The sequence below is a fragment of the Phaeoacremonium minimum genome, assembly GCF_000392275.1.
Source record: "Phaeoacremonium minimum UCRPA7 unplaced genomic scaffold PA7_03_scaffold_479, whole genome shotgun sequence".
In the NCBI taxonomy this organism is placed as follows: Eukaryota; Fungi; Ascomycota; class Sordariomycetes; order Togniniales; family Togniniaceae; genus Phaeoacremonium; species Phaeoacremonium minimum.
This window is the reverse complement of record NW_006921381.1, coordinates 330,644-448,832: the sequence shown is the minus strand read 5'-3', so window position 1 is coordinate 448,832 and position 118,189 is coordinate 330,644. Positions and strand designations below refer to the sequence as shown.

General features: G+C 51.9%; 28 protein-coding genes across 28 annotated transcripts in view; 14 read left to right on the top strand and 14 right to left on the bottom strand.

Moving 5' to 3' along the window:
- Window positions 1-751, bottom strand: part of UCRPA7_6607 (putative proline iminopeptidase protein) — a gene marked incomplete at both ends in the record, with an annotated part of 1,579 nt that extends 828 nt beyond the window's left edge. Inside the window, 2 exons of the mRNA XM_007919144.1 lie at window positions 48-540; window positions 655-751. Of these exons, the coding sequence (XP_007917335.1) occupies window positions 48-540; window positions 655-751 (590 nt within the window). The remainder of the gene's footprint in view (window positions 1-47; window positions 541-654) is intronic.
- Window positions 752-2,120: 1,369 nt separating this feature from the next.
- Window positions 2,121-3,949, top strand: UCRPA7_6606 (hypothetical protein; the record flags this gene model as incomplete). The annotated part of the gene is made up of 3 exons (XM_007919143.1): window positions 2,121-2,165; window positions 2,228-2,335; window positions 2,597-3,949. The coding sequence occupies 3 exons, from the start codon at window positions 2,121-2,123 to the stop codon at window positions 3,947-3,949; spliced, it is 1,506 nt and encodes a 501-aa protein (XP_007917334.1).
- A 365-nt stretch (window positions 3,950-4,314) lies between these two features.
- On the bottom strand, window positions 4,315-5,541 carry UCRPA7_6605 (putative tlg2-vesicle protein of 38 kda protein; the record flags this gene model as incomplete). Its single annotated transcript, XM_007919142.1, has 1 exon — window positions 4,315-5,541. The coding sequence occupies one exon, from the start codon at window positions 5,539-5,541 to the stop codon at window positions 4,315-4,317; it is 1,227 nt and encodes a 408-aa protein (XP_007917333.1).
- A 684-nt stretch (window positions 5,542-6,225) lies between these two features.
- On the bottom strand, window positions 6,226-8,554 carry UCRPA7_6604 (putative ccch zinc finger and smr domain containing protein; the record flags this gene model as incomplete). Its single annotated transcript, XM_007919141.1, has 4 exons — window positions 6,226-6,808; window positions 6,866-7,196; window positions 7,711-8,141; window positions 8,415-8,554. 4 exons carry the CDS (start codon window positions 8,552-8,554, stop codon window positions 6,226-6,228), a joined length of 1,485 nt encoding a protein of 494 aa, XP_007917332.1.
- A 1,465-nt stretch (window positions 8,555-10,019) lies between these two features.
- Window positions 10,020-11,680, bottom strand: UCRPA7_6603 (putative f-box and domain-containing protein; the record flags this gene model as incomplete). Its single annotated transcript, XM_007919140.1, has 2 exons — window positions 10,020-11,193; window positions 11,676-11,680. 2 exons carry the CDS (start codon window positions 11,678-11,680, stop codon window positions 10,020-10,022), a joined length of 1,179 nt encoding a protein of 392 aa, XP_007917331.1.
- Window positions 11,681-12,671: 991 nt separating this feature from the next.
- Window positions 12,672-14,206, top strand: UCRPA7_6602 (putative atp-dependent rna helicase eif4a protein; the record flags this gene model as incomplete). Its single annotated transcript, XM_007919139.1, has 5 exons — window positions 12,672-12,708; window positions 12,874-12,948; window positions 13,010-13,078; window positions 13,134-13,492; window positions 13,553-14,206. The coding sequence occupies 5 exons, from the start codon at window positions 12,672-12,674 to the stop codon at window positions 14,204-14,206; spliced, it is 1,194 nt and encodes a 397-aa protein (XP_007917330.1).
- Window positions 14,207-15,216: 1,010 nt separating this feature from the next.
- On the top strand, window positions 15,217-16,702 carry UCRPA7_6601 (putative rna binding domain-containing protein; the record flags this gene model as incomplete). Its single annotated transcript, XM_007919138.1, has 6 exons — window positions 15,217-15,252; window positions 15,316-15,411; window positions 15,818-15,872; window positions 15,941-15,996; window positions 16,044-16,191; window positions 16,242-16,702. 6 exons carry the CDS (start codon window positions 15,217-15,219, stop codon window positions 16,700-16,702), a joined length of 852 nt encoding a protein of 283 aa, XP_007917329.1.
- A 1,860-nt stretch (window positions 16,703-18,562) lies between these two features.
- On the bottom strand, window positions 18,563-19,622 carry UCRPA7_6600 (putative 6-phosphogluconate dehydrogenase protein; the record flags this gene model as incomplete). Its single annotated transcript, XM_007919137.1, has 2 exons — window positions 18,563-19,406; window positions 19,504-19,622. 2 exons carry the CDS (start codon window positions 19,620-19,622, stop codon window positions 18,563-18,565), a joined length of 963 nt encoding a protein of 320 aa, XP_007917328.1.
- A 2,525-nt stretch (window positions 19,623-22,147) lies between these two features.
- UCRPA7_6599 (putative valyl-trna synthetase protein) lies at window positions 22,148-25,605 on the top strand (the record flags this gene model as incomplete). Its single annotated transcript, XM_007919136.1, has 4 exons — window positions 22,148-24,725; window positions 24,781-24,949; window positions 25,006-25,139; window positions 25,199-25,605. The coding sequence occupies 4 exons, from the start codon at window positions 22,148-22,150 to the stop codon at window positions 25,603-25,605; spliced, it is 3,288 nt and encodes a 1,095-aa protein (XP_007917327.1).
- Window positions 25,606-28,082: 2,477 nt separating this feature from the next.
- UCRPA7_6598 (putative f-box domain-containing protein) lies at window positions 28,083-29,928 on the bottom strand (the record flags this gene model as incomplete). The annotated part of the gene is made up of 4 exons (XM_007919135.1): window positions 28,083-28,154; window positions 28,207-28,885; window positions 29,156-29,806; window positions 29,867-29,928. 4 exons carry the CDS (start codon window positions 29,926-29,928, stop codon window positions 28,083-28,085), a joined length of 1,464 nt encoding a protein of 487 aa, XP_007917326.1.
- Window positions 29,929-33,237: 3,309 nt separating this feature from the next.
- UCRPA7_6597 (putative dna-(apurinic or apyrimidinic site) lyase 1 protein) lies at window positions 33,238-34,686 on the top strand (the record flags this gene model as incomplete). The annotated part of the gene is made up of 2 exons (XM_007919134.1): window positions 33,238-34,222; window positions 34,277-34,686. 2 exons carry the CDS (start codon window positions 33,238-33,240, stop codon window positions 34,684-34,686), a joined length of 1,395 nt encoding a protein of 464 aa, XP_007917325.1.
- A 216-nt stretch (window positions 34,687-34,902) lies between these two features.
- On the bottom strand, window positions 34,903-38,601 carry UCRPA7_6596 (putative checkpoint serine threonine-protein kinase bub1 protein; the record flags this gene model as incomplete). The annotated part of the gene is made up of 3 exons (XM_007919133.1): window positions 34,903-37,070; window positions 37,120-37,471; window positions 37,609-38,601. The coding sequence occupies 3 exons, from the start codon at window positions 38,599-38,601 to the stop codon at window positions 34,903-34,905; spliced, it is 3,513 nt and encodes a 1,170-aa protein (XP_007917324.1).
- A 473-nt stretch (window positions 38,602-39,074) lies between these two features.
- On the bottom strand, window positions 39,075-40,610 carry UCRPA7_6595 (putative enolase protein; the record flags this gene model as incomplete). The annotated part of the gene is made up of 5 exons (XM_007919132.1): window positions 39,075-39,870; window positions 39,925-39,975; window positions 40,032-40,123; window positions 40,176-40,429; window positions 40,487-40,610. The coding sequence occupies 5 exons, from the start codon at window positions 40,608-40,610 to the stop codon at window positions 39,075-39,077; spliced, it is 1,317 nt and encodes a 438-aa protein (XP_007917323.1).
- Window positions 40,611-43,456: 2,846 nt separating this feature from the next.
- On the top strand, window positions 43,457-46,205 carry UCRPA7_6594 (putative aminopeptidase 2 protein; the record flags this gene model as incomplete). The annotated part of the gene is made up of 3 exons (XM_007919131.1): window positions 43,457-43,704; window positions 43,774-45,682; window positions 45,732-46,205. The coding sequence occupies 3 exons, from the start codon at window positions 43,457-43,459 to the stop codon at window positions 46,203-46,205; spliced, it is 2,631 nt and encodes an 876-aa protein (XP_007917322.1).
- Window positions 46,206-49,631: 3,426 nt separating this feature from the next.
- Window positions 49,632-51,817, top strand: UCRPA7_6593 (putative kelch repeats protein; the record flags this gene model as incomplete). The annotated part of the gene is made up of 3 exons (XM_007919130.1): window positions 49,632-51,176; window positions 51,235-51,483; window positions 51,536-51,817. 3 exons carry the CDS (start codon window positions 49,632-49,634, stop codon window positions 51,815-51,817), a joined length of 2,076 nt encoding a protein of 691 aa, XP_007917321.1.
- Window positions 51,818-52,334: 517 nt separating this feature from the next.
- Window positions 52,335-53,762, top strand: UCRPA7_6592 (putative wlm domain-containing protein; the record flags this gene model as incomplete). Its single annotated transcript, XM_007919129.1, has 3 exons — window positions 52,335-52,467; window positions 52,524-53,404; window positions 53,703-53,762. The coding sequence occupies 3 exons, from the start codon at window positions 52,335-52,337 to the stop codon at window positions 53,760-53,762; spliced, it is 1,074 nt and encodes a 357-aa protein (XP_007917320.1).
- A 1,401-nt stretch (window positions 53,763-55,163) lies between these two features.
- On the top strand, window positions 55,164-55,691 carry UCRPA7_6591 (hypothetical protein; the record flags this gene model as incomplete). The annotated part of the gene is made up of 2 exons (XM_007919128.1): window positions 55,164-55,345; window positions 55,403-55,691. The coding sequence occupies 2 exons, from the start codon at window positions 55,164-55,166 to the stop codon at window positions 55,689-55,691; spliced, it is 471 nt and encodes a 156-aa protein (XP_007917319.1).
- Window positions 55,692-56,205: 514 nt separating this feature from the next.
- On the bottom strand, window positions 56,206-57,108 carry UCRPA7_6590 (putative hit finger domain-containing protein; the record flags this gene model as incomplete). The annotated part of the gene is made up of 1 exon (XM_007919127.1): window positions 56,206-57,108. The coding sequence occupies one exon, from the start codon at window positions 57,106-57,108 to the stop codon at window positions 56,206-56,208; it is 903 nt and encodes a 300-aa protein (XP_007917318.1).
- A 1,782-nt stretch (window positions 57,109-58,890) lies between these two features.
- UCRPA7_6589 (putative protein disulfide isomerase protein) lies at window positions 58,891-60,518 on the bottom strand (the record flags this gene model as incomplete). The annotated part of the gene is made up of 3 exons (XM_007919126.1): window positions 58,891-60,046; window positions 60,104-60,320; window positions 60,386-60,518. 3 exons carry the CDS (start codon window positions 60,516-60,518, stop codon window positions 58,891-58,893), a joined length of 1,506 nt encoding a protein of 501 aa, XP_007917317.1.
- Window positions 60,519-67,153: 6,635 nt separating this feature from the next.
- Window positions 67,154-68,719, bottom strand: UCRPA7_6588 (putative vacuolar fusion protein mon1 protein; the record flags this gene model as incomplete). The annotated part of the gene is made up of 1 exon (XM_007919125.1): window positions 67,154-68,719. The coding sequence occupies one exon, from the start codon at window positions 68,717-68,719 to the stop codon at window positions 67,154-67,156; it is 1,566 nt and encodes a 521-aa protein (XP_007917316.1).
- A 7,043-nt stretch (window positions 68,720-75,762) lies between these two features.
- On the bottom strand, window positions 75,763-76,622 carry UCRPA7_6587 (putative rna cap guanine-n2 methyltransferase protein; the record flags this gene model as incomplete). The annotated part of the gene is made up of 3 exons (XM_007919124.1): window positions 75,763-76,327; window positions 76,387-76,485; window positions 76,540-76,622. 3 exons carry the CDS (start codon window positions 76,620-76,622, stop codon window positions 75,763-75,765), a joined length of 747 nt encoding a protein of 248 aa, XP_007917315.1.
- A 1,823-nt stretch (window positions 76,623-78,445) lies between these two features.
- UCRPA7_6586 (putative defender against cell death 1 protein) lies at window positions 78,446-79,058 on the bottom strand (the record flags this gene model as incomplete). Its single annotated transcript, XM_007919123.1, has 4 exons — window positions 78,446-78,512; window positions 78,566-78,629; window positions 78,688-78,745; window positions 78,804-79,058. 4 exons carry the CDS (start codon window positions 79,056-79,058, stop codon window positions 78,446-78,448), a joined length of 444 nt encoding a protein of 147 aa, XP_007917314.1.
- A 1,329-nt stretch (window positions 79,059-80,387) lies between these two features.
- UCRPA7_6585 (putative membrane protein) lies at window positions 80,388-80,804 on the top strand (the record flags this gene model as incomplete). Its single annotated transcript, XM_007919122.1, has 1 exon — window positions 80,388-80,804. One exon carries the CDS (start codon window positions 80,388-80,390, stop codon window positions 80,802-80,804), a length of 417 nt encoding a protein of 138 aa, XP_007917313.1.
- A 3,234-nt stretch (window positions 80,805-84,038) lies between these two features.
- UCRPA7_6584 (putative cytosolic cu zn superoxide dismutase protein) lies at window positions 84,039-84,979 on the top strand (the record flags this gene model as incomplete). Its single annotated transcript, XM_007919121.1, has 3 exons — window positions 84,039-84,116; window positions 84,172-84,201; window positions 84,260-84,979. 3 exons carry the CDS (start codon window positions 84,039-84,041, stop codon window positions 84,977-84,979), a joined length of 828 nt encoding a protein of 275 aa, XP_007917312.1.
- Window positions 84,980-105,702: 20,723 nt separating this feature from the next.
- UCRPA7_6583 (hypothetical protein) lies at window positions 105,703-106,680 on the bottom strand (the record flags this gene model as incomplete). The annotated part of the gene is made up of 2 exons (XM_007919120.1): window positions 105,703-106,072; window positions 106,565-106,680. 2 exons carry the CDS (start codon window positions 106,678-106,680, stop codon window positions 105,703-105,705), a joined length of 486 nt encoding a protein of 161 aa, XP_007917311.1.
- Window positions 106,681-107,353: 673 nt separating this feature from the next.
- On the top strand, window positions 107,354-107,770 carry UCRPA7_6582 (hypothetical protein; the record flags this gene model as incomplete). Its single annotated transcript, XM_007919119.1, has 3 exons — window positions 107,354-107,391; window positions 107,486-107,636; window positions 107,696-107,770. 3 exons carry the CDS (start codon window positions 107,354-107,356, stop codon window positions 107,768-107,770), a joined length of 264 nt encoding a protein of 87 aa, XP_007917310.1.
- A 1,529-nt stretch (window positions 107,771-109,299) lies between these two features.
- On the top strand, window positions 109,300-115,110 carry UCRPA7_6581 (putative ankyrin repeat protein; the record flags this gene model as incomplete). The annotated part of the gene is made up of 8 exons (XM_007919118.1): window positions 109,300-109,891; window positions 109,946-109,974; window positions 110,027-110,070; window positions 110,317-110,479; window positions 110,957-112,764; window positions 112,843-113,601; window positions 113,664-113,911; window positions 113,960-115,110. 8 exons carry the CDS (start codon window positions 109,300-109,302, stop codon window positions 115,108-115,110), a joined length of 4,794 nt encoding a protein of 1,597 aa, XP_007917309.1.
- Window positions 115,111-115,821: 711 nt separating this feature from the next.
- On the top strand, window positions 115,822-116,905 carry UCRPA7_6580 (putative transporter-like protein; the record flags this gene model as incomplete). Its single annotated transcript, XM_007919117.1, has 2 exons — window positions 115,822-115,864; window positions 116,067-116,905. 2 exons carry the CDS (start codon window positions 115,822-115,824, stop codon window positions 116,903-116,905), a joined length of 882 nt encoding a protein of 293 aa, XP_007917308.1.
- Between the last annotated feature and the right edge of the window lie 1,284 nt (window positions 116,906-118,189).

The following is a 118,189-nucleotide window of genomic DNA, read 5'->3' as shown; positions in this document are numbered from 1 at the left end:
GGGCCAGTCCTCCGGTCAGGAACACCTCCCGTAGCCCCTGAGGATACTTGGAAAGATATGTCAGGGACACAAAGCCACCGAACGACTGGCCAAAGATGGACCACTGCTTCTTCTCGGCGGGGTAGTCCTCGGTCAGACAGCGCCGAACAGCTTCCAGATCGCGGACGTTGTTGTCCTGGCGGAATAGCTTGAGATAATCGGCCTGCTCCTGGGGGCCGCCTTGCAGCTCCAGTGTGTCTGCCGTAATGGTAGCGCTGAGGCCTGTGCCGCGGTAGTCCAGAAACAGCATCTGGTAGCCCCTATTCAGGACAAAGCGGGTGATTGGCGACTCCTGGGGCTCGCGGTTGCCAAAGCCTGGCCCACCCTCGAGGTAGACAAACCAGGGTTTCTGGGCATAGTGGTAGAAGTCGGCAGATGAGAGAGGGATGATAGGGACCTCTCTCTTTGTTACACTTCGGGCGAACAGCCTGATGGACCCACTAGAGGGATTGTTGTAGTCCTTGGGGACCTCAAAGGCATATTCTGTTACCAGTAGTTGGCCTAGGCACCGTTTAGCAATGTTTCTGTGTCAATGGGAGGATACTGGACTGAATGGATGAGCAGCTCCTTTGTGGGACGTGCAGGTGAGCAATTAGCTCTGTAATGAAGCCTTACCTGGAACCAGGTGGGTGTGATGGCTCAGAAGCCTGGCCGGCTCGATGCCATCTGACGCGGCAGCAGGACCGAAGCTGTGATGCGACGGGTCGTACATGCTCACCATCCTGCCAGAAGCTCGACAAGGCGGCACGATGCGTCAAAGGCACTGCTTAAAGCGGTGTTCTCTAGCCTCTAGCCGGGCTTGTTGGTTACTGAGGGGTTCTCAAAGAGATATCTAAGATAAGACTTGTCGGAAGCCAAGCCGAAACCGCAATATTTATATTCAAGACAGGAAGGGTTGCTGGAAAAGCGAGTTTTGTGGACGCCCTAAAGGAAAGGGAATAATATGAAATTGAGTCATATAGTAAACATGCTAATTCGTCTGATTTAATTTGATGTGGTGTGAAGTGAAATTCTGTGAAGGCATTCGTATATCTAACTAGTTGCCTTACGGACAAGGTAAGGTAGGAAAGGTAGGTACTATGTAGATATTGTAGGTAGACCAAGGCGGCTCGTCCCACCGAGCCACCCTAACTGGCTCTGCCTTGTGGTAGTTGCCAGTTACTGTTGCTGGCTAGGATATCTAGGTGTCTATGACTCTATAGGCGTCTATTCGGCCGCCGGCTTACTGGCGGCAACGCGTCGTGGAATTCGACGACTACCTGCCTTACTGAACATGATGTGCATACCGGCTATCATTGTCAAATTCAAATGTGGAAAGCACAGGCACGCGGGAGTATCAATAAAGATAATTCAATTCAACCTCCTCGCATTGTTGTTCGACCATGGCGATCTCAGCTCAAGCTAAATATTCATCATCTGCTGGGTATGCCCCAGTCTATTTGTTACTCGTGGTGGAAGACCATAAGGTTGGATTTACTCAATGTTTGTCTACCCGGAATACATGTTTGAGTAGTTTAGTTGTGCAATCTTCAAGATTTGGATGCTCTTTCGCAACAGCCGGTATCAAAGGTTCCCACAGCTCTCTTGCATGAGACGGTGGGTTACATTACAACTTACTGGGTAGAATGACGACTTTCACTGACCCTACTGAAATACTCAGCTCATGGTGGCACTGTTTTGCGATGATCTATGTCTGTCATGTCCAATTCAGCAAGCAAGTATGGCTCTAAAAGCAATTGGAGCAGACAAGTCACATCTTGGTGACAGTTCAGAAAAGAAAACCTAAGATATGTTTGAAGCTTTAGAACACTGAGGCGCTTCTACAGGTTGACCGCAGAGGCATACTGCGTAGGCGCTAGAGGCGGCATACGTCAGCCGTCTGAAGCCCTGGAGTGCTGGAGTGCTGGAGCCGACGCCTGCCGGAGCTCGGCAGAACCTTTTGGCTGAGCGATCCTCGGAACCCTTCCAATTCCGTCCCTGGTCGGAACTTTCAAATTCTCTTCGTGACTGAAAAAGAGCACGCAACCAACGCTTTTGGTGTAGCGAGAGAGAGGCCACTCCCTCCGACTCCAAACACCCAAATGACCAGCAATCCCAACCCGCACTCCGCGCTGCTGGCAACAGTCGTATCTTAGATGGTGCTCTGATATGATATGATATGACTTGGCATGATATGGATCATCAACAGCTGGCCCAGACTCTGGTCGAGTCTTTCAATGCACTGGCCGACGAAGTGCAGGGTTTGATCGACCGCAAGACCATTCTCGAGCACAAGCTGCGCTTCGCACACGAGCAGGTATGTCCAGGCCATCTATCCCCCTTTGTCACCTGTTTCTTTCTCTCCCTTTTCGCTCTTGATGCGCGGGAGGATTCCTATGATGAGTTTATCTTAGCTCTAGATCTAGAGCTGCCATCTGGCGGCCATGTAGACATCTTTTTCTAAATCTCTGATCCCCCAATCCTTTCCTCTTTCTCTTTCTGGACTTTTTGGTGCGGCGAATCCTGGTTCTAGGCGGCTCTCAGCTGACACCTCCGCGCCCACGCGCGCGCGCCGCAGTACCAATACCTCGCCGATAAGTATGCTCCGGCGGCCCCAGATATCTCCGAGACCTTGGCCAAGCTGCAACTTCCTCCCGACATCCACCATCCTTCCCTGATCAACACTCCTCACGTCCCGTTGCCCAGCAGACGCCAGTCCGACAGTGCTCAGGCCGAGCTGGCTATCTTCATCCGCGAGGGCCGCAAAGTCGCGCATCAGCTCTCCGCTCTCGCCGATGCCAGCCGGGGCAGCGGCTCGACTGGAGAGACCTTCTCCACCAACATGACATCCATGTCCACCGTTTTAGAGCAGGACTTCACCGTCGAGGGCAAGAAGGGCCACTTGGGCTGCCCCTTCTCCCGGCCCGCACCGAATGGAGACGCCGACGCCCAACCCAACGGCGATAGCGATGCCCAAGATGCGACACCGGATCATTCAGGCGATCCAATATGTGCTGCCATGGTCGAAGAATCAGCATCCGGCGAGGCCACTGCTAATGGCGCTGCCAAATGCCCTATACGATTCCTTGACAAGCACTCGCCAGAAGAGATTGCCAACTATGTCGAGAAACACAAACATCAGATCCCGCGCAGCCATGAGGTCTGTGTCCGCAGATATCAGAGAAACGAAGAGCAGATACGAAAGCTAGATGCCAAATACGGAAACCTCGCCACGATGATCCAAGACCTGAGTCACCTCCATGCTCCGATGTTGCCGTCAGCAGAAGCTGAAGCCGGTGCCGACGTGGAGAAAGTCTCGAATGAGCGTGTTGAAAACTGGGCTCAGGAAGTGAGTGCCAACTCGACGGACGACCCTGAGAAGATGGATCCTGTGCCACAGAGTGAGGACAGTGATCTTGACCGTCAGAGTCACTTTGATCGACCCTTGAAGGAGGTCAGAGTAGGCGAGTCACCAAGCCGGCCGTGGGGTATCTCCGTGCCCATCTACGATAGAGTCTCGGGATTTGATGTGCAAGACGAGCGGCCTGTATCACCGCCACCGGCACCAGTGCAGATGCCTGGTCCTGTGCAGACACCAAAAGCTGCACCTGCTAGAAAATGCCCTTTTGACCACACGAAGCTTACGCCGCTTAATGGGATGAAAGCTCCCCATCTACCGCACCTGGAGCCCGACCCAAGCCCCCGACAGATCCCAGAGGATCATGTCATGAACCAGCCCGCTACTCCTCCAAAGCAGCAGGTTCCCCCTTACAGTTCGCCTCCACCGCAACCGACATTTATCAACGCTGCGGATATGTCCAAGACGACCGGTGGCGGTGCTCCCCAGATTGTCTTCAATGGCCCGGTATTCATTGGCTATCCCATGGAGCAGGCAATCCAGTTTATGCAGCAGTTTCAGAACCCACGGTGATGTTCTCCAGTGGGCGAATGTTATATCATGATGGAAATTTTGTAAAGCGATGGCGTTAGGCAAGCAGCATCGGGTATGGCGTTTTGCTTTTAGTAAATTGTACAGGGGAAATTGACTGTCATGAGCTTGCTGGGGATACCACGGACGATAGGACACAATGGATGGTTCAAGTAGTATGGTTGCATTTAGCCCTCCTTTCAAGGGAATTTTGCATCGCCTCCTATATCTTGTGTACGTCTATGATACGTCGTCCAAAGCTACTTCTTAGCCTACAAACCTCCTGCTTCCCCTTTTCTATGCGAAGCCTTTGAAACGCCTTGAAATAACAATCCCATTGTACATGATTCTAGCACTCATTCAATCATCTACTTCCTCTGCGCCTTCCCCTGAGAGGTCCCATCCTCATCCGTAAAGCTGTCTCTATAGCCGCCTCCCTCGACGCCATCCGTGTTGTCCCACAGCGAGATGTCATCGTCGTCCATCAGCGCCGCGGCGTCTGCGTCGTTTGGGTCCATCAGCCGCGCGTCCTCCTCCTCGCTGTCCGCATAGTCGCCGGCCCCGGGCAGCCCAGCGCGGGCCGCCGCCGCCGCCGCTTCGGGATCCTCCTCGCGCGCCAGCTCGGCCGCCCGCGCCATCGTGCGCCGGTAGATGACATAGCCGACCGTGGCGCCTACGAGCCCGCCGACGGCCATGGAGACGTAGTTGATGGCGCGGTCGCCGCCGCTCATGGTGTCGCCCTTCTCGGCGAGCAGGGCCAGGCGGCTGCCGATGAAGACGTGGACGAGCAGCTTGGGGCTGCTGAGGGCGGTGGCGAGGGCGAAGGCGCCCGGGTGGATGTTGGGGATGGTGGCGAGGAAGCCGTTGCTCAGGCTGTAGGGCAGGGGGCAGAAGCGGATGAGGGCGAGCACGACGAGGCCGTCGTGCCGCAGGACGTGGCCCAGCGCCTGGAAGCGCTTGTCGTGCCCGACCAGCCGGTCCACGTAGCCGCTGAAGACGGTGCGGCTCGTCACGAACGCCGCCAGGCTGCCCGCGACGCTGGCCGTCGCCACGATCGGCCACCCCAGCGGGAACCCGTACACGAAGCCCGCCACCGTGCACGCCGTGCTGTACCCGATCATGGGCGGGAACGCCGTCCCGAACGTCAGGAACCAGACGATCAGCCACCCGCCGGGCAGCGCGCGCCACTTGGTCGACACGGGACCGAGCCAGCCGAAGATCTTGTGCGAGTAGACGAGAGCGAGGATGGAGAGGATGAAGACCGCCACCAGGGCGACGACCACGAGCACGCGCTGCAGCGGCGAGAGGCGGTAGAACAGCTTCAGCGCCCAGCGAGTTGTCTGCTCGCCGGTGCGGATGAGTTGTGTCACGAAGGACCGGTTCTGTGTCGAGGACGCCCTGCGGTTCGGGTTGAACGGGCGAGTGGACAGTCGGCGGGCGGAGACGGAGGGTCGGGTGCGCACCCAAGGCGGGGCAGGGGAAGACTCGCCGTGGTCCTCGTCATCGGAGTCACCATGGCGCGGTGATGTTGGCGTATTGACTGGCGATGGGGATAGGGACAGAGCCGCTGCTGCGGACTTGTAGTCGGCGGGCATGATTTGATGTCGCTCCGAAGCGAGGCCGGAACTGCGGCGGAAGCGTCGGATTGTGAAAGCGTACGCTTATGATGGAATAATCGATCGAATTGCTACCTCCTCGTAGCCATTGGGGTCTGGTTGTGAAGGTAGAAGATCGAGTTTCGGGATCCTTGGGGAGATGTTTGAGGATGTACAAACTGTAAGGGTCTTGCTGGGCTTGAGCGCCGCCTCAGCCACGAGTTGAGCTTACAGGTTACGACAGGGGCAGTGAAGCTTAGCTCCGCTAGCGTGGTAAGCTCCGAGTCCGACACAATGTGGCTACCTAAAGAGCGAGCGCTAGATGAGGTTTAGCGGGCGTGATGTCTTGCGGAAGAAATGAATGTTGGGCAGGTTGATATCTGGTGAGGAGAGTTGCACGAATGGCGAGTCACAGAGACAGTTTCACAGTTGTCTTGGAATAGACGTGCCGCTGGACTCTTCACTCAGCGACGTCATCAGCAGGCGGCGATCAAGCCCAGGACAGCTGATATGTAGGGCTGATAAGACTGGCGCTAACAAGAGCATCAACGGGGACCCTCCACCACCTTAAGGCAAGCCCGGTGATCTATTTACTCTAATTCATAGACCAAGTTATAATTGCCCCATGAGATGATCAGTCAAGTTTATGAAATTTGTTTATTATTATTTTCGTAGGGGAGTCTGTCATCGACCTCGATTCCCTGAGGGTCCCTTGGGCGGCTCCTTACCAGCCGTGGTGTCCCTTACCAAAAGCCTCACCTTGCCTTCCCCTATCTCGACGCCCTGGTCGAGAATATCGACCTCTTCCTTCGGCTCCTCTAACTTCTTCGCGCCATCTCTAGTCAGCGACTTGTCCCAGCTCCGAGCGTCTATGCCGAGGATCCCACCCATGTTGTTGCGATCTCCCGGAACGGAGAATTCGCGGTACGCATACCGCCACTCGTTGAGAAAATTCCGCAACGCCTTGCCCACCTTGTCCTTGCCGTTCTTGCTATGATGGCCAGTGCCTGTGATGGCATATATGGGTCTGTTCTCCTTGCTGTTCTCCAAAAGCACTCGCTCAAGGTACTCAACTGCCTCCTCAGGGTGAAGACCATGAAGATCTATATATATCTCTGGACTTGACAAGCTGTTCTTGTTACGCTCTTCATATAGCTCCTTTGCTGCTTCGCGATGTGCCTTCCTCATAAGATCGTTCTCGCTCTGGCCACGTAGACTCAGTGCCTTGGCCGCACGGGCATCATTGCGGTTCCAAGCTTGTGCCGCACTTCATAAGCCAGTCAGCAGGTGCTCAGGGATCGTCAGCTAAGTTGGATTCACAAACCTCTGTAGAAATTTATTCCTAAGCCCGCCATGCTTGATAGCTTCCTGACGGGACTTAAGATACGCCTTATTGGCCTTATCACCAGTTTCGAGCCATGGGATGTGCTTCGGGTTCGGAATCGCCTGGGCAGCAGCACTGTTCTCGCCGTTCCGAACACTCGTGGAGCTTCCATTTCGCCCGAGCTTCCTAGTCTCTTGGCGAGATGATCCCGGCCCAGGAGACGGTGACATCTTCACGATATCTGCTAATGAGCTTGGGGTGAAGGTTTCTTTCGGACCGTGGCCGTGACCACCTCTCTTTCCATGATGCTTCTTGCCAGATTTCGCAGGCGCTGATCCCAAGGTTGGGAAAGCTTCGGTGTCATCCAAAGATGGCGCGGATTGACTAGAGTCCTTCTGTTGCTGATGACGACTCCCTGGTCGAGACCGAGGACGACTGATATCACCACCGTACGTGTGGAGGGCTTTGAAGCCAGGAGGAGGTGTTATTCCAACACCAGGAAAGTTATTCGGGGAGGCGAATATGGGCAGCTGCTCTGGTGTGCCTGGCGCAAGGGCCGGGAAGCTATTGAAATCCTGGATCTGGATATTGGCTTGCACTTTTTGGGTAGGTGGCGTGCTGCTGCCATCCACGTTGAGACGGTTAATTAGATGGGCGGGATCATGTGAGAAAATGCATGTCTTCCCTGCCAGGCAGTTACCGGCGATCCAATATCTTCGCGCGATGTTAGTGACTGTCTCGTTCTCAAGAGTATCAGGAAACTTACTTGCAAACATGACTGCTCAGATCATGGCTGAACCGGCAGTCGGCGCGAGCGCATTGGCCCGTGGATAAAAAGAACTTACAAATCACGCCAGATTTCTGGTCTGCCGGTGTCGATGGTCGAAGTTCAGGAGTCATGGACTTGCCAATGAGAATGTTTTGCTCCTCGAGCTGAAGAGCTATGGCAGCGGGGTCCGGCATTTGACTCTCCATGATAGAGCTGATAGTGGCACCGAGATCATAGCCATGCATAGCCAGTGCGGCATCTATCTCCTCATCGGTTCTCGACTGGCCTAGAATCGAGCGAAGCATGTCATACGGGGTCATGTCCGTTTGCTGCGACGAGGAGAACTCTGGCGCCGCAGCATTCAGGCCGCTAGGCGTGCCGACAGACGAGGAGATGCTGATTGCATCATCACTCACGAGCCAGTCCACATTGTCCGACTGCAAATCACCAAAAATCTCCTGCGACGGAGTGTTGTCGCTCGCGAACTCGTAAGCATTAAGGTTCGGGCTGTGTGGAATGACAGGAGTAGCAAATGCCAGGCGGGGCGACGGCCGAGGGGATCCAAAGGGGGAGGCTGTTGATGACTTCGCACGACTGAAGCTGGAGGGAACGAACCCTGGCGGCGCCAACGGGCTGATGCCGAGGCGTGGTGATCCGGAAAGGGGCGTAGGAGAGCCCCTCCATGAAGCTGGGGAGGGTCGTCGAAGGATAGTCTGCCGTATAGGCGGCGGGGAGGTTGCGTTTCCCCCTCCTTCCCTGAATCTCCAGAGCGCGTCTAACACTGCATTTTCGAGGGCCTGACCAGTCAGGCTTGTTTCTTTCCTCAGCAGCTCCTCCAGCCTGTCCGTCTTGTCTTCCTCCTCGATACTCGAGTCTTGGAGGACCGGAAGGCAGATCTCGTATGTCTCGTCAGATACCATGCTTGCGACACGCGGCGAGAGGATCCGATGTGGGTATAGTAATCGCGGCTCGTAGTGGCCACGCTTCGCGAAAGTAAACGTTTCAGGGTATTATGATATAATTCGAACTGGGAGGGACCGGTCAGTCGGAAGGATGACAACCAAGCTGGCTGCGTCAGCCTTGAGGACCAGGACGGGAGTTGGGGTCGCGAGCCAAGGTGAAGTACGGTAGCTAACAAGGTATTGTGCTGCAGTTCGAGGGGTGTGAACAAAACAAAGGGCACGCCCTGCAGGGGAATCACCAAGCGGTGAAATCAAACACACGTGTCGCTAATCGGAAGTCCAGTGCGATAGACAACGCAAAGATGAAAAACGCAGGCTCTGGATGCTGAAAGAAGAGGTCATGACCTAGTGGCATGGTGTCATCCTTGTATCACAGCCAGCCGCATTATTCAACAACAAAGGCAATGGTGTCGGGTGCACGTCGGTCGTAGGAGTTACGCGGGCGCAGTCAGCTGCGACTCGACCGACAGTGAGCCCGCAGCTCAGGGATTAGCGCAAGCAGCGGTATGGTAAGAGTTGATTTCGGTGGGAGAAGTGAAGAGACGCAGGCTGCCAAAGCCAAATGGTCGAGCAAGGCGGATCGAGAGGTGGTTGTAGCGGTGTTGGTTGGCAGGATGTCTCGAGGCTCGCATGGACGCACTGCCTCGTTCGTAAGGCAAGGTAAGATTAGATAGATAGCCTTAATATCCCATGCAGTCGATGACTACGTAGCTTGGCCTGGGCGTACCGGGCGTCTGTCGCAGAGTCTCAAGTGCCTACCTACAGCGATGCAGGTAGGTCGAATGCGGGCGGATCGGCTGGTGGCAGGCACTTCAGCTGTGACAAAGCGAACCCAGCTGTGCAGGAGCCCCAGGATCCAGGTGATGCTGGTGCAGTGCTGATGTGATGTGATGCATTCGTCCGCGCTCCTCAGTTTGGGGGGAGGAACTGAGGCGTGGCTGCGTGGGGTTAGGAGCACCAGCGAAACGGGACTGGCCCGTCACCAGCTATCTCCGCTAGTAGGGGTTTCTTTGTCCATATCCTAACCTGGTACCCAGCTAGGAGGCACGTTAGTAGATAGCCTGAGATGGCCTAACTCCTTTACACCTAAACACCCAATTTGAGTTAGCTGAAGTACGTACCTCTCATTACCATCTAAACAACCTGGAAGCCACCACTGATACACGAGAAATTTACATGAAGTAGCTGCTGTTTTCCTTCTGCTATTCATTGATGATAAGAAGCATTTCAAGAGATCGAAAGATGTCACTGGCTACTACAAGCCGTTACCCTAATTTCCAGATGCTTAAGCAGTCATTCATGGTCCATCTAGAATCGCTAGTGCTGTGACATTGCTATCCTTGTTGAAGCATCTTTAAGAGATTATGACTACCTATGAAGACCATGCATCCTGCATCCAGGAGCTATTCAGCTCATGAGTTCGTCATGGGATTTCGTCGTCATCACCGCCTCCAAAGCCGAAACTAAAACCAGTACTCTCGTGTTGAGCCCCGTCAGTTTCTTCTTTGCCTATGGCAATATCCCATCTCCTCTTTTTTCTCCCATTTCTTCTTTCAACTTCCTTGAGCGCTTCCTCTAGCAATCCTGGATATTGCTGCTTCAGGCGGTTCATGAAGAGAGTGTAAGGATCGACGACCTCCCGTTTGAAGCCAGTCACTTGCTCTGCTCGGTCCTTAAGGAAGGACAGCACTTCTGCAAGGTGTGCATTGGGAACAAAGTTCTGGGTGAGCGCAATGCCGCTCTCAAGATTGACAACGAGATGCCACCAGCCACTCGGCACATGCAAGATCTCCCCAGCCTTGCAGATACCTTCTCTGCATTCTGGAAGCTGCCGAGCTTCCTCGTGGAATTCGAGCAGCCATTCGGCAATGCTCAGTGGGCTGGTGACCTCGCTGTTGTCTTGAGACACATAGACACCTGGCACGGAGACCGTTGGGGGAAACATGATCCAATATTTGGACCCTTGTATAACCGCATTCCAGGCACTGGTTCCATTCGGGTCCTTGTGAAACGTTGAGCCACTTCTTGCCGGTCCGATAATCAGCCATCGATGTGCTGGCCGTTCAGCTCCGAGCAGCTCGAACAAGTCTGGTCCGAAGCAGTCTGGTTTCCAGTAAGCCGCATCGTCGGACTTGCCGACTGTTATGCTCATCTTCTCCACAAATTTGCGGTCAAACAGATACAATGGGCTCTCATCCTGGTTTCTGTGCATGTAGTCGTAATATGTCGAAAACGGCCAGTCCACTGCCTCAGCTCGAAACTCGACATCACGATATAGCTTCAGGAGCTTGCTAACATTCCAGGACCTGGTAACAGGCCAAGGCCTGATACATTCTGTAAGAATGAAGGGCTTGTCGGCCCAATCAGCCGCGAAATTCTCATAACTGAGATCCTGGAATCGCTTGATCTCGTTTGCCCGCGAAATGTTGCTGCAATATTGGTCTAGCGAGATGTTACTGCAGACGAACGGCCGATGCAACACATCGGAGAACACATTGCTGCAATCAATACGGGCCTCCCTTCCTTTAGGCAGTTCGAGGAGAGTAGATCTCCAGGTGCCTTGCCATGTGAAAGGTCGCTTCTTCTCGGTGTGCGACCTACTTACATGTCAGTTACAGTATTTGAGAATGAACCCGGCTTGAAGTTGGAATAATTGCCACAGGTTGGCTACAAACGGAACTCGTGGTGTAAAGTGAGGAATGAAAACGAAAGAACTAGAACGAGGACGAATCCAACGAGTCTTTGCTATTGGGTCTAACGCCTCTACATTGCAGGGCACATCATGAGATATGTGGAGGAGAAATCGAGTTACCCCTCCATAAGCCTAGACTTCCTCTTAAGGCGAAAGAAGGAACAGGAGTGGCTACGGCTCAGAATAGTCGGGTAGAAGAAAATGTTCGGCGTCAACTCACTCTAGAAACAGTGGTTTCCAAAACTCATCCGAATGACAAAACGCAAATAGAAACTTGCAAGTATATCCTAACACCCGGAGAGTCTTGTGGTCGAGATACTCGAATAATTGGCTGAGAACCTCATCTGGGAGGGCCTGCAAGGTCCCTAAAGATTTTCGTGCACTGACAGCATCTGAGAGATACTGGTTACCAAGGGGTTTGATGCCGAGGGGATGGGATGGGATTGCGGGGGTCGATGACTCAAAGGACGTCTGGTCAACCAATGTGTCATTCACTGGTTCCCTCGTGGCTGTCCCATGGCCGTTGGCGTCGAGTTGTATGGCCTTGTGAGGCTCTTCGGTGGCGGAGAGAAGCATCCTGGGGCCACACCTTGGTCGGCAAAAAAACACACACGGAAGGTGAGATGACGGCTTTAAGATGATGTCTCCGATACCTAGATACCTAGGTAGGTATAACACGAACAAAATGCTAGCCACTGCTAATCGGATATTGGCCCTGTCTGTTGTAGCTAGTCCAACGCTATGATGACTCCAAATTGCCGCTTTGAAAGGATTCCAATGTCATCGGATGAGTCGAAGGTGCAGCAGATACACACCTAAAAAGCCTGCATTTGGGTGACTCTTGTAGTGAATGAATGATGTGTCTGGGTGGCTGCTAGAGTACTGGCCTGCTAGCCTCAGCTCTCAAGCATTTCTGTGTATTGCAGGGACCCACTATTTTCCTTAAGGCGGGTCATATTTGCCTCTAAGCTGTTAGGCTGTCCACCAGGGGCCTCCAGCAATGGAAGCTGCCACCCACGCCCTAGGCAAAAAAAAAAATAATTGGGTTATTGCCTCAGGCCCAATATATCAAAGGTCGCTACTTCCCCAAAATTTTCCTGCGAATCTCTTTTTCCCTATCACCACTTCAACAAACAGAACAGACATCACCAGATAAACCGACTCCCCTAGATTTGTTTGCTCTCCATTTCGTGAGAGCATTGAATCTGGTTTTCACTTCGATTATCTTCAATTCGACTGTGAGGTCTTCGCATCGCTTTCTCTTGAGAGACAGCTGTTGCGATTTTTTTTCTCGAGACAACCCCACCTCCGTCTTCGTCGATAAATTTCTAGATCCAAGCAGGGCTTGAGATCTGGAAATTCCTCACAAACTTAATCGCAATCATGGCTACTGACAAGGGACTCGAGGATGTCCCCGAGGGTAAGTTCTCCCTCGATTTCTCCTTGTTGTCCCTGCCCCGCGCCTGCCTGCGCCCCGCGATGCGAAATCTTCCAGGGAGGCAGGCGGGCCTCACCGACAACGCGATCATGACCATCATGACAGTAATTGAAAAGCAACGAAACTAACCGCGCCTTCGCTTTGCAGGTCAAATCGAGTCCAACTACGATGAGACTGTCGACTCTTTCGATGAGATGAACCTCAAGTCTGAGTTGCTTCGAGGTAAGATACTGCTTGGATTTCAGCCGTGCGCTGCGCAGGGGTTAGGCTAACTTTGGTCAAGGCATCTACGCTTATGGCTTCGAGCGTCCGTCTGCTATCCAGCAGCGCGCCATCATGCCCGTCATCAAGGGTAAGCGCGACCTGACTATTGTCTGAGATGCTTCCACGACTAATTACATTTTCAGGCCATGATGTTATCGCCCAGGCCCAGTCCGGTACCGGCAAAACCGCCACCTTCTCCATCTCTGTCCTCCAGAAGATCGACACCAACGTGAAGCAGTGCCAGGCTCTGATTCTCGCTCCGACCCGTGAGCTGGCTCAGCAGATCCAGAAGGTCGTTGTCGCCATTGGCGACTTCATGAACATTGAGTGCCACGCCTGCATTGGTGGAACCAGTGTTCGCGATGACATGAAGGCCCTTCAGGAAGGACCTCAGGTCGTCGTTGGAACTCCTGGCCGTGTCCAGGACATGATCCAGCGACGATTCCTCAAGACCGATGGCATGAAGATGTTCGTGCTCGACGAGGCCGACGAGATGCTTTCTGTAAGTCCTTATCAACATGTGTTTGTATAGCGAATTTCTTACTAACATTTATTCCTCCAGCGTGGTTTCACTGAGCAGATCTATGACATCTTCCAGCTCCTGCCCCAATCCACCCAGGTGGTTCTCCTCTCTGCTACTATGCCCCAGGACGTTCTGGAGGTTACGACCAAGTTCATGCGCGACCCCGTTCGTATCCTCGTCAAGAAGGACGAGCTTACCCTGGAAGGTATCAAGCAGTTCTACATCGCTGTCGAGAAGGAGGAGTGGAAACTCGATACCCTCTCTGACTTGTACGAGACGGTTACTATCACCCAGGCCGTCATCTTCTGCAACACCCGCAGAAAGGTTGACTGGCTCACCGATAAGCTCACCGCTCGTGACTTCACCGTCTCTGCCATGCACGGTGACATGGACCAGGCTCAGCGTGACCTGATTATGAAGGAATTCCGATCCGGTTCGTCTCGTGTCCTGATTGCCACTGACCTTCTGGCCCGTGGTATCGATGTCCAGCAGGTCTCGCTGGTCATCAACTACGATCTCCCCGCCAACCGGGAGAACTACATCCACCGCATTGGTCGTGGTGGTCGTTTCGGTCGTAAGGGAGTTGCCATCAACTTCGTTACCGCCGAGGATGTGCGCATGATGAGAGAGATCGAGCAATTCTACAGCACCCAGATTGAGGAGATGCCCATGAACGTTGCCGATCTGATTTAGATCATACCTCATCTAATCCGCCAGTTTCCTAATTTTTGTCTGCATACGGATACGCCGCAAACCGAGTTGGGTTTGGGGGAAGTCTCTCCGCTGGGGACTTCCTCTATGGGGTATCTGTGTCGCGTTGGTCGATAGAGAGAGAAGGGGGCTGCGTCGCCAGACTTCTGGCAAGGGTGCAGTTTGAGGGACGTCTTCTCACAAAAGTGACTTGCATTTTGAGGGTCTGCGGCTCCTCTTGCACCTTAATATCCACGGCAGGTGCACGGTGCCTACCAAACGATAATAGGCAGGATCTGCGTTTTGCTTCGTTTTCCCTTTCTGTAACTACTGGCCTAGGTACCGCAAATGAAAAATTGTCTTTTAGACGGACTACGCAAGTCTTACTATCTCGACCTAAATGTGATTTCGTGAAAGGTGACTGGTGATGATGTACAACGATATGATGTTTCAAAATATATGAAGATTTCTAGTGTGTAAGAGACTGTTTTAACATTATAGAATATCAAAGCATTATTGTATTGTAAGCCTCACTTGGTATCCATTGTCTTCTATAAGACTTGTGTTTCATCCCTACATATACCTAGATTCCCTCGATACTCACTGCTGGGAAGGCTACCCAAAATACATTGGTTGGGTCAAGTAAAGGGGAGACGGCATGGCATTGTACTTGCCAAGTCGCGCTACTTAGGGTAATGCGCCGATTGGTGTAATTTTGCAGCCGCCTCCCCTAAAGCCATATGAGCAAAGACTTTCCAGGTACCTGGCCCGCGAAACGGTCCTCGTGTGACGGTAGGCTGGTGCCCAAGTTTTCGGCACGGTCCTCCTGCACCGGACCATTCTACAAGGTTTCTACCTAGCCTTTTTGTCAACCCACCGATTCAGCCGCGTCTCCGTTGCCTACTTCGTGGAAACATCCATTTGGGCAATCGTGTGCCGATTCTCTCTATCAAGCGCCGCGTGTCACCAGAAAGCCCCTATATTTTTCTCTTTGCCTTGTATAACGTCGAAGTATGGATCGCAGTCTCGACGAGATTCTTGCTGAGCGCGTATGTTGAAAAAGCACTCCACACCCTGTAGCCTTGCCTGAGGCTTTGCTGACAATCCTCCAGAAGAGCAAAGATGGCCCTCGCGGTGGTCGAGGCGGCGGCCAGAGGCGACGTGAGCGCGACAGACAGCAGGAATATCCCCGCGATGGCGTCAGAAAGGTGCGTCCTGCGTCCATTCTTGAACAAATACGGTTCCAGACGCTCGACTAAAATGTGCCTTTCGCAGGTGCAACACTCTCCTACCCCTTCCTGAATGCATCACCTCTTCGGTCCCTTCAATGCCGTCGCAGCTCCCGATGCTCGCTCGATTGCCCGGGATCGCGGCCGAGGAAGGTAATTGATGAGAAAAACAAGCTGACAACTATCACCTTTCGGCGGAACAGTCCTTTCGCGACGACGCACCCCGAAATCTAGATACGTACGTGCTTGGACTATATGCGCCACGATGGAATATGTACATGAGGCTAACCTACATGTAGCGAATGGGTTCACGACAGATTCGAAGATAATTGTACTTGAAGACACCGATCTACCCTTCGGGATGCCCGGCTGACGCATATTTCAGCTTCTCGCAGATCCCGACAACCGCGTCGAGGCCGAGAATCGCCAGAGCCGCAAGGGTATGTAGATAAGATCCAGAAATTATATCTTCTCATGTACTGATTGAAGGAACCCAGTGACTCGAAAGGCACCAAAGTTCGAGTTGACAACCTGCATTGGGAGCTCACTAAGGAGGATCTCGATGTATGGCCTTCGCTCTTAGTCATTGAAAACCCGCTCATGAATTATAGGACCTCTTCACCCGAATTGGACCAGTGATCAAGCTCGACATTCGTTACGACCGTGCTGGTCGCTCTGAGGGCACCGCATTCGTCACATACGAGTCGCATCAGGATGCGTCAAAGGCGGTCCGAGAATTCGATGGGGCCAATGCTAATGGTAAGACTCTAGGTAGCTGAGAGTTGTAGTCCAAACTCTAACACATACAGGCCAACCTATCAAACTTGCTATTGTCCCCTCAGGACCTGGCCCTCGCCGCAATCCTTTTGACACTGCGATCATGCCTGGGCGTCCACTCGCGGAGCGCATCACCGTTCCCGGCGGACGCAGCCGCTCCTTGTCTCCAGGTCGAGATCGAGACGGAGCCGCTCGTAAGGGTATTGATAGGTACGTACCCGGTGGCAATGGCAGTCGGTCTCGGAGTCCCCTACCCAATAGAAGAAGGGAGGGTGGCCGACGTCCTGGCGCGAGGAGAGAGGGCCGTGGTGCACGACGGGATGAGGGAGAGCGCAAAGGAAGAGAGGGTCGCACCAAGAAAACTCAGGAAGAACTAGATGCCGAGATGGACGACTACTTCGGCGGCGGCGAACCTGCACATTCCGTAGCGCCGTCGAATGGAAACGGTCAGGCAACAGAGGCGACAGGGGATGATATTGACATGATCGAATAAGTGTCACAGGTGGCAAGCGGCGACGGAAGAACAGCAATGCCAACAGTTACGATTAAACATTAAGAGCCCTGAGGGCCGTGCTATATGGCTAATTTTGTCTATGCCTTGTGATCCATGATGATCGCCCAATAGACTCCTCGCGACGCCGTCCCTCAGATAATCTACATACAATTGCCGCATACTTCAATCATTACTATTCAAGGTTAGTCGTCGTGTGGTATTATGGATGAGGTCTGACGGATCAAAGACGGGGCTGCTCACTTACAACAATGCCAAAGTTAGATCACCCCTGAGGCTCGCTTTGAGTGTTATCTCAACGTCGAGGTTCAGGTCTAACTTAATGCGTAGACTGCTTTTCTCCTTGGCCTCGGGTTTGGGAGGCGCCAGATCGCCTGGGTTTACAACACGTACTGGCACTTGGATGGGGTGTTCATGTGTTGGCATTCCGTGCTTTGCTCTACCGCCATGTGAGGGAGAAGTCATGGGGACGGCGACTGGGTCGTTATCTACATAGGTCGGATACGGTGTGTTCCAGCTTGCACTATGTTGACCACTGGGGAAAGTCTTTTTGTTCGACCGTCTTTGCCGGCCGTGTGATGGCGCCTCGAAAGCAAAGTTATTATCGCTGAACGTCCCAACTCGTTCGTGGCTGTTCTGCTCACGCTGCTGCTGTGATTGACCACGACAATATGTATTGCGCTGCTGGTTTCCTTGTTGGCGAGAGGCCCTTTTCGAACCAACTTCCGAAGGCGGAGGGCTTTCATACCCAGGCCAACTAGGGAATGCAGGATAGGGGCCGGCATGCATAGGTGTCTGCTGATATCGTGGCACATGAGAGATGTCTTCTTCGTCTTGATCTGATTCGGCATCCTCGTCCTCCTCAGTCGAGGCATCCTCAAATATGCCTTTCTCACCCGTCTCTACCACTTGAGGAGCCATGTGCGGCTGATTTTCAACCGCCTGAGGTGCCTGATCATTAGCTACATGTGTAGCTTGACGACTGCCTTGTGGTGACTCCGGAGGTGACGGGATCTGGGACGGCGCTTCGTTCGAAGCCATCGAGCCTGATAAGGAAACCTGCTCCGGGTCCTGTTGTTCAGGAACTAGACACCAAAACACCGAATATATTTTAGATGACAAACTGAACATTCCAAATCATGAATTTTTCCTTCACGACTAGAATCTAATATACTGGAGAGGCTGGACGACCTGAATGCACAATGACATCCTTGCAGATACAGAGCCGAGCTGGGTAACACCCTGTTCCAACGCCTACACCTTCAAAAACCCGCATTGGTCCTCTTTGCGGACGGCATTTCCTCTCAGGGCATTACATACTTGATTGAGAACGCCACATCTGGAGGGGATCATAGTGAGTTGGGAATATACCTCTGTGACGTGCCATATCACTGGCGAAATAATGCACATTGTTCTGAGATCCCCGTACTTTCAGGGACTCATCATCGTTAACGCGTTGCCACGGAATACGGTGGTGGTGTCGATCGCCCCGGAATCCGCAAGGGGAAACCTGATTTAGGTCAGCCGCAATACGACGGTTAGTTAGGAACAGAACAAGATTTGAGGCGAGATCCAGTTTTGGCTGTTGTTGCAGACGTATAATTGTGCCTGTTATAGGCGGCACAGGGACACTAGGATAGTGCAGCCTCGCCTTGATCTCTCAATTGAGAAGCATGCTCCGGCAGCGTCGCGGCACTGACATGAAATACCTCTTAGCCTGGGTTACTGTTTGACCTCGCTCCAAATAGGCTTGAAAATTATCATCCTTATGATATATGTATCTGGTCTGGTTGACCATCTACTATAATGTCCTAAGATGTGTATACCCAAGGTGAAGTATTATCAATCCGTCTTCTTCCTCTTCTGCTCCAATCCCTCCGCCATAGCAGCTGCTATGTCTTCCGCGGTCCGGCCTCTCTTCCGTTGTCCGATCTTCTCCTGGCCGAGGACTGTGTCTTCCGCTACCGACTTGTAAACACCTGCGGCTCCTTGGAAGATGAATGGCTCAAAGCCCCCTTCCTCGACATGCGTCTTGGAGATCTCCTCCATTTCCCTAACCCATCGATAAGCCTTAGGTGCCATGCCCACAAGGCCTTTCTCAGTCTGCACCACACGCGCCGGGGCGAGTGCAGCCAGCGCCTCCTGTAGGTCACCCAGCACGCCGAGACGCTGCGCCGTTGTGTAAGACTGTATAGCGATGGCCGTGTAGCCCTTGGACAGCGAGGCGAAGCACATCTTCAAACCAGATGCGGCCCCAATGGTATCCGAGATGTGCTTGATGTTGAGAGTCTTCGACAGGGTCTCGCCGTACCCCGGAATATCAGCTAGTTTGTGCGGACCGGACGCTGGGAGCCATGGCACTTCCCATTCTCCCTCCGGCGAGTCTTTTGGCGCTGGCGGACCGCCGAGGATGCTTCCATCGATAAAGCGCACCGGAACGGCAGCCTTGTCAATCTTCTGGGCGATGTCCTTGATCGTAGACGGCGCAACAGCGTTCATGTCAGCAAAGTACAGCGGGGGCTCCCTCTTGACGCCGCCTGAGAGGGCGTCGATGACCCGCTGCGCCGTCGCTGCCGCATCGCGCGGAGGGACAATAGAGAGCAAGACGTCACATTTCTTGACTAGGTCGATGTCTGATGTGATGTTTTCGACTTGCGCCGCCTTGACTCTATCTAGTGTGTCTTGACTGGCGACGTGTTAGTGAAGAATGTTTGGTACAGTAGAAGAACATCGGGCAGTATAAGTGGCTCTAATCGTCTTTGCCAAGAGCCAATTTGACTTACCTACGTCCTTTGGCATTGGTTGCGACTGAAAACCCCTTGGCTACGAGGAGTTTCGCAATGCCTGTGCCCATATCTCCAAGGGACAGGATGCCAATTGTTGCAAGCTTCGAGGCAGCCATTTGCGCCAGTAACTGAATAGACTCCTGACAAACAATCTTCGGTATTGATCTACAAATTCTTTGAAAATGACAAAATCTTGTATTTAATCCCGTGTTCTGTTTATCATATGTCAAAAGAGAAAAAATAATTGGAGTGTAAAGTCTATAAATACCTAGGTACAGACAGTCAACTACGCTTGTTGTGCAAATGGGATGGTTATTTCCACACGAATTAAGTATTGAATGAATTGACGACAGCGCATCCACGAATGGCGCGGGACGCTAGCCATGGCCTGAATTCCTTAAGACCGAGATAAAGGAGGGATGGATGCTTCCGCAATTACATGCAAGCTTACATAAACAGGATATAACCTATCATTCCTATTTCCTACCATTACAACTGTATTCTACAGGAGATTGTACAGACAAGACTAAAAGTACAATGCTGAACGTCATATAAACATCGAATACTCTCATAGGAATACACTGCCTTTCACCGAAGACCTTTATCGCCAATGTTGCAGGCCGTTCCAAATATAAGAGTTGGGAGCATCAAGCTTGGTGATAAGTTTGTTGCTGGATGAGGTGGATGATATGAACAGGCCTTGTGTTGAAATTCCTCCAAAATGACCGGGCAGGATTTCCATAGAAGGCGTTCCGATTACCTCGATCTCTGTTGAACTGATGTCGTGAGTGCCGAGTACAGTTGTGGGCAAGGCACCTTTGTTAACGATGGTTGAAATGCTGTCTTGTAGCAGGGTTGGCGAGACGAAGAACTGTACATATGATCCGGGAGTAACGATACTGTCCGCCGACGATTCGCCCCGGAAAGATTTGATGAAGCTCTCTATATCTTCATCACCTGGTGTTGTATAAGTCGTCTGTGGATCTAGAGAGAGCAGTCCTTGCTTCAAGCCCCATCCTCCGCCACCACTTACTATAAGGTCATGGTCAGCGAATTTAAATCAATGGGCCTCGGAGATTCATACAAATTTTATGAAGGTGACATCCCGATGTCAAAAGCTTTGGAAATAGCTCTGCAAACGCTTGGGCGGAATCCCGCTCTCCTTCTGAACCAAGGTATTGGACGCTAGGCATGGAATCTAAGATTCCAGATTCAACGACTGGCTCAGGTAAAACAAGTGCCCAGACGCCAATTGGGCCTGGCACAAAATCGGGGTCCGCTTGCGAGCGTGCATCGAGCAGTTTCGGCACGTTTGCTTCAAGCTCCTTCGAAGCTGGAGATGGCTGGCCGTCTATTTCAACCTGACGGATAATATTCCCCAAGCCTGCAACTACTTTGCGTGGAGTGCTGATTGGAAGTAATGGCACCGAAGCTCTTGTGATCAGATCACGACCGGTGATTGACGGGAGGATGACCTGTGATGTTCTTTCCTCGAGCTGGGCCAAGGTAAACGACCCTGAAGCCTGCTTCTGCCAGCGACTCGCCAATAGTGTCGATGGCCGCCCATTCTGGAATATCGTGTTTGCCAGAGGCACAGTGACTTGTAGACTGCGCTTGTCTCCTGAAAACGGGTCGAGCAGCATCGATATAGATGACGGCGAGCTTGATTCATAGTTGCGCTGCCCCATATCCCAGAACGAGGGAAGCAGTGATTCTGTGTAGCCTTTTAGCACAGAAAAGCCGCTTTGTGGCTCGCCAAATTGCCGAGATGGGGAAAGCCCATCTACCACAGCAGCCAGGACACTGATCTCTCCTGCGGATGCATCATTTTGAGAAGGATCCGGAAACGACTGCTGTAAAAGAGCAGACATGAATGAGTCATCGTCGAGCCATGCCGCAAGATCGCGAGAGGCCAGTACAACAACGGCATCAGTTTGACGTTGGCTCAGGGCGGCTGTTACAGAATCCCTTTGCTGTGTTACATGATCTATAACATGATGCTGTCGAGAGTGTCAGCCATTGATTCTTTCATGGGCAATGCTGGATTGACCTTAGAAACCGATCCATTGATGACGATGGAAAATCTATCATTGGCGGTACTATTGGTCGCATGGGTGGCTAGCCGCCTTGTCAATCTATGCAACACTGGCTTGGACGTAAATGAACGGCAAGAAGCCGTCAGAAGCATGTTTATTACAGCTCTGATCAGACATCAGTTAGAAGAGCCCGAGTCGACGAAAGCAGTCTCTTCCTTTACCGACTTGTTAGCTGTTCGTGGAGCAACCCGTGCTAAGCATTCTAATTACAACTTTGACAGTGCTGGAGCTAGCCCCCGGCTGGCCAAGCTCGCCCGCTTGTGCTGTGCCTAACAAGCTTCTCCCGCCGAACACCCCGCCATGTGTGGCTGCAGCTCCAAAACATGTGTGGCTCGAGTGCGGTGTTTTAGGGCAAAATTTATGACTCTTACAACTTCTGAGTCTTAGGAGGACAGAGATATTTAAGAGTCAACTTCGTCCTCCTCAACCGGCCCACTCCCTTCATTTAGCCATTGAACGCCAAAACGTTGTCCCGCCAGGTTTTACGTGCACTTCTGGTGCGCTCGTCACCCCTCAGACGAAGTTCTTACCACCCGCGACTCACAATGGCAACAAACAGCGCGCGAGGCAACCCAATCGGTGCCCCCGACGGGCCTCAGAAGGAGGGCCCTCCTCCCCCGGCTGTCTCTCCCGAGACCAAGGCCACCGTCCAAAACGTGTCGACCAGCGGTTCTACCGGCACCCATGCGTCTGGCCAAGATGCTGGCGCCGCTTCGACCGCCCCGGCTAAGGTGAAGACCGAGAAGGAGCTGGAAAAAGAGAGGAAGAAAGCAGAGAAGCTGGCCAAGTTCCAGCAGAAGAAAACTGCTGCACAAGCTGCCCCGGCGGCGGCGCCTAGCAAGGCAAAGGAGAAGAAAGAGAAGAAGGAGGAGGAGGTTCTGCCCGAGTACGTGGAGGAGACCACTCTTGGGGAGAAGAAGCAAATTAAGAGCTTCGACGACCCCTACTACAAGGCATATAACCCCGTGGCTGTCGAGTCTGCATGGGGCGAGTGGTGGGAGAAGCAAGGCTTTTACAAGCCGCAGCTCACTGCAGAGGGCAAAGTCAAGCCTGAAGGTTCCTTTGTTATCGTTGTGCCGCCACCCAACGTGACTGGTGCCCTTCACATGGGCCACGCGCTGGGCAATTCCCTAGAAGATATCCTTACCAGGTGGCAGAGAATGCTTGGGAAGACGACACTATGGTTACCAGGAACCGATCATGCTGGTATTGCCACACAAAGCGTCGTCGAGAAGATGCTCTGGCGAAGAACACAACAGACCCGTCATGATCTCGGGAGAGAAAAATTCGTCGAGACTGTCTGGGACTGGAAGGAGGAATATCACAAGAGAATCACAAACGCCTTCCGCAAAATGGGATGCTCCCTCGACTGGAGCCGTGAGGCATTCACGATGGACGAGAATCTTACTGCTGCCGTTAAGGAGCACTTCGTTCGCTTGCATGAGGAGAAGATCATTTACAGAGCAAATCGACTCGTCAACTGGTGCTCAGCCCTGAGCACTGCTCTGAGTAATCTCGAGGTGGAGAATAAGGAGCTTAGCGGAAGAACCCTCCTCGACGTTCCAGGCTACGATAAGAAGGTCGAATTCGGTGTCATTATACATTTCCAGTACCCCATCGAAGGCAGTGACGAGAAGATCGAGGTCGCTACTACTCGTATTGAGACTATGCTCGGTGATACTGGTATCGCTGTTCACCCAGATGACAAGCGCTACACCCACTTGGTTGGGAAATATGCCGTTCATCCTTTTATCGAGGGCCGTAAACTACCTATCGTTGCGGACTCGTATGTCGATATGGAGTTTGGTACCGGTGCAGTCAAGCTGACCCCGGCGCACGATCCCAACGATTTCAATCTAGGACAAAAACACAATCTTGAGTTTATCAACATCCTGACTGATGATGGTCTGATGAACGACAATGCCGGCCCATACAAGGGACAGAAGAGGTTTGACGTCAGATACACACTGCAGGATGACCTCAAGAAGCTCGGACTCTATGTTGACAAGAAAGACAACCCAATGAAGGTCCCTCGCTGTGAGAGGAGTAAGGACGTTATTGAGCCGCGTTTGAAGAAGCAGTGGTGGATGAAGATGCGCGGTCTCGCGGATGAAGCTGTCAAGGCTGTTCAGGATGGCGAGATCAAAATCCGACCAGAGTCAGCTGAGAAGATGTACTTTCGCTGGATGGCAGACATTCAGGATTGGTGTATTTCCAGACAGCTCTGGTGGGGACACCGAGCGCCCGTCTACAAGGCCATTATCGAAGGCCAAAATGCCGAGGACTCGGACGATGACAATTTGTGGTTCTCGGGACGAAGTAGAGAAGAAGCTGAGGAGAAAGCTAAGAAGGCCTTGCCTGGGAAGACTTTCGTACTCGAGCAAGATCCAGATGTCTTAGACACGTGGTTTAGCTCTGGTCTCTGGCCTTTCTCTACAATGGGATGGCCCAAGCAGACGAAAGACCTGGAGAACTTCTATCCTACTTCACTACTGGAAACAGGTTGGGATATCATGTTCTTCTGGGTCGCCAGGATGATCATGCTCGGCATCAAGCTCACTGGCAAGGTCCCCTTCAGGGAGGTGTATGCCCACTCCCTAATCCGTGACTCTGAGGGACGGAAAATGTCCAAGAGTCTGGGCAACGTTATTGATCCCCTAGACGTTATCCGTGGCATAACACTAGATGATCTCCATGCCAAACTCTTGACTGGCAACCTTGCGCCTGGTGAGGTGAAGAAGGCCACTGCCTACCAGAAGTCAGCATTCCCGCAAGGCATCCCCGAGTGCGGTGCTGATGCGCTACGGATGACTCTGGCTGCGTACACCACTGGAGGCAGCGACATCAACTTCGACATTAAGGTCATGCACAGTTACCGTCGTTTTGCCAATAAGATCTATCAAGCCTCAAAGTATGTTCTTGGCAAGCTAGACAGCAACTTCGTCCCTCAGAAGACTAGAACGCTCAATGGAAAAGAGAGCTTGGCGGAGCTTTGGATCTTGTCAAAGATGAATTCAGCAGCCGGCCTTCTCAACGAGACTCTCGAGGAGAGAGAGTTCATGAGGGCTGCGAACGGAATTTACGGCTTCATCTATAACAGCCTGTGTGATACCTTCATTGAGAGTAGGTTACTGCTCCACGTCTCAATTTACCTAGTCATACTCACCATGTCAAATAGATTCAAAAGCAATTCTTCAAGAAGGAAACAAGGAGGAGCAGGAGTCGACCATGCAGACGCTATACTCAGCGCTCGAGGCATCCCTTCTCCTGATCCACCCGTTCATGCCGTATGTCACCGAAGAGTTGTGGCAGCGACTCCCCCGACGACCAGAGGATGACACCCCGAGGTAAGTGAAGACACATTCCGGGTTATTGATGACGACATTAACATCTCGTGAATTAGTATCATGCTCGCAAAGTATCCCGTGTACGAGGATAAGCTACATAATGTGGAAGCGGAGAGTGCATACCAGCTCGTCCTAGATTGCGCCCAGGGTATCCGCTCACTGAAAGCCGAGTTCAAAGAAGCAGGACAGGGTAAGAAAAGACGCTCCAACCACTACATTCTTCAATTCCACTAACTCAGAACTCTACAGTTTTCATCCAAGCCTATAATGATGGCTCTTTCAAGACGGCCACCGAGCAGGTGACCTCCATCAAGTCGCTAAGCGGCAAGGGCGTCACCTCCATCGACGTCCTCTCGTCCGACAAGCCGCGGCCTCAGGGCTGCGTGGCCTTCCCCGTCGGCAGCAACGCCGCCGTGTTCCTGCACGTCAAGGGACTCGTCGACCTCGACGCCGAGATCACCAAGGCGGCCAAGAAGCTGGAGAAGACGCGGGCCAACATCGACAAGCAGCGCAAGATGGTCACGGACCCGGGCTATCTCGAGAAGGTGGCCGTCGCGACGCAGCAGCAGGACAAGCAGAAGCTGGTCGACCTGGAGACGGAGGCGAAGGGCTTCGAGGGCACGATCGAGCAGTTCAAGCAGCTGAAGCTAGAGTAGATGTGAGGCCTTATACATGATAGATGGTCGATGCCACCCCCGTTGTCTCTTGGATTTTTCTCTCGTGTAATTTGCAAAGATGTTGCTGCGAGGATGCTTGACGGTCTACGTTCAACGCCCATTTCTGCGTGCTGGGATCGAGGACACAAATGAGGACATGTAGAGAAGTGCTGTATGCTATGAAGGAAGAAACAAACAAACAAACAAACACCATTTCGCGCAGATAGATGGGGAATATCATTTCATTGCTTCGTCCGACTATTGCAATCCTCCTCTAATAGGTAGATATTAACGACTAAGGAAAAGTGGTATCATGTGGCTAAGTGTTCCCAATATGTGTTTTCGCTGGCCGCTGTCCTGTATCACCAGCGGGTATGATTAAGGAGGTGCTTGTAAAAGAAAAATGCAAAATCGCTTGCTCCCGGGTCACCCCGAACTTTTTCTCCTTTTCAAAATACAGTCGCTCGCTCATCCTTCAGTTGCGACGCTCAATGTATATTTCAAGTTGTCCCATATAAATATCCCGTCCTTGCTCCGAAAATCCAGTAACATGTTTTTGTTGTCCCGTCTCATCAGGATCAGTGTACCGGAACGCTACATTATCACGCATTTCTTGTCCTTGTGTTGTGGTTGCTGCTGCTGCATGCCGTAATTACCATACCCGGCACCTCCCGCGGAGGACCAAGTGACATCAGTCCATGCCGCACTGCTGGCGGCATCATAGTCTCTCTCCTTCTTTTTCTTTTTCTGGCTCTTCCGTCGTCCCCAGCCCCGACGCTTCGCGTCAGCCATGTTCTTAGCAGCACTGCGCTCTGCACGAGACTGTTTGCGGTGGAGGGAAGATTGACGGACCGTCGAGGTGGATGGGGCCGAAAGATAGCTGGACGGTCCAGGCTGGGTTGGAACCATGTGATGGTGCTGTGCGGAAGGCGCGACGCTGTAGATGCCCTCCAGCCGTTGCACAGTTGGCTGAAGCGGTCCAGCCCCAGCCTGAGGACGTGGATGTCGAGGAATAGGGGCTATGATGGGAGTTTCGGTACGTTGAGTGGTCGAAGCATGACGATCTGGCGGATCATATGCCCCAGTAACACCCTTAGGAGTACTGATGATGAGTGGCTGGTCTTCTACAGGGGGAGCCCTTGTTATCTGGTCAATTGGATTTGACCGTAACGGCTGCGACTGGTGTGGACGTTGCGGCTGGGGTTGATATAGCGGTTGTCCAACCGATCGCCCTTGTGTCTGGTGCGTCGATGGAGGCGGTAACTGCTGCTGGCCGGAAACTCGTCTGCCCCTTTCCCCATCTCGACTGCCGACAGGCACACGCGGAACTTGAAAGCCACCAGACATGCGCCGTGGTGGCGGGAGTTGGCTCTCACGCTGATGGAGGCTTGCAAGTTGGTCTGGTCGTGGTGCGGGAGGGTATGACTGAGCAATTACTTGATTTGCATCAAAGGTAGTCGGCGGAGCTGAATAGGGATAACCAGCAGGCAGAATAGCTGGCATTCCTACGGGTGCGGGCGGCGCTGGCCAGGTCTGAGAATTGGATATTCTCCTGATATAGGGACTATCACCCTGCTGCTGAGAGTTCCACATGACATTGCTCAAGGTCGGAGACGGTATTTGCAGATCAAGTGAGGGAGCGAATTGACTGCCAGGAGAACTTGCTGGTGAAGTCAGGATCCGGGGGACCATTGGGCGGGTAGCTGGTGTCTCTGGAGACGGTAGGGATGGGGCGTAGTTGCTCCCGGCTGCGATAGCTCCACTGGCGCTAGTATTGTTCCGTGTGGCAACCGTGGATCTGGAGTTAATGGGCTGACGGGGCGTCCCAGGCGGAGTCACATCGTATATATCTGTGGCCTGGGATGATGGTCGAGGTATATCGACAGTACGAGTTGAGACTGTCGTAGAATTACTCGGTAGCCGCTGGTGACTCTGAGGACGGGGCGCAGGCGCTTGAGCCATGGGCTGACGGGTAGGCCCAGGAGGTTGGCTACTCGACCGTTGTGCCTGGACCCAAGGGGGCTGTGGCGGCATTGGCGGGTGCTGTTGCATTTGAACAGGTGGCGGTTGAACAGTTTGCGCCCGTTGTTGTGGAACGGCGGGAGCAGTCACAGGCGTGATTGCCGGGTGACGCAAGAAAGCAGGTAAATCTTGAGGGTCCTCCTTTTGATAAGGAGGCGGTGGAGGGACCCAGTTATCTGCGTCGCTCTCATGCGGATGCTCCGCGCGTCCATCTGCACGACGATACTGAATATGCCCCGCGGCCGTTGCAGGTTCAGGGTGTAGACGGCGATTGGCAGCGGCAGCAGTAGCAGCACGGCGTAGCGTGGTACCAGAACGAGGACTAGCATGCGAATAAGGGGCATCTAGGGCCTCTTGTTCCTCGATAATAGCCTCCGTTTCCACGTCTGGAGATTCTGGTGCTTGTGGTTGTTCCGGCACCAGCTGTCTCGGGGCAGCACCTAACCTGCGCGGAATCAGAGGATCCTCTTCGTCCACTTCGGTGTGCTGAGGCTGAGGGACGGGCGGAATAGGGGGAGCATGAGATGCTGTAGTTGCCGCCCGTGACACAGCGTTACGATTGCCTCTTCGTTGAGCAACCGTCCGTCTCCTAACAATAGCAACTTCGGTGTCCATATCACGCTGCTCTTCCTCCAGCACCTCAGGTTCCTTGGCCCCTACCTCTATCGTAATCTCGGTGACATGACCATCTTCAAGCCCATAATCAAAATCGACGAGAGTCACTCTTCCACCATCCACGAAGTCGATACCATCATCTTCTGTAATCGGTTTGGGAGGCAGGACACCCCGGGCAGCAACCACAAGACGTTCCTTTAGCGAGCAATCCCCAAAGCCAGCAACCCATTTGACTGTGTGCACGCCATTCAGCTCAGTGATTTTGCAGCCCCCGACAAAGGTATTGCGGAACTTGTCGCAGAGTACCTGCCACTGCGGAACCCGTGCTTCTCCTGCTTCCTGGGTCCGCGGTGGAGAGCGCATCGCCGGACCGCTATTGCGACGACCCAAGCCAGCTGCGTTGCCACTTGACTCTGTCCCAGCATTTGCGCAGTCTGAGATTGCGTCGAGATCCTCAGGCACACCGTAGAGCCAGACCTCCTTGCCTTGAAACCCGGCGGAAACAAGGTCGCCATGGTATGATGCGGCTGGCAAGGTGCATGGAATAAGTTTTGACTGGGACGTAGCAATAGGGATCGGGCCGGTGAAATAAGTAGTGCCGTTGCGAAGGTCGTCGATGCGAACAGCGCGAAAGGTTTCAAAGCTGCGATCATAAGTAAAAGTCCAACTCGCGTCTTGGTGGCTCGATTCTTGAAGCAAAACAGCATGACTGCAGTCCCGGCTCGTATTGGGAAAGAGAATCGAAGTAGTCCAGAGTGAGCTAATGTTATCATCCGCCATATGGCTTCCGGGATCGTAGTACGGCGCGGTCAAGATGACGGTATTGGGCTGGCCTGAATGCACCGTCGTGCCCAGGATTTGTGTCCCGTCAAAGGAGAATGACAGCGAATCCACAGCATCACACTTCACAGACCTTCGATCTGTGGACAGGGCGCCCGGATTGAGGGACGATACTTCGATTCCACCTTCGTAAGCTGCTGCTAGGACCGTGCCGCACGGCGAGAGGGCAATGGCGCGAGGGCTGTGATCAAGGATGACAGATTGTGTTCGACGCGGCGGTGATCGGGTGAGGTCATACAAATCGACCTGCATTTCGGTCAAGAGCACAGCCAAGAGCGAGCCGTCATCCTTAATGCAAGTCGCAGCGGGTCGCCGTAGGATCTTAAACTCCCGCTTCACCTCTAATTCCGGGCCTTGTAGATTGATCACATAGATGCGAGACGAGTTGTATGCGAGTAGTTGGTGGCCCTTTGGCGAGGGGCTGAACTGCATGCCCTCGCCGCCGGGACATGATGAGGAGCTAATGGAGTTGGAGACGAGATTGATGACGGTCTGGTTCGGCCGCAAGTAAGCCTCGAACAGGTTCCTCTTGACCTCTCGCGCAAACAATTTCCGCAATGCTTCCAGGTCATCCTTCTTGGGCGGGTTCTTGTGGCTTGCAGAGTATGACGGACACCTTGCGAGTTGAAGGGCGTAGAGGTGGGCGTGTTGGGAGGCGTGCCTCCATTTCGAGTTAAGGAGAACCAGAGACGCGAATGCGTTCGGATCGGAGACGTGCAGGATCCTATTGCGATGGAGATCTTTAGCACGATGCAGTCTATACAGACCGCTAGGAGAGACCTACTGTAGGATGATCTCGTCGGGCAGCCTTTCGAAGACGGAGGGTTGTGGTTCGGAGTCCGGCATAATGGGTCGCTTCTCTATTGAGGAGCGCCGTCCACTATGCTCGTTCACGGCCGCCATGGAGGCAGTCGTGGGGCGGTTTAGACGGGAAGGCGATTGCTTTCCTAGAGCAGGGAGAGCGTGTTGCTGTTGCTGTTGATGATGTTGTCTGCAACTGGATTCATGGTGCTCAAGGGGCTCAAGCCATGAAGAACAGTCGTCATTTACAGCCTCCTCATTGATTGTGTTTGTTGCAAGTTGAGAGTGTGTTCAGCGGCAAAAAGGCAGCGTCTGCGGCGGCGACGTATCAGGACGGCCGACGAAGTACATACCTACCTACGTACCTACAATGCAACCATGCTGGAACGAGGCGGAGCGTGAGGTCTCCCTAAGGGGCTAGCCCACTACTGGTACTTCACCACACTCACACTCCCACACCACTGAGACCATTCACTCTTCAGGTATTCAGGTATTCAGGTATTTCACTGCTCTACAACTACCGGTATACCCTTTCCAGCAGCAAGACTAGAGTGGCACCCTGGTCTCGACTTTTCTCGACTGTCGTCAGCACTGTAAGGTTGATTATGTATTGTGCTCTAAACACCTTTAGCCACCCTGCTTGGGCTGGACATTGGCCTGATCAGCTGGCAACTCAACTGGCCTAACTGGACTGGCCCTGTTTTTGCTGGGCAAGAAATGAAAGAGGTGGTGGGGTTTGCAGCCAGTGGCTAATCGTCTCTTCAGCACGTCAGGGTCAATATCATCGACACATATACCTAAGGTACGTGCCTAATGTCTCGCTGTGATACTAATACAGTAAAATGTAGTTCCGAGGAAGAAGGTAGGTTAGGTTGTTTAATCGTTCAGGGAATAAGCAAAGTACCTTCGCCTTCCCACACCCTCCCGCATAGCGCCGATTTGAGTGGGCTGAACACGCATGCTCGTGTACCAAGTACGAATACTGCGGAGCAGTGGAGGCGGACTGGCTGTCAAATCGGCACGCCCGTCGCTGGCGACTGGGGCAAGATGGTGGGCAAGAGTGGCGATCAACACCCATCGAGGGTTCGGTTCGTTATGCAAGATGAGAGAAGGGAGGAAGGGTCGCACTTTGGCGGTTTTTTTACCCGGACAAGAACGATGTCATTCAATGAGATCACAGCCAGTCGCCCGCTCTCATCATTTCCTCTCTCGTCCACGACGCCTTCGTCTATCCTTCGGCCACCTTGCGTCGTTACACGGATCGATCACACTGCTGGATCGAATCAATATCTCACGTTGCAATATCATCAGGGTCTTGTTAACACCAGCCTCACTGTAACTCACAACGTGGACAGACCAGCCAGCATTGCTAGACCAGCTGTCTCGAGGGAGTCTGCGGTAATATACCACATATAGGTGTACAAGAGTCCTCATCCGATACAGTACTGCGCTGCATTCGACGTTGGACCAAAATGTACATACGGCACAACACCAAGCGAGTGCCACAGCCCAACAAGCCACCCCAAACCAGAGCAGACATGTTGACGTCGCAGCCGCCGCCGTCAGGTTGCACAAGGCGCAGGTCGTCGGCTCAGACCTCAGACGTGGCCGCAATCAGACAGCATGCGGCGCCCAGGCGGGAAAGACGCAAAGACGGCGAGTCTGTCGTTGGTGGGCAAACCGAAACACACACTTTCTCTCATGTTTCCAGACATACACAGCACAACCAACATCACATACGCACTGCATATACATCACAATCCTCCACCAAACGACCCATCCTCTGGCGATTCGCCTGGTGATTCGGAGGCCCGCCGCGTCACCGTCAACGTATTTTTACTGGAGCATCGACTCTCATTCCCCATAGGTTTCTCATGCACACGGGTGATCGACCGTCAGCGGAAACCCGGCCGCTGGCACGCCTGACGCCATGCCCAGAGAGGCAGTCTGCTAATGCTCTAGTTGCTCTAGGCGCTGCTTGCAAACCCCATCGTCAGCAAACAAGAGAATAGGAAAAGGAAGGGTCTCTTGGCTAGGCTCTCCAACATAACGTTAAACCGAGGCACTGGAAACTCGAAAGGCTTCCTCCTTTCTGCTTGCCTGATTGCTTGCTTGCTTACGGATGGGAATAAGCATCGTATCCCATCACTGGACTGCCCCAGCCACGGCCTAGCCCGTTGCCCCATTGCCCCAAGAAATCCGCAAATCCTCTCCTACCTCGAGGAAGGAATACCCGTGTGCTATTTTTGGCTCATCTCTGTCCTGTCGACGAGCAAGCTCAAAGCTGTCTCCGCCCACACAACACACACGCTTGTGTGGAGGCTCTGACTCTCAGCAGTCTCAGCAGAGTCCATTGCGGCGTGTGCACGCCAGTGCAGCATGTGCACTTGGCCACCGTGCCTCTTCAGCTTGTCTCACAAACAGGCAGGATGTGTAGGTGCGCCTGCGTGCGCTGCTGGTGCTGCGAGCTGCGAGCTGCGAGGTGAGTGCCTCTAGGAGCGGCAGTGTTTCGTCTTGTCTAGGGACGGGACGCACGAGCGCCTCAAATCCACAGAGTGCATGTCCACAACTGCAAAGAAACGTATCATCATTTTCGAGTGCCTTTGACCGTAGCGCCAAGCCCTGAGTGCGGTGGGAATGATTAAAATTTGCCAAATCCGAGATTCGCACAGCCCAGCGATGGCTGACTGTGCACTGATTTAACCTCATTTCCTTGAAATACGGTATGGGTCATTTGGGGGCGGACGGTGAATAAGCTCGTCCATTGATGGCAAATTCCATCTCGCGACAAACATCTAGATGTCAAAGCTAGCAAAACGTCTTTTCTTGCCGATGTGATATCTTCCTCTCTCCATGACCGGAAATGGCTTGGTTCGGGAGGCCAGGTGTAAAAATAGGGTACCGTAGTTTCGATCGTAAATCTCACAGGAACAGGATCAAAGCTTTGCACCGAGATTTGTGTGAATGTATTTTGCTTCTCAACTTGGTGATCGGCTGGCGAGTTTAGCCCGCGAAAGAAGAAATTCTAGAAGCCTGCTATAAGCAGTGGTGATAGTCGGACCCTTAGACCCTCCGAGCGCTAGGGATCAGGTAAAATACTCTAAATTACCGCTAAGTAGTACCTCTTATACCGTCATTAATTACCCCACCCCACCTAGAAAGTCGCGTCGCGTCCGAGAAACGCGGAGGCTCTAGCTAATTGATTGACCTCGAAGCTTCAATTGCGTAGGCATGGAAACGACCGGCCCGAACCGCATCCAAAGATAATACACTTCCTTCGACGAGAGCTCCGCAGCCGAGGATAGACTTGCCTATACTCCATTGAATTCTTTGTGTCTACCGGCGCTGTTCATGATGGCACGCCAATCGCCTCGCAAGTCTCTATCGAAGCAGGTCATCGTAGAGAAAGTCAAAGTCGAACCCGCTCCAAGCCCAAAAAAAGGCAACAGCGTCCTGGCCAAGACCAAGGTGGCCGTCACAAAAGCAAAGGTCCAGATCCAGAAGACCGCTGCCGGCAGGAAACGGAAGGCAGCTGAGGCCGAGGACCACGAGTGCGACAGCCACGGTGAAGAAGACGAGGACGTGAAGCCGAAGGCACCGGCTCCCAAGAAGCAGCGCAAGAGCAAGGCCGCCAAGGAGGAAGACATGGCGCCACTCGCATCCCGCACCGCGGTCACTTCGCTGAAGAGGGCGATGTATATCGGGGCGCACGTCAGCGGTGCGGGCGGCGTGCAAAACGCCGTCTCGAACGCTGTGCAGATCGGCGCCAACGCCTTTGCGCTGTTCCTCAAGTCCCAGCGTAAATGGGAGTCCCCGCCGCTGGCCGATGAGGCCCGCGATGCCTTTCACCAGAAGATCAAGGAGCAGAATTACGCGGCTGGGCTGCACGTCCTGCCCCACGGCTCATACCTGGTCAACCTGGCGCAGAAGGACGCCGACAAGGCCGCACAGGCTTTCAACAACTTCGTCGACGATCTGAAAAGATGTGAGGCTCTGGGAATCCGTCTTTACAACTTCCATCCCGGCTCGACGGGCGGCGAGCCGCGGCCCCAAGCCATCGGTCGTATTTCCGCTCAGCTGAACAAGTCACACAAGGAGACAAAGACAGTCATCACGCTTGTTGAGAACATGTGCGGCAGCGGCAATGTCATTGGATCTCGCTTCGAGGAGCTCCGAGACATCATCGCCGGAGTGGAAGACAAGTCCCGCGTAGGCGTATGTATCGACACCTGCCATGCGTTTGCCGCGGGCTACGACCTGCGCAGCCCCGAGGCATTTGCGGCCACGATGGCCGAGTTCGACAAAGTCGTGGGGATTAAGTACCTCAAGGCGTTCCATCGTGAGAACCCCCCTATCGAGTGAGAAAAAACAACTGCTAAATCCCTTTAAATAGTAAACGACAGCAAGGCACCCCTCGCATCTCACCGTGACCTACATGCGAACATCGGCACAGGCTTTCTAGGCCTTAGGGCCTTCCACAACATCATGAACTATGAGCCTCTCCAGAACCTACCAATGGTGCTAGAGACCCCTATCGACAGAAAAGGCCCCGATGGCAAGGTCATCGAGGACAGGCAGATCTGGGCGGATGAGATCAAGCTCCTCGAGAGCCTCATCGGGGCTGATGCCGAGAGCGCGGACTTCAAGGCAAAAGAGAAGTCCCTTCAGGAAAAGGGGGCTGCTGAGAGGACCAAGCTCCAAGACCAGGTCGACAGAAAGGCGGAGAAGGATGCAAAGAAGGCTGCCCCCAAGAAACGAAAGGGCAAGAAGAAGGCCGAGTCAGATGAAGAGGACAGCGATTGATGATGATGAGCATTCTCTTAGTACGTCACGTTTCGAGGGTTGGGTTTAGGGTATTAGTTTGTATAAATAAGGTATGTATGATCTGTAAAGGTAACGCCGGCGCTCTGAAACGGAGTAAGTAGATACCACCACGGCACCGACGAGGCCCAGAAATGCAACATATGAGAAACGCCGTATTCATGATCTTCCTCCACAAGGTGGTCTAGTTTTCGTCACTCATTTCTTGCCCCTTGCAGAAGCCTCCACCTTCGCAATAAGAGACTTCAGGCCAACACCCCTTTCGCAGTTCGCCTCCAGCCATGTCTCCATGCTCTCCCGCACCTTCTTCATTGAGCGGAGCACAGGCATCTTTGCGCCGTCCTCGTTTTCGACAAATGAGCTGGGATTCAGCAAGACCTCAAAGCACTCGGACCAAATGTCCGTCTGCCAGTATCGCTTCAAGCTCTCACGGATCTTGTACTTGCGTCCAGCCTGTGTTCCGAGACCACCGGCATCGCACCGGACAGTCTCGATGTATTTTCCGAAGAGCAGACAGTGCACGGTGCCGGCTAGGCCGTGGTAATCGATCTGCCACGTCCAAGGTCGGCCCTCGCGCATCTCCGCACAATCCTGGGCGCTGGTCTTCCAATCTGCAATGAATTGGACGTCAGGGGTGAAGGCGCGCATATCGATGCCGCGTCCGAAATCGATCAACGTCACGCCCCTGGTCGACCAACCTCCACGTCCGTCTGCGTGCCATTGACTACTCAGTACGTCGTGGTCCGAGAATGGGTCCAGCCGAAGGAGGCAGTTGTCTGCCTTGAGATCGCCGTGCATGATCTGCTTGGCGTGCAGAGCCTCCACGGTGCGGAACAGCTCGATGGTGAAGAACATGGCCAAGGCTTCATCCATAACACCGGACGGCTCGGCACGGAAGAGGTTGACCACGTCGAGAAGACTACCATGTGGGTGATATGGTAGGAACAGGAACCCCTCGTCTTGATAAAGGTGCATCTCGAGAGCGGTGGTGATCGATGAGGTTGCACGGTGATGAGACCCCAGCCGGGTGTGGGAGAGTCGAATCATGTGGAATTCCCAAGGGGACGGCGGCATCTCCATCTTGAGAGCCTCGAGGGAGCTGCGCTGGTTGTGACCCACAGCAAAGGCACCTTTGCCCATTGCTACTGGCGCTTCGTCGTCTTCTTGGGTACCATCAGGAGAGGAGTTCTCGACAAGATACACTGGAGCAAATGCGCCAGCTCCGAGTTCCTTCCTAATTGTGTATTGCGCCCTCGTATCTGGAAACTGTACGACGACAGGGAAACCCATATTGCAAGTTCGGTCCGTGCTGGCTCGGCCGCTCTTGGAAGCTGACTTCACATATTTTCGAATCTCACCTCCTTTCTCGTACTTCTCCTTTCGGTTGTCGTAGAATCCTGAATATGAGCTCAGTGGTGGTTGCATATTGGCCAGGATCTCTTCACGAACAACATCGTCCACGGGATTGCACTGGGCATCCTTGACGATTGGCCCCTTTGGAAGCATGGCTTTTGTAGCGCCCGTTTTAGCAGCTGGTGGCTTAGCTTTCTGTAAGAAAGGCTGGGAAATTTTTTTTTTCGGTGAGGCGTCGTTGATAATTTCTCGAAGCGGACTGCTGAGCGGCTCCAGATCGATATCCTCATCAACAGGTGCACTCATTGCATCTCTCCTACTAGGAGTCTTGGCCGCCAGATAGTTCTCATCACTCGGTGGGTCGACGTCGAGAGATGACTCTGTCCGCTCCGTAATAGGAGTCATAAAAGGAAGGCGATTGTTAGCCGCCTCAATAGGGTCTCGCCATGGTCTCGTTGGAGGCTCATAATCTTCGGGTGGAATTGGGATGAAAGTCGTCCGCGTTCTAGCAGGCAACTCGTCTTCCACTGGCGTCTGGACTTCTTCGGCTTCGTCTTCGCGCAAATCCTCATCCCCTGACCCGTCCAAGAGCGGGCTAGAAGGAACTGGATCCCTTGTGTCGATGAGATCTGAGACTTGCGTATCGTTCTGGTCTTCATCGCCTCCAAGGTCTGGGACATGCTTACGAGTTGAGAAGTCAGACCACTCGCTCACACTCTTGACGTCTGAAGTCTCTTCATCGCCAACCTCTTCTGGCTCATCGTCTCCAACTTCACTTGTGGTGATCTGCCTGGTCGTCCCCGTGCTCTCAGCACCACTAGTGTAGTCACCATCCGTCTCGTAGTCATCATCACTGGCACTCTCTTCCTCTTCTTGAGTAACTGGTTTCAGCGGAGCATTGAAGATATCATAGATGTCATCAGTTGCCGCCTTGGTATGTATCGTCATGGTTGGCTCTGACGAGTGCTTCTTGCGAATCTTACGGCCAGACGGAGAGTCCAGTTTTGCCTTGACTATTCAGGTGTTAGCCATAAGAAAGAGTGACGCAGCTTCAGTACTCACTAATTTGTGTCTCATTGACCTCCATCACCTTCTTTTTCTTGCTCCGGCCGTCTTTCTGGTAGTTCTGAATACGCCCATTCTCATCTAACATTACCACGTCATGATGGACAACTAGCTTTTGAGACACGGCTTCAGTGAGAATATCAACCTCCGATGGCTTAATCTCCTTAATGGCAGGCAGCTCATCGGGCACATCGTCTTCCCATGTGCAATCCAGCCATCCACGATTTGCCGCCCAGATCTCCTCGAAGCTGAGCTCCGTGCCTGGTTCCTCCGGGCTAGGATAGACGGCTTGGAGATCCACAAACACGCGCTCCTTCTTACCGTTTGCAGGATTTACAGTCACCTGGTACTTTGAGGGGGCAATGGTTATATGTGAACTGGATATCTGGGATAGAGACTGAATTACAAATAGCGCCAACCGCCAACAAATTAGTCCTATTTTGATCAACATGTGGGCATATGGGGGAAGGGAAATGGTTAGCTTACCGGATCCCTGAAAATCGACATCTTCGGAGCGCTGCTCTTCTTGCCACCAGCCTGAAGCGTCTCTCCCGCCCACGGCTTTGGTTCCATCACGTTTTCCTTCTTCCTGTCTGCCAGTGATCCGATGGTGTCCCATCCCTTCGATCCGGATCCTGTGGACGACATCGCCGGCGGTGCGGTATCTGCGTCTGAGAAGATCTGGAGCTTGGACTTGCCGGGCTTCGCGGCCGGTCCGCCAACGCCGTGGTTGGGCCTCGGGGCCTGCGGATCCCGTGCGGCAGCCGCTGCCGCAAAGGGGTCAATTTTCGCAGCCAGGGCCGGTCGGACTGTGGGGAGGGCAGGAGACGATGGCGCATCTGAGTCCGCCTCTGGCTGCTGAGCGCGTCGTTGCTCGAACTCGCCGAACTTGCGAACAAGTCTCTGAGCAGGACGAGCCTCGCGCTCCATGCCGAGCTTGTAGACCTCCTCAGCCTGTGCCCACCGTCCAGCTCCCTCGAGCCACTCTGCGTACTCTTCGTAGAATAGAGCAAGACCTTCGCCGATGTTGTGCCGGGACAGGTACATGAACGTCTCGCGAGGCGCGTCTGAGAAGAAGTGAATGTAGTGCATCCACAGCTTTAAGTATCGCGGGTCATTCTTGTATTGTGCCGAGCTGACAAACGCCTTGGTCGCGCGCTCTAGCAGTGTGTGTAATTGTGACTGGGGTGTTGCTTGCGCTGACGGGTATGCGTCGAGTGTCCAACGCACGTATCTGTCGAACACATCCAAGGGGTCATCCGACTCGGAGATGTTTGCGAGCTCGGCCTCATATTCTGCGCGGATGCACTCGTTGACGTTCTTTGTGTCTGACGGAGTTGGTGTTGACATCTTGTGTAGCGGTGATGCCGAGAACAGCTCGGCGAGCTTTTTGGCTGACCGACCGCTCGGCAGCGCCTGAATGTTTTCTTTCTGCCCTTCGATCACGTCGAAGTTGATCAGGTCTTCGGACGCCGGCATCGTGTCGACGGTCGCAAGTATCGCGACGTGTAATATTAAACAAAACCAAATTGTATCTTGAAGTCGCGCGCCGTGTTGTTTGCGACTTTCCCTACCTGTATTGATGATGGGAGTGAATCCGAGGGGCGCCTAGCTCGTGTTGATATTTGGAGCTAGATAAGGTGATAAGAAACACTGTTGCTCTGGCAACACATAACTGGGCACGGGCCAGCCAACTTCAAAGTCACCAGTTTCAAGAAGAGTTCCTATTTTTTAATGATCACGCAAGGGTCAATTGCTCCACTTTCAGCCTCGAAGGCATTTCAATTTCTGTTCAGTAGAGTATTCGTTTTCTCTGTCTATGTCATGTCGCCGTTTTCATAAGCCATCCCTGAGCCGATTCCGAACAAAGCTAACCATGTGACACCGCCCCTAATTAAAGGTTGGAGTTTTTATCTCCAATTTCCATATAGCAAGCATAAGCTGCGATCCGCTTAGAGGTTGACAGCCTTGCGGAAGTTCTCGCCAGCATAGATGGCGTTGGAGCCGAGCTCCTCCTCAATACGCAGGATCTGGTTGAGCTTGGCCAAGCGCTCAGATCTGGCAGGAGCACCAGTCTTGATCTGGCCAGCCCGGATACCGACGACGATGTCAGAGATGGTGACATCCTCAGTCTCACCAGAACGGTGAGAGACCATGACACCCCAGCCGTCGGCATAGGAGTCCTTGGCAGCCTGGATAGACTCGGTCAAAGTTCCGATCTGGTTGACCTTCAGCAGCAGGGCGTTGGCAGCCTTGAGCTCAATAGCTTGCTTGATGCGGAGGGGGTTGGTGACAGTCAGATCATCGCCAACAATCTGGATGTCCTGAGTCTTGTAGAAGTAGCTCCAGGCCTCCCAGTCGTCCTCAGCGAAGGGGTCCTCAATGCTGACGATGGGGTACTTCTTGCTGAGCTCACCGTACAAGGTGGCCAGCTGCTCGTAGGTGATCCACTTAGTCGGGTCGCTGTCAGGGTTCTTGAAGTCCAAGTCGTACTTCTTCTCCTCAGTCTTGTAGAACTCGCTGGATGCCACATCCATAGCGATGTGAACCTTGCCGGTATATCCCGCCTTCTCAATAGCCTCGGTAATGAGGTCCAGAGCCTCTTCGGCAGTCTGGATATCGGGAGCAACACCACCCTCGTCTCCGACATTGCCAGCGGACTGGCCGTACTTCTTCTTGGCGAGACCCTTCAGCAGTTGGTAGACCTCCGCACCCTGGCGCAGGGCCTCGGAAAATGACGGAGCCGATCTGAGCCGAGTTAGCATGGTATCTCCAGTTGCTTTACCGAGCTGTAACACTTACGAAGGGACGATCATGAACTCCTGGAAGGCCAAGCGGCCACCAGCGTGAGATCTAGTGTGTGATCAGTCACTGTACGCATTGTAAACCAGGGCGGGTTCTCAACTCACCCTCCATTGAGAACGTTCATGAACGGAACGGGAAGAACGTAGGGCTTCTTGGTTCCAGCGAGATCAGAAACGTGAGCGTAGAGGGGGACTCCCTGTCATTAGTTAGTACCGTGATTTCCGTCAGTTCAGACCGTTACCACAAACCTTCTCAGCAGCACCGGCCTTGGCAACAGCCAAGCTGACACCGAGAATGGCGTTGGCACCGAGCTTGGTCTTGTTTGTGGTGCCGTCGAGCTTGATGAGGAACTCATCAACCTTGGACTGGTCCTTGACATCAAGACCCTCCTTGATCAGGGCAGGGCCGATGATGTCGTTGACGTTGGCGACAGCCTTGGTGACACCCTTGCCACCCCACTTAGACTTGTCTCCATCACGGAGTTCGCAAGCCTCGTGTACACCTGTAGATATCCCATCAGTCTTTTTTTATCCGGTTACACAGAACCGATATGACGAACCAGTAGAGGCGCCAGAGGGGACAATGGCACGGTGAAGGCCGGTGTCAGTGACGAGGTCGACCTCGACGGTGGGGTTGCCACGAGAGTCGTAGACGGTGCGCGCGTGGACCTTGGTGATAGCCATACTTGCTAATCTGACTGCTTTGAGCGGCTTGTTAGAATATTGTCATGCAAATGAATTGTCAAGTCGCCCAAATATGGTGAGACAAACCTCGAGGATTGATGTGATTCTGCCAAAAGCGTGGTTAGTGCTGCCTGTGGGACTTGAGACGAATTTCGACCTGAGTAGTAGAGGAGCAAGGAAATGAAGCAGAGGGATGGGACGAAGGGGTGATAGTCTGTTTAATGTGTTTCGAGGGCAATGAAAATAGCTCAAACCACACGATGGGAGTCATAATTCGATAATGCCTCAAGCAAGCTCAGAGAAAGCTGAGATTGGGCCATTACGAGAGCGGATGACACCTGTGCAGGAGCGCGGACCACATCAAGAAAAAGCGCGAAAGTGCAAGTGATGCATACCTGATGATATTCTGGATCCTAGGGATGATATCCTAAGCAGTGATAGACAGGTGTATCAAGAGAAGAGACAGAATTGGAGGATGGTATCAAGAAGTGTTTGGTGGGAGAGAAGTGCTTTTTAGAGCTTCTCGGCGGGGTAGGTATGTATGTTTTGTTGGCGGGATGGAGGGGATGTCAGGAAGTTGCACCATTTTGGTGGGGTGACAACCGTGATGCAATCCGTCTAAGCTACTGCATCGCTGTTAGTGAGTATGGCCTCTCAACGCTTGGTCATTATCCAAGAAACCCACTTCCTGTAACAGAAGGCTAGTACTTTCTACGCTACCCATTTCACCTCAAATCGAGCCTACCGCATTGGAGGGCCAACGTTAGAAACGGGGCAGGGCTCAGGCGGCCCGATACGCTCAGAGAAAAATCTTGCATCTCATAAACTGACCAGAATGTCTCGTTGTTTGCTTCGAGAATCACACCGCTCTCGGAGCGACTCTGGCAAAAACTTTTCTTCCAAGCTGGACTGTGTCAGTCTCGTATCTCTCAGAGGCTTGCGGATGTGCGGCGGTTGGGAAGCACCCATTGCCGTTCTGATTGCTATCCTGCATGAGTCCAGACTCTGTTCCAATTGCATGATTCCAACGCCCAGTCCGAGGAGGAAGGGGTCCGTTTGCATGACACTTGGTAGGCCATCAAGGTGGTCGTCACAGATACCCATCCTGTCACTTCGCCGAAATGCGATCGGTGAAAACAGGTGTGGGTTTTCGCTATTTCGTTAATGCTGTTGACCTACTACTAGACCTCTCATCCCGCCAGTTCGGTCCCACTCGCGGCTCAGTCTTATGATCTCATTGTAAATACATCACTTGCAATCTCAACCTCGAAGTTGTAGGACAACTTAATCAAGCCCCACCACTCTGGAGACTTGAGACTTGGGAGGGCAAGTAATATACGCTTTTTCCAGTCATTGCTCCTGATAGTTCACACCATATACACAGTAGGCTCTGGTTGCTTGTGGCTATCATATAGCTAATTTTTGTAGGCCAATCAATCAGTAATACTAGCTTGATTGGCAAACTTGACAAGCGATCAGCATCTTGACGAGACGAGCACACCGAATATATGAATGCCATGAAGACTTGAAACGTTTAGTAACAACATGTCACTTCAATGACGGGTAGCGGCTGGCAAGGTATCTATGGGTACGCACTGCACTTAGTCTCAGGTCAATGGGCCTCAGTCATGCAAGTAATCGGTATTGAAAGGGCTCTAAGATCGATATTGCTGACCCTAGATGCGAGACCCCTGAACCTGAAGCTGGTCGTTCCAGGTCGATGACGGGGTTGAAGTAAATGCTCTGCGCGGCCAGGGTCGCTCAACGGTACACCAAAATCAAATCAACTGCCTTGAGCAAAGCTATCTACCTTCTCGATTCGGATCTGACTACCTCAGCCAAATAGCACTTACAGCTGCCATACCTACCTACCTAGGCAGATATATGTAAGGCGTGCACTTGCGACTGAGACTGGATGCCTGTCTCTCAACACGCTACAAGATGCAGTGCGTGGTGCGGCTAGGAGCGGAGCTGGTGGATGTGATATAGATCCCAGGTCGCAGGTGCCGACCCGTCAGGCTTACCCACCATCTTTCACCCTCAGTATATTAGGCACAGACAGACAAGGTCGGTATATTACAGAACATAAGTGTGGTTGTTCTGGGTTGATTCGAGGTCCTGCTACCTCATAACATGTTATGTAGGATTGTGGAGGATTAGGTAGCCATGGCGAAAGCAGATCGGCCACCTTCTGGAATAAGAGCAGTTTAGGTGCTTCAGGGCGGGGGTCGCCCTGCACAGCGTTTGTTGATAGGCCGGGAGCCGCCAAGCCGGTGCTCCAGGGCTGCCTTCTTGCGCCCGGGCCCCAGCAAATTGACGCCTCATGCAGCTTGATCTCTGTCACGCGAGGCTTCTGCTGCGCAGTAGCTAAGTCAGTCGCTCATCAATGTACGGGGCACATTGGGCTACCACCTTCCACACTCCGCATTACATGTAATATCTACCTCTTAGCTGGGAGCTTCGCTCCCGCATCCATTCTTTGTAAATCATGTCTTTGCCCTGTCTTATATCCATTGCCTCTTCGTCTCGTGTCGTTACCAGAGCTGTCTCGCCGCTGAGCCTGTCGCGCAACCACGGCGCAAAACTTTTTCGGTAGGTTTTGACCGTCGAGGCTGCATCGAGCTGCAGTCCCCAGACCAGAGCCCGTCCAGCCTTGGCCCGACCCAGTCAATTGTCCCCTCTGACCCCGCGACTAACTGACCGACAGGATTACTGCTTCTCTACCTCCCGCTGCGAGGTCTTACACCGTTGTTTCTCCTGCTTCACCCCAATTTGTCGTCAATCGCTGCCGACGGAGTCCCCTGCGCAACGTGCCGATCCGCTTTTGTTCCTATCGGCGAAATACCATGTGCAGAACCGCTGCTGCTGCCGAGAATGGAGGTGGGGTCAACGTCCAGGGACGAGAGCTCCTCCCCGCGAACGTCGTGCCTCAACACTACGATCTGACGCTTGAGCCCGACTTCGAGAAGTTCACCTTCGATGGCACTGTCGTCATTGATCTTGATGTGGAAGAGGACTCTAAGTCCATTTCCCTGCACACTTTGGAGCTGGACATCCACAGCGCCAAGGTATCCTCCGATGGCAAGACCGTGAGGTAAGCAACTATACCTTTCTTCATATCCGCTACTTCTATACAAATACGCTGACACCTCGCCCCTTATAGCTCCTCCCCGGAGATAACCTACGATGAATCCACACAGGTCTCGAAGTTCGACTTCTCCGATGCCATCCCGAAGGGCAGCAAGGCGCAGCTTGAGATCAAGTTCACCGGCCAACTTAACGACAAGATGGCTGGCTTCTACCGATCGAGCTACAAGAACCCAGATGGCACCAATGGTGTCCTGGCCACCACGCAGATGGAGCCGACTGATGCCCGGAGAGCTTTCCCCTGCTTCGACGAGCCGTCCCTGAAAGCGAAATTCACTGTCACACTCATCGCCGAGAAGGACCTGACCTGCTTGAGCAACATGGACGTCGCTTCGGAGACCGAGGTCGGCGCAAAGAAGGCTGTCAAGTTCAATGTCTCTCCCTTGATGTCAACCTACCTCGTCGCCTTCATCGTCGGTAAGCTCAATTACATTGAGAGTACCGATTTCCGTGTCCCAGTCCGCGTCTACGCACCACCTGGTCAGGACATTGAACACGGTCGCTTCTCTCTTAAGCTCGCTGCCCAGACTCTTGCGTTCTACGAGAAGGTTTTCGGTATCGAGTTCCCCCTGCCTAAGATGGACCAAGTTGCTATTCCTGATTTCGCTCAAGGCGCTATGGAGAACTGGGGCCTGGTGACTTACCGTGTCGTCGATCTCCTTCTTGACGAGAAGGCCAGCGGTGCGGCAACCAAGGAGAGGGTTGCGGAGGTCGTCCAGCACGAGTTAGCTCACCAATGGTTTGGCAACCTCGTCACAATGGACTGGTGGGATGGCTTGTGGCTGAACGAAGGTTTCGCCACCTGGGCATCCTGGTACTCCTGCAATGTTTTCTACCCAGAGTGGAAGGTATGGCAGACATATGTGACCGATACACTCCAAAGCGCCTTGGCTCTGGATTCATTGAGAAGCAGCCACCCCATCGAGGTACCAGTAAAGAAAGCAGATGAGATTAATCAGATCTTTGACGCTATCTCGTACTCCAAGGGTTCTTGCGTTCTCCGTATGATCTCAAGCTATCTCGGTGAGGATACCTTCCTTGAGGGTGTTCGCAGATATCTCAAGAAGCATGCGTATGGCAATACACAAACGGGCGACCTCTGGGCTTCTCTGGCTGACGCCAGTGGTAAGAAGGTAGAGGATGTGATGACCACATGGACAAAGAATGTCGGTTATCCTGTGGTGACTGTCACCGAGAAGGACAACGCGATCCATGTGAAGCAGAACCGTTTCTTGCGAACTGGAGACGTCAAGCCCGAGGAGGACAAAGTTCTATACCCCGTCTTCCTTGGACTTCGCACCAAGGATGGCGTTGATGAGTCTCTGACTTTAGACAAAAGGGAGGCCGACTTCAGTCTGCCAAGCACCGAATTCTTCAAGCTGAACGCAAACCACACAAGCCTTTATCGTACCTCTTACTCTCCCGAGCGTCTAGAGAAGCTCGGCCTTGCAGCCAAGGAAGGACTGCTGCCAATTGAGGATCGCGCTGGCATGATCGCAGATGCAGGTGCTCTGGCTGTCTCTGGATACCAGAAAACCTCTGGTGTTTTGAGCCTTCTGAAAGGGTTTGACTCGGAGTCAGAATTTGTCGTATGGAACGAGATCATTGCCCGTCTGTCCGCTATTCAGAGCGCCTTCATCTTTGAGGACAAGGCCATTCGTGATGGTCTAGAAGCTTTCCAGAGAGAAATTGTAAGCGCCAAGGCTCACGCGATGGGTTGGACATTCTCGGAAGAGGACGGCCATATTCAGCAGCAATTCAAGGCGATGATGTTCGGCAGTGCCGGTCTCTCTGGTGACCAGGCCATTATCACCAGTGCCAAGGAGATGTTCAACAAATATATGGCTGGCGACAAGTCTGCCATTCACCCGAATATCCGCGGCAGCGTCTTCGGCATGGCCCTAAAGTATGGCGGCAAGGAAGAGGTAAGATCGCAAGCTCTTGTGTGAGACTGGCAGCTAACAACTTTTGCAGTATGAGAAGATTCTCAACTTCTACCGGACGTCTAACAACAGCGACGAGCGTAACACGGCATTGCGCTGCCTGGGCCGCGCTAAGGACCCCGAGCTGATCCAGAGGACATTGGGCATGCTCTTTGGAGGTGAGGTCAAGGATCAGGATATCTACATGCCTGCTGCTGGCCTACGTAGCCATCCGGAGGGTATTGAAGCCCTATTCGATTGGATGACTGAGAACTGGGACGAGCTCTACAAGAGACTCCCGCCTGCCCTGTCTATGCTCGGCTCTATGGTGACGATTTTCACCTCGAGCTTCACAAATCCCCAGCAGCTTGCTCGAGTGGAGAAGTTCTTCGCGGACAAGGACACTAAGGGTTACGACCAGTCACTTGCCCAGAGTCTGGATGCTATCCGCTCCAAGATCGCGTGGCTGGAGCGCGATCGAGCTGATGTTGCATCGTGGGTCAAGGAGAATGGCTACGGTGCGTGATCGTAGACCACACACATCCCGGCAATCTATCAAGATGGGTCGATTGACATTTTCAGCTGAGAACAATCTGAGATGGCAGCATCGTCTCTAGATTTAGCTTGTTTGTGCCCAAGTTGGCGCAACATACACTACTCCGATAATACATAAATGTCCAGTGGCGAAAAGCCCTCTGCGTAACCCTCCTGAAAGCCGCCTTATGATTGTCAATTTATTTGTGCCATTCCCCACCCTGATGATAGCTACTCGTCACTGTGAAGATGACTTCACAACTCAATTCCATTAGCAAGCAGCATCTGTAGTGTCTCCGCATCACATATGATATTATTCTGAGTTGTATCTTTCGCCTCGTTCCTCGTGATCGCTGCGTCCTTCGCTCGGCTTATAAGGTCTTTGTTCATAACATAGTTACGTTGTAACTTAGAGGCAGCTACATTTTCGCCTGTTCATGAAGTGTCAACAGATTGCCATAAATGTCAAGCAGATACAAGCTAATGACTACATACTGGTAGCTTTATTTTCGCCTGTTCGTCAAGTGTTAACAACCCATGAAAATGTCAAGCAAGTAGAGGTCAGTGACTACATACTGATAGTTATCGAGCCTAGTTGTAAACCATTGTTGGGTGCCCCTGCTGGAATCGATTGCTGCTGTCGTCTGCTGTTTGCATCGGCGATCATTTTCGCATTTCCAGCTTGTTGCTCCTCCTCAGGGCGCGGGAGCTCTACTTTGTTATGGATTGCGAGGTTGAACGTCGGATGGGCAACCTGGTTTTAATATCCGACTTTCTGGCTTGATAGAGACTCACAGGCTGTGATACACCGGGGGTCCTTGACACTGGCGGTCGTTGCCGTTGTCGATCAAAGCCTTGCGACCTAACTTGGCTTTGGGCCGAGTGAATGATTTGCTTGTCCTTCCAAGGCTCAGCCATGTTGAGGTTCTACTTGGGGCCAGAGAAAGTAGAATAAGTGCTTGGGGAAGGGAGCCTCGTTCTCCAAATTACAAGAATGGTGCACATTATAGCCTGACTTCACATTCCCATCTAAGCTTTATCAGAGGACTTAATCTGACACCTAACCATTGGGACCAACATGCCATAAAGGTGAAAGTTCGCCTGATGCGGTACACAACGTGTGGAAATAGATAAGGAATAAGGAAAGCGGAAACTCATTTCCAGCAAGTGTGGCTATGATAACAGAAGTACGCCTACTGCTACGTGGCGGTGGTGACTGGTACGAGAAGTTGACAAGGTCGATTGACTCTGTCGATTGCATTTGTGTATTTGCAGCCCTAGGCGTTAAGTAGTTCCTTCTGTGGTAAAGAGATCTGAAGAGTGCGGAAGGAAAGGGGCTGGCAGGTGGCAAGTGTTGTCCATGGTCTCGTCACTTTGGCAGTTGCGAGTGCAGTCAACTAACTACAACGATCTCTCCAAGATTGACCACTATGAAAATAGAGGCGAAGGGAAACTACTTTCAACGGCCTCCGGAAACCTGGCTGGCATGCGCACGAAGGACACAAATACGATCACACTATTTAGCTGTCAACTCGCCACCAATGGATACTTCACTTTCCGTATTCATCATTCACCAGCCATGGATTTATCTTGATAATCTCCACAGTCAAACCCAGTGGTATCTTGACTACACTTGGATGTCCAGCAGACTCAAAACTACTTCACTGCCAGCGGGTCCCATAGGAAATGTCTGCCATCCTCTGTGCCGTTGACTATTTGTCTCGAGCCAGGCTAATGTAATGTCAGCCATCGGCCAGAAGGCTTGCTGGTCATTCTTTCCCACTCCAGCTGGCCTCACACTGAGGCATCGTAACGAGCGCACCTGCATCCCCGACGACTGACCCTCTCTAGTGATCTCAAGTGCAGTTGCTTCTTGTTACAAAATACCCTGTTAGAAGCAGTTGCAATTCAGCAACCAGAGTTGAACAAAACAGCACGCTCGCCTGCATTGTGTCTCCCGTCTGTTTTGTTCTTTTCCTTCAAACGAACTGACTCTCTGAGTCCCGGTCTTGTCGGCGTCAGGATATCGTCAGATAACCTGACGGCCCATTGGCTTGTACCGTCCCCGGCTGAACACCGTCATGTTCAAGATTAACCCTCTTGGGCGCGATTGTATGGATTGACCAACTTCTTCGTGAAGTTCCCATGGTCTCTCTGCCTCGCGTTCTCGTGGAACATCTCCTACTGCTATGTCTATACCCGTGTTGTGCAGAAGACAGATCCATGCGTGAGTGTGCTGTCCACCCAATAATTGTAGTTATGATGAAGCCTATTGATTGAATCGACTCGTGATCTTGGTTCCTCCGTGTGCGCTTAGCTATCCTTGATTGTGACTTTGCCAATTCTTTGCGTCGCCGGCATCTGCCACATTCTATTCCCTTGCCCGTGATGTGTGACATTGGCTTGGCATTATGGTAAACCTGTGAAGTTGAAAAGGCCCCCTTTGCTTAGCTTGTGAAGAAAGCATTTGTGTATGGAACCTTGAAATGCCAATATGTGTAGTCGCGAAAGCACTGTGCTCGTCGATGTAAATTCTTTGGGGCGTTCTGCCTTGACATGACGGAGACTAATACTAGGTTTCCACCTTCTTGTGTGCCCCGTGTGCTCTCAGACCAACCTGACTCAACATCTGTGGCTTGCCAGAGTGAGTAGATCTACACAAGACCTGGCTCCCCTATCGCTCGCACGAGCTGCACAGGTTCGGAGCTTGATAGATGTGCCAATTTAGATTGATCAAACCACGGTACGCGCTGCCGAGTTTATTAGTAGACAGCCTAGAGTCATGAAGGGGCGAGCAATGTTCCGGGCCAATTTCGCTATGGATTGATCGATAATAGCATTGTATGAAAGTGGTGCTTCGTCAGGGTCACCGTGTTGAAAAAAGAAAGATAGATCCATGGCTGTAGAGACTCGAAGGAATGGTAGTGCCAGGGGTACATAACGTGATCCACTTTCACCAACACCATTGATCGACCTTCCATGAGCGTAATGATGTTTCTCAAAATCCAGTACAGTCAGGAAACATCGTAATACATGAGCTATTCAGTGTGTTATTAGTACGAAAGTGACCTATCCTAAGAGTTAGCCATCCATGTCGGTAGCTTTATAGAATTGTCGCTTGTTATCCAAATTCAGCAGCCAATCCCGATGATACATGTCAAAGGACAATATACAATGTGGATTGCGACCAAAAGCTTTCAGTATTCAAAGAAGACAGGGAACAATTTCAGAGTGTTCCAATGCACCTAGAAGATTTGCGGCAATTGGTGCTAGACTTCACTGAACCACGTGAACCAACCAAAAGCATCGCCAAAAAATCCATCTTCTCCACAACAGAGAGTGCAGACCATGGAAGAGCCAACTGAAGTGACGTAAAGTGGTTTTTTCAACCTCGACAAAATCTGACTTCTTTTCCAGCATGGCGAAAGACAAGAAAGGGAAGAGTGAGGCCAAGAAGGCCAAACTCGCCGAAAAGAAGCAGAAGCAGGAGAAGAAGGGCGAGAAGAAGGCCAAGACCAAGGCAGCTAAAATGGACGGCAGTGATGCCGAAGACGTTGACCTAGACCAAGTGCTTGAGGAGTATAAGAGACAGCAGGAACAATTTCTCAAGATCACGGAAACGGTGGCGGAGGGCCCCCCAAAGCCGCGGTCGGCATCAACCTTCCTGGCTTCGCCTTCAAACAGCAACCAGCTGCTGCTATTTGGTGGGGAGTATTTTAATGGCGCCCTGGCGACATTCTTCAATGATTTGCATATCTACTATGTTGATCGTGATGAATGGCGCACAGTCACATCCCCTAATGCGCCCCTCCCACGGTCAGGACATGCCTGGTGCAGAGGTGGGAACCAGGCAAACTTCGTCTACCTCTTCGGCGGTGAATTCAGCTCTCCCAAGCAAGGTACATTCTACCATTACAATGATTTTTGGCGTCTCGAACCAAACACGAGAGAATGGATGCGACTGGAACCCAAAGGCAAGACACCTCCAGCTAGGAGCGGTCACCGCATGACGTATTACAAGAATTACATTATTCTCTTTGGCGGCTTCCAGGATACTGCGAATCAGACCAAGTATCTTGCCGACCTATGGCTATACGACACTCAGAACTTCGTCTGGTTCAACCCGACCTTGCCGCCGGCACAGCTGAAACCTGATGCGCGATCATCGTTCACTTTCCTCCCTCACGAGCAGGGTGCGGTGTTGTACGGTGGTTATTCACGTGTCAAGGCCACGGTTGCCGCCAACAAGCAAGCAAAGTCTGGGTCACAGGGACAAAGAAATATCCTCAAGCCTATGATCCATCAAGACTGCTACTTCTTGAGAATTACGCAGCCACCAGCGGATGCGCCGCCAAATACACCTCCCACAGTGCGATGGGAGAAGCGCAAGAAGCCAGCCAACACACCCGAGCCTAAGCGTGCTGGCACCACGATGGCTTTCCACAAGGGAAGAGGGATCCTGTTTGGCGGAGTGCATGATGTAGAAGAGAGCGAGGAGGGAATGGACAGTGAATTCTTCAACGGCCTATTTGCGTGGAATATCGAGCGCAACCGCTTCTTCCCGTTGACATTGCGCAAGGCTCGAACACAGAAAAAAGCGCCAGCAGAACAGCGAGGTGGCAGACGTGCTAGAGCACAGGATAGAGAAGAGGAGCTACTACGACAGCTGGCAGCCCTCGAGACAGGCGCTAGTATAGAAGATGCTGATACGATGGAGCTCGACAAGACGGCTGCTGAGCCGGATGAAGACGAGAAACCGCTACGAGAAATGCCTGTAACGATGGATCTGCCGCATCCGAGATTCAATGCGCAGCTAGCTGTGCAGGATGATGTACTGTATATTTATGGTGGCACATTTGAGAAAGGGGATAGGGAATTCACTTTCGATGATTTGTACGCCGTCGATCTCGGTAAGATGGATGGCTGTAAAGAGATATTCACTCGGCCGGTCGAGGACTGGATTGTAAGTTTCGCCGAAGATATCATGGACCTGTCCTTGCTGCAATTACTGAATTTGATAGGAGTCCGAGGATGAGGAGGATGACGAAGACGACGAAGACGAGGACATGGACGATGAAGAGGATGAGGATATCGAAATGGAAGATGATGAACCGAAAAGCTTCTCACCAAGCAAGCGGAAGAAGAAGCAGGCGGACGAGCTCTCGGAAGCTAGCACGGATTCATCGGCATCAACGTCGATTTCTGAAGAAGAGGAAAGTGAAGCTGACACGACTGCCACGTCAGTTGACGACGGCCTTCCACATCCTAGAGTATGTCTCCTACATATCTTAAAATTGATGAAATCACAGCTAATAACCACAGCCATTTGAATCTCGACGGGATTTCTTTCAGAGGACATCCAACGAATGGCAAGAGATTCTCATGCTAAGTCTAAGATGGAAGAATATCCAGCCGGAAAGTCTGTCTGTCAAAGAAATCAAAACAAGGGCATTTGAGTTGAGCGAGGAGAAGTGGTGGGATTGTCGTGAGGAAATTACTGCTCTGGAAGATGAGCAAGAGGCTGCTGGTATAGGAGAGGTTGTGTCTCTTGCTGATAGGGCCACTGGTGGTGGTACAGGAGCTGGCGCCGGTAGAAGACGATGAAACGGTTATATTGATGCTAAATTAAAATTACAGTATAGTATGACGGCCAAAGGCATATTTTTCGTCTTTCACCCATTAAGTGTTCAAGAGACTCGATAACTATGTTTGCCTTCACCGAGGTCACTTCCAACTGCCTGCTAAGCCCTTAAACACTCTTACCATGTGAGGCTACATTTTTACTCTAATAATAATAACTAGGGCCCGTACTTCTTTATTTGGGTGCTTTATAAGTTGAGTCGTTTGACCCTTTCACCTCCTTTTAAGTGATGTCATGTGACAGCGCGTAAGACTCGCCCCTCCCGCTACCGAGAGCTTCCTTTGACGAGTCATTCTACAACGTACAATTCACGAAGCGCGTCTCTTCGGCAAATCTTCTGGAACTTACTATTATTCGATCTCGGCTGCATTCATCTGCCTCCGGTACAGTTAATAAGGAACTCTGCTCCGCGGGACGTAGAAAAAGCCACACGCTCGGTAGTGAACTAATAACCACGGAAGGGAAGTAACGGAATCGAATATGCCTGTCGGCATTCAGCGTCTCAACGCTAAGAAGACACAACCAAATGAGCGCATCATTTTTATCAAGCCGCTGAAGGGCCCGGATGGACCGATCGCACAAGATTTTCTTGAGCGGATAGCGGCGCAATGCTGTAAGGCCTCCAAGTGATCAATTACAATGTCAGTCCATGCTAATCACGTTGGGCAGTACCTATAATGAAAGAGCACAGTCTCTCGGTGATGACACTGGAAGAGTATGAGCCAAACCGAGAGTTCGTCGGTCGCAATTTTAATGCTGGAGAGATCATTCAGCTGGTACTCAAGGCACGCTCGGGGCACTGGCTGCCTTTCAACTACGTGCAGATGGTCATGATGCACGAACTGGCGCATTGCAAGCAAATGAACCACTCCAGGGCGTTCTGGGCCGTCCGAAACCAGTATGCTGAGCAGATGAAGAAGCTTTGGACTCGCGGCTACACTGGAGATGGTCTGTGGGGACGCGGGGCTCTTCTTAGTTCGGGCGAGTTCGAGAGGAACACCATATCGCCAGACGAAGCCTTGCCAGAGCATCTGTGCGGCGGTACCTATCGATCACGACGGCGTAAGCGTAAGGCTAAGAAGGACCTCACCTATCAGGAGAAGAAGGAGCGGCGGATTCTGAAGAAGTTTGGAGCGAATGGAGTCGCTTTGGGAGGTGACGATGCCACAAAGCGGAAACTCGAGAAGGGGAAGACTATAGCGGCAAAACCCCGTATTGCTGGGAGCAATCGAGGGAGAGAACTTCGGGCTGCGGCTGCTTTGGCAAGATTTGAACAGCAATCGAAAGAGACGGGCGTAGAGAAGCACTATGTCGTGGATGTGGATGACGATGAGACCGTCAGTGACTCTGAGACCCAGTCTGAGAGCGACTACGAAGATGGAAGCTTCGACATCAGCAATGATGCTATTGACATCAATGGCACCAAACTTCTTGATGGCAAAGGTCATCGAATGGTCAAAGTCTGCGAGGATGAGAATACAAATGACCAGGACGCACAGCAGGAGTTAAAGGAACTCCAATCGTCACTACGAAACAAGCCCCTGTCACAGGTGAGAACCGCCGGTGCTGAGTTTGGATCTACGAGCACATCCCAATCATCATCGAAGAAACAAGACCGAGCGCACAGCGGGAAGCGGGACGCAGAGCAGATCGATGTTACACTGCAGAGCGACAACAGGAGATCTCCCTCACGAACAATCATATCAAAAAGCACGCAATCTGTCAACAAGCGTACAACGCTTCAATCTTCTTCAGACGCTGGTGCAGGACGGGAGTGTCCCATCTGCTCATTCACGAACGAACCACTATCGATTACTTGCAGCATGTGCTCCAATGTTCTTGATGCAGAGAGCGTCCCTGGTTCGTGGAAATGCGAAAAACCGAGTTGCAAGGAAAGCATTTATCTGAATGCAGGCGACTGTGGAGTCTGTGGAATCTGTGGGCAACGAAAAGACTTGAATGGCTGAGCAGCACTTTCTCTACAGTGGATTGACTGATCGCATAGTTCAGATTGTGCAGGGCAGGGCAAGGCAAGTGACCCGGATCTACAGAGTTGGGACGAACATTTTGCTCGCACAGCCATTGTTCTGCACACTCATCTCGGTTGCCCTTTGGGTGTCGCAGAGCCTTGGGAAGATCATGTTGTGTTCATGGGATAGTGAGATCACACTAGCAATTGATGGCTCGTGGAGACGCAGAGCATTCGATGGAATGCCTCCCATTTGCCAGGGTGGGCATCAAGAGGTTAGCAGGTGGTAGTTGTTGGAGAAGAATGGATGAACAACCCTAGCCTTGTAAGCAACCTGTTAGCTATTCAACCTAACCGCTGTCTGTATGATACAGCTGCGCAGGGCGGCCAGTATGGGTAGTAACAAATATGAAATCCAGAGAGTAGCGGATTATCAAGGGCTAGCACCGTTGCTGGTGCATCGACTGAAATGGATGTGCCGCGACTGCTAGGGAGACGTTTCAAGATGTCGGGGAGTTGGTACGCCTGGGCGTGCGGTGAGGAATCGTAAGCAGCACTGCGGCTCAACCATTGGCTTGCAAGCCTCTACCGGGGAAACGCTGCGCTAGGCCCACTGCCGGTAGTGTTCGCAGAAGCCCCGACTGGCATGGCCCAACTCAATCAGTAACCCAGGATGTTTCATCTCTTCAACCCCCGCCCTATCAAGACACGTTGACCCTGCTGCGGTGCTAATGGTTCCATAGATCAGCCACGGAAGCTTTGGACGTCGCATGAGGGAGCAACACTAGGATCAAGCGATCTCCATTAGGGAAGGGCCACTTCCCCTGGTTTCCCATGCGCTGGGATGGCAGGGCAAAGTTGGCCAGCTCCCCAATCGCTGCTCCTCGCCTCTTTGGGCTCGGATGTATGGGAGCAGCCTCCTGCCAAGGGCCTTCACGCGGCCGTGGCAGTGAGTTACGCAAGCAATCCAGGGTATAGATCCTGGTCTATCGTCTGTGGTTCGTCTGAGTTGTAGAAAACCGTTGGTATGCCGTCTGGAGTAGTTTTGTCCATCTTATCCCCATCTCCACGAGTCTACAGCTCTCTTGCAGAGAACGCCAACCATCTTTTCATTCTCTTGTCCTTTTCCATTCTTGACCACGAGATCTGTGATCGTTCATTCTTTTCTCTTTTGGACCTGGGTGTCTTATTTCAACAAGTCCTTTTTCTTCCTTTTTCGCCTTTTAACTGTCATCTGGCTTGAAGTCATTTGCTTCAAATTCTCATATTTTCTTATATCAACCACGGACCAATTCACACGATACCCGCGTATTACGTATACCAAAAACAGTATCTTCAAGATGATCTCCGTTTCCGTTGTTTTTCAGACCCTCTTGGTCTTCTTCAGCTGCGTGGCTGCCATGCCCTCTGGCTTTCCTCGAGTCTATGTCCCGCAACAACATTTCGAGGTTCTGCAAATGCGAGCATCAACTTCAGTCAACCCTGACGCTGTAACCGGTGTAACATGCCAGGACCGCAGCCAGTATGACCAAACAGCATTCCCCTTTTCTCGAATGACTGCATTCTAACACCCACATAGGAACATCGTCTTTCATGATCAGAACGTTGCGGAGCTGGGTATTTGCGGAGGCATTGCAGGCGCTATCACGAAGTGTGGCGGCGCACCAACAAGCACAGTGGGCCAGTCAGGGACGGCCAAGTTCTCTCTCAACGCCGTCGACAGTGGAGCCACCATCAACATCTCCAAGGGCAGGTGGGAGCAGTGTATCCGTGCCGCGAGAGCTGTCTGCCCAACCGGCAGCATGAGCGGCACGTGTGTCGGCGGTGCAAGCACGGGCAACGTTGCCTTCACATTGGCCAACCCCTGAGCCGGATACCTTCAACAAGGAGGCAGACCCTAAGGTTCTTCCTTGATCTGACTCTCTTCCCCTCGCCGCATGCCACAGGAATTGGGAAATACATGAATTGGAAAACCGGTTATATACGGGAAATGGGGCGTTCTGTTGATTAAATAGAGGATGGCAGGATCAACTCTCATGATGGGCGATCATGTACAACAACACGAATGATAAGGCAAAGCTTCTCCAAAAAAATCTCAAAATACTCAAATTATAGATGACAAATATACATAACCGGCACCAAGCTGGTCATCTTACGCTGGTGTGAACATATATTCTATGTGACTTTGTGAACGCCTATCTCTATCCCTTTTTTCACCATACCTGGGTATCATAATATTTTGATGATCAAGTGAACGCCTGCCATGCCAAGATACCGTAAAATAAGCTGAGTTTCTCCATACTCTGTAAGCCCAGGGGCCATAAGCTCTCTGACCAGAATCTGACTTTAATAAGCACTGGCAGATCAAATTCTATTTCCCCATCAGTAGCCAAACCGCGTAACGCACTCCTCGCGGTGCAGCTCCAGACAATCCAAGGCGCAGACGCGCGTCCCGCACTTCATACACCGCACACGGCCCCAATATCCGCACAGCTCACAGAAATGCCTTGGCGGATACCGTGCGTCGTCGGGACCCCATGTGCCTCGCGCCTGGTTGTAGTTGAGCGGCAAGGCGGTCATCAGCTCCCGCAGCTCGTCGTCCGTTGGTAAGGGCGGCACCCAGGAGTTGGTCTCGAGAAGGGGATCCGCGTCGGCGGGATGCGCTGCCGGCGGCTGCTTGGTGTACGGCGCGAGGATGGCAGATTCCGGATCCGTGGGCAGCACGCTCGGGGCAGCGGCGTCGGCCATCTCGACATCCTCGGCTGCCTCGACCTTCGGCGGGGCCTTCTTATGCCCGCCGGATCGCTTCGAGCTCGACGGCGGCTTGGTGGACAGCAGCTGCTGTTGCGTGCGGGCAATGAGGGCCTGGTTCGCGGCAGCAGCGGCCGCAGCAGCCGGGTTGTTCTCGAGCTGCGCCTTCTGGGCCTCGAAGTCGTCGAGGTGGTTGGCGAAGGTCTTCTGCGAGGCGAGGATCTTGCGCACGTTGGGCGTGCTCTTGCTCTGGGCCGCCGCCCGCGCCGTCTTGGGCGGCACCGCGATGCTCACGTCCTTGAAGTTGTCTCGGTTGAGCTGCGCGAGCTCCTTCTGCACGCGGGCGTCGTGCCGCGCCGACACGTCCGAGGAGCTGAGCGCGGGCTGGTTGCGGGCGCGCTTGCGGCTCGTGGGCTGCTGCTGCTGTTGTTGCTGGAGAGCGGCGGCGCTAGCAGTCAGGTCTGGGATGTATGCCCATCCCGGGGCGTGGGTCGTCCTGGTGCTGGCGACCTCTATTACCCCGAAGTTATTCATCGTGGTGGGTTGGGGGTGGGCGATCTTGTCGGTAGTAGTTGGTTGTGGAAGGAGATTCGGGAGGGAAATTTGAAGAGTGACCGGACCGCATGTGCTGTGCTACCGCACAGTAGCTTGTCTTGTCTCCCCGCGATTTGCCGGCAGGCCCACCTCCACACCCCCCGGATTGCGTACCCAACTCTTTGTCATTGAGAGAGTTCGACGCAATAGTAGGCTGTAAACAAAGGAAGACTCGCAGGTTGAAGAACTTTGATAGATCGCTTATTTAGAGGCTCAAGTAGAGCTTATCAATCAGCGTAGTATGGTGCTTGAAGTGAGCTCACGAAACATGCACTGCATCACTCATCAAGGTATCGGAACAGGCACGCGAGGACGGCCGTTACTAATCCGCACACGTTTGGTCAATTGGCAAATACCAGAAATGCTTGCTCGCGACATAAGAGACGTCGTCAATACAGAAGGTTGAGCGAATATTGTACAGCCTCAATATACATCCACCCCGGCCATCGAAACCGTTTTCCGTGTATCCTCCGAGGAACTCCAATTGCTCCATCCACAGTCGTCTGCTTATTTCTTCTTGCGATCGACCGCGTCTATCTTCTCTTCCAGAGTAGTGAGGTAGTTGCTCATGCGTTGCGTCGCAGCTTGGAGAGCCTGTGCCCATGTAGAGTCAGCCAATGCATGTTTGAGGGTTGCCGAAATTTTAATTCATCAAGAGCGCGCAATGAGGCCAGCCTTTTCTCATGCAATAGAGTCATAGCCATGGTATATGCAGACGTAATCAAGACAGAGACATTGATTGGGAAGGAAAGCGAATTGCAGAAACGTACAAAAATGTCCTCCGTCAACAGTTCGTTGGACGCTTTGTACTCTTGCAGAATATAGTAGTAGACGCCGCTGCCAGCAGCAGTAGCTCCCAATAAGAAGCCAAAGAGTCTGCCAAAATCTCGAGTTAGTCCATCAATGCCCTAGAACCATGTCGAAGGGATCAACTGTCCGTACCCTCCGCGAAAGGCGCCTACCGGCTTGCGAGCCGGCAGTGGAGCAGCTGGGGCAGCATCGAGCAGCCTAGCCGAAGTCTGGAAGTTTCTTGCTGCGCGGAGTGCCGGAGAGGGTTGGGAGAGGGCTCGTGCCCCTGAGGAGAGTATTCGGGAAGCCATTGTGCGTGTGTCGGAAGGGTGTGTTGCGGTGATGGTTGGAGAGGAATCGAGGAGGAAGTTGGCGTTGGAGTTGGAAGCTTGCTCGGGTTGATCTCGGGTCGGGTTGGTCAGGAGGTACTTGAGGGGAGCTGTGGCGGGCACTAGAATGCCGACCTTATACTGCGCGACAGCGACTGGTAGCTGGCACTAACACACCTAAGCTTGGTTGGTAGTCACAGGTGACCTCACAACCGAAGCTGCGACAAATCGAATGGCGGCCGATTAGGTAGCTCCGGGCGGTGCCACAGGGCAGAATTGGAAATTACCGGTTTCACGGGCCAACGTGGCCCCTCATACTTACTATACACATTGTCAAGCGGAATTAGGAAGATACGTTGTTAAGCAAAAGACGTCACGATTGAAGTATGTGATCAAGGAAACACATTGCTTAGTCTAGACAGAAATACAGTTCATTTCACAGCCAATCTGATTACCGCAGCTACCGTAGATATTTTGACCCATGTCGCAACGACTTTATACCCTAAAGCCAGTGGAAAAGATGAAACCAGCTCCCATGGGCGATTTCTCGTGAGACGCGTGGAAATAATACAGGCATAAGAGTTCCCTCCCGCAGGAACCCCTTTTACAGCTCATCATGGACGTCGGTCTCCTTAGCCTCCTCAGCGCCAGACTCAGTGGCCGCGGGGGCAACAGGGGTCTCAGCCTCAGCCTCCTCCTCAACAGCAGCCTTGTACTTGCCGTTCTCGGCAATGAACTTGGCCAGATCCTCGACAGTGCGGGCACCGCTGTAGGTGACCGGGTTCTCCTTGGCACCAGCCGGGTACAGCTTGATGGTAGGGAAGCCCTGGATCTCATCCGGAACATCGTTGGCGGTAGCGTCAACCTTGGCAATCACAACCTTGTCCTTGAACTCAGACTTGGCGTACAGAGAAGCAAGGTCATCGTACTTGGGGGCAAGAGCCTTGCAGTGACCGCACCACGGAGCGTAGAACTCAATGAGCACGTCCTTGGCATCATCCAGAACAATGTCGTTGTAGCTCTTGGCGACGACAACAGTGACGGGGCCCTCCTGAGTCTCAGGGATGGGCTCAGACTTGATGCTGGGATCGACCTTGCCTGCGACGAAGTCATCAACGAAGGACTTGATGTCATCGTGAGTGATGGCCTTGTCCTGGTCGAAGGGGAACTTCTGGTTCTTGACAGTCTCCTGAATGGCGAAAGCGGGGAACTTGTCGGTCTTAAGGTTCAGGTTGCCGGCGTGGGCGCCGAACTGCTTCGCGTCAATGGTCGCGAAGTTGATGACGCCGCGGTGCTTCTCAGCAATGGGCTTCAGGGCATCGCTGAGCTCCTTGCGCTCCTCAGGGGTCTCGGCGAAGATGTAGGCCAGGGGAATGCCGGCGGACATGTAGTCAGAGTAAGTCTCGGGGCCAACCTCGCCAATCAGGGGGGTGGCGGCGGTCTTAGCGAACTTCTCGATCGCCTCGACGTCGAACTTCTCAGAGAAGACAGACTTGCCCTCATCGAACTCCTTGTACAGGACAATGGCGGGGGCGGTGACGCCCTCAGCCTCGGCGAGAGCAGCGTCGCTGCTGGCACCGAAGGGGTAGTTATCGCGGAGCTTGTCAGCGACCGCGGTGAAGGTCTCGTTAGAGGACTTGTCAGAGGCATCGATGTAAGCAACAAGAACGACCTTGTCGGCCTTCTTGAAGTCCTCGAGAGTGTCCTTGGTCAGGATGGACACTGCCGGTAGGGACTGCTTGATCATGTATGAAGTGATGCTGTCGGAACCATGTTAGCAGGAGTTTACTAATCAGGGCAAAATGGAGTCCACATACGCAGCAGCCTTTCGCTGTCCCTTGTAGGGAGTGATGTTCTCAGGTCCACGAAAGACCTTGAGGGTTGGGTAACCCTCGACGCCATACTGTTGGCACAGGTCGGACTCCTCTGTGCAGTCAACCTTGGCGAGCTTGATGTTCTTCTCCTTCAATGAGGTGGCAGCCTCCTCGTACTCTGGGGCGAGGGCCTTGCAGTGACCGCACCATGGGGCGAAGACTGAACATGACCAATTAGCAATTTGTCCTTTGGGCTAGCAGCATGCAATCACAAGATAGACTCACACTCTGCTAGGACAATGTCATTGGTCTTGACAAAGTCGTCGAAGGTGTCCTTCTTCAACTGGGTGACATCGGACGCCGAAGCAACTGCCGCCGCAGCGAGCAGGCTGAAGGCGAGTCTCTGAGTAGTGCGCATCTTGACCTTGAAGGACCTGGAGGAGCAAGCAGGTCAGTACTGGAAACAACGGCGGTGGATCTCGACCTCGACAGCAACTGCTGCGACAAGCTGCAGGAGCCCGTGCGGAGATGGCTGCGTGTAATGCAAGGCGTGCGGAGGGGAACAACGGGAGGGGAATAGAAGCTACTGACCTTCCTTTCTGGACAACTACACAAGAGAACAGAAGACAAGAAGGGAGGACAGAAGAATGGAAGTGGACGAAGCAAAAGCAGACGAGTGGGCGAAGGCGAGTGGAGAAACGGGCCCTTTTAAGAGGAATTGCTGTGATTTCACTGCCAGGTGTTCACACAGGGCAGCTGCTACTAGTAGAGGAATAAGTAGGTAGGTAGGAGGAAGGTTGGTGCTGGACTGGTGATGCTAAGTTTATCGCCTGCACTGAATTTCTAAGCTACCTCACCTTGCCTTGCCATTGCCTCCAACTTTCTGAACAGGTGTCCAGTTTCCAGGAACCCGCCTGGGGAACCCTTGGCCCGTTTTCCCTTGGTTCCATACCTTAAAGGGGCAGATCGGCCAAGACAGGGGCTCGGGCCAGAAGTATCTTTTCTTTGTTTTTGGCGGCAACCAGTACATACCGCCAAGGGCATTGCGCTATCGCCTCCTAGGGCGCCTACGGCATCTTGTCTCCCAGTTGGCTAGCGCGCTATCAGCTCATAGCCTCGTGGAGGGGCAAACTGCCACCCAATAATCCCCGGCCGTGGGAGGCGATGGCGGTGCGCCGATGCCACACCCTCGCTCAATTAGTGATAGATTAAACGGAACAATTCTCATCTCTCTTACTGTACCTACTGTAGGGTATGCTCCCCTATTGATCCCCAGTAGGCACTCCTGCACTCCGCCTAGAAAGTCGACACGGCATCATTTGTAGTGGGGAAGAAAGATGGTATTCAGACATTTATAGTACATCATCCACCAGTATCTACTGCATCGAGACAAACCATACCTTAGGTACCTAGGTATGTAAGCATAAACTCGGTAGGGCGTTGGGGTTTGATATTAGAGTCAAACAGAGCGCCACGAGGGTTTATCCTGCCACCGAAACCAAAACCTTACATGCCAGACGGCTTAAAGCCAACCCCTCGCCGTGCAACTTACTTTACGTTGGCCATCAGCCATCAGCTTATCCAAGCACGGTGAAGAGAGGACAGATATGCTTGTTCTTCTCCTACCTACCTGGGTTACAGTACAGCAGAGGCGCCGCCCATCTGGATCTATTACTGTCTGTAGCGCGGTACAGTACCCTACTTGCAGCGACGGCTCGGGGTAAGCCTTGCAGTCCTATATGCGATGCAAAGCGATAGCCCCAGTGTGTAACCCCCGGCAGCGCCTCCCGCCAAGAGCCGCCGTTCCCAAAGCTGTGCTTCAGCTCGCTCCGTGCTCCATCCGTCCCGAAATGGACTGCGGCTCAGCGGCGATGTTCAACAGATGGAGATGTGTCTTTTATAAATTATCGGCGCGAGCGTCGTTTGTTGACATTTGGCCGTTCTACCGTGGCATAGACACCGCCATTGCTGTGAACGTGCGATTGCAGTCAGTACGCCAAAAAGCATGCTGTGCCTCCAGCGGTCTCCGTGATGCGTGAAAGCAACACGCGCAAACGGGCTTCGACCCGACGAACAGAGTCCACTGCCAACATGACATATCATGAGTCTCATGAAAATGCGTTGGAATCGGGAAATAGCCATGGAAACCCTCATTTCAAGGACGGTTATCACTGAGGCGGTAGGTGAAGGTGAAGGTGAAGAGTCCCTAGCGGATGGGTTGGCATGGTTATTCTGAGTTGAAGCCATCGTGCCTTCCTCAAAAGGTTTTCAAACCACGCAAACAGGCAAGTGCTACTTTTGCCCGCGTCAAATCGCGGTTGGTGCTTCTGTGCACTTTCTTCCAACCCGATTCTGTTGTTATTGGGCAATGGCTACGGACGGGTAGACCTCAACTTGACCATGGAAGCCTCGAGTGCGGCAGTTTCCAGCGTCCAAGGACTGAAGCCACATAAACAGCTTGCATTTCTTGTCCTTGTCTCTCGTTGAACCATTCTCGCAAGGGCTCTCCGGGACTTGGCATCTCCAATTGTTTTGTTACTGTTCAACACGCCGGCATATTACATCACTATCCTCCTGCTCTTTTAGCCTGCTTCATCATTCTTTAGCTCTACCGGCGGCATCGCTCGTGCTCAATGCATCATGAGCCATCCGGGCTTCGCCAGGCGGTCAGCCAGTCATGGCGCTCTTCACAACTCATACGATGCTCATGGCCGCATGGATGCCGACAACAGTCTATCTCTACCCCCTTTCCGACCACTCAAGAGCCTTAGGGAGAATACAGCGTTCCTGCAGTCGCCTGGACCGCTGGAGAGCATGTTGAAAACCACCACAGAGACCGGAGACATTGGTATCTTTTCCATTCGGCCAATGAAGTCTTCCTCTACTCTTCCTCATGAGCCTCGGCCACGGCCAAGCCTCAAGGACATGCGGAGCGTTAGCAGATGTTCTCGTGCAAGCACCCGGACAACAGGACAAGATGACCGCAGGCACCTTCCCTCGTACCGCGACAGCACGTCCGAGATCCTGTCCATGTACGGTGGTAGCAACAGATCAGTGTCCAGTTCCTTGTACCCTGGCTTTGATGCCAATGGTCAACGCTCATATTCAATGGTGAGCTCTGTCTCCAGGTATCTTCCCGTCTCTCAAGCGGAGCATCCTTCACGGGGATACCCACATCCGAACGGGCTCCAACGTCCACGATCCCCTTTCCCATATCCCACGCGCCTCAAGCGTCCCGGTGTCCGACCTGCCTCACCTGCTTTGACAGAAAATGGAAGTGTAGACTACAGCAGGATGGTTGAGATCGATCGAATATCTTTGGTAGATTTGCATCACTGCTTTAGGCTTAATCCGATCGCTAATTGTCATTTAGAGGACCATACATGGCTCTTATAGGCCGTTCCCGCGTCAGAAACCGAGACGGCCTCTCCCCTTGGCATTGCGAGTTGATCTCAATCAGTCGACACCATCGCTACACTCGCATTTAGGGCATCATCGCCGCCAATCGCCTACGGCATCCGGACCCCGGGTTCGATCGTCTCACCATGACCATCCGCGTGGTGACCAAGTCTTCAGTGGGCAGCCCGACAACTCCGCGAGTTACAACCAGAGACTTTCAAGTCTGACATCGTCTATTGATGGATATGCCGCTACCACAATGCAAAGCATTGGTCCTCCCGCTGCCTCGAAAAAAGCCTTCTATTATGACTACAGCGAGGAATTTGAAGGTCAAGAGGAGAAAGTGCCATCTTCGGTAACCCCTGATGCACCTTTGGCGCCCGTACCAACTCGTATTTCTAGCAGCCATCGTCCCATGGTTCTTCGAGAAGATTATAATGACCAACTCGACAACCAAAGAGATGAAGGTCATTTGGGAATTGCAAGCTATTTCAAAACTCGTGCCTTGAGTGAGTCGTCGCAGGATGCTAGTGTCCAAGACCCAAATGAACGCCTCGAGCTCAAGGAGAGCTTGACAACGCCGCATATGCCTCGAGACTGCTCTCCCAGGAGATCTAACAAGCTCGGCGGACCTAATTTTGTCGACGGATCTGCTGCAAATGGGAACGTCCCAATGATCAGTATTGCATCTCCTCGGACATCTGGATTAAACTTGCAGGAGATTCTGAACGACAGAGATAAAGTGAATCAAGTAACGACAGATGATGCAAGACCCAATAGGAGTTCAACCGAGCAGTCCCCGGCCACCAGTACCAACGGTCACGCCCCTCAGGCATTTTGCCCTGCCAGAATGAATCATGCGGACAGCAACGGCCTCGGGAAGGTTCCAGCAACTTCAAATCACATACACACATCGTCTCCAATGTCTACGATTGGAAGTCCGACGGAGACTGAGAAACAGACGCATGCTTTGATTCTGAATTTGAAGAACCCATCTTCAGAAGCAGGATCGAAGGGAGGATCAAAACCAGCTCATCGAAGAGGGTACATGCCACCTTTCTCATCTCGGCCACTTAAACGCCAACATCGACGGAATCATTCGGCACCCAAACCTCTCGAGACTGAGAACGCAGGGTCTGTGAATGAAACGTTTGATTTGCATCTGGATCGTTCAAAGTCTCCAATGATAGCACCCGAACCAATTTCTCCAGCAAGGTTACTGCGTGTCAAGGACAGCATACCGCAGCTAATGAAGGCACTGCCTCCCCTTCCAGGATACTCCCCAGCGCCAGAATCTCCCTTCGGCGCTGCTGTAGTTCCCGTCAACTTCGAACCTTTCGAGCTTTCGCGACTGACAGAAGCACGTTCAACGTTGACCGATGCCATACTTCCAGAGAATCGGGCAGTCGGGAATACAAACAATTACCACGCCTTTGTCTTCGACCAGAATATTGCGAAAAAGAGGCCAAAGCTACGATTAGCCCCGGCAGCCGCCATGGGGCCATTGCGCGAGGTTGAGCCGAATACTCCTCAGAAGTCAGGGGCGAGTCCACGCTATAAACCTACCAAGCAACAAGCCGAGTGCGCTGATCCTGTGGACAGACGCACACCCATCAAAACAAGGCTGAAGCTCAAGATCTCCCGGGGCGCGCTTAGCACAAAGTCCGCTGATGACATCGGAACCGTCAAGAGGCATGCTAGAGTTGAAAAATCCGAAGCTTTATCTGATCTAGATTCGTTGCGCCCGACAGATCTCTTCACTTCTGCATCAGGGCTTGAAGCTCTTTACCGCAGTCGCCGCGGCGGGCAAGAAATTCGCGCTGACAAAAGCAAGAAACATTCTAAAAAGGACCAGCCGAGCTCAGCACGTACATCACCACCGAGGCTCCCTCCCATTGTATTTGAACACCATCGTGGATCATCTCTCGATGCTTATATGGACAATACACGTCTATCGCGTGTTCCAAAGGATTCTATCAATTTCAGCGAGATCCGCAGCGTTTTCTCGGAAGGTAGTAAAGCCATGTCACGGAAGGGTTTAAGGAGAGGCCTGTCAAATTTCAGGGCAAGATTTGCTGAGCCACGTAATCACAACGCGCGCGGCGACCATGCCAATATCGACCAGGCAAAAGACGACGAAATTCAGAATCGTCCCATTGATGCTCTTCCGCCAATTACAATGTCGGAGAATAAAGGTGCGTTGGTAGAGCCTGGCAACGATGCCGGCTTAGCCACCAAGAACTTCATCAGAACTAGAAAACTGAAGAGAAAGTTGGAGAAGTGGCTGCGAGATGCTCGACATGTGGTCACTGCCGTCGTAAGAAAGAGAAATCGCAAGGGTCATTGATTTACAGTGGCTCTGCCTGTGGATATCATCTTGGGGAGGACGTGTCAAAGGAATTATCCAGCCAATGTCTCTCACTTCCTTGAAGAAGCAGTTCAACGCCCTGATTGATTTGGCAAACATGAATTGTTTAGGTTGCGGAGCGTTTTGAGCGTTGGGTTGGGCCTACCGGACCTCTATCTCCTTATTATTAAGTTATTTATCATTACAGGTTGGGGGATGTGGTAACCGGAGGCTGTTTTTTCTGGTCGTAAGTCGATGATGTACATACTCGAAGTCAATCCACCTTCTAAGACTCTAGAGCCTAACACACGCTACAACGCGATACATGAGATTGAAAGAGCACCGTTGTCCCGGACGTTGTGTTGCTAAACATGGTTGACTTGAAAGTTAAATACGCATTCTCCCGCTATCAACCACAGGATGATTGGCAGTGTCGGAGAACCATTGGCGCAACAACCCATCAGGCAGAGTGTTATATATACAATCTTAATTCTACTCTTCTTCTGCTTTGTGAAGTAAATGCTACAACTCTGTCTTGTGCCAATTTATCCAAGCAACTCGATAGTAACTTGATGCCGTCATACTCGCGACCACATATTCAAAACGCGGGTCAGAGACAGCACAGATCGGCGGCCGAACAAACTCATGATGACCCGACCGTCCATGTTGCCAGTGGTAGAGCTAGGCAGTTTCACCGCTCAAGCCGGTGCGCTGTCTACCACATGGCACTGCACCACTCCCTCAATATATCCTGACGGCTCTCTCCCACCGCGACTTCGTCATCCCGTATTCAAAGAAGAGCTTGACTATATCCCACCTACATCTCCCTGGCCGGAGATGGCGAGGGCACCGACCCCGGCACCGAACGTCGCTCATGACGAGGACAGCCCCATGGTTGATGGGGTGCACTCTCGCCTGTCGAAGCTGAAACGAGCACTATCCTTGTTCTGCTGTAGAAGGACAAGCCCAATCCTTAGTCGAATGGAAGCGGATTGTGATGATGACGAGTTTCCTGAGCTGCGAAGGGTTCACTGTCAGGATAAGCGCTGGAGGCCGACAAGGGTGAAGATGTTAAGTTGGTCGTCAAGGTCGACTGTGACAGCCTCCCAAAGAGACTGCTCTAGAGAAACTTTGGGAGAGGTGTAACGGAACCAGTGGTGAGCTGGAGGATGCGACACTTGTTTCATTACTTCACCTCGTATGATATGGATGGGATATATGGTCAATAGGAGACGGCTTGTGACGATTTGAAAGCCTCGTTTGTCAATTTTAATTTAATGAATTTCCACTCCCAATTTGAAAAGCCTTCAAAATACGCCGCCTCCTATGATGAATAGTCTTTCCTCTTCTTTCTTCGCCCACTGAATGATCTTGTTGGCCGCCTGCGTCATTACCACTCGTGATGTGTTCGGTCCAGACACGCAGTAGAACTCGAATACCGGCGTGACCCATGCCAGACTGGCAGCATCCTCACTGACACAATGCAAGACCTTGAGATGAGAATGCCGCGCATGAACTGCAGCATGTAGCTGGTGATATAGCGTCATCAAGCTTCTGCGACCGACAAGACCAGAGCGCTCTTTCTCGCCGTCATCCGACGTAGTCGTGGAGGTTATGATGTCTCCAAAGGTCGGCTCGAGAGCCGCCATGCAAAACTGAACGTTTGCCCTGGACTTGTAGAGAAAGTGGCTGACCTGGATGCCTGGGACAAGGCTCGACACTGGGGGCCGCCCAGCCTTAACAGCTGCTTTGATGATTGCCAGGCTACCGTTCTTCGTAAGCGACTGGACGACCTTGTCGCGCATTTCTTTGAGATCGAAGAATGATTCCTTGTCAGGACTGATGAGAATAATGGCTATTTGCTCGCCATGGGGAGCCGATGTAGGTCTGCCTTCTTCGCCAGAAGCACCGTCGAAAAAGCTTACATACATGTAGAGAAAGCCTGTGTTGTTGAAGGCGGGCAGGCACAGAGGAATCCAGTTCTCACCACCCCCGGCCTGTATGCTCTCAGACTCGAAGAGCATGTTGAAGATGAGTTGTAGATCTGAGGGATGAAGAGAATGTCTCCGAGGTCTTATCACGCTGACTAGTTTGCCTCCGGCGACGATCAGACCATACAGGAGCTTCTCAGTTCGGACCTTGAGGAATGCATTGTTGATACTGTGCCGCTGTGACTTGCGTAGCCTCAGACATTCTAGAGCACCTAGAAGAGCAGACGGCGACCCTTTGGTGAAACTGTCTGCTAAGGAGGCAAGCAACGACTCTGTCCCTCGCAAAGGTGCCCTTAAGTCGGTTCCCGGTCGATTTATGAATATCTTTGTGAGGGTGGGTAACGTAAGAGTTGATAATATTTGCATGTAGAGTGCCTTCAATTGGTCTCTGAGCTGGGCATCGCTTTCGCCCAGCCTACTGATTGCAACGAAGTATAGCGGGCCCTCCGTTGCAACCACGAACCGCACGTTCCCAGCCGTGAATCCCTGTAGGGGGTTCTTCGCGCCTTCGTAAAAGGATATAATAGTCTGGACAACTCCCATGTAAGAATTGATCAAACTTAAGTCGCCATGGCGGCTCCATATTGGTTTGCCCGCCGATGATAAAATCATATAATGCTTAAGCTTGGACTTCCACAATGACACCCGTTCATCGTCCTTGATATCCTGCGCTGATTCGTCTGGTATATCGTCAAACTCCCTCTCGAAATTCGCGAGACCATTCGCTGATGTATCCAACTTGACCTTTTCAAAGGGCGGAACATTCGCGGACTGCGACCGCAAAAGCGCCCAGGCGCGGCTCTTTCTGTTCAGCTCCCCAGCGACGAGACTTGCGAGATCACCCGGTGGCCGCAGCGTTGGGGCAAAGCTCATTATGCTCATAGAATCGTCTGCCTCTCCGCTCGCAGACACTAGCCCGCCAATACTCGGAGTTGTATACCCGCTCGACAGTCGTGCTGGCGTCGACACAGCCCGCGGGCCGGAGCTCGAGAATGTCCCCCGGGAGCCATCTGGGAACGATAGCGTCTGGATGTCGACGGAGGATACTGCCGTGACAGGTTTGGATCGTAGTTGGTTAGGGGCGTCCACTGATGGCCTCGGCGGCAGAGGTGGCGGCGGCCTGTCGCCGGCGCTGTCATTGGGACCACCAGCATCGTCTTCTCGGACCATGATGGCGACTGCAATTCAATCCGCTCATTGTCTCTCTAGACCAGCCGAGAGCCCAAGGCGCAACGGAGTATTTTGCGCCGTATCAAAGGTTGAATCGTCTGGCATCAAATCCATGCTTCAAAGTCAAGCGCCATGGGTGTCGCTTTGTGACAGGTGCGTCCGAAGTTGAGGCTCTGGTGATCCAAATTGCTGTGGAGGTGTGGTTGATGTCGGCACCAGGCGTGGGGCTGGCACTTTAAGATAACGGAAACTTGACGTCAGTTCTGAGAGCTCCAATACAAAACGCTCCCAGGTACCTCTCTTCAGAAATGAAAGATTGTATATACTGAAGTACTGTGGGAGCTACTAGCAAGTCGTATGTTAGAGACACAATATCTTAGCAATGATATTATCTCGCAAGAAAGCACACCGCCTTCGTTGGAATTGCAGACGGGTCTTGCTTGTCTTTATAAGACGCAATACGGAATTATGTCGACCTGGGTAGCGTTAAAATTAGGACCTGAACAGCCTTACGTTGCGGGTAACAGGGTTCTTGACGCGCCAGCCAATGGGTTAGCGTACCCTATTCCAGGTACTCAACCTTAGTACCCGCGACGTACGTCTGCACCGAACAGGTAGCCTTATTCCATTGCTTGCACATGCATGCTGAAAGCCACGAAGACGGCACACTCTCTCCCCTTGCGAGTTCAAGGCAGCAATGATACTGCGAGTGAAGCCTCCACGAACCCAGGAGAGCCTCATGTTCTCATACTACCCATCCTTCAAGCCTCGCGACAGCTAAAATGTCCCTCGAGCCAAACTCTGGCCGAAGGTCTGTCTCCCCAGAGAGCTCTGGCCGAGACTCTCCTGCCCCACGACAATGGAGGAATCAATTGGGAGCAGGTGAGCAGGGGTACTAGCTGGAGGTGATCTATACAGACCGACTAATCAGCTCACATCGCAGAAGAAACACCGACGAAAGACAAGAGTTATCGCAAATACGCCGCGGGGATTGATCGAGCGCTCACACTCTTCGAAACTGCGCTGCAAGAATGGGCAGACTATATCTCCTTCTTGAACCGGCTGTTGAAGGTTTGCACCCCGACTTCTACGTTCATAAAGGTTCTCTCTGACCATTGTCACCACGTAGGCCTTACAAGCTCGACATACGAACATAAACACCATTCCCTCGAAAGCCGTTGTCGCAAAGCGCCTGTCGCAATGTTTGAACCCCTCATTGCCTTCTGGTGTACACCAGAAAGCACTGGAAGTGTATAGCTATGTGTTTTCGGTAATAGGGAATGACGGGCTGTCGAAGGACCTGCCACTATATCTGCCCGGGCTGGCTTCAACCCTCTCTTTCGCTTCCTTGTCCGTGAGGACCCCGTTCCTCGATCTTCTGGAGCGATACTTCTTGGATCTGAACCCTCGGTCTTTGCGGCCAGCAATGAAGTCAATAATATTGGGCTTACTCCCTGGTTTGGAGGAGGAGACTGCTGAAGACTTTGATCGGACCCTGAAGTTGGTGGAGCGATTCAAAATAGCAATCCGGCCTCATGGGAGTGAGGAGATCACACAAGGCCACTCCAGTGGGGATGACTTCTTTTGGCAGTGCTTTTTTCTGGCCTCCATAACTGGCCAGAGCCGGCGGCCTGGAGCCCTGGCATACCTTGTCCGAAGCCTGCCAAAGCTGGGCCACTCACTGTCCCCCGAAACACATCGGCCTGGTAATATTGCCAATGGAGCGGATGCGGATTTGTCGTCAAAGCTGGCACAACTTGTCACCTCGCCAGAACCCGGCCTGCTGTTACGATCTTTCGCTGCCGGTTTAGCGGATGAACAACTGCTTATTCAGAGGGGCTTCTTAGATCTCCTTGTGACACATCTCCCACTACATTCCAAGGTTCTTCAAACTCGGGTGAAGCCAGGAGACCTACAACTACTTCTCAATGCTGCTATCGGTGTCGTAACACGCCGAGACATGAGCTTGAATAGACGACTGTGGACTTGGTTACTTGGCCCTGAACCTCCGGTTCATGAAACAGAAAGTGGACTAGAGTCGCCAACATCTCCGTCAGATCATCGTCACGGGCTGTCCGCTTCACGAACTACCTACTTCGAGGAGTTCGGCTTGCAACCGTTGACGCAAGCTTTACTTGCTATGATAAAAAATAGTATAGGTGACAGCCCATCCGAAAGAGCACGCCCTTACCGCATATGTCTTTCCCTGATGGACAGATGGGAGATCGGCGGCCTAGTGGTGCCCGAGGTCTTCCTCCCAATTGTGGACAGTGTCAGGCAATACAAAGCTCAAGCAGCAAGCAAGATAGAATTCGTCGAGGTGTTGCGTAGCGCCAGTGTCTTCTTTGATGGTGTCGAAAGCGGTCTGATATACGGCGAAATACTAGGGCAAATGGCACAGGCTATCGGCCCTGGTGACCTGTCAGCGCCAGAGCGTGTGGACAAACTCGCCCTCATCAAGTTCATCGTGACCCACTTCAATGTACGAGAGGAAGAGATGATCACCATTCATGCTCCCCTGACGGTTCTCGCCATACTTTGCATGCTGGAAGATGCTAAAGACAAAGAAGACGCATCAGATCTATCAGCTAGCAGGGACCCTTGGACGATGAGTGCTTTGGCCATTGCAGCGGATCTGTTGGAGCTCGTTCCTGAGCGGGCTTTCCCAGGTAATCCTACCAACGGATCTACGCCCATTGCAGAAACGACGGCCATTCTGGGTACCCCGAATCTAGAAGTACTCAAGAAAATCAAGCACTTCTATGTCAACGAGCAAGGTAACTTGGATGCTTCAAACCCTCCCTTTGCAGCTCGCAATGTAGCCGAGTTGCTCTTGCAGAAAGCATGCAGCCTGAACTGTACGACCCTGATGGGAAATCATGAAGGAATGCAGCTGAGTATCAGTAGCCGAATACTAATGCTCCTGCTCTCCAAAACCCCTCAGAACACACCTTTCGACGTAAAACACCTCATGACATCTTTACATACTTGCCTCTTGGAGCGGAAGACTCTTGCATATACGACCTTCTCTTCGACACTCTTTCTTTCTACGCATCTACTTTCTACCAGTCGCATACTCAGCACCGAACTCTCTGAGTTGGTGTCTCCTCTCGTCCGGCATGCTTGGGCATTTCTAGCAGCCTCAGAGCCAAAATATCACGTTGAAACAGTTCGCAGCCTGTGGCACTTGCAAACCGCGCTGACACCTCAGAATCGTGACATCGAAGCTGCTATATGTAGTTTGATGATACAATATGATGTCAACGGCTCATTTGCGACCCGCCTCGCAGAATCTGGGCGAAGCTTTAGTATCCTCTGGACACACAGCTTGCAAGACGGTGCGACGAGCTCTGATAGAAGAACACCAAAGACTCCGAACGCGGATTTGAAAATGTTTCCTAGGCTCTCTGGCCTGAATAACTACGAGGTCATGCTGACCCGACCTCTTTTTCTCATGCTTGATTCTCTTCTTGATGAGAGAACCCAGCTTTTCATGTCAGTAAAGGCATGGCTTAATAACACAATTGGTATCGACAAGTAAGTATGGTAACAAGGACTGAGTATTACATTTGCTGACCCGTCGCATAGGATGTTTCTCGTTTTCGTGTCCAAATTCTTAGAGTTACAGTACCTACGTAATGAGGACAGCTCTGGCAAACGAGGCGAGCAGGCTGAATTTGGAGATGCAGATGACCTCGATCTCTGTCTGTATTATCTGAGGACACTTTCTAATGTCTTCCGGTGGGCGCCGGACTCAATTTGGGCCGTGCTGGCTTCAAGACCTGTATCTCCTGATACACACCCAGCGCTGCCCAGCCTAAGTAAGTTCACAATACGGCCTGGCCTGTGTCCAACTAACACTAAAATAGCCGGAACGGACGAAGACGTCAACTTCCAGGACTTCTTTTTGCAGATATGTCTTAGATGTGTAGCCTACTACAAAGTTCCTGCGGATGATCAGCTCAAAATCAGGAGCACACAACTTGTCCGTTATGCTTTAACGGTCTTACATCAAATTCTTCTAAATCCACATGCCGAGATCTTATCCAAGTTTCACTTGGAGGACATTCTTATCGAGAGGCTTGGTCAGTCTCTGCAGGGCGAAGATCCATACATTCAAGTACTACTACTGGATGTCGTTTTTGCTTCTTTGAAACTGCGAGACACGATCCCTGCCGAAGAGCCACCGTCACCAATGAACGAGAAACGCGCGCCAACAGTCGATCCAAACAAGAGCCTCAGATTATCTTTGACGTCTGAGCGAGCACCTAGAATGCCTCCGCCTCCAGCTTCACTTCTGAAGTGTCTGCAGGCTGGTCTCTCTTCACCTAGCAGTAGACCTGTTCTGGATAGCTGGATAAGCTTCCTTACAGAATGTCTACCATTTTACACTGATTCAATATTCCAAGTCTTGATCCCTCTTGTCGAGACTCTTTGCGGCCAAATTAGCAGCTCTTTCAGCAGTCTGCAAAAGATGTTTAAGGAAGACCTATGCCACTCTGGCGACAAGCTCAACGCTCCGGAATCGACCCTTATCTCACTCCTCAATGGGCTCGAGCATGTTTTAGCTAGATCTCATGATGCACTCTTAGTTGAGGAAGCCCGAGCACAGGTCGTGAAGAGTCCAGACCAACAACAAAGCTTCTTCGGTAACATGGTGTCTGGCGTATTTTCCTCTGACGCTCCGCAATCGAGGAGTGCTACAGCCAATGATAGGTTGACTGTGCTGCTTGCGTTCCAAGACGCGGTTCGCATCTGCTTCACGATTTGGTCATGGGGTCAAGGTAGTGATAGAGCTGCACAGGATTCCAACTCTGCAGCTTCATTCAGTTACACTTCATTAAGAATGCGCAACCGTGCTAGAAGGCTACTCGAACATCTCTTCGCGGCAGAAACCTTAGAGTGCCTGGAAACGGTAATCGGCATTTGGCAGACTTCTCTGACCGACCCTGACACCTCCAAACACGCTCAAGTGTTCAATCTACTTCCAGCGTTGGACGGATCTCGCCCAAAGCATACAATTCCAGCAATTTTCAATGCGATATACAGCCGCACCAACCCGAGTGCTCTTGAAATATCAAGGAAGTCAACGCTCACGAATTCATTGCAGGATACTGATATCGTGATTTTCCTGGTCGACTATGCCCAATCGCTTGAAGATGATGCAATGGATGAAATTTGGCAAGATTGCGTAACCTTCTTGAGAGACCTTCTGGGCAATCCCTTTCCACATAGGCAGACGTTGCCGAGCCTGCTGGAGTTTGCTGCTATTCTTGGAGAGAAAGTCGACAACACCAATTTCGGGGAGCAGCGTAAAATGCGGCGGGAGCTCGGAGTATGCTTCTCCATCATCTTCTATTCTTTTATGAGCTAGACGGCTAACCTCCTATTAGGACATATTCCTCCGTCTTCTTACTGCTATATTCACCACGCGGCCAATGAACTACGCAGAGATCACTAGCAGTCAAGCTGAAAAACCGACTCGTGAAGTTTCAGCCGTGAAAACCCCCTTCGAGAGGGCTGACGATGTCGTTGGGATATTGTCCTCCATCGTACCAAATTTACCCAAGATTCTCGTCGAGTCTGATCGAGTCCTGAGTGCCGCTGCGGCAATATCGACAAATGTCATTGGACCGGCACTACGTACGAAGTCTTTCCCTGATACCATATCAAAGAGCACATTGATTCTACTACAAGAGTTATCGAGGTTACCTAACAACCAGAAGACGTGGAAGAAGGATGTCACCGAGGCATTCAACGATTCTCGCTTCTTTGGGTCCAACTTATCATTAATCCAGAGCGACTGGCTCCCAATACTCAAGCAGTGGACGCTTGCCGACAAGGATCGCATGCCAGAAATTCTAAGTCGGATCACACCTCCGGCTACGGCTGGCATAGTCTTTGGTGTTGGGGCGACTTCCGCACGATTGGAGGCTGACCGCAAAACGCAGCTCAACCTTCGGCGTGCAGCCACACTTATACTGGCATCAGGAGAGGACACATTTGTCACAGATCTGCCTTTGATTATAGAGAAACTAGTAGAGCTGTTGGCTGCTACGTCGACATCTTCACCCTCTTCAACAACGCGAGCGGAACTCTTTATGCTCGTACGGGCATTGGTGCTGAAGACAAGCGCTATACACCTAGCCCCTGTCTGGCCCGTTATCAACGCGGAACTGCATGCCGCCATATCTTCGGTCGTCTCTCCAGACCATAGTACTCCTTCAGATACATACAACAACGCATCCATCATGCAGGCATGCAAGCTTCTGGATTTACTGATCTGTGCTGCACCTGATGATTTCCAGCTTCACGAATGGCTCTTCGTGACAGACACGATCGATGCCGTATATCGATCCCCAACATACCAACCAGTTGCCCTGGTTGATGAGCTATCAGAAGAGCTCGGATCCAGCATGGCTGGCTCCGCCCTTCAAGCAGAGTCTGCTGCCACAATGGCGACTAGCAGCTCGACCAAGCGACCCCTTATCGGTTTTGGTGGGTTAAACGATGACATCAGCTTGGAACGAAGAGATGAGTTGGTCGCCAAGGTGCTTCGGCCATTCTTTGGCCAACTGAGCATCTTCGCCTTCGAGTCTATCTATGCAATGGCTCCCGTCGACTGGGAGGGTTGCGTAGAAGGGTTATTGAAGGATCTGTTTGACGAGAGGACCATCGTGAAGCCCCTGTAGTTGTAGTTGTAGATATCGAGACTTGGGAAATCCAAAAGTTGAATCCTTATGACACATGGCTGATTACGGTAATTGTTGGCTTGATGGGATATAAGCCACCATCGCCTTGCTCGCGCCCTCCATACAATACTGGACTACGTCTATTTTCTGCCCCTCTGGCGCCAATTTGGCAATTTGCCGTAGGTCACTCGTCCGGGGTAGATAGAGCGCATGCGCTAGAGGGGAGCTTGCCTCATATAACTTGGCAAGGTTGTAGGGCTGCATGCCATTCAAGTCGAATATGTCGTGGTCGCGGTACCCAACACCTCCCCAGGGCGGCGACGCAAAGATTTCTGTCACTGCAGTGTCGATACGCAGCTCCTCATCTAGGCTCTCGGGGGCAGTCTTGAGCTTTTCGAGGTACTCAAAAGAGTCGCCATGCACCCAGGTGATCAAATGGCCGACCTCATAAACCTCAGCATTGTGTTGTGCACATGCGAGCGTCGCGGCGTCCTTCTCGATGGCGATGATCTTCTCCCACCTATCGGACAGTGCAAAGGCGATGACATTCCCGCCTGCGCCAGCGAAGAGGTCTACCAGCGTCGTGGCGGATGGCTTCGCACAGGTGGCGAGATCCTCAGCGACTTTACTAGAGCTCGGAGTAAGAAATGACTGGAATCTACATATGAAGAAAGCAGGTGCACTTACGTTGCGACTGGCTCAGGGGTGACACCGAACCAGGCGTCGTCCGTAAGCTGAATATCATAGTCATACCAGGAGAAGATTGAGTAGCGCTGCTGCCAGTATCTAGTGGTAGTGATTAATGTCTAGATATCTTCAATCCTAAGAGAGTATACACACTTCTGAATATCCCACGGGACATCGCCAATATTGGCGTAGTGGTGGCATTCCGCCGTCAAAGGCAACCTCTCAGCGACCTTCATTGTCGACATCTGCTCAGGAGAATATGTGAGATGCCTTACGAATAGATGTCGCCTGAGCGTTTGCACTGTCTGGGAGCACTAGTCCAAGAGCATAGCTTCAGCTCAAAGATTCCTAATATGCTCCTGTGCAGATACCGAGTTAGACGGTGCTTGTCCTTCAGATGAAAAAGTCTGGAGCATCAAATCTGCTCCAACCATTTGAGAGATGACATGGGCGAGATGCGAGGCTAACGGGCGACTTAATTTAGCAGGTCCACTGGCGCGTTCTACTCGAGTAGTGGGCTGGGAGCTTGGGCCACCTGAACAAGGCTGAACAGCCACCGTCATTGCACTGAGGACAAGGTTGCCGCAATCCGCCATCCCACCAGATAAACCAGACAGTCAACGTGTCAGTCAGCAACGCTGAGAGCTCCAACCACGACCACGAACGTCCTCATCCGGTCATCCTCGGCAGCTGATGCAAGATGTTCAACGTCCTCAACCGGTTCATGTCCAGGCTGGACGGGGATGGGCCCCAGCAGAGACAACAGCAAGGGACATTCGGCTTCCAGGTCCTACGAAACACGACTTCCCAGCTAGCCATTGAGCCTTGGTTTGATTATATTATTGGAATCAATGGGCGCATGATTGTCAGTGCCTTGTAGATAATCTACAAGAGATTGACCGTTTTCAAGCTGGGGATGCTGACCAAGTGTTCAGGACGACCCTTCGCCGGCCCTATTCGCTCAAGAGGTGCGGAATTGTGCTGGCGGCACTGTCACGCTGGGACTCTGGAGCGCCAAGGTATGCTCAACTATGACGCTTCTATGACTTACGCTATTATAACAGTTACTCACATTACGGCTGCAGGGCCAACGCACGAGAGCATTGCACGTACCAGTTCCTCACGACACAGCATCCCTTGGCCTGGCGCTGCAATGGACGTCTCTATCCGCCGTCTCAAACATATGGCATGTCCTCGACGTACCTGCGAACTCTCCAGCCGACCTTGCAGGTCTTCTTCCTTACAGCGATTATATTCTGGGCAGTCCAGAAGGGGTACTACACGGTGAGAGTGGACTGAGCGAGCTCGTGGAGGACCATATTGGACGGCCATTACGGCTATACATTTACAACAATGAATACAACGTCACACGAGAAGTCACAATAACGCCGAGCCGGGACTGGGGTGGCGAGGGAGCATTGGGCTGCGTTCTAGGCTATGGTGCTCTCCACAGACTACCAGCTCCGCTGGACGAACCTGTCAATGCGCCTGGGGAGACTATGTTTGATGGTGGTGAACTATCAGAGAAGACACCTTATGATGCAGCCGCGTCAACACCCGATCCGTCTAATCTCTTCGTGCCAGCGGCGGCGCCTCCATCCGCAGACTTCCTGGTACCGGCTCAGATGGCCAATGCAGCGCCCACCAGTGCACCACCAAGAGGCGGCAAGAAGAAGGATAGGCACGCGCATCACAGTCCGAACCGGGCAATGGATGACTACTTCAATGAGCAGGAGAAGAAGAGCCGGGAACTGGACAATGCGCCGGCAGGGAGGAAGACACCGGTGCCTCCTCCCCCAAAGACGGGCGGGTCATCAAAGGGGCCACCAAGAGCCGATACTCCAAAGCAGGCTGAGGGTGAAGCAGGAGAGTGAGCCCGAATTTGTACTCGTAAATGACTTTCATTCGTAATGATATCCCTGTATCAGGATCCTGTTCTAGCATTCTTGCTTTTCCGTGACCCTATGCCGTGTAATTTACAAGCTGTGCCCGCCGTTCACAGCACCGCAGTAGAAACACATTCACTCTTCAGCCGCCCCTTGCTCTCAGACTCGGTCTCTTAGTTGATGAAGTGAATGACGAAGAAGTGTAGGACAAGGCTCGCGAATATGTAGTCCGCGAATGATCTGGAATATGTATTAGCAATGTCCAGATGTTGTCTGAGAGCGCAGAGACCTACCTCTCAGGTGATACGGAGGGGAAATCGCCCTTGTTGCTCTCGGTGGTTTGAATGCGTAGAGACACTATGGGATAGGGTCAGCTCCTGAATACTTCTTGCTCGAGAAAGAGAAGATCGCTTACCCGTCAGAACCCATTGGCCAACAGTTGCGCCAAAGCCAGCAAGGAAGGCATTGAACGGCTACATCGTATAGTTAGGAACAGGCTATTTCACAAGGACAAGGACAAGAAAACCGTACATAATCGCCGAACGCGATGTTGTAAACTAGCTGCAGAGCACCAACGGCCATTAGGTACACCAGGAAAGCATCGACCAGCATCAGGCGCTGAGGGGTGTTGTTGACGTAGTAGTTGTAGACATTCTGAGCGAGCTGTACCCAGTCGTCCTTGGAGGCGGCGGCAGATGCCTTTGCAGCCTTGGCGGGTGTTGAAGGAGATACAGCCGTTGGAGCCGCCGCCGGAACAGGCGTCACGTTTCGCTGCTTGGGCGCCATTGTGGATATGTGGTGTTGTGGTCGTGAGGTTTAGAAAGGCGCAATCTCGAGGACGGCTTCGTGAGCTCCCAGACAAGACGGGCCACATCACCCAGTGGAGCTCTAAAACGAAAGCTCCAACGTGGTCTAAGGAGATGCACGTGATTGCTGGAAGCCATTGTCTTGCTTGATTGGCTTACTTGCTAATGCCGTCTTAGCGGGCTTTAGCTATTGGTCAATGCGCTCTTTGCAGGCCATTTTGGGCTGCAGTTCACTCACTTAATGAGAATAGCTGTGAAAAGCCGAGGTTTCAACATAAATTCTTTAACTATATTGGAATCCGAAACTGGTTATTAGGTTTGTATTTGGTCACTTGAGTTTTCCTCAGGTATTCATTCGGCGACTTCAGCAACTCAAAGTTGCATTATTCGTCGCTATCCTTGGGTGGGTGCCTGAGCTACCTGCCCCATTTATGCTATCTCCAACCTGCAACTGATAGGTATATCCAAGAGTACCTATGTATCTCAGATGAATATCAAAAAGTCGACTCTCTAGGCCCCTCGAAACTAAAGTCTCATGTTCTGGATTCGCTCTCTGATATCTCTGCCGCTTTGAAAATTCCAATTTCCCCTCCTAGTCGTCGCTCTCTGAAGTGCGTCAATACGTCGTGGTAGAGCATTTTATCTCATTGGAGATAATTACAACATGCGGCACAGGATTCTGAATCCTACGGTAGCCTAAAGCAATGCTTCGACACTAAAATCTCATTGCAATCTATCACGTTGCTATAGCCTCTCTTCCTCTCTTTTATCTTAAATCCTGGCGTAAAAGTCTCTCATTCCTTGTCTGCCACTCTTTGCTTTGTGTCTTTAATTCTCCTTCATTTAGCTGAGGCTCTTGACCTGGACGGCGATGGCTGCATACACCAACCGCAAAGACCCAGATGAACCTGGCGAGACGTATCACTTCAGGTATCGCGGCCAACTCGAGGCAGCTACCTTTACACCGGCAAGATTGCTGTTTATGACCAGTCGCCTGGCTGCAGTCGGGCTCTCATACAGTCTCCTGAGCTCCCCTTCATCCCAGTTCTCCATCTTCAAGTTCTTACCATGGGCGTATCCAAGCCGTCCGCCGCCCACGACCCCTCTATCGCTCCCACTGGGGGTTGGTGAACTGATGAACGACGTCGCATCGCGCCTCCAGTTCGCGAGTCCCGCCTCTTTTGCCGTATGGAGCACCTTCGTTGTACAGTCTTCACTCTTCATTATACATTTCTTCGCCTGGCGTCGTGAGCGCTTCCCGTTGTCAGGCGACGGGAACGCGCCGGCCATCTCGGCCATCTCATTTATCATGGACGCCATCCTGACGGTCCTGCACCTGTACTCGGCAAGCTACAACCCGACGTGGTCGAGCAACCTTGCGGGCTGGATGCTGCCTCCCACTATCATGTTCGCCCTTCTGGAACTCTTGTCGATGCAGCAGAAGCGCGCGTTCAAGAAGAAACCCAAGAACAATGGCAAGATCCTCGACACTGGGCTGTGGGGCATCGTCAGGAACCCCAACTACATTGTCTCGCACGCCTGGAGATTCACTCAGGGTGTGGCGCTGTTTGGCTGGCCAGGCCTGCTCTTCGGATGGGGCATGTTGAAGGATGCTATTGACAACCAAATTCCCGGTGTGGAATGGTACATGCAGCGCAAATACGGCGAGAAGTATGATGCTTATAAGGCGAAGGTTCCATACCGTTTGATACCAGGCATCTACTAGTGTTTACGAGGTTTGAGAGTCTATTGCTACGGCAGGTAGTCTTATCATAGTCACCCCCAGAGGAAGAAAGTAATTAAAGGTACAAGTGCCATTCAATGTACTCGGCGAGTGATTTTGCGATAGAATTGTAATACCAGGATAGTCATGACAGCTTGAAGGCACCATGACCCAAGTACTCAATAAAGCTAACTGACAGAGTTGTGTATCTAAGTTGTGTCACGTTTCCGATTTTCTCGGACTATCGAAGCGCTCGGGAACTGATCCGAACTCCTTTTAGCCCAGATATCCTATGCCTTTCTTCCCAGATGTCAATTCGTAGGTTGTTTCGACTTGTGGCGGCCGCCAATTGGCTGGATACAACTATCGCCATTGGATTCAGCAATGATGTTGCCCAAGCTCAAACTAACGCAAAATACTTTGTGTCTCGAAATCGGCTTACAGTCCAAGAACAAACGCCTTCCTGAACCGACATGAGATGCTCACAGGGTCAGGTCTCGCCGCGTCCGGCGCGAACGGAGACATTTCTCACCGCCAGGTTGAATACGACAATCGGTAATCATCCGAAAGACCCTTTTGATACAGCGTGGGCGATGTACGGAGACTTCTTGTTTCATGGGAAGCACTTACAGGACGCCCGCCAATCTGGATCAAGGAAACGCCAAGCCTTTAACGGCGCTGGGGTCGGCTTTGAAACAGAATCTCTTGGTGGCGCCGCATCCTTACACTGGCCCCCAACATAGTCATGACTCTAAACCAGCATAACCCAGAATTTAAAGTCACATCGTAACATTCACACTGTATAGATGAGATTCCTTCTCCAAAGACGTCAAAGCTCAGAGTGTTTGAGATCATGCAGAATATAGGCCCACAAGAGGACGCTTTGATGTGATCAATCGGTAGCAAGAACCAAACGTCGCACTTCCAGTTGACTTCGTTCTGGGCAGTGGGCAGCGTCTACGCAAAAGTCACAACGGTACGTTACCAGAATGGTGAAAAATGCCGCTCACCTGCACACGATCTCCTGTGCCTCTCTAGGTGCTGTTGACAACGAAGATCACTGGCCGTCAAGATATTAGCAGAGTGAAGAAGCCAAGGCGGTGCAATGCTAGTGCTGACCTTGCGCTGCTGGCAAAGCAACTGACTAAGGTCGCCCCTGTGAGACGATGTGCTCATCGACTAGCGAGAAGGGAGATCCTCAGGGATCTCAGCCCCTGCGAGCCTACTGCATCGTAACCCCTAACAGACGCCAAAGGGCGCTGCTCCAGCCACTGAGGAAAGCTTGGCTCGAGCTTGGACCAACGACAGGACGCTCTGTAGCGCGCTGACCAACGAGCATGATCGCCAATGATTCCCTGTTCTGTCCTGGGCAGGCGAATCACAGGGCACAGCCGTGAGGCACGTTTCTTTCACACTTGTGAAAGCACACAAACAAAACGTGGGGCCAATCTTATGCGTGTCTATAGCATGCACACAAATGGCGATCTTGTCTTGCTGCGGAGGGAATTCACCATGGGTCTCTCGCCAGAGTGCTACCGTAATAAATAGTGGAATGCCCAGCATCACACAAAGGACTTTAGTCATCGACGGGTAATTTCGTGTAAATTGAACCCCAGGTTTGCGCGGAATTGTGATGTCCGTGGCACGGCAGTGGGTTTTCTCGATCGTCACGATTCTCGCCGCAAGGGGGTAGAGTTCGAAAATAGCAACCTTTGAGCGCACCAGGATGGAGGACCTGTATGACTACGGATCCGCGGCCAGATGGTAGCCGAACGGCGCAGTGGACGACGAGTGAGGCTTTGAAAGGCGAAACGGTCTCTTCGTTGGCTCCCTTAGCCTAGACACAGGCAGATTAGCAGACGCACACAACCGCAAACTTGCAGCTGCCCAACGCTAGCAGCTCAGCCTTCCTGTGTGTGGCATCGTGCCTCCTGGCGCTTCTTTGGCATCCGCGCTTGGATGCAGACCCCCCAACAAACTCCTCGCTTTCCAGTTCGGGTTGATCCTTGGATTGTCGCAGGCATCTGCACATGCGCCCCCCTGCAATAATCCATCCAGCACATCCGGAATTGAGCTGGGCCCTGTCCGCGATGGGCTGGGGATTTACCAGAAATGCCCCTTCGGAAGCCGGCTGGTCATTGCAGAGCGGCCACGGAGAAAATGCAACACAAGAGGTACAGTATAGTGCAACAGATCGAGATGTCAAGTGCCAGTGTTGCCGTTCTATCCAGATGGGCTTGTGTTTCGTAATTGAAGTGAACTGTCCATGACGACGCCACTATGTCGAACAATAATTCTGAAGCAGAACACTTTGGACTAGCCGATGTCCATGAGACCGTAGCATGGCGTACCGAGCATGCCTAGAAGAGCGGCATGGCATAGCATTGTTGAGGTGCCGTTGCCGTAGAGTTATGGTCTTGCGATGTACATGGGCTCGCTAGATTAGGCTGGGCCTTGCCTTTGTCTTACCTCCTCATTTAAGCCTGCTAAGGCTGTTGGCTCTTGCCGCTGGTCCATGGTGGGGAGCATGCAAGGTACCAGTCCTTTCGTCCTAGCCGGTCTTACATGACGTCTAAGAATGGGAAGGCTCCCCCAGCCAGCATCGTTCTTCCCCGGTGGTCTGCAGGTCAGGTATGCTCAAAGGGTAACCACGACTCTGCTTCTTTTCGCGTGTTGCTCCTGCTTGTTCTATCCCTGCCTGCCTGCCCCGTGTCAAACCTGTTACTTCAATCCTACCCTGTAAGGGTAAGATACCTGCCATGGGCACTTACCCTACCTTAGATCTGCGGCCGGGAAGTGCAATGTGCCTTCTCACAAAGTACCTTGCCTTGCTTGATGACTGAAGGAAGCCGGAGGCGGGTACCCGCGTTGTTGGGCCCGTGTGTCTTGGTCACCCTCCTACCTGCTGCTTAGCTTAGAGCCTTAGATCTTGTTGGTCTTCTCCATCTCATGCAAGCCCGCCTCCTGCTCGGGATTCTGCTTGTTGTGTGCCTGACTATAAGATCCGCTGGCTTCCCACTCCTGCCCCTCAACCTCCTTGTGGCTTTTCGGAGACACACTCGCTCAGAAATCCGTGCCAAGAAAGAGTTAGCCATCAGTTGAAGGATCTACTTGCATATCAAAGCAGTTTGCTTGTTCACCTCGCACACCAGCTTCGAAAGACTCGTTCCCGCCCACCTCACAACCGGTGCTCTACCATACATACCACATCTCAATCATTCCGAGAATCGGGTCAAGATGCGTCTGCAAAGCTCCTTCTCTCTGCTGTCCACCTCTGTCATCGCCAGTGTCGCGGCTCAAGGTGTTCCCACCGGCGTACGGACCTTCTTTTCTCTCCTCAGCATATTTCACGCATTGACTCTTCGAACAGGAACTGGGAAACGCAACTGCTGTCGAGAATGTTAGTTGCCCAACGCTGGCTTATAACGTCAGGACTTTGCTGACTCGATATAATATAGAACCCGCCTGGAGTTGTTTATGTGGCCACCCTGCCCGCTGAGGCTGCTTTCAAGCCCGCCTACCCAGACGGAGGAAACGTCAAGGGATCCATCAATGCTGTCGCCTCACCTAACGGCATGGGCGTGATCTTCAAGGTCAAATTCGAAAATCTGCCTTCAGAGGGGGGCCCTTTCAGTAAGACCATGTACCATTACGACCTTGAGACGCATGCTAACAAGAGCTCAGTCTATCATATCCACGATGCGCCAGTACCCGCTGACGGGAACTGCACAAAAACCCTTGCTCATCTCGATCCCTTCATCCGCGGAGAGGATCCCCCATGCGATAGCGCGCTTCCGGAGACTTGCCAGGTCGGTGACCTGAGCGGCAAGCACGGCAAAATCACTTCGGATCCCTTCAGTGCTACCTATACTGACGAGTTCGCCTCGACTCTTCCCGGCATTGGCGCCTTCTTCGGTAACCGTAGCTTTGTCATCCACTTTGCCAACAAGACACGCATCAGCTGTGCCAACTTCCAGGCCGTTACTACCAATAATCCTACACCGACCGACAACTGCACCAGCACTCCTACGCCGACTCCGTTTTCTACGGGTGTCGTCCCAACTTACCAGCCGACCTCAACGTTTGTCACCGTCTCTGGTGCGATGGCCAACAATCCTGTCACCGTGTTCATGGTTGGAGCTGCGTCATTCTTTGTCGCCATGACATTCATGCTATGATCACCTGCTGCTCTTAGCAGCCTATCTTAAGATTTCTGTCTGCGATAACAACCAATGAGCACATTTCAAACTCACAGCATGAGTCTGGCGGCGTTCAGGAGTTTTTGAGTGGGTTGTGTGAGGGTTTTGCCCCTTGATTAATGCATATTTTGATGCTTGCGGCATGACATCTCTAACGGGAAAGTCTAAAGCACAGCGACAAATGGAATATCCTCAAAACACCTTGGAGGGACACAATAATTCGTAAAGGTAGCCATTTCATGGAAGAGAAAGAATGCGGCACAGAGCTGCAGCCATCTCCGCAACATGACAGGAAGGGGCACAGATACCAAGGTTATGATACCACTATGCGTTGAAATTTTTACTTTTAATTCAATTGACATGTATTCTTGACACTCTTCCAAAGACCAGATGCCAAGTGCTATGTTCCAGAGTATGCCCTGTAGTAATTGCTGTCACGAGGTTACCATACCGGATGCCAAGTCAAGTACGAGATCCATCCCGTTATGATCTTGGTGAGTCCGGATAAGGTTGGAGTCTGTGCTATCTAGGGGCTCTGGTCCTAGTGAAAATCAATGTCAGTGCAGCCAGGAGGCGGCACCGCAGATACCCTAGGGACGGATCACTTCCAAATCTATCTACCATATCTCTCTCGGTGACGCATGCGATTGGGTTGGAGTACAGATGTTACCTCACGGCTCAAGAAATCCCCGCTGCGGACGAATTAGATGTGGTTGTTCTTTGACACGTTTGAGGGGCATGAGGCGCAATCCGCTCGGACGGGTTCTGATGCCAAGACTCGACGTTTCATGTTGCAGGCCCCGTCTCGGATGACGAAGTCACCCGTGCTCCGAGCACGAGGGGCCTCCCATTGTATCTTTATGGTCAAATAATTTTACATATTGGGGTTTGGAGAGTCTGGAAAGAGTGGTGGCGCACCATGAGGGAGTGTGTGTGCGTGGGGTTTGGATGCGTCTTTGGATTTGCATAATGTTGAGAGGCAGTTCTGGGTCGGATCATGTTCTTGCGGTGTTGCTTACGTGGGTGGCTAAACCGCAGAATCGTGAGACTAGTTGACAAAGTGTAATTTCCCAGAGAGGTTTGCCATCTGTGAGAAAGCTGTGTGGGAGCCTCTTCACACTGTAACTACTTGAGAAAGCGCCAGTCTTCAATGACATGGACTATACCGCTTCCCAGTCGGTGGCGCCCAGTACATTATCACACATCCAAGAATGGATACTCTAAGACGTCGCTATGAGATAATACGAGTCTTTCTAACCCACTAATAGTTTGGCAATACACTCTACTTGATGTGTTAGTTGCCCTACCATGAGCAATGTGTTAGGAACACAGAATGTGGATGGGCTCAATATGTCCTACCGGACAGCCAATTAGAATGTGGATTGGTGACAGATCGAGTAAGTGGAACCGGGACCGGGGCGGCGGGAAGGAACGGGCCCCCACTTAACGGCGCCGGCCTTACTCAGACGTCTACTCTTACTTCACAACATCAGAAGTCTAGAGGAAGTTTGAATCATTCTTTGCTGCTTTAGTCTGAAGTGCAGCAGCAAGATCAAGCGAGCATCGAGTCACAAGATGACGAGCAGTATTGGGCAATTTTCGGTGACTGCAAGACGGCAACGATCCTGACCGCATCAGCTCAAGAATGGACGCCGAACCCAAGCCCTTGGAGTCGAGTCAAATGTGTTGGTACCCGAGAGTCGGTTCAAATTACAGCCATTGAATGATCCTATTCGTTGCACTGCTATCAGCTGTAAGCCTCATGCGTAGCGCCACTTAGTCAACCTCGTCATCAGCATCAAGCCATGACTACTGTCATGTGAATTGTCTGCATTCACCTCTGCTAACCTACAGAATCGGCCTCTGCCAAAGAACGCTGCGAACCATACTACATACAGCAGGTTGTGAAACCGCATATATGCCGCGTTCACCTGCAGCTTCCGATTTGATGCTCTACACAGAGGCATTAGCGTTGGCGTAGACAGATAAGGCAACCGGGAAGCCGATTGCGGAGGGTATTTTTCAGTATTACATCTAGCTAGAGTGAGCGAATATGACTAGATTTCTCCTTTCGACAGGTATTTTCAACGGAACTCGCCGTTGACGATCAGCGCCAGCGAGTGCCGGAATGTGGAGGCGACTGATGCCCGTGGTCTAAGGTTGGAGCACTGCATATGACCCTAGCCACACGTATTACAGAGCCTCGCCTTCATAAGTGCTTTAGTTCTTACCACTCATTTTATGTACGCCAGCTGGTGGATTTTCAACAGTTGATGGGATGAAGCGTCGGACAAGTCTTATAATATCCATCTTTTACATCATCTTACGTTTCAAAAGATGGATCAGGCGATAGCCTTCCAAACGTTTTCTCAAGATTAATACACTCCAGAGTATAAAGAAGGTAAGGACGGGCCTTAATCAGCAACTACCATTGGTAAGCACACTTATCACTAATCGATACTGAGGGTGTCATCGCATTTAGTTGTGAGGAAGTGCAGGTCTCCCAGATCGTATAAACTGATCTTATTGGTCCAACGGAAGTGGGGATAGAGACCCGAATCCTCCCCAGGAACTATTCAAGGGACCTTTCCTGGGTTTAGCCTGGGCCATATGGAGATCTATTAGTGAAGAATTCTTGTGACAAATTCAGACTTCATTGCGCAGCTGCGGCATCATATCAGGAAATTAGGCAGTCTTGACAGATACGCGCAGCTTGATCCGGAAAGACCTGACGGCAAACTGCGTCGTTCACACGTTTGCCGTGATCCTTCGAATCCCGATGCAGATTTGATCTGCAGGTGCGGGTGCCAGGCAATCGCGCTTTACTTCACCGGTGACGTGCAGATAAGTTCATGCATTTCTGCTGCACTCTCTTGCGGAAGAGGGATGATCCGAACTAAGTCGGACTAACCTGCAGATGCTACCATCCAACTCGGACTCGTGATAGTTTAAGCCTGCTATACCATGAGACGATTAAAGAGATCCCCAAAACATTCAGGTCCTTAAACAAGAGAGTTCTCTCAAGCAAAAACGGTGTATAGTTGTAAGGGTCCTCAATCCTAGCTTTGTCTATGGAAGGAACGTTCCGTTTGATGCGGAAATAGAGTCATCATCCCGGTGGATTCCATCAAGGTAAGCACTATAGATCGAGTGGACACACACTCCTGCGGCCGAGATGCCGGGACTGTTTATTGGCGAATAGTGGCCGAGGACAGGCGAGGCATATGCAACCATACATCACGATGCCTTGAAGTAGTCTGTCCAGCTCATGTCTAAAGCGTCCATCGTTTCCTCAAAAGAAGCCGTAGTCCATAAACCGGTTAGACTCGAAGTGGCGCCGCCTCTCTACTATCTTTGTGGACCTCACTCTGAAGTGAGGGGAAATCTTTTCGCGGAATAGTGGAATTTTGGTTCTGGGTAGGCTGGATTAGATGCTTTGCCTACGGACGTAGCGATAGATAGTCAGAACTTGTCTACCATCGTGATTATGATAAGAACATTCAAAGACCCAGACGTTTGGGCAGTATTTGGCCAACAAGCCTCGTACAAGTTGTAAAACTTGAGAAAGATTTCAACGAGCGCGTGCTTTAGTGATCGTACGTAGAAGAAAGCATGCTCTCGAGACACTGTGTGTCTTCAGGAACAAGAGCCTCGGGAGGAATCAAGCACAGCGGATGGCACACATCAAAACTGCAGGTACATCGATCCTTCGGTTATTCATCAGGCAAGTCCACTTTACTACTCTATTGTTGACCCTTTATGCTTGAGTGACATTGTCATCTCTATTATATTGTAGATTACGCTGAGAAGGAGATTCTTACTCATGTCATACTAAATCACCTCACAGTTAATCACATACAAAAAGATAAAGAGCCGCCGTCACACTACCCGGAGAGAGTCGAGATTATCAGAGCTCGGGAGTATCCACATATGAATCAAGGTAAGCTTATGTCGCTTCACTTGAAAAATCAATCTTTAACGCAATAAAGGAACATACCTTGATCATGGTGGAAGCACAATCTACGCTCAGTCACTTATCAAGGCGTTTTCTGATAAGCTTGCTGGTCACTTATATGGAAATCCTCACTCGGCAAACCAACCAGCGAAGCTCTCAGGTGAGGTAGTGGACACGATAAGAGAGAAAGCAATGAGGTTTTTCGGCGCTGATCCGCAACACTTTGACCTAATCTTCGTGGCCAACGCTACCGCGGCCATAAAGCTCGTTGCTGAGAGTTTCAGAGACCTAGCCGAGAAAACCAGAAGTAACTCCTTCTGGTTTGGATACCATAAAGACTCTCACACAAGTCTCGTAGGAGTGCGCGAGCTCACCAACGGAGATGCTTATTGCTTTGGAAGTGACGAAGAGGTTGACAACTGGCTGAGCAACCGCTTACGGTCTTCGGCTCACATTCGTCGTGGTCACTCCAGGGGACTTGGCTTATTCGCTTACCCAGGCCAGTCCAACCTGTCAGGACGAAGACTTCCCCTATCCTGGACGGGACGTCTACGTCACTCTACACCGTTGAAGAACACATACAGTCTACTAGACTCGGCGGCACTTGCGGTGACTAGTCCGCTGAAGCATGTATTTAGAGATGTTGATCTAGCCCCTGATTTTACTTGCGTCTCTTTTTACAAGATTTTCGGGTTTCCAGACCTCGGAGCTCTGATCGTCCGTAAGGACTCAGGTCATATTCTCACACTGCGAAAGTATTTTGGCGGTGGCACTGTCACGATGGTAAGTGCCTTAGGAGGTTCATGGCATAAGTCTAAGGGGCTCGAATCGGCTAGCAGTCTTGCCACTTCTGAAGAAGATGGACTCAAAATTAAATACAGTATTCACGATGGCGTGGAAGATGGCACATTGCCATTTCACAGCATCTTGGCTCTTGGTGAGGCTATTGATGTTCACACGAGCCTATTTGGCTCGATGGAGAACATATCAAAGCATACGACCCAGCTAGTCAAGCAACTGCAAGAGGGTATGACCAGCCTTCGACACGGAAACGATCAGCCAATCTGCAAAATCTACAGTGAAGGGAGGCATGGTTTTGGCAACTCGAAGCTTCAGGGGGCTACGATCGCGTTCAACATACTGAAAGCCGATGGAACATTTGTGCCATATTCTGATGTCGAAAAATTAGCAGATGACAGGAACATATACGTCCGGTCTGGAGGTAGGTAGTCGAGGAGTAAACGCTCGTACATCTACTTACTAACCGTTACTCATCGTAACAGGTATATGCTGCCCAGGAGGCGTGTTCACGGCTCTTCAGTACGAACCGTGGGAACTCGAGCGAGCGAAATCTGCGGGCCATCACTGTGGCTCGGATGGCCTCAGTCTAATTCACCAGCTCCCGACCGGGTGAGTACTGCTTGTCGTACCTCTAACCTTTCTCCCAGGCTAACAACCACAGGGTGGTGCGAGCAAGCCTCGGCGCAAGTAAGCAACTTTCCGACTTTACTCTATGCCATTGCCATGTTTCGATGATTCAGGACAAAATCCCCTTCCAAAAATGGACATTTACTGCTGAGACATCTCAAATATAGCATTCACTGCCCTTCACTATCATGATGAGAAATCTATCCTTGTTACTCTATCTTGATACGACATTATACCCTTCACTGGCCTAATGAGACGCTCATCGCCCCTTTATTTTCCTGCTAAGATGTTGATCACTACTTCACTCTCTAGACGAGAAAGTTACTAACTCTAAGCGCGGTAGTGAGCACTGTAGCTGATGTCGACACATTTATTGCCTTTCTCTCCGAGACATTTATTGAGCAAGCAAGTCTGCCTGCTGATCGGCCACGGGAGACAAATGACCACGGTTCATCAATGGTGGCCCATTCGGAGATGGCATCTGCCGGGGCCTAGAGTGGATCTAAGATGTTTGGACACAATGGTCATAGTCAGAGTTGCTATCAGCCTGTTGCGAGGAATAGGGACCGGAAAGAGCTACCTTAGATGAGCTACGAGGAGCTGTGGCGGTGTTGGTGGTGGAATGATCTCAATGAGACCCAACAGGATACATGCTCTTTGGAATGATTAATATAACATTCGTTATTAGTACCCTCCAAGGGGGTCACGAACATATCGAACCCGTGAAAGACTTCCGTCAGCTTAATCGTTATCACCTAGGAGCTTCTTGCGTAGCAAGTTTGGTTTGACATTCAGTGAGTACTCTCAGCCAGTAACTATTGTTCTGACTATGCTACATCATATTCTCTTCTTACTTTACTACACATTTAGGATGTGATCGAACGGCTTTCATCTATGAATGGTTTGATATATTTCTCTAGATTGAAAGGTGATCCTCAAGAATTAGGACATCGCAGTATTAACTGGGACAACAACCTTCATATATACTTCCAAACATGTCCAGTCAGAAGCTACAAATCACGTACAATAAAGATAACCACGCCACAAAAGTTGACGTAGGAAGATGGGCAATACCCCTGACAAACCTGTGAGCGGAGCTGAGGCAAGCCCCGAGTCAGTGGCTTGCGCATATGCTGGAGATGGCATGGTCCCCGAGGGATACAGCAGCAAGCTGCCGACACTCAGCCCCTGATGATGGAGGGTGAGGAACCTAGCAGGAGGCAACAACCACAACACTCACAACATTCAGCCTCGCATTCGCCTCCTGAAGCCTTCGCCAGCCCAAACAGGGCATCCATGTCGCCTCCATCGCGCCGAAAGGAGCCAAGGAGCCAAAGGGTTCATCATCCGACAGGGTTGGGAGCCTATCCGCACTGAAAGTAGAAGGTCAGGTCTCTGATTTCTCTTTCTTGATTCGGCCCCATTGGAATTCCAATATCTCATCACGAGGACGAAGAAAAATAAAATCTTCAAAGGGCAAACACTCCTCTTAGTTGCATGCCGGTGTACACCGGTGATGGGCTAATGCAGTGAACTTCCGGCCATCTCAGGGGGCAAGAGGCAGATCCTAGTAACCTAGTCTGCCGGGCTTGCATGCTGCAAGTGACTACTCCAACTGGTGGCGTTCCTTGGCTAGGCTCAGGGGAGAACACGATGTTCAGATCAGCATGCCTGCAGGAAAGTCGGCTTCGCACTGCGATCGCTCATCTGCAAGGCGCACGAGTCAAAAATGACACTGATAAGATGAGGTATTCACAGCACTACAGCGGCGAGAATGAGGGATTGCCGTGGCGTTTTCCCAGACACGAAGCTGGTAATTTTGGCCTGGTCTACAATACTGCTGGGAAATTTGAAGTGTTTCGCAGGTATGTGGCGGAGGATTCATCTTGCTCGTGCTCGTCACCACTCCATTCCTGCTAGGGCAGGTCGAACACGTACGAGACACGGTCGTCCCTGTGCTCAATGGCCAGCGTGTCACGATCTTCTAGGAGTCTGCATTCGTTCGTTTCTCCTTTCCAACTTGAGCTCAGAAAACTTCTCCGGCGTGGGACTAAAGAGCGCTTTGATTTCTTAGAAGCGGAAGGTGTAGATGTCCGTTGACGTTATCCAGTGGGTACACATATGACAAGCGCACGCATTAGCCCAGGCGGAACTGATCCGGTACTTCAGTCTCGGTAGCGGACGAAGAAGAGCCTAGAGTGGGCAGCGGGGCGGTGCTGCACTTTGCACCCATGTGGTACAAGATCCATCTCGGTACTTTCCCTGTGGTTGTCTCACTTAACTTAAATTTACTCGCCGAGAGACAAAAAGACGGGGCGATTTCTCCGATTTGCCCTCTTCACAAATGAGTATTTTTGCGCACTGATTATCTGATTCGCCTTACTCTGCTGCATGCAAAGGAGAAGGTAGGAAGAAGAAAGCCCGCATACAGTCGCCGGGAGCGGCGTAGGGCGTGTGGGGGTCCAGGAATTAGTTCGTAGTGCTTAGCTCATAATGTCACAGTGATTGTCATGGTGGGCACAGGGGCCATCCTCTTTAGAAGGCCGAGGCTCGTCAACGTACCATTGAGAGGCCCAGCAGATGCGGAGCGGCTGCAATGTAACGACTGTACCGTTGGACTTGGAGATGGGAAAACACATGCAGAAGAAGGAGGTGCACTGGAGTCTGGAGGCTCTGCTTGTATTTTGGGTTCGCCGACGTCCGGTTGTCTGACTCCTCGGCAACTGGCGTTGATGGTTGTGCGAGCTGTCTGTTGTGGGGCTTTTACGCAGTATCCAGGATGTGTTGGTGGCTAGTGAAAGCTTCTAGAAGAAAATTGGCAGTTCCTGAAGAGTTGCGGAGTGGTCCTGGCTTCGGTGCATGCCGGCACCCGAAACTTGATGCTCATCCGGACTGGCGAAACCCGTCACTAACCAGAATTTCTCGTAGTTGCTGGACTAGACATATCTTCACATGCCTGTACGGGCCTCTGCATGATAGTCTTCTCGTTCGATACGTAATCCGCCAAGGGAGTCTATCTTCGGTTGTCGAAGCTTGCATCCACATGTCCGTCTGTTGTAATAGTATGGCGCGCGTCTCCGAGGCAAAGCCCGATGTCATCAATGTGGGCACCGGATTCTCCTCCACGATAGCCGAAATGCGTGGGCTTCTCTCACCGGTCGCCGGATTGGCTCCAGGATTGATTATACCCTACCCAGGCTATGGTGGATATGCAAACCTCTTCTGTGACGGCGTGAGGCATTCTTGGAAGTCCTATCACGACTATGAGACTGTATGGCTGATTGGAGGGGATATCCAGTGTGTTTAGTGCGACCTGAAGCATCCCATAGGCAAATAGTGTTCTGCAAGCGAGTGTCATCAATCGTGGAGTGCCCTGCGCCTGGCCGAGATAAGGCCAGCAGGAAGAGTGTTGTTCTCAGTCGAAGAGCTGCAGCACCTTCTCCAAACCGGGCCGTCCACCGATTTTGCCAGAAACGTCCCAGCGATCCTGGACCTGGGCGGGGGAGGGCCAGCTCTTGCAGCATTCTGGCTAATTGAAGATCAAACTCGTCAGATGCCCTATATTGTTCGTTTGACCCACAAACCATTGCTGAGCATAGGCTAGACAATCCAGAGAAGGCAAGAGGTTTTCGTACGACTTGCTGGGTTTCCAGAAGACCGTATCGGGAGATTGGGCATTCGGGCCAAGCTCTTGTGGGGATCAACAACACAGCGCGCGTGCTGTAGAGGTCAATAGCCACATCTGCCGCCTCGCTCTCTGCGACAGACCGGCTTTTCACGGTGATAACAGCGAGGTAGGTAAGGTAGCTTGGGTAGTAACACTGCAGCCCAGCGAGAGGGGGCTAATGCAGGGGTGTTGGATCCTAGCAACTCCAATTCCGAGGAGCATGAGAGATCTACCACATCGCCAAAGGGGCTCTTCCGAGAAGCCGGTGATTCACCCAGAGAGCAGGCAGGACGTGCGGACAATGCGAGGCTTGTTGCAGAGCTTCGTGGGGCATCCACATGCTTGCGCTTTGAGATTGGGTTCGGTAGCCTCCACTAGCATGTCTCTGCGAGAACGTGATGCTGGGGAAATGTGGTGTGTTGAATCAAAAACTGGGTCTCAAGGGCAGGTTTCATCCAGCATCTTCTCGAGTCTGGCCTCTTACCTAATGGCTGCCAAAAGAACAAAAACGACAGATCTGACATCTAGGGATATAGATTCGGAAGGGCGCATCAATCTTAGGTATCTAGGTAGGCAAGTGAGGTTTCAAGGTAGAGTAACGAATTTAGAAAGCAGGCCAAAGAGGCCTCAAATTCCGGTATGCAGTCAGCTCGCTTTCTTTTTCGTAGTTGCCCCTTACAAAATCATCTACTAAGGGTGCTTCCTGCCTGGCGTGGCTATTTACCTTGTCTCGCTTGCCTTCTACTCTAGAGGGAGGTGATGGTAAGCTTAACATTAACCTTTATTCCTTGGAATGTACCTTCCTTCCGGGCCATCAAGCAACTACTGCGTAAGCGGTGCCTGTCTCAAAGAATCTCAGTGAGGTCTTGGTGCCTGACTCGCTAAGTCCCTGGCCAGTGTGGGAGTGCCCAGTCGAGCCAGTCTCCTTGCAGGACAGGGCCGGCGGAACAGCCCGCATACAACCCAAAAGTGCCAAAGTGCCCTGGCTCTGACGCCGGCTCTGGAGCTAGCTACCGCACCTAGACCTGCAGCTGGGGAAGGCACTAACTACTCGACCTACTTTGTAGTCGACATCCGTAGTGTAATTACATTAGACAAGACTAAACTAGACTAAACATCGTAGCGACGCTACCTAGATTATGGGGAAGTGGAAAAGAGCACTAGGGAGTAATTACAACGGGAATCGAGGTCCGTTGCCGCCCAAGCTACCTGGCCGATAACGATTATATGGTTTAGAGCCATTGGCGCGCCTGTGGGCAAGGGATTGTGCAATTCGCACCGAATGGGTTGATTTCCAAGTTGTAAAGGGCCGCCCCCTGCAGCAGCATTCGCATGAGCTAAAGCGCTTGTGGTAGCATTTTTGAGGCGATAGGGTGATATCGAGGCTGGCTTTTGTGCCGGATCTATGTTGCTATGACCCGATGCGGCGTATCCAGGCTGATAATTGAGCCACCTGGGCAGGCGTGCTGTTGCAGAGGCTCAAATGATGGGCCGGATAGGCCGAAACGTTTTTCATCTATTCAAGACGTCTGCATACCTTGCAGCAAATGGCGACGCTTGGTTCGGGCAGCACCTCGTCATTCGAGCAGCAGAAGGCTGATCCCGATTCCGCCGGAGGCGTGTGGCGTCAACAGGAGACATGTAGATGCGAGTGCAGTGTCGTACAGGCATGCCAACCTTACTCGACATGCCTCCATGCCTTGCAGTCCTGCACGGTACACTGACTTCGTCTAGTTGCCGACGGTTGATAGATGGTTACCCTTCCACAAGCTGCCCTTCGGAGCCAGGGGAGCTCGTTTCGTGCAAATCCATATGAAATAGGTCCGAAAAGGGTCCTATATTACGAATCTGTATATGCGTTCCCTCTCTTTTCAGATCCAAGGCTCTTAAGACTCGGTGAGCGTTTGGTCCCATGTACTCTGCCGATACGGTACCCCCACCATCGGTGAGCACTCGAAGTACCTTGCCTCTGGGAAAGGCAAAGGATTGTGGCAGCTTCGATCCTGGAGCGATAGTGACTTGTCATTTAGAGCTGTTACCTTTTTCTCAAGGAATTTGATGGCTGGGTTAGAAAAAGGAAAAGCGCAGCAGCCATGGTGATCTGCAATGTGGCTCCCTGTTTCACTTGGGTTTAGCCCCCTCAGGCTTGATTCATCAAAGAGAGGCTTCAACGACTCAACGACTGCGGACGCCACGCCCATACTGCACGGTCTAGAGCTGAAAACAACCCCAACCACTCTACCTGCCCTGGATGGATGGCCGTGACAGCTCGGAACTCGCCTCTTGAATGTAATTCGAATGCACAATTAGCCAAGGACAAATGGGTCATCTGATGCCTGCTTGCAGGGTGATTGACGACTGCCATGTCATCGTCATGGTGCTCGGCGTTCTCTCCATCGTGATGATTCAATCTTGGTTTGATCGCCCTTGGCCACGATCCCTGCACAATGTTGAATGCATGCATCGATGAGGTAGCATTGAGGGTTTTGGCGAGTGAACCTAGGGAGGTGTTCGCACAACGGAAATGCAAATAACCCCATGCCATCGAGAGTCTAAGGCTAGCGTTCATGGAGAGACACAGCGCGGAACTGGAGATCAGTCAAGATCGACGACAGGGTGTCCGATTGTGTGCCCCTTTTGAGCTCGCTGCATGGACAGATCTAGTTCGTCCGATCTCGAGTGCTTGAATGGAATGATGCTATGGGGCTTCTAGAGCATTACGACCTTGGGCAACGTCGCTGCAAATCATGCGAAGCCCCATCCTCGAAAGCCACAAATCCAGCTTGCCGAAGCCGAACCCGTCCTGCTCTCCTAAGGGCCTTACTTTAGGCTTCTGGAAAGCCACCATTCCGAGATTGGCCCCTGATCCAAGGAGGGCCCAAATGGCCTGCCTTGAGGGTCGAGGTTGCGATGCCGCCACCTGCCTAGCAGGGGAAGAGACGTCGATGAGAATGGGGTCACGAAAGGGACATGTCGTGACGTGAAAGAAAGAAAGATCCACGCGCGGCATAACCGGCCGTAGCAGGCAATAGTGGAGAATTTAAAGCTACCTTGCACTACCGGTCTCCACATGTCTCTAAATCAACAGCCAGAATTGCTTTATCCAGCAATCAACATGGCTACATCCGAGGGCGTTGAATAACTTACAGGACGGTTTCTTAGTAGTGCTTGTGCTAGTGCCACTTGCCTGGCTAGACACTCTGCCCATTGCTCCTTTGAACCTCGAGGCTTTGCTATCGGGGCGTCGTTAGACGCAGCATGGTCCGAGTATAGATCGCTCTGGCTGTAACCGCCCGGGTAGGGAAGATGAGAGCGTTCTAAAAGCAGACGCATTGGAGATCTACCTGCCCTTCGCTGGATCTGCCGCAGCCGGATTCACGTTGCCCGACGTGACGCCGAGGGACGAACTGAAGTAGTCTAGTTATGACGCGCACGCGGATTGAGATGCACGTTGGATGGCGAGTAACTTCACCTTGGCTAATATTGGCCGCAGCGACGTGTCCACAGCCAGGTGAAGTAAGTATCTGCATAAGCTCTTGACTTCAAGAACATGTAGGGCACATCTGTCTCGCGCTTTTGCAGGCTAGATAAGACTTGGCTAGCAATCTCCGTCCTGAATTAGCTACTTCTGCGCGCGGCATATTCGAGCCGGCCCGGCCAGTCAGCGCGTACAGCACATAGATGACAAGGACATAGATAATTGTTGCTAACGAAAGGTGCAGCATCTCTCCTCCTACGGGAGCGTAGACGCCTACCGAAGAGGCGAGCAAAAGAGGGTACTGTAGCATTGCGCTGCAGGACCTTACATACACCTCTCATTACAACATCCCATGAATAGTAGCAACATCACAAGCTCTCACCGCAAATGCAAGGCGGCAGCGGCAGGAGCCATGACCAGCAGCAGCGTCTCTCAGGCCCAATTGTCTGGGCAGGGAATAAATAGAACAATGGAACGTCCAAGTTTGCGTACAGCATCCGAGCACTTCAGAGGGCTGGGTGCATACCGCTGTTACCTCAACTGGGTGGGCGATCACGCATGCCATCCGGTGAGAATTGCGACACAGCTTCCCTTCGGCCTTGCTTAAATTAGCCACGTTACAACGCTGTTCACCCAGGGCTTAACGCTTAACCGCAGGTGTGTGCTCCTCCTCTTCGCAGACAGACAGACAAACAGGCCAAAAAACAAGATGCTGGCTGCTGGCAAAAAGGAAGAACAGCAACAAGCAAGCAAGCCATCTTCTCAATTGCCTAAGTCAACTTATCAATGGTTGATATGTGCTTCTTGACCGGGCATAGGAGGTACGGACAAGCCGTCGAGCAGCAGGAATTTGAGGATGGCTGGGAACAAGGGTCTTCATCTAAACTGTTGGTGCTCGGACGATTCGCTGGGCGGGGATCAACCAGGCTTGACAGATTCAAACAGGGATTTGCTGCACAATCCGACCAGCCTACGATCTCAAAATGCCACGAACTATGGGCTTATTCTAGAGTAGACTAGCTGGTGCACTCCCGTCCGTCAAGTGGACCACCCCGAGAGAGGCTTGAACAGGCGTTAAGTTGTGGAAAGAGTCCGCAATGCAGGCCACAAGTCCCGAGGGCCCTACCAGGCAGAAAGCAACTTGCCAGCTTTTTTCTCTTTTCTTAGATGATGCTTCGGAGACAAAGCACCATGCGCTGCCGAAGCGCTGCAACTCTTCCAGCCCCCAACAATTATGGCTATTCCTTGACTTTCAACCGAATCGATACACCTGGGCCAGGCAAGTCACGAAGGTGCATTTCGTGGTTCCCTGCGCGCACAAGGTACTGTATGACGATATCTGCCCGAGGATCTGCGTGGAGCCCTCCCTGCCCGGCTGGCAGCAGATGCTCGTCCGCACATGGCACGGTAGGTTGCATTCCTCGCACAAGGGCCTTTGCTGTCCTCGGTCTAATCGCTCACTTGCGTCTGCCTTTGTGCGTATTGTGTGCATTGTCAAGTACGTATTAGGTACTCAGGTACTGCAGGTGTACCGCAGAGGGAGAGAAATTGTGTGTGCACTATGCATGTGCGTGAGTGCTCTACCTACCCTCCTACCCTCCTACCCTACCTTTAGGTAGTGGGGTGGGATTGCTACGGGACGCGATCGGTCCTGGGATGGCTGGCACATGGGATGAATTGTCACCGCGACAGGCATATCCTCCCAGACACCACCCACCACGCAAGGTACATCCGGCCAACCATACTAAATCCCCTATCTGAGACGCCCAGTCTTCAAAGCCGATTGCCCAAGTACCTTTCAGTCTGCATTGCCTGCACGGTCGACTGGGGCAACACGAGAGACGCTGTGCCGGTTGGCTACTAACAGGAAGAATGGGTTGTATGAGAAGAGTGGCCGTATCTGACCTAACCCTGGCCTCAATTGCCTTGCCCGGACTGCCCTGACTGCCTGACTACATAGGTACTTGACGCTGCAGAGGTACATCTCTACCTACCTCCTGTACCCTGCTGATGCGGCCTCCTCCTCCCCTGGCCATGGGCACTCAGGGCATGGACATGGGCATGGGGCATGGGGCATGGGGGAACTGCGGTACATTACGCGCAGTACCTCATAAGAGCGGTTCTAGGTATGCCTGTTGCATATCAAATCGGTTAATCTTCTAGATAGATGAAATCTGACTAGTAAGGGTTGTGGTGGAAGCAGTGGAAGGAAATGCGCTCGCCTTTCCGAAGAGGCGTACCTCGACATGGCGTTTCAGCCTTTGCCAGTGATGGGAAGCATGGATGAATTGGCCTTGGATTCCAAAAAGCCAGAATTTCCAAGTTATTAGATTTGATATCACATCATATCGTAAATTTTTTTTGGCTTTGCTATCTGTCGATTAACCTCTGGCTAGGCAGAGCTACGTACTCACTCACTCCTTCCCTCAATCACACACACTCGAATCAATCAAATCAATCAATTTATCAAACCGTTCGTATCTCCTCCTTCCTTCTCGAAGCTTGCAAGGTGCGTAAAATATTGGGCCTCTTTATTTTCGGCTTGCTGCCATGTGAAGAGTCGACCCTTTGCCCGGTCCTGCCACCCCCAAACGACCGCCTCAATATAAAGAACGGCGGCCGTCGTATATACGTCCTTGATCGTCGCCTAATCGAGCCTGTGTTCCGCCTGCTATCTCTTTTTCATTCTTTCTTTCACTGCTTGTCCCTAGCGGCAGCTCGTCTTTTTTTGGTGTGCGTGAGAGACACACGCCGTCCGGAAAAGCAAGCAACGGACACACTCTCACTCACGCGCAGAGAGCGAGAGAGATTAAAAGAGGTCCACTGGATCTTAAAGACAACTGCATTCGCCGTCGAGTCCCTGGAATTTTCAGGAGCGACGCCGTAGTGCGATCAACATCCTGTCCAATCGACTGGGCAGGATCTGTCGTGGTGGCGTTGAAGCCATACCCGTCATCGCAGCCGTCATTTGTCGCCGAGTCGTGGGTGCACATCGACGTGACCTGGCGCCAGCAGCAGCAGCAGCATAGGAAAGGCTGAAGTGCACAGGTGTGAATGGCCAGCAACTTTGTTGGTGCCTCTTACTGTCTCCGGCAATCAGCATCTCGTCCGATCCTGGTCGCAGGCCCAGTCCTCCAAGGCCTTGACCTGACCTGACCTGACTTGACTGACCCAGGTGCAAATCCAACAACTCCCCCAGTCCAGATCAAGTTGTACGCCGTCTGTACAGTACCGTATCAAGCATTAATTCAAGATCCCACAACCAACTTTTCCGCCTTGTCACCCTCACCCAGATATACCCACATCACCCCACAACAACCTTCCTTTGGATCTCTGTCCCTGCCGGTTCCCTACTTCACTGCACCTTGGGCAGATAGCGTGTTTCTCAACGCACGCATACTCCCGCTCTGGTCCACGAACGTCACGCCTGACCCAGTCTTTCATCCCCGTTTCGTCTTCTGTCTCCCCAGCGCCCTCGTTGGCCACCCAAGTCTGAGCTTCCCGGAGCGTGTTATATCCAACTACCCAAAACAGAAACCGGGCGGACCCCTGCTGTCCATATCCAGACACTTCAGGTACGAAGTTCTGTGGAAGGGGAAGACGAGCCGTGTTGGAGAAGGCTAAGACGGGACGCTCACGCCTCCGTCTGCTCCATCTCCAAGCTGCCGCAGTCCCACCTTGACCCCAGGAGCCGGCCGTTCATCCTGCCCACACCTAACCTACCTCCCTACCTACCGGCCTCGCCTTACCTACCACGTTAACCTATACCTGTACCTATAGCCATCGCTGGGTATACGTACCTACCTTACACCCATCCATACTTGAGATAGAGCAGGTACATCTGGGCCCGCTACCTACTCCCGAGTCTGGTTCTGGTTCTGCTGCAGTTGTTTGCAATCATTACACCACCACTGCTATTACCAGCACCTCATTAGAAGACCAGTGGCCCAGCCCCGACCCCGACCATTTCTCCTCTTTCTGTGTCGAACCCTTGCTGAGTGCTGCCGCTGCCAGTCAAGGCCAGAAGCCGGAAGTATTTTAAGGCCAGTCATATTATCATACTTGGATTCCGCTCCCCCAGTGCCGCATACCAAAGTACCACTTGCAGACCGGGCATCTCGATTGGTCGGTTCCTTGCTCGCTACCTGCCTTTTGTCTCTCTTCTCGTCTCTGGCCGTTTCTAAGGTCCTCCTCTTCCTGCTGCTTGTCTTCTTGTCTCTTTCTCTCTCACGAGTCGCGCCCTTGAACCATCGTGTCCTGGTCCTGTTCCCCGTCGGTAACCAATATTGTTCCTATCATTAACCAAGGACGGACACGCCCATACCCTATGCCATAAAGTTTGTCGATGTCATCCGCTTGGATCCGGCCGCTGGAACAATAAACCAATATCAAGGAATTTCGCAACATCTCCGACCGCCTCCCTAGACCCGTAGTTCATACCAGGCTTGCCACCCTCTGGATCTGGTCCTACCAACCTAGGCGCCAATCTTTTCCCTGTCACTTCTTCACCAGAGCAAAGTGGTTCCTTTTTGATGGCAGTCGCCGTTCCACCGCCTCCTTCAAATAAACTGGACTTCTGGGGACAAAGCAACTCTGCTGCTTATCCTCTCGAATCAACAGAACCCATGACCGACATAATGTCCTATCAATATCCCCCGCCGCCGCCTCCAAACGGCGCAGACATGGAGATGCCCCCGTCTGGGTACATGTCCAACTACTCCATGCATCCGCAATCCTCTCCTATGGATATGAGGCAAGGCCCAGACTCCTCCATGAAGCTGGAACGTCGAGATTCATTATCAAAGTCGTTGAAACTAAAACGATCCATCTCGACCCCAGATGTTAGGCCACAACAGCCAGGATTACCACCACCACAAACCCCAATCCCCGAGCAGTCTGCTCTCGCCTTGAGCGCGGAGAAGCGAAGAAACAAATTAGGATATCACCGAACATCTGTTGCTTGTGGTGAGTGATACGGCGATTGTTCCATTCCGCTGTGCTCTTGTGAGGAGCGTGCAATTCTAACAGTTGATCAAAGGACACTGTCGGAGACGAAAGATCAGATGCATTCCCTCGCCTGCTGATGTCCAGGGACGATGTGTTAACTGCATTCGGCTGAAGAAAGAGTGCAGCTTCTATCCTGTAGACCAGCAGCCACCGACAGACACGCGACAGAAGTCTGCATCGAGGTCTTCAGTTGGGCCCAAGATTGCTTCAGCATCATCTTCTCCGGCCATCTCGAGCGGACACCCGTCCGACATGCACTCGCAGCAGCCGTATTCCCAAATGACAATGCCATCCATCCAAAACATGGCGCCGCCTTCGATGAAGCCTCCAGGCTCTGACAGTTACCCATCTGATGCAAAGAGTAAGTCCAACAACACCCCAGAACGCTTGTGCCTGGAGCCCAAATGTGCTAAAAACAGACAAGTGCACACTAATGCTTCCGCCTCACGAACATATCCAGAATACGGCGCGCCTGGAATGACAAATTGGATGGCGCCAGAAGCGAGTCCCAGTTCCTCCAAACCTGGAGACCTGAATGCAACATGGAGGACTTATCCACATGAGTCGCCAATCACTCCAGCTTTCTCACCCTACACACCTCACGCACCTCCTCCATCAGCTTCCTGGAACGCTCCACCATCGGGCGACTCGTCACGAGAAGAAATGGCCGCTTGGTCGACTTATCCACCGCCGCCACCCCGATCGCTTTCTTTCGGCGCGGAAGGGATGACTGGTCACTCGCAACAGTACCCTCCGATTTCCCATCTCACCAGCCAGGCTGGGAGGTCTTACGACCGCAAGTCTTCTGGCCCAATGTCGGCAGACATGTACCCCCCGCCAATTGCAACAACGATCCCTGGGGTGGACAGCATCCCAGGCACAACGATGGAGCACAACATCTCCTTGTCTGCCGGAGCAGTACCTCCTCCCAACTATGGTAGCTGGCAGCAGCCCTATTCGTATTCCAAGCCAGGCGAGACCTATGGCGGCTGGTATGGGGAGAATGGCAGTTCTCAGCCGCCAATGGCACCAGGAGAGAACGTACAATCTCAGATGGATCATCATGACCCATACTACGCCGCACGATGAGAACTTCCGGCACTTGTTGCGTTGCATGTCCTGGACTGCAGCCGAAGGCCAGGTCGAAGAGCTTGAGGCGATCACTTCTTCCAGTTGTACTGGGGAGCCCGTCGAAAACGATTAGACACCGCTCGCCAAATTCTTATACCATATTTTCCCCTTTCAACAGACATTCGGAATGCTATAGTATTATTTGCAGAATCGAATCGCATGTCTTTGGGATTTCCGACTTCTGCAAATAATTTACCCCGATTTGAACACTTCCTTGGAGCGCAAGATTGTCTCGTCACATAATTATTCGAATCTCAAGAGACACAAGAGAGAGGACAGAAGGTCATTTGAGAGTGGTGGTGAAAGCATTAGCAGAGCTTTCTCAATTGGGCGAATTTCGCCCAAGCGCTTGCATACTTGACAGCCGAAACTTGGGGGATTTGCGTCGCAGTCGCTTGCAACCGAGATCTCAAACAATTGAAGCCTCGTGAGATGATCACTTTCAGCCACAGTGCAACGCCGGGACCGACCAACCCAACAAGAAGCGAATCGTTGTGTGACATTCTTCGAACGGTTGCTCTAAGCCTCATAATGCACCAAGCGTCTCTAAAAAGCCGACCACAAGCGCCCTTTGAGCGACCGACCGTTCTTATATGCCATCAGGTCTTGGCAGTGTCTGCTAGGGATGAGGAGCAGTCTAGTACGAACGGCTTCCTGCATTAGGTGTAAATTCTCCTAGTTGATGGCTGGCTCCGCTGAGTCGGAGGTGTCGAACACCGCCGCGAGTCATGCTCTTCACTTTGGCCGGCGACTAAGCTACTAAGACGCGCTTTACTGGCAGGCACACGGTAGCACAGAAAGAGCAGCCCGGTACACGACGCTAATCTAATATCTGGTATCGTGGTCTCGGTACTTTTAGGCTGAGATGGGGTTTTCAATGTGGGGGTCATGAAATAATATCAACCTCAATGCGATGAACATAAAACGGAGCCACTTACACGACGAACGGCGGCAATCTCCAAATGTTTCGGGATGCGATAGATTGGGACGGCAGCATGGGCGGGATGAGACGGGACGGTCATGCCGCATCACTTACATACCTACCGACATACAGAAAGAAAGAAATGATGGGTTGGGTATCTTGTGTCAGGACGGCACGCAACACGGGCCCGGCAGCTTGTCCGGTCCGGTCCCCAGGGAGAACAATACACGTGCGGAAAGACATCGAGCATTCGAAGCTTCTCGAATGGGACACGGTCCCATGCAACCGGGTAAGAGGACTACGCAACAAAATCTAGGACCTCAAAATTAAAATGGACGATACGTTCGATATTGGAAATGGGGGAAAAGGGGATATTAAAAAAGTCGGGATCATGGAGGGTTTGCATTTCCTCGGGCTGGCTGGGAAAAACCATTTACAATTGCATGTCTTTCTTCTCCTAAAACACGACGATTGGACTCATCCATCCTGTCGTATGCGATGATATTTTTGGAAGGCTAGGGAGGAAAAGTATATTTATTGCACTGTCATCTATTCTTATTCCAGATTTCTTTGTACTCTACCTTGATTCCTTTCACTTGCCTCATAGCTTTACTCGTACGTCTACTTATCAGTTGGCTTATTGCTTTAACTGTTCGAATATACATTGCATTTAGATATTAGCTTGGTTTGCGGTAGATCGTGTTGTTCTTCGGCAGTATCTGCTTGTTCGATGGCCATTTCCCATTGATGTTTAACTTATTTGGCGAACTTCTATAGAGACCTCCTGCGACCTGATCATCTTCAAGTCCTTGGACTTTGTTGGAACTACTACGGGAGGATTGGGAGCGCCTCATGATTGATCTCAATGCCGCTCCTTCCCCGCCTCATCCCCGCATGCAGTACGCCGCATCTGCCCATCTGACTGCGTCAAGGAGGAAGGTGAATAGCTAGTCAGGATCGCCTGTGAGCGCCTCCAGCCTTACTAGACCGTTAATGTCGTACTCCTGCATCCAGAGCTGAATCCTTCCTCGAAATGCCGGCAACAACTACACTGATTGGTAGATGATGTTCAACCCTGATACGAGGCTCGTCTTCATCATAAGGGGGGGGGGGTTCAAGTCGACAGCCTGTACGTCAGGACCATGAGGGTGACGTACGCGCCGAGACTGAGCGCGGTCAGCAGCGCGACGCTGTTGCCGCTGGTGCGGAACTTGTTCCTGACGACGACGCTCCGGCGCCTGCCGCCGCGGCCGTCCGACTCGGAGTCGGACTCCTCCCTGTCGAAGAACTGGCGGTTGCCCTCGTAGCGGCGGAAGACGGCGACGAGCATGACGGCGGCGCCGTAGACGGCGAAGAGGGCGCCGATGGCGTAGAACTCGGACGTGAAGATCTTGAGGATGATCAGGGCGAACGAGAACTGCGACAGCGCCGTCCGCATGTACGCCCCCTCGAAGGTGCGCTGGGCGGCGCGGATCTCGACCAGCCTAGCTGCATCTTTAGTATGCCGGCGGTGGGAAAGGACGCGTTGCTTGCAGCGGCTTGAAGGGGGGCGGGAGGAAGAACGAGCTCATGGCAGACTGGGGAAGGGGGCGGGTGGGTGAATGTGTTGTGAGGGTCTGCAGAGACACCAAGTATAGCAATAGCAAGTAAGGCCCGGGGGCGTTCAGATCCAGACACGCGGATGGACCTATGACAGAGTGATGTGTCTGGAATAGAAAAGGATGGAGGTGCATATAAGCTCATTGGAGTAACGGAGTGTCAGAGTGTGGGGAAGGGGCTCGTTCCGCATAAGAGTGGCGCTGTCACCTGGGGCCGGATGGGCAGAGTCGCACTGATGAAGAACGAGAAAGGGGGACGAGGGACGAGCGCGAGGCTGCCCCTTGAGCCATTGAGAGAGGCAGAAGCGAATGCCAAGCCCCGAAGAGAGGGCCAAAGCAAACGGGATAAATGTAAGAACAAGTCTGGAACGAACTCACTCTGGCCCCGTCAGCACGACCGAGCGCGCTCTATGTAAACGGAGATGAAGGTGGTCCTCCGGGTTGGGATGGAGCGCCTGCAGAGGAGCCATCAGCATCTTCCTTACTCTCTTCATTATGCCGGCAGTGGGGTAGCTCGTCTCATTGCCCATTCAGGCTGCAGGTGTTGTACAAATCGAGTACTCCGGAGAGAATGAGAAGACTGTACCTTGAACATGTTGGCTGCGTCCTGTGTTGCCTTGTACGAAGACAATGGCAATCGTCAAATACTTCGACGTCTTAGCACTTATGGCGCCGGGAGCGAAGTGAGCCCCGATGTTATTGTCGCTGAAAAGTAGCAGGGCTCACTGTGCACAAGTCTCGTTTGGAGGTAAGACTTCACTCTGGTGGTAGACAAATGAGTCTGGGGGAGATATAGTATGGCTGAAGAGGCAGCGCCGGCCGTCCCATAATCACCTCATTATGTTTTATGGTGATTATTGCAACATTCGCTGGACTGCACGCGCGATCTGATCTTCTAGCTGTCTTCCAAGCCTTATGACGCTGTAGGAGGCCGAGCTTCGACGCTCGGACCACACCATCGCATGACTAAGCTGGCCGGGTTGCCGCCAGGCAGAGGAGCTTTGAGACTATGGAGATTGCCGCAGACGTCCGAACTACGACATCAAATGCTCTCACGATAAGCTGCTCCAACGCGCAGACGTGTACCAGCCCCGACTTCTCGCCTAGCCGGAAAAGCGATATCTCAATACACGAAGACCCCGCCAGCTTCTCATTTACTCTCCCGCCATGAAGCCCGTCGTCGGCGCCGTGCAGGCCTGGTCCTGGTATGTCCCTCGCCCTTCAAGCAATGCATCATCGCATCTCCGATTAGCTCGCACTGCAGATGGACATCGTCACTGACACTCGTGGGCTATGCAGCGTAGTAATATCGGTCTTTGCCATTATTATTCTATCGATTCTCGGCCTTCTGTTTAAGAACAACCACCACGAAGTAGTCGGAGGAGTTGAGGACCCTGAGAACGGCCCGGCCGTTGCAGGCACAGTCTTTGTTGCCGTGTTGGTATATGCCGTAAGTCATCTGCTGCTATCTCCCTATTCTTGAGTCTTGGCTAAGACAAGTTTATGCAGGGCTTCCTGGTGTTCTGCGGTCTCCAAGGCATCCTGCACATGCGCGAGAGTCGACGGGGTGCAATTGCCCTGTAAGTTCAAAGGCAGCCCGCGAGGCAAGGGTACTGGCGTTCGGTTCATTTTTCGACGACATATTGCACTGCATTGCATTGCGTCCCGACTGCTGAAGGCGGTGGGGATGGTGTATCATGGAGGAAGGCCGTGGGATGCGGCAACGCCCAGCAAGATATAGGGTTATAGTCCCCAAGTCTGGGTTCTCACAATAGACGAATCGCGTTTAATTGGCGTATATCTGTTGTCAATATCAAAGGTCGTAATAGGATAGACGAATCTGACTCTAGTTTCGAACCGACACTTCAGCACGTGAAGCTGGCCCAATGGTTATAAGCTGCGTAAGATCTGGGACATATCCTGTTTGTGATCCAGTAATATTGGCTTGAGTTTGCCTTGAGTCAAGATAATCGACGACTGGGTCACAAAATTAGCCGTATTTTACTACCAGCTATCCTATGAGTCTTTGAATGTACATAATTGGCTATATGTTCCTTTCCATATGCTATCTACTAAAGCGCAACCTTATCTAACAACTTGGGTTTGAGATCGGTTTTAAGCGTATCTTCTGAGACTGTCACTTAGAAGATACACTTTGAGCATTGTAATTTAGGAATTAGCAACATCCAGAATGCCTCTGGATTATGTTGTACGATCTCAAGTGCCCTTTCAAAATACATTCTAGGCAGGCACTTGCTCACATGCTTAATCTCAACAGAGCTGAGCTTTTCCACATGCATTCAGTTTTCACCCGCTGCGTCTGCTATGCGTTGTGAAGATTCGTGTTGTCCAGTTTCATGCGGTATTGACGTTGCTATCTATAGATGAGTTATCTCAATTGGAAGTTGGGAATTTTGGCCACCTGCGGTCGTCGTCTTCAGGGAGATCTGGAACAAGGCAACAGCGCGCCTCGAGCCAAACAATTTTCTTCCTTTTTCGTTCATGATGCCGCAACGGAGGAGATTACAGACAGGCAGCTACGCACGAGCCATGAGACACGGGATATCCTCAATTGAGGCAATGCCATGAGAATCACAGGACTTCGTGTAAGTTTGGTGTTTGTCGTAGGCTGGCGGGCTAGGCATGGCAGGCAGCACAGCCCCCTAGCGGCGCGCTAACACGCGCCATAACGTTTTCTCAAGAACGCCTTACAATGGAGCTTCACCATTTGCAGCCGCGCCAAGATCCGCTTGCCTTCAGCTCGTGGAGCCGGCAGGTCGACGGGGCCATAAGGTTTCTGACTCGTTGAGATGATCTGACCTCTGCTCTCCCCCGCTGGCTGTCATTCCAGGGGTCCACCGTTGACGACGGCCTGTTCGCCAATATTAACCCAATTGAGTTTTGTGGTGGCACGCCGGCGACGGCGCAAGTATATAGGGGGATATGCCCCCATCGTCACTCTTTCTATGAAGTCTCTTTGCTTCCCGCGGGCGGTCTTTCAATATTTGCCAGTGTCACTCTTTTCCCCTAGAATCAGAATCGTTTTTATACAGTCCCGCACTATGTCTCAACTTGCGTCCCTACCGGTCCCGCCAGCCGGCTTAGTTCGGCGCATGGCCGAGTATGCGGACACGCCACTTACTGAGCTCTTGCAGCCATATAGGAAGTATGAGGCTCAATTGAGGCAGCTTTATGCTCAGGAGCCTGAGCATGAACTTGTCAAGGATCCGCATGCCAATCTCCTACCCCTTTTCACCAACGACACTCCTAGTATCAAAACTCGAGCAAGAAATCTAGGCTCCGAGTCTGAGAAGGAGAAGGAGAAGTATATTATGGCCCTCCCTGAGGACCAGCGCCGGCCAAATGGCTCTCCAGCGACTGTTCAGTCTCTCAAGGAGTTTCAGCACAACTTCAGCGTCTTTTCAGAATCCTCTCTGATTGATCTTGACTGGAACAATGTTGTTGCCGCTGGCTCGTCTGTTGTGAACTGCCTTCTCCCAGTACCTGAGAAGTACAGCACATCAAAGAGAGTTCTTCGAGAGTTCTACCATGAAAAATTCTCCCCAGCTTCTGATGTTGACCTGTTTTTGTATGGTCTCAGCGAGGAGGAGGCAATTGAGAAGATCAAAGACATTGAAACCAGGATCCGAGACTCAATTCTCACGGAAACCACAACTGTTCGCACCAAGAACGCCATCACTATTTGTGAGTCCTGTATGATGGTCTGACCCGAAATGCTCCTGCTAATAGTTCCAACAGGCAGTCAATATCCCACACGACATGTGCAGGTGAGTTAACATTTTCTAACTAGGCTAGCATTCTGAGACTAACAAGGAGTAGATTGTTCTTCGCATATACAAGAATGTCTCAGAAATCCTTACTGGGTTTGATGTGGATTGCTCCGCTGCTGCATATGACGGAAAGCAGGTTTACTGCACGCCCCGGGCTCTTCAGTCGTATATGACCCAGATCAATCACATTGATCTCACCAGGCGCAGCCCTTCATATGAGAATAGACTGTCAAAGTATAGCCACAGAGGCTTCGAGGTGTATTGGCCAGAACTCGATCGCTCTCGAATTGATCCTACCATCTTTGAGAGAAGCTTCCAAAGAACACTGGGTCTTGCTAGGCTCCTTGTTCTCGAACGCCTTCCTACATCTTCGTCAAGAGAGCAGTACCTGAGCAAACGTCGTGAGGAACGTGGTAGGCCTCCTCTGGAAGGACATCGCCGCTTCCGACATGGTCTTGCGGGTGATATCAAGAGCATCTATGAGGACGAAGTTGCGGAGTGGGTGAGCGAAGAAGATGTGTCAAGCTACCACAGTAATTTCTCACTTTCCTTCTGTACCGCATCATGACTCACTGTTCGATAGCGTTTACTCTTCCATACGGCGTAAAATATCACTCGAAGAAGATCGAAAAACTCTGCTATACAAGGGATCTATTACTCAATGCCGAGTGGAATCAGCCCAAGGACAGAGACGTCTACCTACATCGCCATCCAGCCTTTGTAAGATCCACTACGAGCTTCTGGCTTGATACGTACTGATTTAGCTGTTCAGTTTGGTCGATTTGAAGATGTCATTAATGATTGCTGTGGTTTTTGTCCGGAGCCAGTAACAGACAAGGAGAAAGAGATATATGAGGAAGAGAGCAAGATCTATGTTCGCGGAAAGATATCATTCCTCAAAGATGATCCTGGCAGACAGGTAACAAACTCTGTGATGAATACCTCGTTTGATACTTTCTAATGCTCATGTTTCATCTAGGAAATCGGTTCCTTCAATCCACTAACCGATGACGACTGGACCGAGATGTCATACGTGGGTAACACGGCTCGACTCTGCCAAGCCATCGTTGATGGCGATCTTGAGCATGTTGAGGACTGGCTTGCACAGGAAGGCGCCGATCCTAACAAGAGAGATTACACCGGTAGAACTCCGCTACATCTGGCTGTCATCAGCTCAACCCCTGAAGTTGTTAAGTGTCTCGTCGACCATGGCGCACGACTGATTTCTCGTCTGGCGGATGGCAAGACAGCCCTCCATCTAGCGGCTGCAAGAGGCGATGTTGAAATTGTCAAGATCCTGATGGAAAAGAGCACTGCCAACGAAGCTGAAGAAGAGGAGAAGGAAGATAAACGTCGCAAAGTCCTGCTTCCTATGAGAAACGACAAATCTGAGACTGAAGAATCAGTGGAGTCTGATGAAGACGAGGAGGCAGACTCTGATGGAGAACTCGTGGATGACGAGCTCAGTGATGATAATGATGGTAATAGTATGGCTACTGGGTCTTTTGTCAGGGTTGGAAACAAGGAACAACCAGCAACCCACACAGAAGTCGTCCCTGATGAAGTCGAGGGCGAACCGGACTTCTATCATGTGGACGCTATCGCATGGGACAAGCCCGTATCAGCCTTACACCTGGCTGTCATCTCAGGTCACACAGAGGTTGTCAAGCTACTTTGCCAGGAATACGGAGCGGATGTGCTACTTCCAGTCAAGTTCCTGGGATACAACTCCGCGCCGACCACTGCAATCCTCACCATGGTGCTGGCCACCGCCCTCCCTGTCGAGAAAGCAAAGGAGATGGTCAAGACCCTCTTGAGTTTGGGGTCTACCTCTGCTCAGGCCGATATACATGGTGTTACGGCTTTCCAGCGATATGCCGAAGAAAACGCTTCTGAGTTACTGGAAATTCTTTGGGAGATGGACAAGATTGGATCCAACTCAGCTATCAATCACCTCGGGTTCACGAATACATATAGACCCAAAACGAGGAGTGCTCTTCAGGCGGCCCTCCAAAATGGTGATTCGAGGCTCGCTCTCCGGCTTCTTGATGCAGGCGCTGTCTCTCAGATCGATTTCGACACATGGCTGAAGTCTGCAAAGCAGTCACATGTTCAAAAGGAGCTTGCGGCATACGATCAGAACAAGAAGCTGTTCAGCACAATGACTGAGCAGCCTCTAATAGCAGCTCTAAAGTCCCCCAGCCCCGAAATTGCCCTCGAGCTTATCAAGAAAGGTGTGGATGTAAACATCATCTCTGCCAACTCACATCAAATCCTCCAACGATCGTGGTGGCGAGGTAGTGACAAAGGACAATCCGCGTTGGATGTGGCACGCGACGAGATCAAAGCTCTTCGCGAGTATAAGGATCCCCGGTCCACCTTAGTTGAGCCTAAGCTAGAGACAGAGATCGACGAATTTCTGGGGAGTCTGAAACAAGGCAGCTGGCAGCACTGGACCGTCACCGCAGATATCAAAGCCGTCAAGGAGGCACACAAGAAGAGCTCGGAGGACTTCAGGAAGCAGAAAGCACATGTTGAGTCTATGAAGGGTGTCAAAGAGAAGCAAGCTATCTTTGACGATCTAATATCGACTTTCGAGAAGGTCGAGGCTGAGATTCTAGCCAGAGATGGAAAGACCTTCGACGAGCTCCACCCAGACTTCAAAAATATGCCTGATGTACCCAAGATTGACAAGACCCAAAAGACAGGGGGCAAGTATGAGTATGAATTCAAGTTCTTTGGAGTCACTGATGTGACGGAAGCGAGAATGGCCAAGTATATCGAGCTGTAAGTGATGGTCTTTTCTTGGGTATCAATCTTGGTGTTTCCATACATTCTAGTCTCAATAACTAACCTTCTCTGAAGTTTTGAAGCATCCTGGGAGGGCGATCTTGAAAAGATCAAGAGTCTTACCTTACAGTCATGGGATAAGGAAAACAACGAGCCCCCCTTGCAGATTGCCGTCAACGAAAAGCAAGGAAGTACACCGTTCTCGTTGGCGTTACTGCGAGGGCACTTGCATGTCGCGAAGGCTATTCTGGAAATTGTCCACGCGCAATACTCTCCAACAGACAAAGACGCTGTTCGCTACGACATGGAGAAGGATAATGACTACGAATCTGACTGCTACAGTGACTCTGCGTCGAATGACGGGGAGATTGAGATATACTCCCATAAAGTCGACGAACAAGCGACCATCGAGAACATTGGGCAAGTCTCGATGCAAGTGAAAAGTCATATCAAGCCCCAAGCCTTCATGGCCTGGGAGACTCCGACATTCACTTTCCGTGACGGCAAAGTTGAAGAGACTGACGACAAGAAATTGTCTCCACTCAATTTCGCAATCAAGAACAACGACCAGAGGCTTGTCAAGTTCCTTCTTGATTTGGAGGTTCACTATGCTAGTCTGAAATTCGACAAGGACGATGAACCTACTAAGTTCGTTCCTTTCCCTGACCAAGCCTTCCTGTATGCGATTGGACAAGGCCGCACTGAGATTCTTGCCTATATAATCAAGAGAACTGGTGCAGGTATACCCCTGGAAGAGCTTGTGAAGACGAGTGGAGTTGAAATCAAAGAGAAGCCGCGATACTACCAAGGATTGACTGTCTATGGTAAAAAGAGGTATGTCTACTCTGGTGGATGATTCAACGACTTGTTTCGAGAGTACTGACAGCTTGCAATAGAAAGGATTGGGCAAATGCCGGGCGAAATGCTGTATCTAAGCCAATGGGCACCAAGACCTCACCCTTATTACTTGCCGCCAAGGCGGGTAGCATTGAGTCTGTGGAATGGTTCCTGACTGAAGCTCCCTTGAGACAATACATTGAGTTTTCGAAGTCTAAGGTTGCCAGCGAGGATTCCCGGCTCAAACACCTCAACCAGACAACTGGCGGATTTGAAAAAATCATCCGCAAGTGGCTCAGTTCTCAGAGTATGTACTCTTCAGCAACACTGATATCTTTTTACTAATCTATCATAGATGAACTTGTCCTTCATGCTGCTGTGATGGGACCGGAAGGTGAAAAGTCTCAAGAACTTGTCAAGTATCTCATCAAAGCCTTCCCTTCGTCCCTGGAGACTAAGTCTGTGGATGGACGCACTCCTCTTAACCTGGCATGCTACATGGGTAGACCTGACCTCGCGGAGATTCTCATCAAGAATGGTGCCGATCAATCCACAAAGACCAAGACCTGGGACAACTTGCTCCACAGCGCGGTGTTCAATAATCCTAAGGCAGAGCAGCTGCGCCCTCTTCTTGACCTCCTCGACGCCAATCTGAGGAGTCACATGTTCAGGGAACGAAACAGCCTTCAGCAGGATGGCAAAACACCCCTCCATTCCTGGATCTCCGGGCTCTTCCGCGACAAGTGGAATCACCCATACAACAAATCCACTGAGAAGTGTCTTGCGGTACTCAAACTACTGCTCGAGTACTCGGAGGGCCGCGAGTTGGATATGCTCGACGGTGCTGGCGACACACCACTCCATACGCTCATCGCTAAGCAGGGACCACCGGAGCTTGTTCGTGCTATTTTGGACGTCAATCCGCAGCTTCTATACCGCGAGAATGCTGTTGGGCGTACACCTCTCGAGATCTCGCATGAGGGATTCCTTGGCCTGCACCTCTACGTGCCTGAGCAGACTTACTGGACTCCGGACTTCTCGGTATCTCGACTCGTGACACGGGCTCCCAAGGCGTTCGTTGGCGCAAAGACAGCCGGCAAGGTCAAGGCGGCCAAGCCGGAGCACGGCACTGGAAACGAGACGGACGCGCGCAAGCGAGCTATCTGGCAGCTGTGCGATGCCTGCGCTGAGAAGTATCCCAGCAAACGACGCCTCGTTAGCCTACATGAGGCCAACGACGTTGCTCGTCGTCTGGGTGAAACATATCAGCCGCAGCGGTACTTGTTCAAGAGCCGTCGTGAGAAGAGTGAGGAAGAAGAGGAAGAGGAAGATGCAGAGAGGGCTGCCCAAGCCGGAAAGAAGAAAGAGACTGGGCCGAGCGACTTTGCTACTGAGACTCTTACAACTGCGAAGAAGTCCGCATGGCAACGCGACAAGCCCAGAGAGCTCGAGTTCGACTCAGACGAGGAGCTATCAGATGACAATGACTCCTTCTTTGACTTCTAATTTCGCTATGTTTAGGGATAATCTGAGAAGACTGTCTTTACCGACAACATGTGACTTATATACTTGTTGACTAAGTCTACTTTCCTCGTACTAGCACAGAAGAGTACCTGTATCCATATTAAGCTTCTATTGAAAGCCCTTGTTAAAACTGATATTTACGCCAAAGTATAGAGCCGACTTATACACTTAGAAAGGAGTGAAGCGTATACTTGAGATTTGTCTATCCGTCTGGACCCAAATGTTATGAAATAGCAATTTGATTCTCCTAGAGAGACAGGTGTTTGTAAATTAATATGAGACTATGTTATTAGACCATGACGAGAAGTCTACACACGAGTTCCCCGAATCTTGTGTAAGTGAGGCTTGTTCTTATAGGAGACGCTAGCAAATCCCGCGCGACAATATGGTGCCCTGCCTTAATTCCACGACATATATATTTTCACCTTTGAAAGCCTCGCCCGCTCGGCTCACGCCCTCGAATGCCAATCTTGAACGGTGGAGGCAGCTGAGACAAATGCTTGATAGTATCAAGCTGTTAGCGCGATCCAAGTCTCCACCCCTCGGGAGGGTCAGTGGAGGCAGTGAATAACTGTGCGGCTGGACGGGCGGCCGATTGCGACAAACAACAAAATCACCGAGCGCCAGACACAAGCGCTGGTTAAGTCGACTAGATGGAGGCAAACCAAGGCCTACAGAACGACAAGGTCACGCATGCTGAAGCAGCCTCCGCTGCTTACCAGCCGGACGAAAAGAGGTATGAGGAGGAACTGAGGCAGTTACAACGAAAGAGGCAACATCAGCAGACAGTGGCTCAACACATCAACCGGCGTATCCTCCCTTTCCTTTATGTGGTATATTCGCTGGTGCTTTCTGGCAAGTATTCGCAGCCTTACCTCTTCTCTTTAAATCATCCAAGAAGAGGCAATATGTGCTGGGCTAACTTTTGTGATGCCTAGATACTCTCAACATTAGTTATGCCGCTTACAAGGGTGACTTGTTCGACAAGGGCGGCATTCGTTTCTTCACCTATGTCGCCATCTCTTCTATCCCTTACTGTACCTTTGAGGTTCCAGCGAAAGTGCTGGTTCAAAAGATCCGTCCAAATGCCTGGCTCTCTCTAGCCACCGTCCTCTTCGGCCTCGCCACCATGTTTCAGGGCACCATTCAAAGCTACGGTGGCCTCCTCGCCATGCGCTTCTTGCTTGGTGTCTTCGAGCTGGCTATGTTCGCTGGCATTTTCTATGTCACTGGCCTCTGGTACCCGCGCTGGGACGCCGTGTATCGACACGATCTCTTCACTAGCTTTCTGCCCTTTGTAGCTGCTTTCGAGGCCCTCTTAGTAGCTGGAGTCGATAAGATGATGAGCGGTTTCGGTGGCTATGCGGGCTGGCGCTGGGTCTTTTTCTTTCAAGGCGGTCTCGCCCTCGTTGTCGGCTTCGTCGTGTTCTTTCTACTGCCCACTCTTCCCGAGTCGTCCGAATGGCTGTCCAAGGACGACAAAGAGTTCGTCGCCAGTCGCCGCTCGTACGATCCTAGCCGGTGCATTCGCACTCCTGATATGACAGTCGACGATATTGGCAAGACCTTCAAGAGCTTCAAGATGATTTTGATAGGTGTCATCTACATTTGTCTCGTCATTCCCGCATACCTCTACGCCAACATCTCGCCAACTACCTCCAAGGAATCTACCTATTACAAAGTATTGGCACGGATTCATGATATCCCCCCGTGGGTTGCACCCATATTGTTTGGCGTGGTGATCGGACCCTTCAGCGGCTTCAATTCATGGCATTAGCACCATTGACAGATTGGGCCGACCGGCGCTAGTTTTGACTGAGTGTTTTGAGAGGCATTGCTGCAGTGGCAGTCACTGCTACGAAGTAGAGAGAAGTGCAGTTCGACAGATGTGAAGAGTGGTAAATATAATGAATGGCATGAGCTTTCCTCCATGGGAGCGCAACAGATCGAAATCTCACGTGGCACGTCAAGAGGCTGAGGTTCTGGCTCTGAAGGAATTGAGGCGTCTGAAACGTGGCTATAATATAGCCAATGTTGGCATTTTATGCATAGTGACACCCCCCGAATAGTTATATCATGGTATAGTCTTTCACTCCATAGGATAGTGTACCCTTAGGATAATGTTCACATCGTTGGTCCAGAATGAAGATATATCTACTACCTGAGTAACACTAAAACCGCTCTCTGTAGAATAACCATTTCATCAAATATTCGTACAACGGGCTAGTCATTCTCAGCATATTGACGAGGTTTGAGCAGTAGTAATGTCTGTACAAACACTTCACCACGAGAGAAAATAATGCAGCCTCAGGTAACATCGACTATCAAATTTGTCTTTTCCTGCCTTCTCAGCTTGGCATCTTACATATGAAGGGGTATAGGGCAGAATCCATAACATCTCGGTTCGTCCAGGATTTCTTTCACCTGATAACTTTACTCCTATCTTCAACAATTCCCCTATCGGGTAGAATGTTCCCTCAGGCCCTGCATATAACACAGGGGCTAAAGAATTCCTCAAAGTTCTTCCTATATACACCGCAAGGTCTCCCTACTGCAGCAGGAAACTGGACAGAATAACACGCTTGGAGGGGAATAAGAATCAAAATAGCCCAAAAGACCGCCATACCCCTTTCCTTGAACGCCAAAGCCCAGACGCCACCTTTGACGTCCGGGTACTAACAGATTGACCAAATGAAACTTCTACGCCATTTCAGGCGTGGGGTTGTGGCCCTTCAACCCAACGAATGCAGTGTTCAAAGCGGGCTGGTTCCCGTATTTCGCACTAGGATGGGCCCAATCGTGAGGATGTAGGCGGTCTATTGCCAAAGCGAATGGATGAAAGGAAAGGTTACGAGAGGAATTGGGGAGGTCATTGTACCGGTGTAGAATGAAAACCGGCCGTGCAATCCTCTTAAAAAGAAGACATAGCATTGCAAACAGTTTAGCCTCTCCATCGTGGCTTATTATCTTTCGGTTCAATGCTTCTCGATGAGGAAGCCGTGCTACTCTTGCGAACAGCGGCCCTTGCACCCGCGATCGCTTGAGGACTCTCTCTTCCAGT